Source organism: Bufo gargarizans, chromosome 3 (genome assembly GCF_014858855.1).
Source record: "Bufo gargarizans isolate SCDJY-AF-19 chromosome 3, ASM1485885v1, whole genome shotgun sequence".
NCBI classification, from domain to species: Eukaryota; Metazoa; Chordata; class Amphibia; order Anura; family Bufonidae; genus Bufo; species Bufo gargarizans.
This window is the reverse complement of record NC_058082.1, coordinates 601,581,065-601,710,378: the sequence shown is the minus strand read 5'-3', so window position 1 is coordinate 601,710,378 and position 129,314 is coordinate 601,581,065. Positions and strand designations below refer to the sequence as shown.

The following is a 129,314-nucleotide window of genomic DNA, read 5'->3' as shown; positions in this document are numbered from 1 at the left end:
AATCTCGGGCCCTTATCTTGGGGCCTGGTGAGGAAGGTGAGCAGCAACCAGAGGAGCCCTGAGTGATGCATTTTAAGGCTATTGGGCCCTGACAACAAACACCATAGATGAGCTGCAATTAAAACTGTCTGCTATTTATACGGTCCTGCCTTTGATGCCTGCTCTTGTTTATATACACATACACTGTAGTATCGGAAAAAACTGTGGCTTGTTCTGAACAAGCATCCAAAAATTATAATTTTTTGGGGAACCGCAGCAGCAGTATGATGTGGACAAGGCAGGGGATGTGCAACTTTGTAGGGGAATTAGCAGAAGCAGCACAGTCAGTGGCGGTCTTGACCACCACGCAAACAACACAATTGCATGGGGCCCCCGCCTGTCAGCGGGTCCATCCAGGCCCCCTGGCATGTGAGTCAAACAGCGCCAATTCATCTTATAGGCCTCAGGCTGCTATGCCTGAAGCCTATAAAGCAGTGCAACGGTGCAGGCTGCCGCGATTACCGCAACCTTAAGCAGCATGATGAATGCATACGTGGACGTGACAATGCCTTCATGCCGCCTGTGCCAGAACAGAGGAAACACTTCGCAGATGGCAACATGGGACGAGACTGAGGTGAGTCCTTTTTTTTTCTTTTACTACTAGCCAAAGTACAGAGGGGAGGGCATCAAAGGGGGCACTACTGGGGGACATACAAATACTAGGGGCAGTGCTGGGGATATACAAATATAGGGGGCACTATTGGGGCAGTACAGAGGGAAGAGCATTATAAATAAAGGGGGGAATGCTAGGAGACTTTATAATAAAACAGGATGCACTACTGGGGGGCAGTACATGGAGGGGGCATTATAAATACATTAAGCACTGCTTGGGGACATTAAACATACTGGGGACATTATATTTATAAAGGGGGCACTGCTATGGAACAATATAATAATACTGGGGACATTACAGTAATACAGGGGGAACTGCTGGGGGCATTATAGTAATACATGGGGCACTACTGAGGGACATAATACAGGGGGCATTACTGGAGCAGTACAGAGGGGGGTAATTATAGAAACGGTGCACTGCTTGGGGACATTAAACATACTGGGGGCACTACAGAGGAGCAATAATAAATATGGGGAAATAAATACAGGTGGCACGACTGGGTATTATAAATACTGGGTGCACTACAGGGGGCGTAATAACTGCATTATTACAACTGGGAGAACTGTGGGGGCATTGTTATTGGATAAAATATGGAGGGCATTGCACTCTTGGAGAGCATTATCACTATTGGGGGCACTCTGGGAGAGAATTATTAATATTGTGACTTTTGGGAGCATTTTGGAGACTATTTGGATTGCACTGTTATTTTGTAAGTATAGTATTTGGGAGCACAGTGGGCACAGTATTGGGGGTAGCAGCAGGATAATACTGTTGGGTCACCAGGAGAGGGCATGATGGAAAAGTTTGGAAACTAAGATGTCAGTATTGTAAATTCTGCAGAGAGGAGATGCGGCTGAAATACTTCATCATGATTGTCTGGTCTGAATGGAGAAGATGAGGAAAGAGAACATATACTGTACATCAGAGGAGATGTCTCTGCATGTAAAAGGTATATTGTGCTTTATGTAATGTCCAATTTAAATACGCCTTTAGTAGTAGGGCTGGGGTGGGGAGGGGTTGGATTGAGATTTGGGGGTGGGGGCATCATTTCAGCTTTAATCTTAGCCAGCAGAAAAGCTAGAATTGTCCCAGGCTACAGCTTTCAACTGTACAGTATCTGTGAAATGCTGGTTCATCATTCCTGGGCAGCAGATTATGCTGTCTAAACAGCACTCTCCTGCCAGAAGCAATTATTTTGTATGGGGACAAGCGATAGCAGTAACGATCACTCGTCCTCATACTGTGGAGGTGATTGCTGCATGTGTAACACCCCAGAGTTGTGTTACTACACGCCTCTACCCCGCTTCTACCTTCTAAGAGCCTTTATATTGTCATCTGATATAATTTATAATATGTCTTCACAAATGTGCATACAAAAACCATGTTAAACACAATTGTTTTGTCATTTTCCAGGTTTACCAGCAGGTGGCAGCATCGCATTGGCCAGGTACTAGTTCTAGTTTAGTAAATTTAGGCTGGAATGGATCATTCCAGCTTAGCTCCCCCTCTGTGGAGGTGTGGACTGTTCCCACATCCTGCAGCTTGGGTGGAGAAGGAAGTTAGATTGAGTATAGCCCATCCCTTGCTAGGGGTAGGGTGTGTGTGTGTGAGGAGATCCCCTGCATAGGGAAGACAGCAAAGATCTTGTCTTGGCTGAGACATTGAACAAATACCCAGCCTGAGCAACTTCAGCCTCAGCTGGACGGAAGAAGCAGACAACCTCCAGAGTTCCAGGAAGAAAGCATCCGCTGAGAAACTATCTGTGAGTCAAGTCCAGAGACCTAGGAGAAGCCATATCCTCCTCAGCTAGTCTGTCCCCACAAAGCAGAAGATATAGAAAAGTGCAGAAGATTAGTTGCTGCCACAATTACAGAGCTACCAAGCAGACAAATTATCCTGCAAGTTCACATTTATCCATTCACACGTCCGTTGTTTCTTTCTTGATCTGTTCCGTTTTTTGCGGAACAGATCTGTACCCATTCATTTTCAATGGGTCCTGAAAAAAAATCAGACATTGAGCTGTCCGATTTTTTTCAGGACCCATTGAAAATGAATGGGTACAGATCTGGTCCAGATCTGTTCCTGCAAAAAACGGAACAGATCAGGAAAGAAACAACGGACGTGTGAATGGACCCTTGAAGTGCAGAAAATTTCTCCTCAAATGCGCCTTTAGGTGGTGTGTTGACTGCATTGTGATGCCTGCAAAGTTCCACCGGAAGTGTAGTTTTACCCTGTATAAACTTACAGTGGTTTCAAAAAGAATTCATACACTTTTCCAAGTTTTTTCAGGTTACACCCACAAACTTAAATGTATTTTATTGGGATTATATGTGATGGATGTATTCTGCCCCCCATAGTAAATAATTTGTAGGACCACCATTCACTGCATTTACAGTTGCAAGTCTTTTGGTATGTCTCTATCAGTTTAGCACATCTAGAGGCTGACATTTTTGAATATTCTTTGCAAAATAGCTCAAGCTCAGTCAGATTGGATGGAGAGAGTCTGTGAACTGCAATTTTCAAGTCTTGTCACAGATTTTCATTGGGATTTAGGTCTGGACTTTGACTGGGCCATTCTGACACATGAATATGCTTTGATCTAAACCAGGGATGCTCAACCTGCGGCCCTCCAGCTGTTGTAAAACTACAACTCCCACCATGCCCTTCTGTAGGCTGAAAGCTGTAGGCTGTCCGGGAATGATGGGAGTTGTAGTTTTGCAACAGCTGGAGGGCCGTAGGTTGAGCATGCCTGATCTAAACCATTTTATTGTCGCTCTGGCTGTATGTTGTTGTCCTGCTTCCCTGTCCCTGCTGAAAAAAAGCATTCCCTCAACATGCTGGATGTGGAGGTCTCAGACGATCATGGAGGTGGTGGCTACACGTGGTCTGCAGTTGTGAGGCCGGTTGGATGTACTACCAAATTCTCTGAAACGCCTTATGGTAGAGAAATGAACATTCATTGCACGGGCAACAGCTCTGGCAGACATTCCTGCAGTCAGCATGCCAATTACACGCTCCCTCAAACGTTGTGACATCTATGGCATTGTGCTGTGTGATCAAACTGCACATTTCAGAGTGGCATTTTATTGTGGGCAGTCTTAGGCACACCTGTGAGGTGGGATGGATTATCTCGGCAAAGGAGAAGTGCTCACTCACACAGATTTAGACAGATTTGTGAACAATATTTGAGTGTAATGGGTCTTTTGTATATGTAGAAAATGTTTCAGATCTTTGAGTTCAGCTCATGCTAAATGGGAGCAAAACCGAAAGTGTTGTGTTTATATTTTTGTTCAGTGCATATGTACGCTCTGCATCTATTATACCTCTTATTATCTGACCGTCGACAACATGTGACCTGTGACATCAGACCTCCTTTTACCAAATCCATTCTACCTTCTGCAAAAAGGATTTCTCCCTCTAACTCCAGCCTCACTGCTCCTGTCCTACAAGTCCCAAATAGAGGTGAGACATTTAAATGGAGACAATTCTGCTACCAGTGGGGGAGAGGTTGTCAGAGGTCAGTAATGCTGGGTATTTTGTACTTTTTGGTGGTATTTATTTGGAGCTGTTGGGGAGATATTTTGTGCTGCAATGTTGTATTTATATGGTGAAGTGGGGGAGGTAATTTGGCAATGCACGCTATCAGATGCTGCTCAGAGGTATTTTGAGCTCTATCATGGTATGTGTTGCTGTTGAGTAGGGTAACGTATGTCCCATCCTCTGGCACCACAGGAGATATCAAAACTGGTATAGAAAATCCTGGCCTTAATAAATCTCCTCAAGAGTCTTAAAAAACGTATTTTTTCCAAATGTTAGTTCCAGATGTTAAATAGACTAAACGACTAGTTAATTACATAAACGATACTAGGTTTTATATCGTTTTTTCCCCTGTATAAAGAACATTTTTAAGGACACAGGTGAATAGAAGCCACTAGAATGTGTAGCGGCAATGTCTAAGGAAAAAAAGATTGTTTTTGATTGGTATAACCAATTATTAAGTTTAATTTGTCACATTGAACATAGTATCTGATCTGCATGCAGGATGTTATAGAACAAGAGGAGCTGAGCAGATTTATAGATATTTGGGTGTATGTAGATTCAACATTACTTAATAAATCCGTCAGCAAATCTGCTGGGGAGAGCAGTAGAAGCATACCTTTCTTTTATTATCAGGAATAATGAGAATATGATGTTTTGTTTGACCAGGTTCTGCTTCTTCAAGTGCTGAGGGCAGAGCTTTACTATGAAGTGCTCTCTGCATTGAGCTGCTTTACAGCCGTATCTTCTGTTTGAGTGACAGCTGTAGCATCCAACCACTTCAGCTGTGACTCAGAGCAGAGAAGAGGGGCTGTGAAGCTGTTCAATACTGAACTCCGCCCCCTGCGCAGCTTAGTATCAGTCCCTACCGGAGAACATGGCGTGCCTGCCGCACAAGGGCTAATGGCAAGTGACACTATCATGTACTACCTAATATAATGGGGAACATGGGATTAATGATGCTCTCACTTACTATTAATTTGAGACACATGGAGATTTACAATGAATGATATGCGCCTCCCATTATCCCTTTAACGCATAATACTGTACATGGCGGGAATGATATGGAGCAGGCTGCTGCACTGAGCCCGCTCCATACATGGCAAGTGCCAGCTCTATAATACAGCAGGCACCCGGCCGCAATGACTGGGTTTGGTGATGTCGCAAAAACCAGTGGATTAACCCCTCAGATGCTGGAGTCAACAGCTGCATCTGTGAGATAAGGTAGAGGGACGTTGCTTTCTCTGCCTTCCAATCGGAGCCCCCGCAGTGAAATCGCTGGGCTCCTATCAGTTACCATGACAGCCTAGGTGCTGCTGAAGCTATCCAGGCCTGCCTTGGTAAGCTCCCTGGTAACCTGTGCATGAGGCACAGCTCAGCAGGTAAAGCAGCAGAATTCTATTCACCATAATAGGTCTCTATTATAGTGAATGGAACAAAGGATAAAAAGGTCCCAGGTTATAGCCCCCTAGTGGAGGCTAAAAATTGTTAAGTAAAAAAAAAAAAAATATTTATAGTTTAAATCACCCCCTTTTCCAATTTTACATATAAAAAATATTGGATCTGCAAAAAATATGGATGACGTCCGTGGGCATTACGTTTTTGCGGAACGGAACAGCTGGCCCCTGATAGAACAGTACTCTCCTTGTCCGTTATGCGGACAATAATAGGACATGTTCTATCTTTAAACGGAACGGGAAAATGGAAATACGGAAACAGAAGACATACGGAGTACCTTCCGTTTTTTTTGCTGATCCATTGAAATGAATGGTTCCATATATGGTCCATATACGGAATGCAAAAAATGGAACAGAAATGTAAAAAAAAAACATTCATGTGCAAGAGGCCTAAGAGTCCAGTGGGGAGTCTTGCTTAGTGATTGACAGCTGTCTTTATATGAAGTCATACAGGAAAAGCTAACAATCACTACAGGACTTTTAAGCTCAGAAAGTACAGAGAATCTCCCCGATTCTCCACCGCTCCTAGCTTGACATTCAAGAAGTGACAGGAGATACCTGCTCAACCATTCATTGGCCAGTGATTGGCTGAGCTGGCATCTTTAAGCATTTTCTTTGTGTCATTGCCAGGAAGCAGAGACCAGCAGGGACCTGGTAAGCTTCTTTTATTAGTTTATACCATTCTGAGCCCTTTCTAAAGATCCCCCTCCCCCGGGCAACTTCTTTGATAATTATAATGAATATAGATCTCCTCTGAAATAGTTTTTCCTACAATATTTAGTTGTCTACTACTGTAGCAAATGCATTATCTACATCACTGTGAGGTGCCCCCCAGTTGTTGCTGAGGTGCAGGTGCAGACAGAAGTGATTATGCGTTGCTCCGTGTTTTCTATGATTCCAGCAACCTCTGGTTTTGGAACGTAACAGACTACTACTGTAATTATTTTAATGTTTTAGTGGGTTGAGGAGACAAATGAAAGAGAATCCTCCTCCCCCGGACCAAGACCAATAATAAAGTCCATGTGGGACCATGTTCTGTCTAGTGAGGCCTCAATTTCTTGTTTCTTCTGACCATTTTGAGTTCATTTTACACATATGCAACGTGATAGGTTTCCACTGAAAATGAATGCCTGTCTATCAACACAAGAACAGAGCATTACTTCCAATGGGAAGAAAAAGAGAGGGTGCAAGCGTACAACAGAGTCCCACTCCAGTTAAAAAAATGGATTCACCCATGTCAATGCAACATTTCAGTTCTATTGCAGGACCTTTTCTAATCCTGAGAAAGGTCCTGTGATAGGACTGAAACATTGCATTGACATAAGTAAATAAATACCAATTTATGAAATTATTCACATTGGAGTGTTGCAGATATTCCTCTATCTATCTATCTATCTATCTATCTATCTATCTATCTATCTATCTATCTATCAGAAATAAATTAACATTACCACATTTTTGGGGAAAATAACTTTATTGTTCAATAGCCTTTTGAAAAATCTTTAAATATTCTTATGTTTCACATTTCAATCAGTATCTTATTCATGTGCTGCTAACTACAGATTTCAATAACTGCAGTATCCACATGTGCATTGCTTGTATTACCAATCGAACCGCAATGTTCTCTTTTTTGCCTCGGATAATTCACGGGGACATATTATTTCAAATAAAAATATTCTTCAGTTTTCTTCTGTATTAAGGCTACATGCACATGAACGTTGTTTGTTTCCATGTCCGTTCCGTAGTTTTTTTTGTGGATAGGATGCGGACCCATTCATTTCAATGGGTCCGCATCAGTATGTCCATTCCGTAGCCCCGCAAAAAAAAGAATAGAACATGTCCTATTCTTGTCCATTTTAGGCATTGTTACAATGGATCCGCCAAAAAAACGGATGGCATCCGTTTTTTTTGCGGACCGCAAAACACATATGGTCGTGTGCATGTAGCCTAAATTAAACAAAATTCATGTTTCTAAGTTTAGCACCATTTGAAACATACACTATGTCCTATTTATTTTGTGCACTGATTCTGAACATCGTGTGAATGAAATATTGCAATTGTTTTTTAAACAAAAATAACTTACTTATGTACTTGCATAGATATAATACTAGTATAGTAGTAACCAGCAGTGCGTATGCATAGATGTTTAAAATGAAACTATTCTGTTGTACAATTAGGAATTAAATTGCTTGAAAATCTGTCACTGATTGTATATATTAAAGCACAGTAAAAAATTATTGCATCCAAAAAGTGTGTTTATGTTTTTTTGTAATTTTTTATGTTTTTATTTTTTTTACTCTAAGATTGAATTGCCCAAATATAGAGCTGTTTAAAGCTATGGATATAGAGATATAATGAAACCATGTTTAAACTAAGAAACTCTGTTTTCTATGTCTATTGTCCATGATGATGGTGTTGTAGTATACTATCCTGGCAGGATGCTTATTGTCTACTTGAGGTTAGTGATAATTTGGTAGCAGCGTTTCTATAGCAAATATCTAAATCTTGTTATGTCAAATTCTGCAGCATACACAGTACATAGTACATAAAAAAACTCCCTATTTATTAAGCTCCCGAGCAGTGCACTTTACATCTACTGCAGCTGGATATGCCACAGAATTAGTTGAAAGGTAAGCTTAAGGTATGTACATCATCACCACCATTAGTTTGTATTGTCTTAATGTATCTTAAATGAAAAATGATGAAACTATGGAAATGCTTTTGATGAAACAATACTATTGTTTTATGTATACAGCTCCAATAGAAATCTAGACATCGCCACCATTTCAGTGTAATCTGACCTAGTAGTCATATTTCCATCTATCTCCTACTTCATCACGAGTAGGATGGCAAGAAGACCAGGACAGATAAGAGTATGGCCTCATGCACACGGCCTTTGTTTTGGTCCGCATCCGAGCCGCAGTTTTGGCGGCTCCGATGCGGCCCCATTTACTTCAATGGGGCCGCAAAAGATGCGGGCAGCACTCCGTGTGCTGTCTGCATCCGTTGCTCCGTTCAGTGGCCCTGCAAAAAAAAATATAACATGTCCTATTCTTGTCCGCGCTTTGCGGACAAGAATAGGCAGTTATATTAAAGGCTGTTCGTGCCGTTCCGCAAGTTGCGGAACGCACACGGACGCAATGCGTATTTTGGGGATCGTGTGCATGTAGCCTATGGCTGCAAGATAAGAATACACAGGGTTTGTTTGTAGTCTGTTGACAAGGATGTACATAGGTCTGCATAAAGGTTGCAGACACAAATGAAGAGGAAGCTTTTCATAAGGACTAGCTGCAAAGTTGTCCATCTCATTTTTGATACAGTGGAACAATAAAATTATCACAAAGGTGGACATAAGCCTGGGGATCAAAAGCCATATTTAAATAAATCCACAAAACTAATACTAAACCTGCAGGTGTGCAGTAAATCTGGTGCAAAGACTTCAGGACTCTCACAGTCAAATTAAGACAAGCTCAAAGAGCACCAGATAGTGAGGTTAGGGATTCCTATATATACAAGAAATTATATCGTGTGGCTTAAAGTAGATATATTGGTGCCTTTAAATTTATTTTGTGCTTTGGCATAAAAAAAAGTACAAAAACATCAAATTTTCTGGCAAGCCACATTGCGTGGGGAAATACAGAGAAATTTATATTCTGGAGCTTTGTTTTCACTACAAAAAATAAAATCAGCACCCCATATACAGGATACATTCTGACAATACACTGTTTAGAAGTCATAGATTACTTGCCTACCATAACCATCACTTTCCCAATTATATATGTGTATATCATATGTGTATATCATGAAATACAGACAAGTGAAGATATTTATAGAAAGGATCTGCCACTCCTGTCCACAGGTCGTGTGTGGTATTGCAGCTCAGCCTCATTTCTTTGAATGATAAGCTGCAATGCCAGACACAACCCATTGACAAGAGCTGTTTGTGGAAAGAACCCCTTCAAGGTTATTGTTGGAGTTCTAATAGAAATATCAGTGCATTCTCTACCCCATACTAAAACATATTAACCAGGATTTTCTACACCTTACCAAGGTGGTCAGATATGGGCACTACATTTGAATACACACAGATCTGTTTTTTTCTTTTTTTTTTCTTTTCAGAAATCTAACTGTAAACTATGCAATAAAATATATTAATTTCAAATAATTATAATGTAGTTGAAATTATTTCAGCGTTAATACTTTGATCTGTATGTGCAATATGTGCCAGGACACTTATTCCATAGAGGGTATCACCAGACCTTAATTCAATGTAAATAAAGTCTTCGCTCTGTATATAATGTGCATAGTACAATAAAAGATTTAGCTGTGGTAAAGGATGGTCCAATCAGTCAACATTGCCTTCAGGCCAGAAACATACCATTTAGCAACGTTTTGCCACTGGTAGCAGTGTTTTAAGGCAGTTATTACCAATATAAAAAAAACGTACAAGCAATTTTAATTTAAGAGTTTCTACTAAATTTTGTTCACATTGGATACAATAAATATCCAGAGAATGATGAGTGGACATATTGCCCAGCGTAGAGTCCAGATGCTTGATCTGATGGCATTTGAATATATACTTTGTCTCCGGGCATCAGTGGGACCACTGCACTTCCTGAAGCTTGGTCCAGGTAGCCCTTTTTATACTCGTCATACGTGTACATCAATGGTTCGGTATTCTTATACAATGCAACCCAAACATTTGCACCTTTACAATGGACATGGTAGGAAAAGTAGTAGATTCCAGGAATTTCACAAGTGAATATGCCTGTGAGCGGGTTGTAACCTTGTCTGCCATTATACAGTAATCTTTCAAACTTTATGGGTTCTCCTACTGGTGGAAAGGCAGTGGTTAGTTCAGCTGTAAAGGCTGGCATCTCAAGAACTGGAACTGTACCTCCTTTCTTTCCTGTGTAACCATTTGAGGTTTTTACTCCATCAATTGCAGGTCCAATATTTGGTAGGTACTGTCCCATCCCGGGTGGTGTCGGTGGGATTTCTGCTGGAAGTCCAGGTGCACCAGGTGGACCAGGAGGACCAGGTAAGCCACGCTGTCCAGTGGGTCCTATTGTTCCAGGAGGCCCTATTGGACCTTGTGGTCCTGGCAAACCAACTTTGCCAACACCAGGTAGACCAGGTGCCCCTGGTAACCCTTGGTCGCCCTTTGGCCCTGGAAGTCCAGGGGGACCAATAGGACCACTTGGTCCTGCAAGACCGGGTATTCCAGATGGTCCTTGCACACCTTGTTCACCAGGAAATCCAACTTCTCCTTTTGGCCCAGGCAATCCAGGTGCACCAGGTGGTCCAGTTAAACCTTTGTGTCCAACTTCTCCTTTAGGACCAATTGGTCCAGGAAAACCTCTCAAACCCTGAGGCCCTACTTCACCTGGAAATCCTTCTTTACCTGGAAGACCTTGAATTCCTGGCTCACCTTTTGTTCCCTGTGGTCCCTCGGCCCCTCCATTACCAGGATTTCCTTTGGGTCCTGGAAATCCAGCAACACCTGGAGGTCCCATAGGTCCTGGCAAACCTGGTGGACCTGGCTCCCCTGGTTGGCCTCCTATGCCTGGTTCACCTATATGACCTTTCTCACCTTTTGGTCCAATGGGGCCTGGTGGTCCACTGAAACCACGATCTCCTTTAAGTCCAGGAAAACCTGGTTTACCTATTCCTGGAAGACCTGGAGCTCCAGGTAAACCAGGAAGTCCTTGATCACCTTTGCCTCCGGGTAATCCAATTTCACCGGGAAAACCATCTTGGCCTGGTTTTCCAACACCTGGAAGTCCTGGTGGACCCTGAAGCCCAGGTGGTCCAGCAGGTCCTTCTGGTCCGGGTTGTCCTTGCAATCCAGGATTACCAGGATGACCCTTTTGTCCGGGGAAGCCATTCATACCAGGTTTACCAATACCAGGTAAGCCAGATTGTCCTGGTGGTCCTTGTAATCCTGGAGGACCTTTAAGCCCAGGTAATCCTGGTATACCGATTCCTTTTTCTCCTTTTGGACCTGCAATTCCGGGATATCCTGATGGTCCTTTAAATCCAGGTTCCCCTTTTGGTCCTGGAAGTCCTGGTAAACCTGGTTCACCTGGTTTTCCAATACCAGCTAGTCCAGCAGGCCCAGGTGCCCCCTGGGACCCTGGCTGTCCATTTTGTCCACATTCTCCTTTTGGACCATGATCTCCTTTTGGGCCTGGTATTCCAATACCTCCTGGTTTTCCTGGCATGCCTGGCATTCCTGGCTTGCCAATTCCGGGATATCCTGGTGGACCAGCTGGACCGGGATTTCCTTTAGGTCCTGGCAGTCCTTGCCCTGGTGGTCCAGGGGGGCCTGGGGGGCCTCTTGGTCCTTGTCCACCAGGTGGGCCTTGATCACCTCTTCGTGCAGATAATGGAAGTTCTGGTAAAGAAAAAGAAAAAAGTTAAAATTCCTCTCTGATGCCAATTTCATATTTGACAACTACCATAGGTAAAATGTGATTTAAAATAGTGTAGTGTTCCTATATAAAATGAATACATTTTGTAGACTAGTGTCCAAGATATTCGCCACTGACCATATTTTATAGAAATGGGTTCATCTCTATTTGTGATAGGCTAAAATAGAATGGCCATTCATGAGTCTGTAGAGGAGTTCAGCAAAAAGCAGGCAGCACCTAGAATACAGGGTGGGTTTCCTTACATCAGTTTACCACTACATGTGGGGTGTTTCTATAAACCGCAGAATCAGGGTTATAAATATTGAGTTTTGTTTGACTGTTAACCCTCGATGTGTTAAAGAAAAAATGGATTAAAATGGAAAATCTGCCGAAAAAGTGAAATTTAGAAATTTGATCTCTATTTTCCTTAAATTCTTGTGGAACACCTAAAGGGTTAACAATGTTTGTAAAATCAGTTTTGAGTAACTTGAGGGGTATAGTTTCTACAATGGGGTCATTTATAAGGGGTTTCCACTATGTAAACCCCACAAACTAACTTCAGACCTGAACTGGTCCTTAAAAAGTGGGTTTTGAAAATTTTCTTTAAAATTTTAAGAACTGCTTCTAAACTTCTAACTCTTCTAACGTCCTAAAAAAAAAAAAATGACATTTACAAAATGATGCCAACATAAAGTCAACATATGGGGAATGTTAAGTAATAAATATTTTATGAGGTATCACCTTCTGTTTTAAAAGCAGAGAAATAGAAATTTTGAAAAAAAAATGTTTTGGTAAATTTGGGATTTTTTCATAAATAAAGGTGAAATATATTGACTCAAATTTATGACTATCATGAAGTACAATCTGTCACGAGAAAACAATCTCAGAATGGCTTGGATAAATAAAAGTGTTCCAAAGCTATTACCACATAAAGTGAGAACATGTCAGATTTGCAAAATTAGGCCTGGTCAGGAAGGGGGAAAATGGCCCGGTCTGGAAGTGATTAAGGAGACACACACAGAGCACTCTGGTGCATAACTGGGAGACACGTGTTCTAATCCTGTTACAGATCAGTTATTCTACTGTTGCTCATGGTGTTACTCAAGTGTTCAACTATAACCACTATAAGTCATGCACTGATAAGTAAACCATTGTTGTTTTGTTACTTAGTCCAGCCCCATGATGTTCCCATCCCTTAGTATCCTGGCTACACCACCAGAATAAATCCTTTGTGCTCAGTCGGAGTATCACAATAAATTAAAGGGCTTCTGTCACCCCACTAAAGTCTTTTTTTTTGGGGGGGGGGGGGGCTAGTTAAATTCCTTATACTGCGATATATGAAAATATAATGGTGTTACTTACTTTCCTTCAGCAGTTTCTTATAAAAACGAACTTTTATAATATGTAAATTAGGTCTCTACCAGCAAGTAGGGCGTCTACTTGCTGGTAGCCGCCGCAAAAAACCACCCCCTCGTGGTGTTGATTGACAGGGCCAGCCGCGATCTCCTCCTCCGGCCGGCCCTGTCAGCATTTCAAAAATCGTGCGCCTGTGTTCATTCGGCGCAAGCGCTCTGAGATGAGGAGGCTCACCTCCTCAGAACTGCCTCAGTGCGCCTGCGCCGATGACGTCTTCTCTTTCGGTGATGTCATCGGCACAGGCGCACTGAGGGAGTTCTGAGGAGGCGAGCCTCCTCATCTCAGAGTGCCTGCACCGAATGAACACAGGCGCGCGATTTTTGAAATGCTGACAGGGCCGGCCGGAGGAGGAGATCGCGGCTGGCCCTGTCAATCAACATGACGAGGGGGCGGTTTTTTGTGGCGGCTACCAGCAAGTAGAAGCCCTACTTGATGGTAGAGACCTAATTTACATATTATAAAAGTTTGTTTTTATAAGAAACTGCTGAAGGAAAGTAAGTAACACCATTATATTTTCATATATCGCAGTATAAGGAATTTAACTAGCCCCCCCAAAAATATGACTTTTGTGGGGTGACAGAAGCCCTTAATGCAAATGATACCAGCTGAATTGTTCCACATAGTAGTGCACTCAGTAGGTTAAGGATGCAAGTGTTGTCACCCTGAAGCTACATGTTACTGTTCTGTCCATGAAATAATGAAGCAAACTAAATACTAGTTCCAACACAGAACTGCTGTGCCTTCCACACTTGTTGTGCCATCCACATAGCAAGGTCCAGCAAATATTTCTAATCATATAGCAGTGCCCACAGAATATTTGCTGCCTCAATAATATTAATGCCAATGTCTGTCAGAAAAGTTAATATACTGTGTTCATAAGTGTGAACTGAATCCATTAACCCCTTAGGGACCCATGACGTATCGGTACGGCATGTTTCCCGAATCCTTAAGGACCCATGACGTACCGGTACGTCATGGCTTCAATTCGCGATTCCGGCACCGCGGGGGTTAATCGGAACGGGATGCCGGCTGAAATCATTCAGCCGGCATCCCGTAACAACGCAGGGGGGGGTCATTTGACCCCCCCGTATAGACGATCGCAGAAAACCGCAGGTCCATTCAGACCTGCGGTTTTCTGCGTTTCCGGTCCATTCGGGTGTGCTGTGACCCGATGAACCGGAAAAAGACTGCGATCGGTGGCGTAATTTTACACCACCAATCGCAGTCCGAGGATTTGAGGAGGCGGTGCTGGCCCTGGTGCTGAACACTGCTGTCCAGGGTGCTGATTGGTGCAGGGGAGAGAGGCGCGAGATTCAAACTTCCTGCGCTCCTCTCTCCCCTCCTCTTCCTGTCCAGCACCCTGACCGTGCAGCATCGTCCAGCACCAGCTCCTGTGTCCCCCTAATCGGCATCCATCACCCTCCTGCACCCATCGCCACTCAGGTAGGTTAGGGTCAGTGAGGGAGAGGCACCATTAGGAAGGGAAAGAAGGGAAAAGTTAGTTAGGAAAAAAAAAAAAAAAAGAACTTTTACACAAAACTTTTTTGATCCATCTATCAGACCCCAGAGCCCCCCCTGCCACTTGCCCCCCCCTACCAGCCCCCCACCACCACCAGCCCCCCCCCCACCCCCCCCCACCCATCCCCCCACCAGCCCTCCCCCAGCCTCCCCCCCCCCTCACCACTAGCCCCCTTACCGCCACTTTTTTTTTATTTTTCTGCGTTCGCTGACTGGTCGGCACTTTAGCGTCCGTCCACTGTTAGCGCATCGCCTGCCCCACCGCTGATCAGCGTTGTACCGCTGATCAGCAACTTTGAACTTTTTTTTTTTTTTTTCCTAACACTTGCCCCTTTATTTTCCTTTTTTTAGTACGCGAACACCCGTTGCCCCCACACACAAGCACATATAATAAAGGTTTCCACACACGCACACCTACACGCACACACACCCATGGCCCGCCGGCTGTTCTCGGCCGAGGAGGCATACGCCCAGATTGCCTCCGACTCCGAGAGCCCCAGTGAGGATGAGGATGACCCCACATTCCTTCTGTCATCCGCATCCTCCTCATCATCATCGGATGACAATGAGCCACCAAGGCGGCGGAGACGCCGCCAGGGGCCACACATGCTAGGGATCCTGTGGCCCACCCTAGTACGAGCCGCCCTGGGGTTCGTACTGGTTTCCCGGCCCACCAAATAAGTTCACCGGAGCCCCCTGCCGATGAACTTAGCTGGTGTCCCCCAGTGGACTTTGAGCCTGAGATTCCGGATTTCGCTGGCAATCCTGGAATCCAGATTCCCACAGTGGGGTTTACTGAAATAGACTTTTTTAGTTTTTTTTTCAGTAACCCACTGGTGAATTTGATGGTGGAGCAGACGAATCTGTACGCCCAACAGTTCGTCGCTCAAAACCCAGGCTCATTTTTGGCTAGACCCGGTGGCTGGACGCCGGTCAGTGCAGCCGAAATGAGGACATTTTGGGGCCTCGTGCTGCATATGGGTCTAGTCCAAAAACCCAGTGTCAGGCAATACTGGAGTGGGGACGTCCTGTACCAGACCCCACTGTACAGTATGGTCATGACACGTCCCCGGTTTGAGGCCATCCGGAAATGTCTGCATTATTCCGATAATGCAGCATGTCCACCCCGAGGTGATCCTGCCTATGACCGGCTGTATAAGATACGGCCGGTCATCGATCACTTTGGGGCCACATTTCAGCAGGCCTACGTACCTGGAAGGGAGGTCGCGGTTGATGAGTCTCTCGTTGCGTTCAAGGGGAGACTCAGTTTCCGCCAATACATTCCCACAAAGCGGGCGAGGTATGGCGTGAAGCTATACAAAATTTGTGAGAGTACCTCAGGGTACACTTACAAATTTCGTGTGTACGAGGGGCGAGATTCCCGTATTCAACCCCCAGAATGTCCCCCCACTCTGGGTGTTAGCGGGAAACTCGTGTGGGACCTTATGCACCCACTGCTGGATAAGGGTTACCACTTGTACGTGGATAACTTTTATACCAGCATTCCCTTGTTCAGGTCCCTTGCCGCCAGATCCACGTTCGCTTGTGGGACCGTGCGGAAAAATCAGCGCGGCCTCCCTGCCCACCCCCTCCAGGTACCTATCCCCAGGGGTGAGACCCGTGCCCTTACCAGTGGAAACCTGTTGCTGGTCAGGTATAAGGACAAGAGGGATGTCCTTATGCTGTCCACAATCCACGGTAACAGCACCACCCCAGTCCCTGTGCGAGGTACCGCGGCAACGGTCCTCAAGCCCGATTGTATCGTCGACTACAATCGGTATATGGGAGGAGTTGATCTCTCTGATCAAGTCCTCACGCCATATAATGCCATGCGCAAAACCCGGGCATAGTACAAAAAAGTTACGGTCTACATGGTGCAGGTTGCCATGTACAACTCTTTTGTACTATCCCGAAGCGCTGGCAGCACAGGGACATTCCTCCAATTCTATGAGGCAGTCCTCAAAGACCTGATCTTTTCGGACTGGGAAAGAGCAGGCCGGAGTACCTCGGGAACTGGAGGCGCCCGGATCGTCCCTGGCCAACACTTTCCAGGTGTGGTCCCCCATACTGGAAAGAAGGGACGAACCCACAAAAGATGCAGAGTGTGTCACAAGAGGGGGATACGGAAGGACACCACCACTCAATGTGACACGTGCCCCGATCATCCGGGCCTCTGCGTTATCGATTGCTTCAGGGAGTATCACACTTCCATGGAGTACTAAATTTTTATAATCCCCAACAGTCCACTAGAGAACATAAAACACTATGGCTCTTAGACTTTGGAGACACAGAAACAATTTTTTTTCCCCAAAAAAATATTAGTTTTAGAGCAGGCATCCTCAAACTGCGGCCCTCCTGATGTTGTAAAACTATAACTCCCAGCATGCCCAGACAACCTACAGCCATCAGCAGGGCATGGTGGGAATTGTAGTTTTACAACATCTGGAGGGCCGCAGTTTTTAGGATGCCTGCTTAGTGTCTCCAAAGTCTGAGAGCCATACATATTGGGCATCGTCGCGTGCGTAAAAGTCGTCGCTATAAAAATAACATTTGACCAAACGCCTCGAATGAACGGTGTTAAAAATATAAAACAAAAACGGTGCCAAAACACCCATTTTTGGGCAAAATTTCAATTTGAATCCCTTTTGCCGGTAATAAAGCAAGGGTTAACAGCCAAACAAAACTCAATATTTATGGCCCTGATTCTGTAGTTTGCAGAAACACCCCATATGTGGTCGTAAATGGCTATATAGCCGCACGGCAGGGCATAGAACGAAGGGAACTCCATACGGTTTCTGGAAGGCAGATTTTGATGGACAGTTTTTTTTTTGACACCATGTCCCATTAGAAGCCCCCCCTGATGTAGCCTAGACTAGAAACTCCAAAAAAGTGACCCCATCTAAGAAACTACACCCCTCAAGGTATTCAAAAGTTACTTTACAAACTATGTTAACCCTTTAGGTGTTCACAAAACTAAATAGCGAATGTAGAAAAATTTTTAGAATTTAATTTTTTTGTTACATTGCCTCAAAAAAGAGTAATATAGAGCAACCAAAAATCATATTTACCCCTAAAATAGTCCCAAAACAACAACCACCTTATCCTGTAGTTTCCTAGATGGGGTCACTTTTATGGAGTTTCTACTCTAGGGGTGCATCAGGGGGCTTGAAAGGGTACATGGTGTAAATAAACCAGTCCAGCAAAATCTGCCTTCCAAAAACCATATGACGTTCCCCTCCTTCTATGTCCTGCCGTTTGGCCAAACAGTAGTTTACGACCACATATGGGGTGTTTCTGCAAACTACAGAATCAGGGCAACCCATTTTGAGTTTTGTTTGGCAGTTAACCCTTGTTTTACTCCTGGAAAAAATTGATTATATTGGAAAATTTTCCAAAAAATAGAAATTTCTAAATTGTTTCTCCATCTGCCATTAACTCTTGTGGAACACCTAAAGGGTTAACAAAGTTTGTAAACCCAGTTTTGAATACCTTGAGGGGTGTACTTTCTTAGATGGAGTCACTTTTTTGAAATTTCTATTCTAGGGGTGCAACAGGGGGCTTCAAATGGGACATGGTATAAACAAAACCAGTCCTGCAAAATCTGCCTTCCAAAACCCATATGGTGTTCCCCTCCTTCTATGTCCTCCCGTTTGGCCAAACAGTAGTTTACGACCACATATGGGGTGTTTCTGCAAACTACAGAATCAGGGCAACCCATTTTGAGTTTTGTTTGGCAGTTAACCCTTGTTTTACTCCTGGAAAAAATTGATTATATTGGAAAATTTTCCAAAAAATAGAAATTTCTAAATTGTTTCTCCATCTGCCATTAACTCTTGTGGAACACCTAAAGGGTTAACAAAGTTTGTAAACCCAGTTTTGAATACCTTGAGGGGTGTACTTTCTTAGATGGAGTCACTTTTTTGAAATTTCTATTCTAGGGGTGCAACAGGGGGCTTCAAATGGGACATGGTATAAACAAAACCAGTCCTGCAAAATCTGCCTTCCAAAACCCATATGGCGTTCCCCTCCTTCTATGTCCTCCCGTTTGGCCAAACAGTAGTTTACGACCACATATGGGGTGTTTCTGCAAACTACAGAATCAGGGCAACCCATTTTGAGTTTTGTTTGGCAGTTAACCCTTGTTTTACTCCTGGAAAAAATTGATTATATTGGAAAATTTTCCAAAAAATAGAAATTTCTAAATTGTTTCTCCATCTGCCATTAACTCTTGTGGAACACCTAAAGGGTTAACAACGTTTGTAAACCCAGTTTTGAATACCTTGAGGGGTGTACTTTCTTAGATGGAGTCACTTTTTTGAAATTTCTATTCTAGGGGTGCAACAGGGGGCTTCAAATGGGACATGGTATAAACAAAACCAGTCCTGCAAAATCTGCCTTCCAAAACCCATATGGTGTTCCCCTCCTTCTATGTCCTGCCGTTTGGCCAAACAGTAGTTTACGACCACATATGGGGTGTTTCTGCAAACTACAGAATCAGGGCAACCCATTTTGAGTTTTGTTTGGCAGTTAACCCTTGTTTTACTCCTGGAAAAAATTGATTATATTGGAAAATTTTCCCAAAAATAGAAATTTCTAAATTGTTTCTCCATCTGCCATTAACTCTTGTGGAAGACCTAAAGGGTTAATAAAGTTTGAAAAAACAGTTTTGAATACCTTGAGGGGTGTAGTTTCTAGAATGGGGTCATTTTTGGGAGGTTTCTATTATCTAAGCCTCACAATATGACTGCAAACCTGAACTGGTCCATAAAAAGTGGGATTTTGAAGATTTCTGAAAAATTTCAAAATTTGCTTCTAAACTTCTAAGCCTTGTAACATCCCCAAAAAATAAAATATCATTCCCAAAATGCTACACACATGAAGTAGACATATGGGGAATGTAAAGCCATCACAATTTTTGGGGGTATTACTATGTATTACAGAAGTAGAGAAACTGAAACTTTGAAATTTGCTAATTTTTCAAAAAAAAAATTAAAAATTTTATTTTTTGGTGCAAAAAAATTAACTTTTTTGACCCAATTTTAGCAGTGTCATGAAGTACAATATGTGACGAAAAAACAATCTCAGAACGGCCTGGGTAAGTCAAAGCGTTTTAAAGTTATGAGCACTTAAAGGGACACTGGTCAGATTTGCAAAAAATGGCCAAGTCCTTAAGGTGAAATAGGGCTGAGTCCTTAAGGGGTTAAAGTTGCTTTCACATTAGCGCCAATGATCTCCCACCCACAAATAAGTGACGGATCCAGCACATAACTGAAACGAATGGCATTAGACAGACCCCATTGATTATAATTGACTATAATGGGATCCATCATGTTTCTTTTAGGGAGTCTGTCATGCAGGACTTTTTTGTCCAACATTGCTGATGGAACCTGCAACAGAGGTCCTGAATAGATGCTTGCAAATGTGAACTCTGCTACATTATTGAAGAAAGAAAGTAGTCTTCGGTATAACCCCTTCTACCTTGGGCCAGTTTTCACCTTAAGGACCGAGCCATTTTTAGCACATCTGACATGCCACTTTATGTGGTAATAACTATGGAATGCTTTTACTTATCCAAGCCATTCTGAACCTGTTTTCTCATGCCACATTGTACTTCATGACAGTGGTAAATTTGAGTCTATATATTTCTCCAAAATCCAACATTTACCAGAAATTTGGAAAAATTCTCAATTTTCTAAATTTGAATTTCTCTGCTTTTAAGACAGATAATTAATGACTATTTTATGAGGTATCACTAATATTCACCTTTTTCTTCTGCAGATCGTCCTATGTAGGGGCTAATTTTTTGCTGAAAGGGTTGACATTTTTATTGGCACTTTTTTTGGATACATAAGATTTTTTTATCATTCAATATTACCCTTTTTGGGGCAAGGTGACCAAAAAATTTCTGTTTTGGCACAGTTTAAATTTTTTACGGTGTTCACCTGTTGGGGTAGATCATGTGATGTTTTTATAGAGCCGCTCGTTACTGACATGGCAATATCTAATATGTCTATTATTATTTAATGCTATTTATTTTTGTGCAAGAGCATTACATTTACTTCTTTTTTTTTTTTTTTTATATTTCTTTATTATTATACAAAGCACATTAAATATACAGTATCTGACCGTCCAACGGGTCGTTACAATAATCATTCAAATTAACTTTTTACCCATACCACCCCCCCAACCCCCCCCCCCTCCCAAGCGCATCGCTATTTATACAAACAGTAGAAAGTACTATATATAACAACAGTATATGGCTATATTTATTTTTCCTTTCCCCTTCTCCCACCCTCCCTCTTCCCCTTTACCAATAACCTTTTGTTACCATCGTCTCAAAAATAATCATCTATATATTAAATAGAGATTACAACTTTTTATTTACAACCATCGGAGAAAGATGAAGAAAAAAGGAAAGGAAAAACATTCCATTCTTATTCCATACATACCCAAATATTTTTACTCTCCAATTTCCCACCCCCCCCACCTCCCTTAGGGGGGGGAGGGGGAGACGTGCAGTACGAAAAAAAAAAAAAAAAAAAAAAAAAATCTATCCAGCCCTAAAGTAACCAGCTCTTCCATATTTCATCCATAGTTTTTCTTTTTCTACTATGGCCCTCCATCACCCGTTCTTCTTTAATCATGTCCTCTACTGCTTTTCTCCACTGCCGAACTGTTGGAGGGTCAACCCCTACCCATTTCTTGAGTATTAAGAGTCTAGCTTGAAATAAAACCTTACTAAGGACCATACTTATATCTCTATTCAAACCCAGATGTTCAGTTGCCCCCAGAATACACGACATCGGATCCTCTGATATTTGAACCTTCAAAATTCGATATATAGTATCTGTTATTTCTGTCCAGTATCTAAACAATCTGGGACATCTCCAGAAGCAATGCATTAAGTCAGCTCTCTCCCCCCCACATTTTACACAATCATCCGAGGATCTAACGCCCATTCTTTTTAGTATCCATGGGGACCTATGCAACCTATGAACCACAAAAAATTGTGAAATCTTGTGTGAACCCCTATTTGAGACTCGAGAATAGTTCTTTAATGCATCGTTCCATTTTTCTTCCGTAAAAAATTCCAGTTCATTCTCCCATTTTTTCCTAGCTAATATTGTAACCCGTTTCTTTTTTCCCCCCATCAATATCTTATATCTTTTTGCCGTTATTCCTCTTCTTTCACCCAAGTTAGTAAATTTGTGTAATATCTCAGATCTTTCCATCTTATATTTATCCTCTTGCATAACTGACCTCAATGCATTCCTAAGCTGAAAGTATTTATATATGTCCTTATGCGGTATACCGAACTCTCTAACCATTGTATTAAAGTCTTTCAATTTACCCTGTTCGAATATCTGGTTTAAGTATTTCATCCCATTTTTCTCCCAGTCGATGTACATTTTAATCCCCTGCAGTTCCTTAAGATTAATATTTTTCCATATAGGTGTGTATTGCAGAAACCCTTTAATCTCTAGTGTTTTTTTAATCTCTACCCATATATATTCCATTAAATTTAAAACTCTATTTCCTGTGTTTTTTCCTCCCAGTGTACCCGATTCCAACACCTCTAAAAAGTTCCATTCTTCTTTCCATCCCAGTCTATTTACTACCTGACTACCCACTAACCCATCCAAACTACTCTTTATTTGACCATATTGTGTAATTATATAATAGAAAAACCAATTCGGAACTGCGAGTCCACCTTCTCTCACTGGGAGCTGAAGTATCTCTTTCTTTATTCTGGGAATCTTACCTTTCCAAAGGAAATCTCCCATTAACCTATCAAGCAAACTAAAGATATCCTGCGACAACCTGACTGGGGCGTTTTGAAGGACATATAGTATTTTGGGGAGAAAAACCATTTTTATTAAGTTTACCCGACCCTGTATTGAAATTGGTAATCTGCGCCAGACATGTATTTTGGCCCTAAGTTCTTTTATTAGGGGAAGTACATTTAATTTTTCATAATCTCCTATGTTTCCGGAAATTTGTATCCCTAAATATTTAAAGTTTTCTTGTTTTCCCAACACCTGCACCTTTAGGAACCCCTGTGGTTGTGCATCTCCCAACATCAACATATATGATTTCCCCCAATTAATATTTAATCCAGAAAAACAACCAAACTTATCTATAATATCTATAACTCTATTAAACTGGTCTCCAGTACTGTGCATAAATAGTAAAATATCATCCGCGTACATTAACAATTTTTCTTCCCCTCCATCATAATGAAAGCCTTTAATTTCCCTATCGTTTCTTATTATACTTGCCATAGGTTCGATCGCAATGGCGAATAGCAGTGGAGAGAGAGGGCATCCCTGCCTAGTGCCCCGATATAGGGCAAGGGGCAGGGACAAGCTCCCATCCACCATCACTCTGGCCCGCGGATCCTGATATATTAGCTGTATCCATCTTATAAACCCTTCCCCTATACCGACCCTTTTTAGAACTGCCCATAGATATTCCCATTCAATACAGTCGAATGCCTTTTGGGCATCCAGTGATAATACGGCTTTCTCCCCCGCTTCTGTTCTATTAGCTTCGATATTTAAATACAACCTTCTTATATTTGAGTATATCGTTCTGCCCGGTATAAAACCTGTTTGATCTAGGTTTATTATACCCTTAACCACCCTTGAAAGTCTATCGGCCAAAACTTTTGCCAAAATTTTAACATCGGTATTTAAAAGTGATATTGGCCTATATGATCCCGGGTCTAGTTGTTCTTTACCCTTTTTTGGAATTAATGTTATAATTGCCTCTTTCATAGAGTCTGGTAAGTCCCCAATTTTTTTAGCCTCGTCCAATGTTGTTTTTAGTTCAGGTACTAACACCTGGGAGAAGGTTTTATAGATTTCAAAAGGGAGCCCGTCACTTCCTGGTGCCTTTTCAGATTTTACTTGCCCCAGGACCTTATTTATTTCTACGATTGATATTTCTTTTTCAAGAAATGTCTTTTGGGCCTGGGATATCTCCTAAGAGGGATCTGATCTAAATACAAATCTAATTCTTGTTTTGAGTATCGTACCCTGGACTTGTATACCTCCTGGAAATATTTTACAAACACTTCTTTAACTCCTTCTGGTGTGTTAATTGTCTCACCCTTTTTATCTTTAATCACCCCTATCCAGGCTTTCTCTCTTTGATTTCTTGCTATATTTGCCAAGATTTTACCAACTTTTTCTCCCTCTGTGGCCAGCCGGATCCCTTGAAACCTTAATTCTTTCCTACTTCTCTCCATATGATATGCCTTTAACTTTTCCTGTTCTTCCTCCCATATTTTCTTATTATCGTCAGTGGGATATCTCATACATGTTGTTGCTAATTCCTGAACTTTTTTTTCCAAAGCAATCCCCTTTTCCCTGGTAATTTTTTTTAAATGATTCACTTTTTTACAAAGCAATCCTCTTAAATATGCTTTAGCCGTATCCCAAACAATTAACTTACTTGCGGAGTAGTTATTCTCCCTAAAAAATTTTTTTAATTCTTCCATTATACTTTCTTTGTCTGGGATCATTGGTAACCAATGGGAGTTAAACTTAAACGGTAATAAGGCCTTCTTTTTATTCAGATCTAGTTCCATTACCACGGCATTATGATCTGATAGAGCCATGGGGAAATACTTTATTTTAATCCTATCATAGGACATCAGATTTTTATTTCCCAGGGCCATATCTATTCTAGACCAGGTTTGGTGTGTTTTGGAGTAACAGGAATACATATTTTCATCCGGGTTCTGGAGACGCCAAACGTCAATCCAGTTGAATTCATGGGCTAGTTTGTAAAAATCTACTTCCCTTACGTCCTCAACAGCAGCACAGATGGGGTTAACTGCCCCTGTGGACTGGTAGGACCGGCGGAATTTTAATGAGCCCAAGAACCAATAAACGATCTTCAGCTCCCTGAAAGGGAGGAGATCACCCCCCAGCCCACCGTGTTTTTTTCTGTCCTCTGGACAGGTGGACTGGCGTGTCGCTCCCTCTTTGGGAGCTGAAGATTGCTTAGGGGTTCTTTTTTCCCTCCTTAAAGCTTAGCTCGCTTTCTATGCATCTCAGTGCCTTTATTTTAGGCCTGATCATGGCGATTTCGGAAAGAAGGGTGGAGGTCGTTCTGGGCAGCAGTCTAGGCGCAGAGATTGGGGGGGCCATCTCGTAAATATCCGAGACGCCCCCGCAAACCCACCAGGGAGGCAAAACCCTCCTGACTATGGGCCTCCTCGAGGCTCTTGGATAAGCCCTGCTGCCCCTGCAGTGTCTCCTCTAGATTTTCCCGTACCCCTCCCCCAGATTCCCGTGGGGGGCCGTCTTACCCATTTCAAAGACTCTTGGAGCCGGTTGATTGCAGACCCCTGGGTCCAGGACATAGTTTCCGCCGGGTACCGGGTAGATCTTATCTCTCTCCCCCCAGAGAGATTCATCGCCACACGAAGCTTCGGGTCTGCCAAACAGGTGGTCCTAGAATCTTACATTCAGGACTATATTTCCAAGGGAGCCCTGGAGGAGGTACCGGCAGGGGAGAGGGGCCTAGGGATTTATTCACCAGTGTTCCTGGTTCCCAAGAAGACAGGAGATCTCCGGATGATCATCGATTTGAGATTCCTCAATCGATTTATAAGGAAAACAAGGTTTCGCATGGAAACCATAAGGTCAGTCAGCCATATCCTCAATTCTGGGGACGTCATGGCTACTCTGGACCTCAAGGATGCGTACCTTCACATTCCGATCCATTCCGCTTCCCGGAAACTCCTCAGGATCGCGGTCCAGATCTCAGGGGTTTGCAGGCACTTTCAGTTCGCCGTGCTTCCCTTCGGAATCTCTTCTGCCCCCCTCATCTTCACCAAGGTGGTGGTTTCGGTGGTGGCAGCTTTGAGACTCCAAGGACTGACTATTATTCCTTATCTGGACGATTGGCTTTTCATAGCCTCTTCAGTTCCGATCCTTACCCACCATCTTCAGGTCGCAGTCTCCTTTCTCTTCCGCCTAGGCTGGATTATCAACTGGCAGAAGTCGAATGTGAGCCCATCGACTTCAATCCATTACTTAGGATTCGTGGTCGACTCTGTGGAGATGTCCCTCCGGTTGACTCCAGAAAGGAGAGCGCGGATTCAGGACCTGGCAAAGGTCCTTTATGTCCCTCGTCGAGTCTCTATCCGGACTCTCATGAAGATGCTGGGGCTCATGTCAGCGGCTGCGGATGCGGTCCCTTGGGCGTTATGGCACCTCCGTCCTCTTCAGTCGGAGGTCTTACACCTATGGAACGGCAGCCCTGCGGGGCTAGATTCCCTGTGCTCCCTGTCCGGTCAAACCCGAAATTCCCCCAGATGGTGGTTTCAGCTACCAGCAGGGAAGTCTATGACCCAACCAGCTTGGGTCATATTGACTACAGACGCGTCCCTTGTAGGCTGGGGCGCTCACCTGGACGGATCCCCAATTCAGGGATCTTGGTCTCCTCTGGAGCGGCATCTTTCCTCCAATCTTCGCGAGATGCGAGCTATCCGGCTAGCCCTCCTTCACTTTGCGCCTCAGATCCGGGGCAAAGCAGTGAAAGTCCAGTCAGACAATATGACTGCTGTCCTCTATATAAACAAACAGGGAGGCACAAGATCATTGCCCCTTCTGTCAGAGATCGGGGTAATTCTTCGGTGGGCAGAGCTGAACCTTTCCCATCTATCTGCCGTTCATATTCGAGGCTCCCTCAATATGATAGCGGACCGCTTAAGTCGAGGATTACCGACCATGGAGTGGTCTCTGCATCCGGAGATCTTCAGGCAGCTAGTTCACAGATGGGGTATGCCAGAAGTGGATCTCATGGCAACCAGGTTCAACGCCAAGGTGATGAGGTTCTGTTCCCTCTACAGGGAAGACAACCCCCTGGCGATAGATGCTCTGTCAATACCGTGGAGGTTCAGGCTGGCTTACATCTTCCCTCCCTTTTCCATGATACCGAGGGTATTGATGAAAATCCGTCAGGATCAGGCCTCGGTAATAGCCATCATACCGTTTTGGCCCAGAAGATCCTGGTTTACCCAGCTCATTCAGATGAGTCGGGGACAATACTGGAGACTCCCCCCGGAGCAGACCCTGGTGTCGTGGGACACTCACCTCTGCCCAGATCTGCACAGGTTCAACCTGACAGCCTGGAGGTTGATCAGTCCCTTCCCAACATAGAAGGGCTTTCCGAGTCGGTCCTGAGAACTTTGTCGCATTCCCGAGCAGAGTCTACAAAGAAGGCCTACTCCAGGATCATGAGAATCTTCGAGGCATGGTGTGATTCCAGACAGGTGGCGTCTGCAGATCCGCCCCTTCCTGCGATACTTCAATTTCTTCAGGATGGATTAGATAGAGGCCTATCTCCAGCTACCTTGAAGGTACAGGTTTATGCCATCTCGGCCTGTCTCAACAGGCCACATTCTCGGGACCCACTCATCAAACGCTTCCTGAAGGGAGCTGAAAGACTAAAGCCTACTATACTGAAACCTATCCCCCAGTGGGATCTTTCAGTAGTGCTCAGGGGGCTAGCATCTCCCCCCTTCGAGCCCTTGGAGGAGGTAAATTTTAAATTTCTGACTTTAAAGATGGTCTTTCTTCTGGCTATAGCTTCAGCCAAAAGAGTTTCTGAATTGCAGGCTTTTTCCGCAAATCACCCGTACATTATTTTTCTACAGGATAGAGTACTCCTGAAGTTTTTACCTTACTTCAGGCCTAAGGTGCCTACTTTCCAGAACATCAATCAGGTAATATCTTTACCAGTTTTGTTTACAGCCTCCTCCTCTGATACTCCAGCTAGAGACCCGCTGGATATTTCAAGATGCCTCCAGATCTATGTGGATAGATCTAGTGAGTTCAGGAAAGATGAGAATCTTCTTATCCTGTTTGCCGGTAAGTCTAAAGGCCGTAAAGCGTCTAAAGCCACCATTAGTCGCTGGATCAAGGAGGCCATTTTGGAAGCTTTCGTCTCCCAATCCTTAGATCCTCCCGAGTTTGTGAGGGCCCATTCTACTAGGGCGGTCTCCACCTCGGTTGCGGAGAGAAGACTCCTCCCCTTAGAGTTGATCTGTAAGGCGGCCTCCTGGAGCTCTGAGTCAACCTTCATCTCCCATTATAGGATAGATGCTAGGATGGCAGAGTTTTCGGCTTTTGGGCAGACTGTTCTTAGTTCTGCCAGGCATGAGGACCCTCCCTAGGGGATTCTTCTTGCTATCTCCCCATCTGTGCTGCTGTTGAGGACGTAAGGGAATCGTTAATTTCTAACGATAATTTGTTTTCCCTTAGTCCTAACAGCAGCACACAAATATCCCACCCTAAATACATTATGCTTGTTAAAAACACGGTGGGCTGGGGGGTGATCTCCTCCCTTTCAGGGAGCTGAAGATCGTTTATTGGTTCTTGGGCTCATTAAAATTCCGCCGGTCCTACCAGTCCACAGGGGCAGTTAACCCCATCTGTGCTGCTGTTAGGACTAAGGGAAAACAAATTATCGTTAGAAATTAACGATTTCTGTGTTCTTCCCCCTCTGCTAGGGGTTCTATCCCTGAGTGGATCCATTACCGCATTATAGTCTCCAATCGCAATCATTATAGCTTCCTGTCTATCCAGCATGAATTCATACAGTTGATATAAAATCTCTGGCGTATACGGGGGAGGAATATAGATATTTGCAATTACCATTTTAACCCCATCTATATTACAATATAGAAAGAGGTATCTGCCACAGTCATCGGCCTCACACATCAGACATTCAAATTTTATTTTATTGTGGATCAAAATTGAGACCCCTCTTGAATAAGTAGTGTATACAGAATGGTAACTTTCCCCTATCCATCTCTTCTGCAACCATCTTAAAGATTCCTTATCCAAATGTGTCTCTTGTAGGCAGATGACAGCTGGCAGAAACCCCTTCATCCACTCAAAGATAGCATACCTCTTCACTCTCTCCCTTAAACCCCTCGTATTCAATGAAACAATCCTAACCATCTAGCAGAGGGGGAAGAAAAAAGAAATAAAAAAAAAAAAAAAAAAATTACAACACGTCTCCCTCTCCCTCATACCACCCACACCCCCCCATCCCAGATAACCCCCCTCCCTGCTGTACAGCAGTCGGGGCGACTCCATAACTTAGCATACTAGCTCCCTCCCTCTCCGCATCCCCCAGCCTCAAAGGCCCTCCCCATCCGCCCAATCGCTAACCTCCTCCGGAGTCTGAAAAAAAACAGTCCTGCCTTTATATTCCACCCTTAATTTTGCCGGAAAGAGTAAACTGTACTTTAAACCTGCTTCCCTTAATCTTTTCTTAACAACAATATACTCTTTCCTGTGGGCATTAGTGTGCGCAGAATAGTCTGGAAATAGCCTTATCTTTACACCCTGTATCTGGTACTTTTCGGTACTTTTTACATTTACTTCAATTTCAGAATATCTACCTTTTCCATCTTTTCTCGCCTTCATATCTTTACCAAACATTGGCATCTGTGGTATATCTTTTCCATAATGTGGCATGTGTGCCTTCTCCTTTCCGATGTGCCCCATTGGTGTGCCATCTTTTCCCATTGGCATATGATGCATTTGCTGTCCCATAGGCTGGTATTGTGGAATCTGAGGAGGTAATGGTTTCATTCCATAATAGGCGCCTCCATTGCCAGAACCCAGCAGACTAAGGAGTATGACTGGTAACAATAGAAGTCTTTGAACAGGACTGTGTGGAAGCGCCATATCCTAAAATAAAAGGGGAAAGCAAATATTACACAGAGCATGAAAAAATGAATAAATACCATATCATTTACAATATAAGGCCTGCACCCATAATAATGCCCATATAACAAAGTTTTTGTTTTTAAATTAAAAAGGATTTCCAAGATTTTATAACTGATGACGTATCCTCTGGATACATCATTAGTATCTGAGTGGTGGGGGTCAGACCCCCAGGACCCTCACCAATTAGCTGTTTGAGAAAGCAGCCTTCTCACAGTTTACCAAGCACAGTGCTGTACGTTGTATAGTGGCTGTACTTGGTATTGCGCTCAGCCCCATTCACTTCAATGTGGCTGAGCTGTGCCTAGGTCATGTGACCGATGAACGGGATGTCACTGGCATAGGCAAAGCTGAGAGACAGCCGTAGCGTTACTGCGAGTCCCGCTGCCTTCTTAAACAGCTGATCATTGGGGGTCACAGGTGTCGGACCCCCACCGATCAGGTTATCATCTGGATAGATATGAGAACCTATATATAGCCCTAACAAAATTGCGGGCTTACCCCTAATTAGAATATATATACCGATTTGAAGGAGTAAGGGAAAATGAAATATAGCTTGATTTGAAGAACATACACTACAATAGTACACAAATACTCAATTTTATTAAGAGAATCACAAAAGACACATGATCAGCACTGGTCACAAATAAGACAATACATACAGGTTACAAGACATGTTTAAAAACCAAGTGAACCGATGGTAGGCTGCCAATACAAATATCCAGAGTAAAGTGCAAGTGCATAGTTATACCCAAAAGGTCATAAGTGGTGGACATATAGTATCCAAACGCTATAGCTATTGGACACCACTAATATCCACATGTATATATGTGTCAAAATCTTTGCCACTGGCCGGTGTAAATGTATACACCAAGGTTATCAAAAATAGGGCAATACCAATATCACAATTGTATTTGACACATGATGAAAACTATTGTATATACTGACCAATTGATTCAATTGTATCCTGCAGCAATACCACCGGTCCACTCCCCAACGCACGTTTCGCGTACAGCTTTTTCAAGGGGTGTTGGTTAGCAGAGAGGACAGTCACCCATAAATAGGTCGAGTGGAAACACATGATTGGTTGTTGGACTGAATTTTAATTACATTTCGGGCTCACCTGAGTATTAACACATGCCGGACATTGCTGGTGCCTGGCCCCTTATCCGCATGCCACCACATCCGGCGGCGCCTATCGAGATGTATGAGGCGGAGGCTCACCGTCAATTACGTGACACCGCCTGCTACCGTAGATTAACCTCAAACCCTACCAACGACTACCAAATGCAGATACAGGCCGTCCTGTTGACAGCGGTGGAGTCATCAGTCATTAATAGGACTGTATACAATGGCTTGATGGTGAAGCATCCAATAACCCCCACACTGTATCTATTACCGAAGGTGCATAAATCCTCAACGAGACCTCCGGGTAGACCGATAGTGTCGGGGTGTGGTGGACTAAGCGAACCCATTTGTCGCTTTTTGGATTTCTACCTCAAGCCATGTGTCCAATGTCTTCCATCTTATGTACGTGACTCCACCGATGTGCTAAAGCGGCTGGAGAATGTCCATATGGAAGATGATATGTATCTCGTGACATGCGATGTAGAATCGCTGTATACGTGTATCCAGCATGAACTTGGTCTGAAGGCCTCCAGTTTCTTTTTGCGGACAAGGAATCTATCGCCGGAACTGGTGGAATTCATACTAGTTCTGTTGGATTTTGTACTTACACATAATCACTTCCTTTTTAAAGACCGACATTATCTCCAATTACGAGGTGTGGCGATGGGGGCGACTTGTGCGCCCTCATACGCCAACCTATTTTTGGGTCTTTGGGAACGTGAATATGTACAACAGATTATGGATGGGGCGGATGGACAGGTTATATCCTGGATCCGCTTTATAGATGATATTTTGTTTGTTTGGCAGGGATCCAGGAGGGCACTTGATTTATTTTTGGTACAACTGAACGCGAATGACTGGAATATAAGATTGACCCAAACCATCTCCCAAAGTGAAATGACATTTCTGGATATTAACATCAAGACGACCACGGATGGCACTCTATCAACGGCAATTCACCGTAAGGATACCGCTGTAAACGCTCTGTTGCATGCATCGTCCTTTCATCCACAACATCAAAAAAGATCTATACCGATTGGTCAGTTCTTAAGGGCCAAAAGACTGTGCACGACAACAGAGGATTTTGAAAAAGAATCGATTCAGCTTCGACAACGGTTTGCACAAAGGGGATATCACCCTGTGGTTATTGAACGGGGGTATCAGCGGGCCGCCAATACATCACGACAGACCCTTCTTACAACAAAGCCCAAAAAAGTTCATAATGCAGCGGTGGATGAAGCTCGACCAGTCTGTATGATTACGGATTATAATCCACAATGGAATAACATCAGAAAAACGTTTGTAAAATATTGGCCTGTATTGCAAAGTGATCATGTCCTGAATTCGGTTCTCACTTCGGCCCCCACTCTGGTCTCTAGACGGAGCAGGAATCTTAGTGACATTCTGGTATCTAGCCATTATATTCCACCTAACAACCAGGAATTCCTGTTTCAGTCCAAAGGACCAAAGTGGGGCTCGATACCGTGTGGACATTGTAGCATTTGCAAGGCCATGGTAAAAAGTGTGTCATTTAGTGACTCATCTGGCAAAGATGTATATAAAATTGTGCATTTTATCAACTGTAGTACCTGTGGCGTTATCTATTACGCAACATGCCCTTGTGGGTTAATCTACATTGGCATGACAACACGTGAATTGCGTATACGCCTTCAGGAACATCAGAGTGATATTCGGATGGCGTCAAAGGTGCCAGCTGATGACAGGGAACGAATATTGAAACTCAAACCAGTTGCACGACATTTTCGGTTGAAACACAATAATCGATGGCAGGACCTGAGGGTCCGTGGCATCGATAGGGTAAATTTAGGATCTCGAGGAGGTGACCTCTTCAGACGACTTGAACAAGTGGAAAGTAAATGGATAATCAAACTTCAAACCCAGGTGCCATATGGGTTGAATGATAAGGTGCCTTTTGCATCTTTCTTGTGAATGCCTCCTCCTTGAATCTCCGTGATCTGTCCAGGTTTATTTATGTTTATGTGTATGGCGATGATGGCAGTGCACTCACCTATGGGTGCTGGACAGGATGGTTGATGACGATATTTTTCACTAGTGGCTCGGGACATGACAAGTGGTTGTATGATACTCTTCAGTATGACTGGGAATGCGATCAGTCTGAACATCGGCTATACCGGTGTACAGACGATTGGTGCGTAGACAGGGGTGTATGCAAAATACTCACGACTTGGTAGGGCATATATAAAAAATTTAAAATTTTTTTTGCTCTCTTTATGTGTGAATAATTTGGGATGCTAATATATATATATTTTTTTCATTTGTGGTATATATAGCTACTTATATACAATGGTGACACTTTAGACACTATTAATACGGAGAATTTATGTAACTTATATTGTTATTTATTTATTCTATTTTTGTTTGATACAACTAATGATTTTTCCTTTCATATTTCACTCTGCACTTTGAGGCCTCAGAGTTGGGAGACCTTATTACTACTTATTCCTGCCATGGCTAAATGTTATGTCGGGAAAGAGAGGTTTATGGGAATAACAACGCCTAGTATCCTCGTAATTGCAGTGAAAGGCCCCCCACTGAGGTCAAATGATAATACTATTTTTGTAAAGTTATGGTTTCAGTACAGGGTAAAACCAAATTTTATGACAATTTGTTTGTAATCTGTCTCTAAATATAATAATGATTTATCACTTGCCTCTCACATTATTTGATATAGGTTTGGTCCTTACCCTCTCCTGCGCATGCGTTACCACCCTAGTACAACATATCGAATTATATGTTATTCGATGTGTATGACTATTGTGGTCAGGTGTATAATATCCACTTTTGGTATTGATGCCTGACAAACATATATATATATATATGCATTTGCATCGAAGGTAAACTGAAATGAGGTTCTGTGTACTTGTATACATACATTGAAAAACTGATAAACATCGGCATGTGGATTGTCAACATATATCATGCCTCAATTTAAGAACTGTGTATATTGTAGTATGGTGTATATATGACAAGATGCCATCATTTTTATGTAAAGCAATTTGATCTTTTTGATATATCTGTATATTATGTCATGTGCCCCTACTTAATATGGCGGAATAGGTGTCTTTGGTGTTCTGCGCATGCGCCGCGTTCGTGCATCGCCGGCCGCTCCAGAGTGACGTGCGTCGCACAGGATGTACGTGACGGCCTTCTCTGTAGCGGCGTGGCGCCGCCGGATGTGGTGGCATGCGGATAAGGGGCCAGGCACCAGCAATGTCCGGCATGTGTTAATACTCAGGTGAGCCCGAAATGTAATTAAAATTCAGTCCAACAACCAATCATGTGTTTCCACTCGACCTATTTATGGGTGACTGTCCTCTCTGCTAACCAACACCCCTTGAAAAAGCTGTACGCGAAACGTGCGTTGGGGAGTGGACCGGTGGTATTGCTGCAGGATACAATTGAATCAATAGGTCAGTATATACAATAGTTTTCATCATGTGTCAAATACAATTGTGATATTGGTATTGCCCTATTTTTGATAACCTTGGTGTATACATTTACACCGGCCAGTGGCAAAGATTTTGACACATATATACATGTGGATATTAGTGGTGTCCAATAGCTATAGCGTTTGGATACTATATGTCCACCACTTATGACCTTTTGGGTATAACTATGCACTTGCACTTTACTCTGGATATTTGTATTGGCAGCCTACCATCGGTTCACTTGGTTTTTAAACATGTCTTGTAACCTGTATGTATTGTCTTATTTGTGACCAGTGCTGATCATGTGTCTTTTGTGATTCTCTTAATAAAATTGAGTATTTGTGTACTATTGTAGTGTATGTTCTTCAAATCAAGCTATATTTCATTTTCCCTTACTCCTTCAAATCGGTATATATCATCTGGATAGGTCATCAGTTATAAAGTCTTGGAAAACCCCTTTAAATCTTGTTCTAATCAAACCAGTTTTCTATAAAATAGCTTAAAGTAAATGGCCACTCGTAACAACTTACTTAATGAGGTAGTTTGTATTTGTGTCCTGAGGATGAAGATACAATTAAATACAATAGTGAAGCAAGGAGCCATCAGCTCCCTGTTCCACCATCCCCCAGCCTGTGCTTTTCCCAGCAGCAGGTGCAATGGAGAGATGTCATTGCACCTTCTATGCTCAGTGGGAGAGAACACAAGACTGGGGAGGATATGTTCCATTCATCAGGGGAGAAGGGCTAGGTGAGTAGTGCTTTTTTATTTTATTCAAACTACAGAGGCTTTACTATTACGATAATAAGGGGGCATTAAGGAGAAAAACAAAGCAATTTTGTGTAGGGAGCACTTAGGGGCCATAACTAATGTTCGGAGGCAGTAAAGCAGCATAAAGCAGGTGAGGGGGCATAACTAATGTGAAGGAAAAGCTAAGGCATAACTACTGTGAGGCGGCACTAAAGGGTCATACGTAATGTAAAGGTGCACTAAAGGGGCATAACTAATGTGAGAGGGAAGTAAAGGGGCTTAACTAATGTGAGGGGGCACCAAAGGGGCATAACTACTTTGAGGGGGCACTAAAGCGGTATAACTACTGTGAGAATGCATTAAGAGGGTATACCTACTGTGAGGGGTAACTAAGGGGGCATAACTACTGTGAGGGGGCACTAAGGGGGCATAACTACTGTGAGGGTCAGTAAGAAGGCATAATTACTGTGAGGGGGAACTAAGAGGTATAAGTACTGTGCAAGAGCACTTAGGGTGTATAACTACTTTGTGGGGGCACTAGGGGGCATAACTACTGTGTGGAAGCACTAAGGGGGCATAACTACTGTGTGGGGCACTAAGGGGGATAACTACTGTGTGGGGGCACTATACAATGTTGGGGCATTAATGTGGCAGGACTACTGTGTGGGAGGCACTAATGGGGGCCCCACTCATCAAATGTCTGCACTGAGCCCACCAATGTATTAAAATGGCCCTGACCCCCACTAATCAGCTGTTTGAAGGCTGTGGTTCTCTGATAACCGCTGAGTAAAGGAGCCCAGGAGATGCAATGTGCTACCATGTAGTGTTACCTCTATCTATGATACTAGACTAATGGATTCAGTATTATAAAGCATGGCGTCATATTCTTTCTGGAATCTACACTGATCGACGTAACATTTTACCAGTTAGACGCAAGGATCCAGTAAATCACATAGGACGGGGTCTTATTAGATAAAGATATAAATAGAAACTAAGTTGTGGGTGCACAACCTAAACAGTACCAAATTTGGGTGCTACACGGCCATACCTCATAATAGCAAGAGGAGACGAAAAGAAAAAGTGGTAGGCAACCAATTTGAGCACACCCAAAAATATACTTACATTTTTTTACAATCTATATTAAGATACATTAAATTCCAACCATGTAACAAACATGATAAAAAAATTAAAACGTACCACAAGGGACAGTTGCCATGATATGCAGCCACCCTACCACTGTCCTCCATAAGCAATACATACAACACAAAAGGTCTACACTAAGGGCTCATTCACACGACTGTAGGTGTCTCGTTGCCGTATTGCGGACCGCATATGCGGATCCGCAATACACGGGCACCGTTCCGCGTGGATTCCGCATCACGGATGCGGACCCATTGACTTGAATGAGTCCGCAAATCCAGAGATGCGGAACAGAAATAGGGAACCCCACAGAAGCACTACGGAGTGCTTCTGTGGTGTTCTTTTCCGTGCTTCTGCACCACAAAAAGATAGAACTTGCTCTATCTTTTTGCGGAACAGACGGATCGCGGACCCATTTAAGTGAATGGGTCTGCGATGCGCTTGCGACTGCCCCACGGTCGCGGGCAGCCCCACGGTCGCGGGCAGCACACGGTCGTGTGAACAAGCCCTAAGGTATATAACACACCACGATGATCAAAAATGATGCAATAAAGGCAAATTAAACAAAAATCTAAAACATGTAAAATACACCTGTGCAGCAAAGTGCAACCTGAGCCAGGGGACAGAGATCACCACATGCAGGCTCAGACTGGCCCACAGGGGTACAGTGTGTAGATGGCCAGCTAAGACCTGTCCTAGGTTGCTAGTATAGCTTATGTGTGTATACAGCTAAACCTGCTAATAACCTTAATACAGTTCCTATGTTTATGTGTTAAAGACAAAAGCAGAGTTATTTACTATGACATCATAATTTGGATGTCATATAACTGTTATATGTTGTGATTACAGAAGCAGAAAAAGATAATATGCCTTTAAGATTCATTTTGTAATGTAAGGTAAGGTCAGTGACACAGCAGAAACAACAGAAAGCATAGTGTTAATCTTTTGTTGCTGGGCAGAAGTCTAGACCAATCACAGCCAGCTTCTCACACAGCAAGAGTTTTCACCAATCACAGCCAGCCTCACACACAGCCTGTCTGGGAATTTTCCTAGCAGGAGCTGCTGGAATCATTATTCACCAGAGACAGGAGCTGAGGAGACATTCACTCCACTGAGAGCTGTGTTTTTATGGAAGCATAGAGGCCAACATAGTTCCACCAAATACAAATTGCAAGCATACAATTGCAAGCATTCAGATTCTAGATTGCAATCCAAATTGCATACAACCATACCAGATCATACTCAACCAATCTGCAAATAGTCACTGCTAACTGCATATTGCAAGCAGAACTATTAGTTAGACCTCAGATATACCTCTCAGAGAGATCATAAAGTGCTTAAATAACTTAAAGTGAGAGTACAGATACTGAAGAGAGAAATATATCCACCATTTTACAAACCGGATTCCAAAAAAGTTGGGACACTATACAAATCGTGAATTAAAACTGAATGCAATGATGTGGAGGTGCCAACTTCTAATATTTTATTCAGAATAGAACATAAATCACGGAACAAAAGTTTAAACTGAGAAAATGTACAATTTTAAGGGAAAAATATGTTGAATCAGAATTTCATGGTGTCAACAAATCCCCAAAAAGTTGGGACAAGGCCATTTTCACCACTGTGTGACATCTCCCTTCTTCTTGCAACACTCAACAGACGTCTGGGGACCGAGGAGACCAGTTTCTCAAGTTTAGAAATAGGAATGCTCTCCCATTCTTGTCTAATACAGACCTCTAACTGTTCAATCATCTTGGGCCTTCTTTGTTGCACCTTCCTCTTTATGATGCGCCAAATGTTCTCTATAGGTGAAAGATCTGGACTGCAGACTGGCCATTTCAGTACCCGGATCCTTCTCCTACGCAGCCATGATGTTGTGATTGATGCAGAATGTGGTCTGGCATTTTGTTGTTGAAAAATGCAGGGTCTTCCCTGAAAGAGATGACGTCTGGATGGGAGCATATGTTGTTCTAGAACCTGAATATATTTTTCTGCATTGAAGGTGCCTTTCCAGACATGCAAGCTGCCCATGCCACACGCACTCATGCAGCCCCATACCATCAGAGATGCAGGCTTCTGAACTGAGCGTTGATAACAACTTGGGTTGTCCTTGTCCTCTTTGGTCCGGATGACATGGCGTCCCAGATTTCCAAAAAGAACTTTGAATCGTGACTCGTCTAACCACAGAACAGTCTTCCATTTTGCCACACTCCATTTTAAATGATCCCTGGCCCAGTGAAAACGCCTGAGCTTGTGGATCTTGCTTAGAAATGGCTTCACTGACAATGGTTTCTGGAAGTATTCCTGAGCCCATTCTGTGATTTCCTTTACAGTAGCATTCCTGTTTGTGGTGCAGTGTCGTTTATGGGCCCGGAGATCACGGGCATCCAGTATGGTTTTACGGCCTTGACCCTTACGCACAGAGATTGTTCCAGATTCTCTGAATCTTCGGATGATGTTATGCACAGTTGATGATGATAGATGCAAAGTCTTTGCAATTTTTCGCTGGGTAACACCTTTCTGATATTGCTCCACAATCTTTCTGCGCAACATTGTGGGAATTGGTGATCCTCTACTCATCTTGGCTTCCGAGAGACACTGCCACTCTGAGAAGCTCTTTTTATACCCAATCATGTTTCCAATTGACCTAATTAGTGTTAATTGGTCTTCCAGCTCTTCGTTATGCTCAAATTAACTTTTTCCAGCCTCTTATTGCTACTTGTCCCAACTTTTTGGTGATTTGTTGACACCGTGAAAATTTGAATCAACGTATTTTTCCTTTAAAATTATACATTTACTCGGATTAAACATTTGATCTGTCATCTACGTTCTATTACAAATAAAATATTGACATTTGCCATCTCCACATCATTGCATTCAGTTTTTATTCACAATTTGTTTAGTGTCCCAACTTTTTGGGAATCCGGTTTGTATGTTGAATGACAAGATTGAACAGTTGAACCACCATCTTATGCATACCACTATTTTGTGATATCTTTTCAAAACGTGTTTTGTACATGGACTATCTGCTGCGGAGGCGGCAGTGTTATATGAAGAAAAGTTGAAGTTAATAAATAAGTTATTTGAAGCATTTGGTCTGCTCTTTAAACCTACTGTTTCCATAGAATGGCACTAGAGGAATTACAGACTAATAGACAGTCTGGTTAGAATAAAAGTCAGAGATATCAAAATTCTTATAATGCACTTCATAGTGTTGCGCCTGCCACACAGTGGCCACCCCCCCCCCCCCCCTGCACAAGTGGCACTTGACCCAGTACACTGGCTGCACTACATATAGAAAGGCATGTGCAGCATCTCAACCAACCTAAGTGTTGATATAAAAAACTAGCTAGACTACTTAACAAACAACCCAGTTTATTGTTATAGATGCATCTGGTGGCTGAAATGACTTCTAGGCACAAAACTTGTACAAACAATTGACATTCTTGAAAATGGAAAAAATTTTAAGTGTACATGAGATTTATCTGATTTTATACACTTTATTGGTACTGTACTGCACTGTCTTTTTTCCACATGAGAACCCGTGTGGAAAAACCATGCGTAATCCACACCGTACGCAGGTGGCCTAAGGCTAGTTTCACACTAGCGTTAGACAGCTCCGGCAGGCTGTTTTCCGTCAGGGAGCAGCGTGCCAGAGATGTCTGGATCCAGCATTGCCGGACAATGCTTGACACCAGCTGGCCCCATTCACTATAATGGAGACTAACGGAAATCCGGCCGCTGCATGCAGCATTTTTTGTCTGGCTGATTCTCTGCATATTTGCTGTGTTGCGGCTGGATCTCCACCGGTCCCCATTATAGTGAACGGGGCCAGATGACGACGCGGTAGCTTTTGTAAATGCCGGATCTAAAATCGCTAGTGTGAAACTAGCCTAAGGCTGACATCATATGCTGCAGATTTTGAAAATCAGTTCCATTTATATCGATGGGGTCGTTATGGAAAAAACATTTATTTCGCCGCTTAAATGAATGGAAATTTCTGTAGCGTGTGGAGGCACCCTAATTGGTCCTAAAGGTCCAGCAGGTCCTTGCTGGATAATAAAAATGTAATATATTACAGATGATACATTACTGAAGGTGATGCCAGAATACAAATCAATAAAATGTGAATAATAACCAGCGATGTACACACCCATCAGAAAGATTAAATTGGACCCCCATTAGGCTGGCTTCACACGAGCGAGTTTTTTTAACGCATCGTATTCACAGTGTGTCTGCGGAAGCTCCTGTACTGACCTCCCTGCACTGACGGGTTTGCCTAGCATTATATTGATTTATGACGCTATGTAACCCTTAGAGTTCTGGAATGTATTGGATAACACTGACAGCACTATATCAGTGTTAGGGCTCATTCAGATGTCCGTATGCTGCCTTTTTCTTCCGTTCTATGGCTCCGCAAAATAAATAAAGCATGTCCTATACTTGTTAGTGAAAATCAGTACGTGGCCCTATTGAGGTCTATGAGTCTATGTTTTTTTACGGACATGTGAACTGTTCCTTATACAATATATTCCAGAACTCTTCTTCTAAAGCCTATGCAGAGGATTTGGCATACCTCCCGACTGTCCCGGATCCGGCGGGACAGTCTTGGATTTAAGTGGCTATCCCGCAGTCCAGAGCCGTCCACTCCCCGCTTCACCATTCAGCTCAGTTGCCGGCATTCCCCAAAAGCAGCACGATATTTATCACATATCGTACTGCTGGACTGTGAGGGAGGAGCAGGGGAATCAGCCTGTGGACTCCTACACAGCAGCGCGATTTGTAACACTATCCTACCTGCTGGGGAGCCCTGGCAGCTGAGCTGTAATCATCAGAGGAACCAGGTGAGTATTTACAGTTTTTTTTACTTCCTGTAAAGGGGGCACAAATGGGCATAACTTCTATGAAGGGGGCACATCTGGGCAAATCTACTATAAAAGCATACCTCCAAATTGTCCCAGATCCGGCAGGGCAGTTCTGGATTTCAGTGGCTGTCCCACGGTCCCGGAGCAGGAGAGGTATGTCCCGCTCTCGGGCAACTGTCTCTGCTTCCATAGGAAGAAAAGACAGTTGCCTATAATGATGAAGTAGAGAGCAGTCCGCTCCCTACTTCATCGTTCCTCTGTTGGCACTCCACACTGCTGGTCTGTGCAGGAGGGGCAGGGCAGGAAGGGGAGGCAAGCTGTGCTCCTCCTACACAGAGCAGCTGCTCCAAGTGTATCCTGCTGCTACTGCTGGGGAGGTTGTGCTCTTTCATACGCTTGCTCTTCCCGGATTTTGGTTTTCGATTTTTGTCTAGTTTTTTAAAGGACTTCAACGAGTTTCCAGCATTGTCAACATCATACTGTGCAACAATGTCTCCTCCTTCATTTACATCTGAAGATGGGGGATCCGAATCAGAAGAACATTTAGCTTCCACCATTATCTTAGATGTTCTACTCCTTTTAGAAGAGGCTGTATGGCCTTCACCCGGACTATAGGTCCTACTTATTTCAGTAGAAGCTGTTTGGCCTTCACCTTGACTATGGGTTCTACTTCTTTTAGAGGCTGTATGGTCTTCTCCTTGCTGAGGGGCCAGGCGGAGTAGTTCACCATGGGGTCATACTCCATGTCTGCGGAAGGTTTGAAATGATCGATGACGTATTTGTGGGACCTGCATCCAGGAGCCAGGACAGTGGGAATATACTCCAGATACCGTCTCTTCCATTCATCATGTCCTGCTAGGTCTAAGGCAGTGAGGGCGAACCTATGGCACGGATGCCAGAGGCGCACTCAGAGCCATCTCTGTGGGCACCCGCACCCTGGAAAAAGTCTATGGTGTACCAAATTGCCTTAGATGTTTCCTGCCATCATCAGCGCAGAGCGTACTATGAACAGCACAGGCAGCGCATTGAATGTAGGCAGGCTATTGTAGATAAATGATAAAGTACATGGAAGATATACTATATTAGACTGTAGTATTCAGGTTACATTGCCGTGTTGCCACTTTGCGATAAATAAGTGGGTTTTAGGTTGCAATTTGGGCACTCAGTCTCTAAAAGGTTTGCCATCACTGGTCTAAGGTATATTTGCAGGGCTTTGCTGGCTGTTACAGAGGGGTCGCTCTTGGATTTCGGAAGGGCAGAGGTGCTACCCAACTTTTGGTATTATCCTTGAAGAACTCTCTGTCCATGAGGGTAACGAATTCCTTATCTTCTGCTGAAGGAGCTAATGTATTATCCTTAGCAATAACTTGGAAAACCATTTTCCCTATTCCGTTATTTAATTCTTCTTGCCTAACGAAGGGATCTGTCTCTCTGGCTGTCTTGGTTTTCAGCTTGGGGCTCTCTTGCACATAGTAGTGGTTGGAACACTGCCTGAAGTAAGAAGTTTGTCTCTTAATGCATCGGTTCTAAAGGAGTGTACTTGGCAGTGTCTGTGGGTTCTGTCCAGACATACATCCCCCACGATGACCCAACTCACTGTAAGTTTCTGGGCATACGGAGCGTTAAAAGGGCCATTGCGAAGTTCAAAGACCTTATGAGGCTCGAGAATGTCTCTACCTAGCAGGAGTAAGATCTCGGCATGGTTATCAAGGGGAGGAATCTCTCTGGCTATGTTCCTGAGATGAGGGTGATGCTGTGCGGCTTCAGGTGTGGGACTCTCATCCCTTGCGTCCGGCAATTCGTCACACTCAATAAGGGTTGGAAGAGAGAGTTTCTTATCTCCTTTGATGGGCTTCAAGGTGAAACCATTAGCTCTTCTTCCTGAGGTTGTCACAAGACCAGAGCATGTTCCTAGGGTGTAGGGTGTAGTTTCTCCCTCTATCCTGAACAGATCAAAGAACTTAGGGCTAGCTAGGGAACGATTACTTTGGTCATCTAGAATAGCATACGTTCTTATGGTCTTCTCTGGTTGTGCAGTAGGAAACACATCCACGAGGCAAATCTTGGAACAAGACTTACCGCACACAAGTCCTTCTCCGCATACCTCTGTGCATCTGGGCGTGATGGTAGTGGTTAGTCGGTCAGCACTCTTACCGCCATTACTCTCCCTGCCTTGATCGGAATGGGGCTTGCGCCAGCTAATTGGTTCTAGGTTCCGCCTGATTGGTCCCGGGTGAACGGCGGACACATGTAGATCGCTATTACATTCAGAACACTTGACTGGAACCTCACAGTCTCTGGAAAAATGCTCAGTGGATGCACAGCATCTGAAGCAGATATTACGACTCCTTAGGAACTCCTTACATTCCTCAAAGGGCTTTCCTATAAAGACAGGGCAATGATGATCGGGTTCCTTAGGGCTTTCATTTCCAATGAAAGCGGCTGCGTTAATAGTGGGCACAACCCCTGTCTTTTTTACGGAAACAAAACCTTTAGGGTTTCTCTTTCTGGGACTGAAAGTCTTGTGTCTCTGTTTAGTAGAGCCAAAAATGTTGGTCCCCAAGGTGTTGAAGCTTGGATAGTTTTTGGCTCTAGCTAAGTCCTTGATGAACTTACAGAAGAATGAAAATGGTGGAAAGGGAACGTGATGTTGCTCCTTGTATTTTGAACCTGCTGTTGCCCAATGATCTTGAACATTGAGGGGTAATTTCTCCACGATTAGGCCCACACCATGGGAGGTATCAAGAAAGCTGAGACCTGGTAGCTGCTGGTCTCACTTGACGATTTCAAACTCAAGAAGAAGGTCGCTTAATTCCTGGAACCCTCGGCGGTCTGTATTGGATAATTCAGGAAAGTCTTATAGTCGTTTAAATAAGGCACATTTAACTACTTCCGAGCCGCCATATGTCTGCTCTAATGTTTCCAATGCGAGACGAAGGCCTTTAACTGGTTCGTAGATATGAACGGTTTTGAGGCTCTTAACACAGTTTAACGACCATGGACCTAGCCATCTAATTAGTAAGTCAAGTTCTTGCATAGGCTGAACACCAAGGGTTTTAACTGTTGTCTTGAAGGTGGCCTTCCAACTTCTATAATTCTCTGGGCGATCATCAAAGTTCGTAAGGCTAGAACTGATGAGGTCCCTGAGGGTGAGGTACTTAGCGATTTCTGATGCGTCATTTCTTTCCTGCATCATGGCGACGGGAACTTCTCCTTCGCTGGTGTTATTGGCACCATCTGATACCCTATGTTTGGGGGTTGGAAGATGGAATGGAGTGGCAGCTGGGTTGAGCGCAAGTGAAGGCTTCACATCTGGTAATCATGGCGCCAGCGTCTTGGTCGCTATGCGACTAGTCTCAGGAGGGTTTATTTGTGATTTGATGAGCTTGAAGCGGCTTGGTCTCTAATGGCGCCTGAAATACTGTGTAAGGTGCCAGAGGTTTGAAAGAAAGAGAAATGTCCACTGGACTTGGGTCAACTGTATAGTTATCGGCTGCCTCTTTTTCTACTCGCATGAGTTCAGCAGGCTGGAGTGCAGAGGCCGAATCTTCTGGTGCACATGCATTGACTTTGCTTTGGTTTAGGACAAATTGCAGGGTACGCCTTTCTGAGTTATTAGATATCTTGGTCATAGGATGATAAGTTTCTTCTTCTTCAGCAGCTTCTTCTAGAACTCTGAGTTTAGCCATGGCTACTGCTTCTTCCCTTTCCTTTTTAAGGACCTCCAACTCAGCTTCGGCCTTGGTCACTTGTGCTTGAGCCTGTATAGCTGCTTGATTAGCTTGTGTCTCTGCAACTTGTGCCTTAATGACTGCTTCCTTTCTAAAACAGTGAGCTTGTACCTTCGCTGCTTCTGCTTTTGCGCGTGCTAACACCAGTCAGTTACTCACTCATTAGAGTGCTGTGAGTGAGGCCTTAGCGATAAGGACTGAGCAATAGATTTCAAGGAATGGGATGAAGCCTTGGAGTGCCTTGAAAAGTTAGAAAGGCGGGACGCAGTTTCATATTGTTGTGATATCTTGTCCTCTAGCATTGACTTGACTGCCACAAATCTGCTATGTCTTTCATCATTAAGTGCAGTGTGGATCTTTAATTTGAGTCGAGACTTGATAACAGAGAAGAATATTTTTCAGACAGTCTCTTATAACTTTCATAGGTCTGATTCAATTTTGCACACATGGCCTTTAATTGATCTTCATTATAGCCTGATCCATATGCTGCATCCATACATTGTTTAGTCTTTTCCCACACACTGGATAAGTTATTACATATCTCAATTTTGTTAGTTAGTGATGTAACCTGAGCGCTGTTGCCCTGAGGAGGTTGATGATCGCGCAGGCTGCAGGCGGTACTGCGCCTGCGCAAGTTTTCTGGCCGCCGACAGGAAGAAGGACAGGGAATTTGTAGAAGGTGGACTATGACGTGGGGAGGGGGCGGAACCGTTTGCCGGGGCTGTGGGAGGTTATTTGAGGATCAGGAGGCGTTCTTGGGCACTGCAGGGGGGCATCACTGGGCACCGGAGAAGGAAAAAAACGCCCCTCTGGGCACCTTGGAGCCTCATTAGCATATCAAAAGGACAAAACAAAATAAAGTAAAAAGAAGACTGCTGGAAATGAGGTACTTTAGTGAACATAGCGATGGTGACAGCTTAAAATGGTAAAAGCAGGTGACAGATTCCCTTTAAAGAGGGCTTGATAATCCTTTTAGTTGTGTCTTCCATTTCCATTTGTTACACAGCAGCTAACCTCTAGTGGTTAGTTCAGTCTTTTGATAGCTTACAATGTTGGCGGATGCCAGAAAGGCAGTCACATGACCTCCTACTGCAGGTGGTGTTTTGAGTTTAGTCTTGCACTGTATCAATATGATGAGCTCTGCCTTGTAAGGGCTATTTCACACTTGCGTTGTCCGGATCCGGCGTGTACTCCACTTGCCGGAATTACACGCCGGATCCGGAAAAACGCAAGTGTACTGAAAGCATTTGAAGACGGATCCATCTTCAAAATGCTTTCAGTGTTACTATGGCAGCCAGGACGCTATATAAGTCCTGGTTGCCATAGTAGTAGTGGGGAGCGGGGGAGCGGTATACTTAGCATCTGTGTGGCTCCCGGGGCGCTCCAGAGTGACGTCAGAGCGCCCCATGCACATGGATGACGTGCCATGCGATCACGTGATCCATGCGCTTGGGGCGCCCTGACGTCACTCTGGAGCGCCCCAGGAGCCGCACGGACGGTAAGTATGCTGCTCCCCCGCTCCCCGCTACACTTTACCATGGCTGCCAGGACTTTAGCGTCCCGGCAGCCATGGTAACCACTCTAAAAAAGCTAAACGTCGTATCCGGCAATGCGCCGAAACGCCGTTTAGCTTAAGGCCGGATCCGGATCAATGCCTTTCAATGGGCATTCATTCCGGATCCGGCCTTGCGGCAAGTCTTCAGTTTTTTGGGCCGGAGCAAAAAGCGCAGCATGCTGGGGTATTTTCTCCGGCCAAAAAACGTTCCGTTCCGGAACTGAAGACATCCTGATGCATCCTGAACGGATTTCTCTCCATTCAGAATGCATTGGGATAATCCTGATCAGGATTCTTCCGGCATAGAGCCCCGACGACGGAACTCTATGCCGGAAGACTATAACGCAGGTGTGAAAGAGCCCTAACTTGATAGCAGGCAGATGATATTTGCCTCAGAGAAACAGGGCTGAATGCAGTTCCTTGCCTGTATGAAAACTCCAATTGCTAGAAGCTTCTGCGATCCTCAGTGAATGCAGTGCAGAGCAGCATATGATGAAAAAGTCTCACACAAGCAGTGCAATTACCCTCCACTGCAGCAAGTAGGAGACTAATGATGATGTCTTATTACTTGAAGGAGGAGAATATTCTATCCTTAGCAAGAGAAGGAGAGTACTAAGGCAATTCTTTTACTGTGGGGTTTCAAAAGTCAGCTATATACAATCACGCACCTGTGTAGAGCAACCTATATGCGCACGGGAGTGACTTGTTGAATTTGACTTTCTCCACTTACAGCTTATGCATCAGACACCCAGGCGTGAATCAAGTAGCCTTTTAATCCAGAGATTGTATAACAAGATGTTGCAGGGTAATCCAGATGGTAAAATAATTATTCCAACAATAACTCCGAAGATTGATGCTGCTACTCAGAAAGCTGAGCACACTATGTGCAAGGCATTACTACTAACTCAGTACCAACTATTGATTGGCTTACTTCGAGAAAGATTTTATGGCAGAACTGCGCTGAAATGCTTGGTGCAAAATGGTGCATCATAGGCCCTGCCCAATTTCCTGGGAAGGTCTGCCCACTTTCCGCGAAGCCCTGCCCTTTTCCAAGCATGTCGGAAAAAAGTGTAGAAACCCTAGATGCGCCATTTTACGCCAATATTTTAGACATATTTTTGGCGCAGATACATTGCTATATCTGAGTCACTATGTTGTGCCTCTTATCTATTATTCCTGCTAAAACTTTATAAATAAAGCTACAACTGGGTGTTACCAATTGAGGGTGTGTCCCTGCATAGTCTTACACTGTTCTATCAGTGCTACCAATGTCAGACATTGCAGGGACACCCCCCACACACTGGTAACACCTAGTTGTACCATTATTCATAAACCTCTAGCGATAACACAATAGAGAGTCATACGAAAAGATGCACCAGAATTGCCATTTCTGTAGAATACTTATTTACTAGAACAGACGTCAGGACAGGGACAGGTCCTCTTTAAGAGAGGTACAGTTTACATGTACTGCCTATGAACTACCCCAGACTTAGGCCATCAATTCCAGCAGAGAAGGTATGGTTGGCAGGAACAGGGCTAACCACTCTGTTCCTCTCCTCTTGGTAGGAGTGGGCTGGTCCTACTTGCTGCCAGGAGAGGGAGTTTGAGTCGAGACAGCAAGGAGGTAGGAAGCACATGTCAGACCTTCTACTCTGATGGACCATATCCAATTCTCCTGTGAGGTCCTTACTCCAGGTACACTACCAGAATCAAGAACACTGCTTCCAAGAAGCTTCAGTGTACATAGATAGCAGAGTGACTGGCAAGATTTAGCTTCACAATCCCTGCTGACGGTAAGGGAAAATAGGTCAGACACCCATCACCTTGAAAAACCACAAGACCAGAAAAACATCAAGCCTAAATCACACAATAGACTCATATATCGACAAGTGCTTGCAAGTGCCAGTAGATTGCCATACAATCAGCACTTTGTATTTACTATTGCTGGACGTGCCAGTTATATTTTGCAAGTAAAGAGAGACTTGTATACTACTTGCCTGATTCTTCAAGCTACCTTTCCACTGCTTCCCCAGGAAGCATGACACAACACCTCATCAGGGCCACTACCCCACTGCACATACAGGGTCTAGGCATATGTCTCTACTGTTCCCGTAACAAGTACGACATTTATACTACAGTAGGGTATATTCTTTAATGCATCTGTTTGCATTTAAGTTAAATGACTTCAGCACTTCTACAGGTTAAAAACATTGATTTATTCTTCCACAATGCTTTTATAAGAAGCAGCTGTAATGACCAGAATGATGAATGAAAACCTACAAGCAACAGTTTCTGGGAACTGTATTTCCCCGGCGTCTCTCCATGGATCTACAGAGTAGAAAAAGTATGTTCTAAAACAACATTTACAATACATGCTCAATGGTCTCCAAATTTAAAGAATCTTAAAGGACAAAGCCATTAAACTTAGGAGATCTAACAGATGCCTAAGGGTACGGCCACATATTCAGATTTTTTAATACCGTTTAAGGAAACCAAAATCAGGAGTGGATCATAAAATGAGAGAAAGGATTAAAGGGGGCCTAAACTTTTACTGAAACCACAAAAGTGCTGCAGTGCTACTCAGAGCTCTCTGCACCTTGGCCTTTCATCGACTCTGCTCTGCTTTTCCAGTTTGTGGATTACAGATCCATAGAAACTATATAGGATCCATCCCTAGAAAAGGCTAGAAAAGCTGAGGAGAGTTGATGGGATCCATCTAGGGTTGCCACCTTTCCCAACCAAAATACCGGTCAAGTTAAACTACACCCCAAAGAGGGTGTCGTTCTGGGGGCATGGCTTAACACTGGGTGTTAATTCGCTATGTCATAATGTGGCTCACAGTATTAATAATGGCCCCATTAGTACCCCCCAGTAATATTAATGCCACCATTAGTGCCCTCCAAAATTGATAATGCCCCGCATTAGTGCCCCCAGTAAAAGTGATGCTTCCATTAGGGCCCCTCACCGAATTAATAATGCCTCCATAAGCGCCCCCAGAATAAATACCTCCATTAGTGCCACCCAGAATTAATAATGCCCCCATTAGTGCCCCCCATAATTAATAATGCCTACATTTGTGCCCCCCGAATTAATAATACCTCAATTAGTGCCCCCCAGAATTAATAATACCTCCATTAGTGCCCCCCAGAATTAATAATGCCTACATTTGTGCCCCCAGAATTAATAATGCCCCATTTGTGCCCCCCAGAGTTAATAATGCCTCCATTAGTGCCCCCCAGAATTATTAATGCCCCCATTTGTGCCCCCCAGAGTTAATAATGCCTACATTTGTCCCCCCCCCGGAATTAATAATGCCCCATTTGTGCCCCCCAGAATTAATAATGCCCCCATTAGTACCCTCCAGTAATATGAATGCCCCCATTATAACCCCCCAGAATGAATAGTGCCCCCATTAGAGCCTCCCAGAGTCGATGAAAGCTTATGGTGCATAGGACTCTGAGAAGAACATATATTATTAATATGCATATGGATATGAGTCTGCATAAATATACATGTATGTCATATATGTACGAGTCCCATGGTAGCTTCCGCTTTCTGTTATGCTTACAGCACCATAATGGGCAGAAAATCACCCTTTTGCAGCAGATTTCCCCATTGTCACATGGTAATAAGCAACACAGTATTGGTTAAAGGGGTATACTCGGTGGCAGTCTTACCATTGGGACCCCCACTGATTGCAAGAGTAGGAGACTACTGTTCCCAACAGCTATAGTGAGGAGGGGTTACAATTTAGTTGTAAACATGAATATATTCCTCGCAGTGGTCATGGGGACAAGGGTCCCTCTCATCAGTCTCTTGAGCGTGGAGCTTATTGATTAGGGTGCTCCTGAGTAAGTGGGAAGCCCATTACACTGACCCAATGTGGACACCGTGTGCGCCCACATTGAATACTGCAGTGACGTGCTGCTTGCTAATTCATCTGACTAGCCATAAATTTAATTCCGTCAGCCGGTCCAGTAATCCAAACGGCCAGTGGGACAGTGACATGAGTATGATGGGATCCAGACAGCTGAGTGGAATGTGTTTTCTTTTTAATGGGGCACTGATTAGGAGCATTGCGATTGTCGGCTCCTAGGCCGGATAAACCGTTCACTCACAACAGATATTGGATAAAAAGAAGTCTTGTATACAGTGGTGTATTTGGCATACATGGAGGACAATGGATTGCTACAGGGCATGTGGTGGGATGGATCCTCAGACTATTTACCCTGCTTGCCATAACACTGTCAAAATAGTTACCTGTGATCGCCACTAGGGGGATCTTACTGCAGACAGATTTATACAGCTTCCACTGAGATTAATGTTAACTGAATAAATCACCTCCTATTGCTTCTGCATGCAGCCAAAACTATAGCATTGATTAAAAGGGTTTTCCGATATATTTTTACTGATGACCTATCCTCTGGAAACAGCTGATCGACGATGGTCCCAGAGGATAGGTCATTAGATAAAACCTTGTGGCACCCCATGGATCCTTCATACAGTTATCTTTAGAATTGTGGATTTAACATGGACTGGGGGTAATAGTTTTGAACTCTCTACTCTGCTCTCTGTGAATGTAGCCATGTTTACCGTCTGCAATTCAGTTTTTTCAATATAATATTATTTTTTTTTGCTTAAAGCACAGTTGGGTCACAAAGAGCTGCAATCACAATTCTGGCATGTCCGACATGCATAAAATGCATAAAAATGTTCGAAGACAAAGTGACAATGTTGCTTATTTTAATCAATTAGAACTTATTTTACAACACAGTACCATCTGGGAGTATCTAGGGTTAAATAGCTTAGCCCACTTACTTATATAATGTTATAAGACTACATTCACATCACCATTGTGAACAGGAGAACAGATTCATAGCTGGATACTGCCACTGGATCCCCACTGACTACAATGGGATCCGAATGGATCTTGGCGCTTTCTGGCAGAAATGCCTACTTTTGGCAGGACAAAAAAGTCTTGTATGCAGGAAAGCTGGCATTTCTGCCAGAGAGCGGGCAGATCCCCATCGGATCCAATTCTAGTCAATGGGAATCAGGTGATGCGTGGCACTATCTGACGATCCCAAATACGGCAAACTCCGGCGGGCTATTTCTCTGCCGGAATTTACAACGGAGATGAGAACATAGGTCGAAGATAAGTCGCTGTAAACCTGCATTATGGACTAGTAGTAGGCACTTCTCGAGCCATCATGAGGAGATCTGTATGATACTCTATTCATTTCTCACCTTCAGATGGGGCTGGTTTTAGACAAAGTGGGGCCTGGGCAAAATTTAAAAGTGGGGTGCCAAATGCGGAAATATTGTACTAATAGCAAAGTAACATACTATATATTACAGTCACTATACTGTACAAATAGCAATATTTCCGCTAATACCATTGTACAAGGTCCAAGCAATACCACCACACCAGGACCAATTTACTATTGCCACACCATACACGTGATTACAGTACAGTTAAATCCAGCACCTCACAGGTGATTCTTTCTCTGACGTCTTCACTTTTCCTGCCACCTCTGCAGAGTTTGCTGCCCAGAAATCTTTGGTTCCTCACTTTTCCAGGGTCTTTCCTACCTTATTAAGAACTTACACAAACTCCTTATCTTGCTCCTTTTACTACAGTGTTGAACAGCTCCCCAAATACTGTACTTTATAAAATAGCAGTGTCATAACTATAGTTACCCCCATCCCAGAAAAATGGTCATAGGTACATCACCACTGAAAACAATACTGCCCTATAGGTTCCCCCAAAATAATAGCGCCAGATAGTGCTCTATACTGTGCCCCAAACAGTAATAATGATCTTTTCAGCCCCCACAAACTACGATAGTGCCCATTTAACTCCCGTACAGTAATAGCACTGTATAGTGCCCCTTTCTGTCCCAGCAGAGTAATACTGACCTCCTTTATGCCCACTACCCAGTAAAAATGCCCATATTTGTTCCACTGACCAATTAATAATGCCTGTTTTGAGGCTCCTAAACATAATAAAGATGTTGATTTTCCTTGTATGGGGCACAAAGGGGGGGCTGTTATTACATTTGTATTGTTAATAAAACCACCCTTCTGACCCAAAACAGCATTCACAACCCAGTATGTGACCCTACACAAAACAAATGCCCACCTTTGTGCCCCCTAATAGGCACATAAGGTTTCTCCACAGTGTCCTAATAATAGTGATACTCACCCTTGCATGTGAATTCAGCATCCCGGCACAGGTCCAGTGCATAACCCTGCCGTCTGTAAGCTATAGGCCTAAAGTGACCAGTGTGACCTAGAAATTGACAAGATGGACTTATTGCTTCCTCTCCATAGGTTTGACCTGTATCCATGTCCTGAGGATGCAGACACAGCTGAAAGTGGCACTCCACCAGAGATTGGAGGCACCAGACCAAACGTCCAGTGTCCTAAATCCCCAGAGAGCCCCCATGGGGACAGGGGCACAGGGCGATCACCCAGTTTGTCTACCCTCCCCCTTTACACCAGGCTTGCCTAGCCTTGAAACAGTGCCTTTGTGCGGAAGAACACATTTTTATTTATTTATTTATTTATTTATACTTATTATTATTATTCATTTATTTATTATACTCACTTTTCATGTAAATCATAATCCACACGATTCCATGAGAGAAAAACTCTGCATACTTCCATATGAAGTTGGAAGCACACAGCTCATGTACAGTATTGCCCCAAAGTTTACGGTGGGTGCTGGATTTCAGATATGTAATATCATTGCGTGTCTGAACTCTAAAGCAACGGTTCATGTTCTTGTAGTCTGGGGTATATTAAAATTTTAACATATATTTAGAAAGTACACGTTATTAAGTGACTGACTTTAACCACAATTTTTTTTTTTAAATTGTAGTTTTTTTTAAATTGTAGTAAAATTATATAATTCCATTAAATTACATATCATATTATGCCGTGTCATATGAGAAAGAATACTATTAAGATATTACTATACACAATTAGCCAAAGAGCTTAATATGTGTAATTTACCATCTGGACACTAGGTGGCGACATTGATTGTCAAGATTTCACAATTGAATTTGATGGACATGCACCTTGCCTTAATTTTAGATCTGCTGGAAATATTAAACATCACTCCTCTAGGTGTGAAGATAGAGTAGGACATGTATTTATGGCTGTGGTTTGGGAACAGGAGATCAATTCGCTCAGATTAACTGATAAACCCAGCAATATGAATTAAATGAAACTCCTGACAAAAGTATGTGAACATGTAAAGGATATAACAAGTGGTAGGAGAATGGCAGGCAAACACAGAGATGGGCCAGGAACGTGTGAGTTGTGTCACATACATGTCATTTCTGTCACTTGTGTGTAGTTTGGATGTTATAATACAAAGTTATTCCTCACACTGTCCAGACAAAAATGCGGCAGAAGCAAAACCCGACATGACCCTTCTCAGAGAGACCATTATCTGCTGAATTACAGAGGGTGGGCCGGAATGACATGATATATTGTGATGTGCACTGTATGACGCTACTATTAGCACACTGGGTGACACTGTGATTTCACACCGTATGGTAGTGTTGTTTGGCCACGGTATGGAGCTCTTTTATTATTTGTAATTGTTTTGCTATAATACACAAATAGGAGCTCACTCACACAAGTCTGGGCACTAGTGTTGAGCGAATCAAAGTAAAACGAATTGACTTCAATCAGAATTTCAGGAAAAATAACAGAGCGGGAGAGCGGAAAGGCTGAACGCTGATGTGAACTTAGCCTAAGAAGTCATAAAAGGCACATGTATGATATGTCAAATACAGAATGATGTATCAATATATACTCAAATATACAAAGAGAAGAGACCGGCACGCGCAGGATAGATGCAATTCTATTTATTTCCACATCAGAAGAAAAAAGATGCGTTTCAACTCTACAATCGAGTCTTTCTCAAACAGATCTATTTGAGAAAGACTCTATTGTAGAGTCGAAACGCGTCACTTTTCTTCTGATGTGGCAATGAATAGAATTGCATCTATCCTGCGAGTGCCAGTCTTCTCTTTGTATATGTAAGCGGGACGCCGACCCTGGACACGCGCACGACTGTGCTCTTGTGTATCAACATATACTGCCACAATAGACCCCGGTGTATATCAGAGGACTGGTGATGTTAAATTCCCAGATAGCGGACTTGGTGGTCTGTTCACCTTCGGTGCGTATAGCACTGCCCTGTTCCATAGGAGAGATAAGTGTCTCTATGAGTCACTTATGAGAGAGTGAGTACGTCCACAGACTGCAATGTGTGCTGCAGTATTTTAAGGATGCCTTCACACGTTGTGGATTTTTCAAAGCTGCGGTTTTTGTTGCGGATTATGCAGTGGATTTTGTGTGTGAATAATGCTGTGGATTTCTATCTCCATGGAAGTGAATGGAGACATTCGGCTACAGGAAATCTGCACTTTACTTGTTAATTCTGCAGCAGACCAGAACGCAGGTATTGACTCTTTTCATCCCCATAGACTAAACATAGGGGGTGTCTTTATGGTGCGTATTTTGTTACAAAAAATTCTGCAAAGTGTGAAGGCACCCGAAAATATTACTGATCAGTATATTACCAGTATACCTGCAGACCAGAAGTTATGACGTCCTGTCCACGGTCACACGACTGCTGCAGCCAATCACAGGCCTCACGTATTCACGAGCAGTAGGTGGCAGAGCTAATCACTGGCCTCAGTGGTCATACTTGCTAGAGGAGTTTTTTAGTTTGAACGGCTCCCTCAAATTTTTTGTGGGCACTACATTGGTCCATGGTGCGACCCAAACACACCCATTATAGTCTATGGGCCCATGACAAATCACTAACACAACACGGACGCCATTAATTTTTCGTCTGTTTTTCTGTCCACTGATAGGAAATTAATTCACAGCTGAGCAGTTTCAGTAAAATATGGAGGACACACGGAGGGCAAAAAACAGACTCACGGACCAAACGTGGATCCTTCATGGACATCATCACGGATGAGACACGGACAGATTTTTTCAAGGCCCTCAAACAGACACAGAAACGTGAGCGAGCCATAAGGCTGCTTTCACACACTCAGTGTTTGATAAGTGATTTTCATCAGAGATTCTGAGCCAAAACCAGGTGCAGGTCAAAAATACAGGACAGGTACAAATGTTTCCATTATAACTTATCTCTGTGTAGCCTACACTCCTGGTTTTGGCTCACAATCACTGATGGAAATAACTGATTAAACACTGACCAAACACTGACTGTGTAAAAGCGACCTAACCTAGATCAATACAACAGATGGAGATATGACGTAAGCTCCCTCTAGTGGTGGCTGCAGGCAGCATGAATGCCATGTTTTAATTCTATATGTATGCAGGGGATTTGGAGCTCTGTATAAAAATACAAATAAAACTGAGCTCTGATCAGTATAAAGGCAAATTAAGCAATCGATCAGCACAGAATGCTGTTTTTATCCAGCATCCGGCAGTGATAATGGGGCTGAGATTTTCTGGACCTCCAGATTAAAGACCGCTGTATATCTGAAGTCAAACCCTAAGAACAAGTGCCAAAAATGAGGATTGTCCACACGGCGTCAGTTTGATCTAAACAACTGTAATTAAGAGTATTCATGTATGCTAATAAAACTAGATCCTCCAGATGCTCTCCAATAAACACAAATTTGACTTAATTATTGACAGATTTCAGTAAATGAGTCTAGTGATTTCCTGACATAGAATAAGCATCAAACACAAAGAGTGAAATCCAAAATGACAAATGACAATTCAACAGAAGACACGGTGGCCTAAATGCTGTAAAAGGTAATTGCTTTGTGGCAGCAATAATATTTATTTTTGTTCTCAACACCTTAAAGGGCCTGTCTCACTTCAGCAAATGGCATTGATCATGTAGAGAAAGTTAATACAAGACATAATGTATTGTGATTGTCCATGTTGCCTCCTTTACTGGCTGGATTCATTTTTCCATCACATTATACACTGCTCGTTTTTAGGGGTTATGACCACCGCCGCAGCGCAGATATGTGGTGGCCGGGACGGGAGCTGCTGTGCATGTGTGTCTATGCACGCTCCCATGGTCCTGGACAACAGAGGGGCCGACACTTTTTCCTAGTGTACCAACGCGGCCACCGCTGCTGGATTGCAGGGGGGTCATAACCACTGGAAGCGTGCAGTGTATAATGTAATGGAACACACAAATCAAGCCAGCAAAGGAAGCAATATGGACAATCACAGTACATTAGTAAATGCCTTGCATTAACTGTGTCTACATGATAAATGTCATTTGCTGAAGTGAGACAACCCCTTTAAGGGGATGTTCACATGTAATCAATACGCTGTGAATTAAGTACATCATATAAAAAGAATTTTCTGGGATAATTAGATTTCTTCTTTATTTTACATATAAAGACTGCTTTACATACATTTTTGCTTTTTATCACTACATTTTTGTATTGAATTATGCCATTTACCAACATGATGGGCCAGTCCTCCAAGGTCCCATGTTCTGTGCCCTCATATAAGCAATGTAACCATGGGTGAGACACATCTTACTAGCATTTACACGTCCTAGTCAAGTGTCAGCATTTCTCAAGCATAACATTATGTTACCTGGATTTTGGTATGGGGGGCGGACTGGGAACTTAACGTGGCCCTGGAAAAAATACTAAGTGGCCCAATTTTGTAGTTGGGTCCAAATTGATGGAAGACAAGGCTAGCAAAGCCATATTGCAACACATAATACCACCCCAACAGAGCCAAATACTACAGTCCATCACAAAATACATCCCCAAAACTTTCCACTGGCTGGCCGTGAGGAGGGCCCACCAGGATGTTTCCCTGTCAGGTCTATGGCTAATCCACCCCTGTTTGGTATTACAGTGGTCAGTATCACTACTGGTTACTGGCAAAACATGTGCATAGTTGCAACTGTTCTGAATTTGCAAGGAATCTCCCTAATTTTCAGACAGTTCCAGGCTGAACATGTAAACCCTGCTCCTAAGTGAGCAGTCCCAGGCAGCTTTGAGGTGTTCTTGAGTCGGATCTTAGATGCCCCAGTTGGTAAGTATGTATGGGCAAAGTATCACAATTACATAAAGTTAAATAAAATGATATTCCTGCAGGAGGGTGGCTAGGGTTTCAAAAAAATCAGGCCAATGCATACGTATCACATTCTTTATGCAGCCCACCAACCCTAGCGCTATAGGCATATTTGCATGGACATTACAGTCAGTGCTATCAAACATACAGAAGAATAAATACATCACATCCAGTGACATCTCCTCTGATGCAGACGTTCTCTTTCCTCATCTTCTCCATTCAGCCCAGACAACCATGACTACTTCATTACTACTTCCACACAGACATCTTAAATTCCTCACTTCTCTATCATCTTCTTCCTCTTGGTGTCCCAACAATGTTATCCTGCTGCCACCCCCAACACGTTGCTTGCTGTGCTCCCAAATGTCCGCAAACACTATAGTGCAAAAATTATGGTGCCATACAGATACATTCCCTAAAGTGATCCCAGAAGTGCTCCCACCAATAGTAATAATTCTCTCCCAGAGTGCCATTATTATTATTAATAGGGCACCCTGAACTGATAATGCTGCTCAAGAGTGACCCTGTTAGTAGTGCCCCCCATATTGTGCCCAATATTAATGCCCCACAGAACCCTCAGTAGGAATAATGCTTCATATTGCCCCAGTAGTGATAAAGCTCCCCAAAGTGCCTCAGTAGTAATACGGCCCAATTGTAGAGCCCCAACAGTTATAATGCCCCCTATATGGACCGCAATAAGTATAATGGCCCTGTGTAGTGCCCCAGTAGTTATAATGCACCCACCCATGTAGTTGACCCAGTAGTTATAATGTCCCATGTAGTGCCCTAGTACTTTTAATTACCCATATAGTGCGCCCAGTAGTTATAATGCCACCCTTTAGTACCTTCATTGGTTATAATGCCCCTCTAGTACCTCCAGTAGTTACAAGGCCCCTCTGCCGTTCCCCCAGTAATTATAATGCCTCCTGTAGTGTCCCAGTATTTATAGTGCCAACTGTTGTGCTCCAGTACCTGTACTGTCCCCTGTCATGCTCCCAGTACTTTTACTGCCCCCTGTATTGTCACCAATACTTATACTGCCCCCCCATTGTGCCCCAGTACTTATAATGCCCTGCTTTAGTGCACCTGTACTTTTATTGCTCCCTGTTGTGCCCCAGTACTAATACTGCCCCCTGTAGTGCTCCCAGTACTTATAGTGCCCCAGTACTCTCTGTCCCCAAAATGACAAACAAATAAAACAAATACTTACCTGACTCCCCACCGCCTCCCCTACCGGCCTAATCCTGAGTTGCCTGCTTCTCTGATCGGGCAGTGGAGATGAAGTCACCATTACTGGCCTGAAGCTGATAAGAGTGAGGACGGTATTAAAATTGTATGTTCAACGGAGCTTTACTGTGAAGCAATCCTCCTCTCTGAGTGACAACCTTAGTGGTCTCCTGGTTGGATGCTACAGCTGTCACTCAGAGAGGCGGACACTCAAGCAACTCCATGCAGAGAGAACTTCACAGTGAATCCTCCCGTGCACTTGAAGGAGCAGGATCTGGTTGAACAAAAGTTTATATTAACACTACTATCAATATTATAAGCTCTACAAATGATTTATTTGCCCAGCTCTCCCTTGCCCCTACCTAGAGCTGTCAGCATTTTAGCATTGTCAAAACTCCTGACAGAGTCTCTATAAAAGGAAAGTGTCAGGACCTGTCCCGATGACTCTTCTACAGTATCTCCATTCTTGGTTTGTTTTAAAACTATGGCCCAGATTTATTTATCTCTCCAGCCCTTAGTTATTGATGTCAGCAGCTTTGTATGTCCAAAAGTGCTCATTGACTCGCTTTAAGATATCATGTATCTTTAAGACTGCAGGCAGCAGTGGACATCCTGCTTGTTGGAGGTCAGGAGTCACATCTGCAGATGCTGTAGAGTTGTTCTGCATGGGTTGCTTCCTAGGTGAGGCCAGGATATAAGGAGTATTACAGGAGGATCTGAGGCCAGAGCTGGGCCTGCTGAGAGTGAGGGATACATGAGGTGGTGAAGGGCCACTGCCTATAGCATGGACCTGCCCTGCATTGTGATGAGATATTGTACCCAGACAGTGAGATCCTGCAAGCCCACTGTGCCCTAAAACCGTCCACTAAGTATGCAGTGAGGACTATCATTTGTGGGTTTGACAAGTGCACCATGAGAAGCACTGAGGTCTAAGTAAAGAGATTGTCCTGTGGCAAGTGAATACAGTGCATGATTTTTTGTTTAAACATAATGTACTGTCCTACATCTACACACCAGTACGTTACTGCCTGTGCATGTAAAATGTGCTTTATTAAGCCTAGGGCTGTCATTTCCCAGTCAGCCTTGGTGATTGCATTTCCAGGGCTGACAGGAACAGGACATCATCATAACCAACATTTATTGTGATCCAGAAAGGGTTAAATGGACGGAATTTGAGTTTTGTTAAATCCTATGTGTTAGTGGTGCGGAGAGCCGGCTGTCTATCACGGTTGTCCTCCAGTGGGTGATCACTTGGGGCACATAAATTGTGTCCTACATGATCACGATCTTGTCCTTGTATTTTTGAATGCAAGAAAGGAACCCTTCCTTTTACCTACAGGTGCATGATGAAGCAGGAAGGGGATAAAGGGATTTATAAGATCAGAAAAACATTGCTGTCCTATTACACATACAGCACCATTCTTGACCGTTAGCTGTGTCTGGTATTGCAGCTTAGCCTTACTAAACGGGGTTGTCTCATCTCAACATTTATGGCATATCACTTGGAAATGCGATAAATGAGATAGATGTGGGTCCCACGTCTGGAACCTGCTCTCATCTCCAGAACACGGCCCCTGAAGAGAAGGAGAGCACACCATGCTTGCCAGCTTGCTCTTCCTTCACTACTATGGGACCTCCGAAAATAGCCAAGCAACAACGCTCGGCTATTTTAGGAAGTCCCCTTGCAGTGAATGGAGAGCAAGCTGTGCAAGCCCAGTCACCTCTCCATCCACCGCCATGAAACTTCCAGAATTAGCCAAACCAGCATTCAGCTATTTTCAGAACTTCCATACCAGTGACCGGAGTGTAGCCACACATGCATGGCTAATTTCCTTTAATTTCAGGGGCCCTGTTCTGGACATAGGATTGGTACAACAGGTGGTACCTGCACCTATCTGACAGTTGTGGCATATCCTAGCAATATGCCATAAAGGTTGAGATGGTAAAACCCCTTAAAGTAAATGGGGCTGATGTGCAATACCAGACACAACTCATGTAGAAAAGTTGTGCTATTTCTAGAAGGGTGCATCCATGCTAGTGATGACAAACAGGGGCAAAGCTATAGGGGGTGCAGAGGTAGCAGGTTAGGTCAGGAATTTGATATGGGGGGGGGGGGGGGTGCCGTTTCAATTTTTTGTTTCAGGCAGCACAAAGGCTACGTGTTTCCCTGCCCCTGGCCACAAAGTACTGAGGGAAGGGGGGTCCAAGCTAAACTCTTGCACCACCAGAGCCCATAGGCCTTTAGCTACGCCCCTGATGACAAACCAACCTGAAGCTGCACAATGATCTATTCAACCCATGGTTTTCACTATATTTACCTTCTGCACTTCTGACCTATGGATTTCTTTACTACTAGCCCATTCCTTGCCCAATTGTCACCAGGGGATTGGGGGCCACTGTTCATGGGAAACATTCCCAAAATAAATACAGCCATAAACTAAGGAATGGGCCTCAGAATTTAGGAATGCAAAATTTACCTTGCCCTAGCAAAGCAAACTTCACAGTGTGTGCTGAAAGAGTAGCGGGAACGTGAAAATTCCTGGAGTTTACACCCTACTCTGCAGACATAATCAAAGAAACCCCTTCCACATCATTCGAAGGAGACATTTATGGCCTCCTTTAAAGTAAAACTCTAGACACACGTTGCTAATATTTTAAGAATGCTATAGAAAATGTATGAGTAAAATGTGTTTATAGAACGCCCCAAGATATATAATTTGCAGAGCTTTATGGCAGACAGAATATATTCTGAGGATGATAAATAAGAACAAATAATCCACATTTGATATTTGTCTTACGTTTCAGGAATGCCGCCATAAAGTACTTTCTGTTTCTATATGGTAAATCTTAACAGAACCAGTTTATAGTTTTGCTCCTTAGAGATATAGCTGTAAATGTTATGACTGAACGTATTTGGGCAGATCAATAAAAGCAGATGAGACGGCTTTTCTAACATAAAGAAGGCTATGCTCGAAACGCAAGAACAATCAATTATCTACTGATCGTAGGACGTTCAAAGAGGCTTTTCCATTAGACCAACTTCCAGCACTTCAAATATATCAGAATGTTCAAGACAGTGTGGGTCTGACATCTGACACACAAACAGGTCCTGGCAGCCTTTCCATTAAAAACATTGTCTCACCAAGAAAATCTTCTGTAACCTCCAGGATTCAGGTGTCTTTTACCATGCAATATGACATGATGCTCAACCTTACAAAGTGGCTCTCAATTATGGTTACTAGAGAGGAGACCGTAGGGGAGGACCATCCTCTATGATGTTGCTATGTCCTATGAGGTCTGTATGTCTTTTTGAGACAACCATCTACAGGCATTTACATGTCACGATGGGGAGTGGGGGAAACCCCCACCGTACAATGTCAGGGGAGAAAGGAATGCCACCAGGCCTGAAACCAAGGATAACGGAGCGGGACACCTCCTAGCACATCCCTAATCCTCGCCCTGACTCCTATCTGAATGAGCAGACCTAGAAGGTAGGGCGGTTCATTCTCAGGAAACCTAGAGCCCTACTAACCCTAATGATCCCAGGAGTCTCTGCAGGCCTAACAGCAAGGAGAGGAGCAGACAGTAAGGAGAGTACAAACTCAACAGGTAAGTGTCCTGTGGCAGAATGACAACAGACCACAGGACCACAACAACACTTACCTACCCACAACAACTAAAAGGAATGAGTCGTCCGCACCACAACCACTGGATCCTGTGAAAAGCACTGAAGCCGAAACACACAAATTTGGACTCAGTACCAACACCAAATACAGGTGCAGTAGTAACTGCCTGGACCACCATGCGGCAAGATGCATGGCAGACCCAGAGAGCGCTGCTTAACTGAGTTGTAGTTCCCCCTCCGGGGAACCCCAGGGACCCCCTTCCGGAGGTACAGACAAACAGGGGAAATGTCAAACAACCATGCTGGACTACAAACACCAAATAGACCAGACATGGAACACCAAATGACATACAACAAACACCCTGTACAGTACATCACACACCATACTCAAAACAAGTGAGGATAGGTAAAGGAATAGAAACAAAGGGAAAACAAGGGAATGAAATCACAGATGACATCGATGTCAAACTAGGATGGCCCTCAGACAGCATCCAAGAAAGGCAGACATAACAATGATCTTAGTCTCACAGCAACAGTATATGAAGAGACCTGAGACCACACCTAGCTCCACCTTGCTCACATCTTAACCCTGTGCACACCAGAAAGGAAGGGCAACAGCCTTAAAGGGAAAGCACACATGCATGCAATACAACACGTTGCCACCGGCAACCAGCATGCGCGGCAAAAGTGTCACGGCAAACTACGTCCAAGCTGTGACATTACAATTATGCTGACCTAAGATTAGTGGTGGAGGTCCAGGCTTCTAATAATGTCCAGTTGGTAGAATCAATTATTAATTGTAACAAAAAAAAAAAAAAAACACTTTCTGAATAAATGCATTAGAAGTCAAGAACATGTATAATGCATTTGGAATCTATTCAGATTCTTACATTTTTTTTTTTTCACATTTTGTTATGCTGCAGACTCGTGCTGAAATAAAAAAAAATCTAGTTTTACCTCATTAGTCTGCACACAATACCCCATAATAAGAAAGTGAAAACAGAATTTTAGAAAATTTTGCAAACTAATTAAAAAGGAAAGACTAAAATTTCACATGGATATAAGTATTCAGACTCTTTGCTATGACACTTGGAATGGGGGCCTCCCATTTCTCTCGATCACCTTTGAGATGTTTCTACACCTTGATTGGAGTGCATCTGTGGTAAATGTAGTTGATTGGACATGGTTTAGAAAGACATGCCCATGTCTATACCAGGTCTCCCAGCTGACAATTAATATCAAAGCAAACATCAAGCCATAAGAAGGAAAGAATTGCCTGTAGAGATCAGAGACAGGATTATGTGGAGGAAAAAATCTGGAGAATAGTACAAAACATTTCTGCTGCACTGAGAGTTCCCAGTGCAGCTGGTCTTACTATATGACCCCCATATTCTTTATGAAAGCCTTCGAGCAAGACAGTGACCCTAAGAAAACAGCCAAGACCACACTGGCGTGGCTTAGGCTACTTTCACACTAGCGTTCAGGCGGATCCGTTCTGAACGGATCCGCTCATAATAATGCAGACGGAGGCTCCGTTCAGAACGGATCCGTCTGCATTATTTTTAGCATAGAACAACTAAGTGTGAAAATAGCCTAGTACGGATCCGTCCAGACTTTCAATGTAAAGTCAATGGGGGACGGATCCGCTTGAAGATTGAGCCACATTGTGGCATCTTCAAACGGATCCGTCCCCATTGACTTACATTGAAAGTCTGGACGGATCCGCACGGATCCGCACGCCTCCGCACGGCCAGGCGGACACCCGAACGCTGCAAGCAGCGTTCAGCTGTCCGCCTGTCCGTGCGGAGGCGAGCGGAGCGGAGGCTGAACGCCGCCAGACTGATGCAGTCTGAGCGGATCCGCCTCCATTCAGACTGCATCAGGGCTGGACGGCTGCGTTCGGGTCCGCTCGTGAGCTCCTTCAAACGGAGCTCACGAACGGAAACCCGAACGCTAGTGTGAAAGTAGCCTTAGGGGCAACTCTGTGAATGTTCTTGAGTGGCATTCAATTATAGCTTTACATGTTTGTAAGTTTGTGATGATCAATTGAGTTGAGGTCAGTTGTTCTTCTCTTTTCCTGTCTATGCTACTTATAGTCTGCATATGTATGCTTTGCTGTACAATTTTGGTCTGGTTGTCTTTTCACCTGATTTTTTCATTTGGGAGTATATGTATGCAGATTTCGGCTAATATTATATTGTTATTTTAGACAACTACAAGTTTGTTGTGGTTGTACAGCGTTAGGGGATTTACCTTCTCTTCTGGTTCTTGCCCATGTCCTCAAGCCATTACAACCTGTGCATCTTTGCCCTATTACATGATAATTTTTCTATATTTTTGTTACTTTTCCTCGATTTTGGCGGGACATACTTGCATGGTTACAGTTATATGGTTACTGTGGTTTAGCTGTCCAACTACTCAGTGGTGTTTTCGTGCATGTAGCAGTAATATGGGGCTTTTTCTCATCTTGCCTAGTTGTTCTTTCCGCTGACATATACTTTTAATATGATATGTACTTCAATAACCATTTAATTTTTTACGCCTTGGTAGCGTCGTTCTATTTGTGAGCTTTTGGCACACTTTTGTAGGTTTTCTAGTGCTCAGAGGGTAACTGCAGCATTGCACAGTTCACATTAAAATGCTGTGATTTCCCAAACAGGAAAGTGACCCTATATAGCTTTTTTCCACTATGGCTGATTGATGAGAGTCATAAATAGAGGACACCCTCTATACTTTTAGGATTCCCTAGGAGATTATGAAAACTTTTTCTGCCGCATTGGGCATATTGAAAATTACAGAAACATTAAAAATGATAATGATTTTTTTTCAGACACTGGGACTTCAGCTATTAATATATCCTCTGGAGTTTCGTAGTAGGAACAAAGATATCTAATGGCATCATTTTGGCTGCTTAATAGTGTTGATCGCGAATATTGTATTAGCAAATTTTTATCGCGAATATCGGCACTATGAGAATTTTGCGAAGATGTAGAATATAGTGCTATATATTCGTAATCACGAATATTCTAGATTTTTTTTTCATTGGTAACCTCCCTTCTTGCTTGTGGGCCAATGAGAAGGCTTCAATATCTTTGTCAGAGCTTAACAACATCCCTAGCAACCAATAGGAACATTGCCTACCCCTTTACTATATAAGAACCTCCCCAGCAGCCATTTTCTGCAGTTTTTTTGCAGTTCTGAGAGAGACAGCAGTGTCATTGCTGTGCTCGGTGCTTTCATCTGGATCCTATTTGCTTTCCAATTACATTAGATAGTAAGTTATCTGATATATATAATACAGATAGTTAGTGGGAGATAGTCAGTGTAGGTTAGATAGTGATATAGTGTAACTGATAGGTTCCAGTGCAGGGAGTTAGGTAGTGTGATAGGAATTACTGTTTCTCTGCTGTCCATACATACATGCTACAGACATAGTGCTGTGATGTCACAACAATACTTAGTGCACCAATCAGTAATATCTACTCAGACCTGATAAAATGTGAAGTTGCATGTATTGAGCAAAAAATATGTGCATCATTAGTGCTGATTTGCGAAAATGCGAAAATACTGACTGGAGATCACGAATTCTAGAATTTGTGAATTTATTACTGAGCAAAAAATTCGCGAAAACGAATATTGCCTATGCCGCTCATCACTACTGCTTAACAAGCTGTGAGTCCCGCCTCTGATGATACATTGGCAGAAGCTTAACTTCAATTTCTCATGATCCCCCCACTGGGAAAACAGAAGTATTAATGAGTACGTCCACACTTGTTCTTTACTTAGCATGCAAGCATACAATTAACTGTTTTTGCCTGCTATTATCAGTAAATGGGAAGACATAACCCACATGTCTATTCAAATAATTAAAGGCTAATGATGAGGAACATCAAGCTGGACAAACATCTCAGCAAATTGACCTGGTATCCAAGGTCCATTGTCCATTGTACATGAAGTACTTGTTATTGTCCAGGATGTTGAATTTGCAGCTGCAGATGCAGCTGTAAAGTTGCCGCCAGATTGTTTTCATATTAATCCACAATTTGAACGTGTAATGATGTCACATTTTCGATTTGTTGCACCTTTAAAGTGTGATCACAATACTTTGTTGAGACCTCTCCAATCGACAAAGTGAAGGGGATGAAGCTTATTCAGCCAACAAGCAGAGATACCACTTGGCTATCAAATATTTTGAAGTTCAGTTAGACTTTAAGAACCCAAAGTTTATTCCTAATCATTGCTCAGTCTTTGATTAGTGATTATGGGGATGAATGATTACTATGATTGTTAGTTCCCATACCATTATCTTGTGTGTTGCACGGTATCCCTGTTTACAGAAGCAAGGATTTTTGGTGTCGCATAAATAATGTGATAACCCAATAAATGAGTGTTTGCTCATTTGTTGGGTGATTGATGGCACTGTTGCAGCGAACGGGAAATGCAGAGGAAAACACGTGAGGCTCTCGGTGGGCCGATGGGAGCAGTAGTTCTTTGTACTCACGGTTAGCAGATGCCTCCCTGGGCCGGCGTGCAGTGATGAGGAAGACAGCACAAAATCTTTCTGGGCACTCTCTGTTACAGGGAACACTAGCCAGATGTTGGCTGAGGTGCCCTTGATGATAGGTAATTTGTGTTTAAGGTGCTTTGGAGGCTGGGCCCCTGGTTCGTGACACCAGCACCGCAAGGTGCAAATGTTGAGAGTAGCAGTAGTAAGAATGAGGAGTGGTTTGTTATAAACCAGTTAAACATTTACGGAAGAATCAATAGTTTTTGGACAGTTGGTACAGTTCGTCAATGGAAAGCTTTTTGTATAGCATAAGTAATAATAAGTTCAATTGTAATCCTATTATCAGGTAGTGGCAGTTGTTAATGAAGGAGTTGTCCCTTTTAAAGTAGACACTTTACAGGCAAGGATCCTGGTGGTAATCCTAAGTTCACTGTATAGCACTCTGGTACTAAGTATGCTGACATATATGGTTACTATGAGCTATCCTTTAAGGGCGATCTACCTTGTGGCAGGCAAACACATCTGCTTCATTATTTGCAGGATACTCTTCTAAATAGGTTTAGATTTTTCCACTATGACCCGGAATGCTTGGTAGTGGATAAGGACAATTCTGCGCACTAATTGTCTATTTGTGTCCTGGCACTCGGAAAGTTGCTCTCAGGCCCTTGTGCTAATAAGGTCCATGAGCTAAGTTTAGCTGTTACCCTCGCTAGGCTCTCTGCATCTTTGTACATAGACTCCCTGTCTGATGCTTGGTTGCTGTGGTTCTCTTCTCCAGGCTTGATCAGGGCCCAGAGGAAAGGAAAACAGCTACATGTTGATTTAGGCCTGTTTCTCTCCTCCATGAACTTGCTTCTCCTCTCTCACTCTGACTCTAACATAACATTATCCTCTAAGCTAGATACACCCCACTATATATATTATGTGGTACCAGCACCACCTAGGGGCTAATGGGTGCAATGACATTGCCAGCCAGATAATAGGAAATACCATACATTGCAATCCAATTTAAACACAGATATGGGCCAACTATTGGTTTCATAGTCTTATGACAAGATTAATATTCTTGTCATAAGACTATGAAACCAATAGATGGTGCTGTTCATGAGTAGTGTAGATAGCACATTTTCCATGCAAATGGTTTTTCAGCTGAAAAACAAGGCAGGTTCTGCTCATTTGCATGTCTTTCCGCATATGCCCATGTTTATGCAGATAGTTTTTACATGACAAAACTGTATAGGAAGGTTATTGAATATTATGTTAGGACAATCAGAAAACTTTTTGTCACCCTAATGATATTGATCTAGGTGCGCAGGTCCAGGCAAGCCATCTAACAGATCTGAAGTAACTTTGAGGCTTACTGGCTCTCAGTCAGATGAGAGCTGGTTTGGAATGTCTCATAGTGCACAAGGCTGCCATTGTAAGGTATGCTGACTCAGCCTGTTTTCTGTCTCATGGATAGATTGATGGCTTGCATATACCTGGCTTTTGGCATATAGCCTTTGTGTGGATGTCTATTGTATGTCGTAGATAATAGGAGTCCAAGACGCATCCAGCCATCCTCTTAATGTTGTTTCCAAACCATTTTGATGGGGTTTCGATCAATTTCTAACCTTTTTTTTGTGAGCCAGACACCCTCTCTTCTTCAGAGCAGGGGGTGCCTGGTTTGATGCTCGGGTCTCCCATTGACTTTCATTGTATTAAATTGTACTCGAGCACCCGCAGTATTCGGCCGAGCACTCTGATGTGCCGAGCATAGCAATGCTCGAGTCGAACAGCAGTTCGGCCGAGCATGCATGTTCAACACTACTACCTCTTAAAGGGTTAAACAATATCAGTCACAAAATACACATAGATTTACGTTCACATATAGTGATCCTATGTGAAAAGAGTACCCTAAAATAACGTACCCACTTGAATAATTGTCATAAAATATTAGATGTGATACATCGGATACAAAAAGTGGACTACACCTGAGGGGACATAACACAATAGACCAGTAGGTGGAGGACAATAAAAAAAACAACCACGAATGGCTGGAATACACACTAGGTACACTGATGTATACAAAAATCACACAAAAATCTAAGTCATATCAAAGTGCAAGTGCATATCTCTGTAAGCATGAAGGAAATAACTATCCATACCCTAGAATTGGGCCGTAAGCAGAGATGTATACATACATATAAGTTAGTCACTTAAATGGCCGTGTCCACTGTTAGTGAACACAAACTCTATAAAAAAGGGATCGCAACAAGTAATCCCTCTATCACATATAGCAAATGGCTATTCATGATTACAGAGATAAATACTTGCACTTTGATACGACTTAGATTTTTGTGTGATTTTTGTATACATCAGTGTACCTAGTGTGTATTCCAGCCAATTGTGGTTGTTTTTTATTGTCCTCCACCTACTGGTCTATTGTGTTATGTCCCCTCAGGTGTAGTCCACTTTTTTATCCGATGTATTACATCTAATATTTTATGACAATTATTCAATTAAGTATATCTATATTTTGCTACAAAAACCCGTTTAGTCTCAGTTTATCTTTGGTTCGTACTTATTAACGGGGTTTTCCCATGAAGGGAACCCTGCCTCTATAGACATCATAGAGAGGGATCCCTTGCTTTGGGACCCCCCTTATATGAGCCAGAGGATGTCATTCAAACAGGTTGTCTCACTTCAGCAAGTGGCATATATCATGTAGACAAAGTTAATACAAGGCACTTACTAATGTATTGTGATTGTCCATATTGCCTCCTTTGCAGGCTTGATTCATTTTTCCATTACATTATACACTGTTCGTTTCCATGGTTTTGACCACCCTGCAATCCATCAGTGGTGGTCGTGCTTGCACACTATAGGAAAAAACACCAGCCTATGTGTGTTCCCATGGTCCCGGCCACCAAATAGGCTGGCGCTTTTTCCTATAGTGTGCAAGCACGACCACCACTGATGGATTGCAGGGTGGTCATAACCATGGAAACGAGCAGTGTATAATGTGAAGGAAAAATCTATGGAGCTAGCAAAGGGGACAATATGGACAGTCACAATACATTAGTAAGTGGTTCATATTCACTTTCTCTACATGATAAGGCTGTATTCACACGTCCGCAATGTGTTTTGCGGATACACGGAGACACGGATCCGCAAAACACGGAAAGCGGCAATGTGCTTTCCGCATTTTGCGGACCGCACATTGCCGACATAATAGAATATGCCTGTTCTTGTCCGCAATTGTGGACAAGAATAGGACATGTTCTATTTTTTTGCGGAAACGGAAGCACGGATGCGGAAGTGCGGATCCGCAAATGTGGATGCGGACAGCACATTCCGTCCCCATAGAGAATGAATGGGTCCGCACCCTTTCCGCAAAATTGCGGAAAGGATGCGGACCCATTTTGCGGACGTGTGAATGGAGCCTAAATGACATTTGCTGCAGTGAGACAACCCCTTTAAGACCACATTTTCCTTGCAGTAGAGTAGTAATGTCTGGCTGACTGTGGCCTATCACAAAACCTGTCTTGTCTGTAAAGGTTGTCGGGAGACAGAGGCTCCAATCTTATAGAGATTGTCCCAAATGAGTCAAATAATGAAATTATAGTTATTGTGAACGCAGCTATCATGGCTTACTCCCAAGGGGTTAAAAATCTGTCCTGGTCATGTTAAAGCTCAACAGGTGCACCTGGAGGTAAATCATGAAGGTTCATATTGAATGACCACAGTGCAAACTGTGAGGAACTCATGAAAATTAAACTGGAAAACTATAGCCTTCCATTAAATGACGCATATACTTTGTTTGCTGAAACTGGAATATCCCTTTAAATTCAAAAGCCCTAAAACTAGAACAACGGAAACTGTCTAAAAGAAAAACTGTACATCCAGTTGGTAGAATAAGCTCTACAAGCCAGAAGATGCAGATACTGAGGGTGCACAGATTGAAAGTAGTCTTTAGTGCCCGGCGGGAGCCTGAGATGTCCGTAAATAATATTACAACCATTGCCTCTGAAACCTGCCTCCTTCCAAGCTGCCATAAAACTAGACAAGGCAAAGGTATATGAAGGTTATTTTAAGGTCAGTGGTAAAATACATGGTTAGGCTACTTTCACATCTGCGCTTTCCCTTTCCGCTATTGAGATCCGTCATAGGATCTCAATAGCGGGTGAAAACGCTTCCATTCTCTCCCTATTCATTGTCAATGGGGACAAAACTGAACTGAATGAATCAGAGTGCCGTTCCGTTTGGCTGGGTCCTCATCGCGGACAGAATAATGCTGCGAGCAGCGTTTTTCTGTCCGCAATGTGATGTGGAGCAGGACGGATCCGTCCTGAGACACAATGTAAGTCAATGGGGACGGATACGTTTTCTCGGACACAAAAGAAAACGGATCTATCCCCTATTGACTTTCAATGGTTTCATGACGGATCTGTCATGGCTATTTTAAAGATAATACAACCAGATCCGTTCATAACGGATGCAGACGGTTGTATTATCATGACGGAAGCGTTTTTGCTGATCCATGTAAAATCCAGCAAAAACGCTAGTGTGAAAGTAGCCTTACTTGTCACATACAGTATAAAACATATACAGCATATTGCAAAAAGAACATCCCCACACTTGATTTAAGGACCTGTCCCATTAAAACAATTTAGGTCTTGGTCTTGAACTATGCACAGTGGGAAAACTGCAGTCTCTTCGAATCTTATATATTTTTTTATTCGTATTTTTCGTGAAGTAGTTTGTAATTAGATGCATATAGGCGCAAGCCGAAGGTTTAACCATGGTCCTCACAGTCCCCTGATCTGAAAATCTGTGGATAGACCTTAAAAGACATACTGATAGGGAACTTAGATTGTGAGCCCCATCGGGGACAGCTTGATGCTAATGTCTGTAGAGATCTTCGGAATATAGTGGCGCTGTGTAAGTGCATATAATAAATAACTAAATAAGCAGTGCATGTAAGACGGCCCAGGAATCTAACAAAACTAGAAGACTTTTGCGAGGAAGAATGGATGAAACCTCCTCAAACAAGAATTGAAAGACTCATGGCTGGCTACAAAAAGTGTTTACAAGCTGTGATACTTGCCAAAGAGGGTGCAACTAGGTACTAACCAGCAGGGTGCCCAAGCTTTTGCTTCAGGCCATTTTCCTTTTTTGTTATTTTGAAAATGTAAAAGATGAAAATAAAAAAAAATGTTTTGTTTAATGTGTTTCTTGTGACTTTCTGCTGTTTGTAGATAATTTCATCTTCAACATGCTTACAGTAACAGTAATTTTGACCAGGGGTACCCAAATTTTTGCATGCTACTGTAGGTCTTTTTTAGACATTTGTGCTACGAAGGTATGTTTCAAAACCATATTCTTCTACCTGCTGATAGTTTCTAAACATTCTCACAATGCAGATTGTACATATATTAGGTATTGCTATCCACAGTCACTTTCATGGCTTACATTTAAGCTTCAAGGGGCTGAAGAAGATCTCTCATAAATGTAGATAGAAATGTCTGTTGCCAGTAAGCACCTGCAACACAAGAGGTTACAGTCATTCATTAATGATTCTTCCTTATGGTTACTACAAATGTTATGTACGGTGGATTCTTAAAGGGGTTATTCCCCAAAATTTTTGATGTTTCTATTCAAATATCTGGAGCACTTGCTTACCTTTCTGTGGGTGGAAAGGAGTTCATCATGCACCTGTATGTCCCAGGATGCATTGCAATCAGCTCTTGTTAACCCCTTCCTCCCCTGCATAGAAAATAGTCCCTCACATATATGTATGGCTTCTAATGTCCCCACAATTTCCCTCTTCACTGTCTAGACAAAGATATAGCTATATACTTTTATAAATATAGAAGTAGTGATGATTGAATGAAAGGTGTCTGGACCGCTGTACCTGCTTCTCTATGAGATTGCTATGCCAGCACTGAGGAGTGGGGAAGGAAGCAAGGAAATTACTGAGCATGTCAGTCCACCTCTGAATACAGTAGAAGGTGGACAAAAAGCATTAACAGCAGGGGGCGCTACCAAAGAGAAAAATGTAATGTAAATAAAACCCAAAAAATATTTTCATTGCATGTAGTTTTCTATAATACTTAATTTTCAATGTTCTAGTCATTGCACAGTAATACTTTAAAGGGGTATTCCCATCACAGATTATGAGGGCATATCGCTAGGAGAACTATGCCAAGAACGGAGCGGGGTGACTGGAGAACCCCGGGTTTCCCGGGGTCCGGCCACCACCAAGCGCTCTCCCCATACAAGTAAATGGGAGTGCACCCATTCATTTCTCTGGGGCTGGCTGAAATATCCGAGCCAGCACTCGGCTATTTTCAGCAGCCCAATAGAAATGAATGGAGGGCGGCTGCATATGCAGAGTGCGCCCTCCACCACCTTTCCCCGCTCCGTTCTCCGTACCTCTGGGACCTGCATACTAGCGATATGCCTCCGTTGTCTGTGATAGGAATACCCCTTTATGTGGGATAGCCCCTTTAATGTTTACAGCTCTGTTCATATTTGCATTTGGGGTTTCTGTCAAGCTTTCTGGCATATTTAACTGCAAAAATAATGTGGCCTGTTGAGGTTTTTGTCAGGAAAAAAAATGCTGGGACCCTGATGGCCCCTTATAAATTCAAATCAAATCAATAGGGGTTCATCAGTGTCCAGTTATACTCTAATGCAGGGATGCTCAATCTGCGGACCTCCAGCTGTTGTAAAACTACAACTCCCATCATGCCCTGCTGCAGGCTGATAGCTGTAGACTGTCCGGGCATGCTGGGAGTTGTAGTTTTGCAACAGCTGGAGGGCCGCAGGTTGAGCATCCCTGCCTAAAGCTAAGACACTAGTTTGAACAGAGTCTAAAGTGTAAGATAATATAACTTAAAGAGGACCTTTCACCTGGAAAAACATTGCGAACTAAGTATACAGACATGGAGAGCGGCGCCCGAGGATCTCACTGCACTTACTATTATCCCTGGGCGCCGCTCCGTTCTCCTGCTATGCCCTCCGGTATCTTCACTCAGTAAGTTATAGGAGGAGGAGACTGCCCTTGTTCTGCTGGGCATCTCCTCCTCCTAGGCTGTAGCGCTGGCCAATCGCAGCGCACAGCTTACAGCCTGGGAGAAAAAAACCTCCCAGGCTGTGAGCTGTGCGCTGCGATTGGCCAGAGCTACAGCCTAGGAGGAGGAGACGCCCAGCAGAACAAGGGCAGTCTCCGCCTACTATAACCAAGTGACCGAACATACCGGAGGGCCAAGCAGGAGAACGGAGCGGCGCCCAGGGATAATAGTAAGTGCAGTGAGATCCCTGGGCGCCGCTGTACATGTCTGTATACTTAGTTCGCAATGTTTTTCCAGGTGAAAGGTCCTCTTTAAATACATTTAAACAATATAGGGCGCCTCTCTACCTGGAAGCATTGCACTTTTGTCTTCATGATACTGATTTGTGAGGTCTGGATGGTATTACTATGGAGACACAAGGGCAGGGGTGCACTTACAACCAATAACAGTTTTTGCTAGTAGGAGACATTGAATGAGGGAGTTAGTCCACTGTAATAACCAATACTGGGTATCATCATAGTGAACAGGCATATACATGACCCTGAGAAACTGCTTGGCAGTATGTGGTCTAGGGTGGCCACTGGCTTCACACTAGAAAGCCGGACCGGCCCAAACCACACCCACAACGCCCCAAACCACTCCCACAATGACCCAAACCACGCCCGCATAAAGCCACGCCCCATGTCCGTGAAGCCACGCCCCCGTCATCGGCTGGAAAAAAACACGGGGGAGGAGAGGGAAGAACTTTGTGAATGAAAGGTGAGCCATATCTGCGGCACTAGTGACTGACTGGGGGTGAGAGGAGCCATATCTGCGGCACTAGTGACTGACTGGGGGTGAGAGAAGCCTCGGTCAGTTGCTGCAGCTCACGCTCAGACAGCGCAATGCTGCTGTCTGAGACATGAGCTACTGAAAAGGAGGACATCCCTGAGTCCGTCCAGGCACTGCGCCGGACGGAGGACAGGGAGCCTGAAAACCGGACTGTCCGGCCTAAAACAGGACGTCTGGCCACCCTAATGTGGTCACTTTTTGGTTTTGATATCTATCAGTATGAAACAAACACAAGCAAATGCACATCCTGCTGGAAGATATCCTTGCATGGACTCCTGGAGTGGGAACCTCGAAGTGAAGAAAAAATATCTAGCAATAGAAATCTTCTAAAACTTAAATTTATTAGCATCCATTAAAATTTACATGTCAATGAATGACACTGGTAAATAGTCAATGGGCCAGATTTATCATGACTCTGACAGCTCACTCCACTTTCACATATGGCTAAAGTCAGTTTTAGCCAAGTCAGATTTATGATCGGCCCTTTAAGACTGTAATAAATGTGGTTTGACGGTAGCAGTTTATCCGTCAGTAAGCAGCTTTACAAAAGTCGCACATCTTTACGAAAAAGTCGCATGTTCTATTAAAAAGTCTCATAAGATAAGCATGGTCCTCACTGGAGTGAAATTGCGCAATTTTTTGCGACTTTTTTGCGACTTTCTAAATAGTCTCAATAGTAAATCTGTCTACAGATTAATTTACATAAGAAAACACGCCCACTTTCAGAAAACTGGCGAGCATAGTGCAGAGCAGAAAAAAAATCGCAAATTTTTGCGCAGTTTTAGTGATTGCGCAAAAATTTGCGCCTTTTATTACTCCATTATTCTGACTTGAGCTAATGATAAATCTGGCCCAATGTGTTTCGAACTGACGGCTTCATGAAATTTTTTCTTCAATTAGCAGTATGGCCCTCAGTATGAACATAGGCGGTCATTTATCATCAGAAATACGCCTATATTAGGCATATTTCTGGTGCAGATTGCAGCGCAAAGGTTATTTGCGCCACAATCTGTAAATTTCCCCCCCTCATGCTAGGTCTAAAAAAGTACTTTTGGCTTGGGCAGGGAAGGGGTCAGGGAGGCCCGTCTCATTCATCATTTTTTACGCCCATTTTAGGCATAGAAAATGATCTAAATGTAAGCCAACAAGGAAGCTGGTTTACATTTAGACTGGTGCTGGATGCGCTGAAGTTATACAGAGGCTGGCGCCACTTCATAATTTCAGTGGATCCACCACCAGTGCAGGGCTTATTTAGTCCAGCATCTTAAACGCTAGTCTTAATAAATGACCCCCATAGTGTATATTTTCTGTATGGTGTGGGTATAAAGTCAAAATTTACATTAAACTGCAATCTTTTTATACAGTCAAAATATGTTTATTTCAATTCTTGATTTAGTTAAAGCGTTTCTTCCCATAAGTTTTAAACTTGGTTGACATTTGATTTTACTGTTTTTGTCAAGTTCCCATTGATTTTTCAAAATCAGAGGAGCATGCAGTACTTTTGTATCTAGTAAAAACAGGGGCGTAACGATCGCGGCTGCAGAGGGTGCGACCGCGTCCGGGCCCAGCGGGAGGGGGGGCCTGCAGCCCCGCAAATGTTTTTTATGGCCAGTCGCCATCGGGGCCTACTTTGCTGGCTGCGCTACTGCGCACATCCCCAACAAAACCCATACAGTCCCCAACCTACCCATACCCTCTCCGCCCGGCGCCACTAGACTCACACACACTGTTAATTCATTCTGTGACAGCGCGAGACCTGGTACTGAGGTCTCGAGTATCCCGAGATCACAGGATGATGGAATGACGCGGCGCCGCAGAGAGTGTATGATCGGATTGTGCAGAGTCTGACACCTCACCGAAGGCCACAGCTGGCAGCACGTGAGTACAGACCCGCGGACGGAGCAGAACAGAGTAGGTAAGTATTTTTTTTATCTATGTCCACACCAGCTTCATACTGGGTGGAGAGGGGGCACCTGGCAGTGGCGGCATATAATTAATTACCTAACCCTGGATTCAGAAAGGGGGGTCATATGAGGGCAGGGCGGGGCACTGGAACTCTGGCAGCAAATCATTCATTACTCAGGGGGCAAAATGAAATATATAGGGGGCAAAAAAATGAAATATATAAATTTAGAGCGGGGGCAAAAAATTTAATATATACATTGAGAGAGGGGGCAAAAAAGTAAAAGGGGGGCTGGTTAAAGTTTGACCTGGGGCCCATTGAACTCTAGTTACTCCACTAAGTAAAAGTAAAGATACCTGATGGAAATCAATACGTAAACGATCATGATGGATCACAATAGATCCTGTGAAAGTGGAAAAAATCATGCTAGTGTGCACAGAGCCTGTAAATATGTTACCTTTTCAAGGGATGATCAGAGTCAAATACAAACATATCATTATTCACCGACTGCAGTGAGATTCACAATTTCTTTGGTTGAAGGATCATATATCTTGACGGGCTTATGATGCAAACCTGCAATGTGTATAAGTGATGGCTCAGGTCTAGGCTGTAAAAAAAACAAAAAAGTAGACTCAATCTCACATTTTTTCATCTTATATCCATAGTACTCAAATTTTTCTTGACTGGTTCATACAATACAATAAAGTACCGTCACCCACCACCAAAGGTGTCATATGCATAACTTTAAGTAGTTGTCCAGTCGAGGAGCCAACAACCCTAGTGGTGTGCCCTTTAAAACAAATAAACAAACAAAAAAATACTAATTCACTGTTTCATGGTCCCACTGTTCAAGCACTGCTGTCCGTTTCAGGATGGTCATGGCCGAACAAAAAGTTGCTTGGTCCCATGACTGGCCTCAGCGGTCACATGTTTGAGTGGCAGATCTCTAGCACATTACTAGAAGTGACGTGCCATTCAAGCACATGTGACCGCTGAAGTCAGTGATCAGCTACGGGACCAAGCCACTTCTGTTGCACTGAATGGTGGGACTGTCAACAGGTGAATTTTTTTTATTGGCTATATCTTCTGACAACTTGGGTTGTCTTCTAGCCTGGATAACCCCTTCATTTGTAAAAACATCCAGCATTTGGTTGACAAAGATGCAGGTTCAAAATGTTGTTCCCTTTTTTTTTTTAGTTTGAGCACAAGGTTAAAAGCTTAGTCATGGACAATATATTTATCCTATTATTTTATGTGCAGGAGTATTAAACATGACAATCTATTGGAGGATAGGCGGAAGCAATTTTACCATGCATCTCCATTAATTCCCGACCTTTTGTATAAATACAATAGATGGTATTAAAGGGGTTCCTGTCATCTGGGACCTTCGTGGCCTATCACTAGGATATGCCAACAGAGTCAGATGGGTGCAGGTCCCACCCTCTGAGACCCACGACTACTTCACAGGCCCCCGAAAGTGAAGGAGAGCTCACCAAGCATGTGTGGCATACTCTTTATTAATTTCTATAGAAGTTCTGGAAAAAAAAACAATTGATCTTGCTCAGCTATTTTCAGAAGCCGCATAGAAATGAATAGAGAGTGCACTGCGCAAGCGCAGCCACCACTCTATTCACTTCTATGGGACATCCGGAAATAGCTGAGTCAGTTCTTGAAACAATAGATCAAGCGAGTGTAGGCAGCACTGCAAAAAATGTGAAAGACGGGTGCCAGCGGCTGTAGAAACAGTCCAAATTCCTAAAAATATAGTACAAAAATTCCATGGCACTCCAACAAGTAAAAGGAATTCTGTATTTATTCACCAAACAGCAACGTTTCGGTCCTCTTTCTGGAACCTTTCTCAAGCAGTGATACCTTGGCTATTATCGGAACTCCTATAGAAATTTACGGAGGGCAACTGCACATGGGGGGATGCTCTCTACTCGCTTCTGGGGGTCCTATTCTGGAGTCCCAGAGGCGGGACCCTCACCTATCTGACATTGGCGGCATATCTTGGTGATATGCCAGCGATGTCTGAGATGAGACAACCCCTTTAAGCTACCTTCAGTATAAAAAGGAAAAAAGCCCAAAAATATTTGATAGCTATTTTTGCTTGATAAGCCAGTGATATGGTTTGCCAGTGATATGCCAGTGATATGGTTTGCCAGTGATATGCCAGTGATATGGTTTTGACTCTTGAATCAAGATCTAGTCATGCTAGTAATATAGTGTATGTGCCACTACTAACATTAGATGAGCCATATGCAGGGAGCCAGAGACTCACGTGCGGCTCCTGAACCTCTGGTTGGAGAACATTGATCTACACTTTTCGTAAAATATTACTGCTTTACACAGTTTCCTTTATTACCATTAGGCTCACACATCCACAATTATCCTTCTGCATCTGTTGCGCAATTTTGCGGAACGGGTGCGGATCCATTCATTTCAATGGGGGAGTAATTGCTGTCCGCATCAGCGATTCCGTGATGCGGTTCAGCAAAAAAAATGAAGCATGTCCTACTTTTGGCCGCAAATTGCGGTCCGCGGCCCTATTGTACTCAATGGGTCCGCAAAAAAGCGGATGACATGCGGAAAGACACCAAATGTCTTCCGCATGTCATCCGCAAATCATCCGTATTATGGTATGGTACCCTAGCAGCATGTTTTCCTCCTTCCTTTTTTATTTCTGCGGAAACACGGAACGGATGTGGATGCACTTTTGTAAAAATCTGAAGGTTTTTACGGAAACACGGATCCGCAAAAAAAACGGACCGTAAGGATAATTGCGGACGTGTGAATGGAGCCTTAGCTGGTAGCAGTGGCATACATAGAGAAGTAAGGGCCTCATAGCAAGGATCAAACCAGGCCCCCCACACAGGACAGAAGGGTTTCTGCCTAAACCCCTTTTAGTGACCCTTGGGCCATTTTTTCCACTGCTTCATTTGCTAAAAGTTGTTTCTTTAGAGGGTACAGTTCACCTCCCGTAGAAGAGCAGTTGCTGAAGTAAGACCCTCTTGCAGAAGTGATCACACGTAGCCAACTCTAGGCTTCCATAAAGCTCTGCCAGTAGTCTGCAGATAACAAGCTTCAGGATTCCTGCAACCACGTCATGTCAGATAGCTGATTACTGAACTGACGCCTGTTTGCTTCTACTAGAATTGCACATTTTCTAATAAGCATTACATTTACAAGTCTAAAAATGCATATATAAACCTGTCATTATAAGTAACCACGTGTAAATATGATTAATTCTAATAACACCATTAGTGGAATGAGACATAGAAATAAATAGACCGGGCCTGTGCTAGGTAATCCTTTTTGTAATATAATTTCCTTTTAAAGCCTGTATTGAATTATTGTCTCTACCCCCTTTCTTGAAATCTACATCAACTAATGCTCTTAAAATGTCTGCAAATCTACCACAGTAGCTGCTTATGAAACAATAACACCTTTTATTTAGCTGGGAATTAGGTAACCATTTACTTCAGCAGTCTGGCAGCGCGCTTACATCTGACACTTACAGCAAAATCCACTGTAAACGCTTGGAACTTCTGGAATTATGAAGCTTGATTTCTGGCTGAAATGTGATGTTTTCAGAAGATTCTCATACTTTAATGATTGCATGGAAAGTGTTCTGTGCCTCTTATAGCACACCTCCAGGGCAACATGGACACACAGCTTAAAGGGGTATTCCAGTTGGTTAAAGTTATCCCCTATCCACAGGATAGGGGATAACTATCAGATCAGTGGGGATCCTACTGCTGGGACCCCACCTATTGTGAGAATGGAGCTCAGTTACCTCCAGAACCCCCATAGAAATCAATGGAGTGGCCACATGAGTGTGTGACTGGCCACTCCGTTCATTACAGGGGAGCTGCAGGCGGTACAGGGCCCCCGTTCTCATGAACACTGGGGGTCCTTACAATAGAACACCCACTGATCTGATAGTTCAGATAACTTTAACCAACCGGAATACCCCTTTAAATGGTTTTAAAGACACAGTGCAGCAAAATAACTCCATATAGTGCATCATAGGCTATCAAAAAAGAATACTGTAGATAGAGGTTATTGTATATGCATTGCACATACATGTTTTAGTTAATGTCATTAATGGGTAGTCTTCCATTTCGATTTGATCTTTGTCTGAAGTATGGTTCCCCTAATGCAACCTAAATTTCCCATCATGCCTCTGGTTTTGCAAAGAGAGTGTACTTTCACCAAACATTCACTGCAAAGCTACACTGTTTAATACTATATGCGATGCAGCTTCAGCCTATCTCACCTGCCTCCTGCTTGTGATAGGTTTCTCTCTGTCACCTCTTACAAACAGGGGGCAGTGAAGAGAAGTTTGAATCTGAACTCATAAAATACACTGGAGGTTCTGCACACAGCACACACATGACATAGACTGTGTGACTACTTTCACAACAGCTTTTGGAGACATCCAGCAGGATAGCCTGACAGATGTCTCCTGATCTGGCATAGCCGGATAGTGCCCGGTGGACCTCGCTAACTATAATGGGAATTCCGGGATTCAGCTGGACAAAAACTGTGGTGTGCAGCAGCTTTTGTCCGGCTGAATCCCTGCATAATCCAGGAAGCGACAGAATGTCCGCCGGTTCCCATGATAGTCATTGGGGTCCAGTGGGCATGCAGCACTTTCCGGCTATGCCAGATTCAGAGATCTCCAGCAGGCTGTTCTCTGCTGGAACAGCAAGTCGGATGTCTCTAACTCTGGTGTGAAACTAACCTTAGGGGGGACATTATAACTCTGCAGCTAATTATGGTGTGGACTATCTAAACTATGTAAGGAGGGCAGAGCTGGGTGGGAAGGGGAGAAGTCCAGGTGCTGCAAGGAGGGATTTGATGGATGCTGATGTAATCTTGTAGTTCACAGGAAGTCAGCCATACAGGACAGACTGACACACTCTCTACACAGGAGAGCGAGCTGTCAGTCATATTGGTGGGTCACATAACACAGTTGCTCATAATACATTTGTTCAAAATGTATGGATGCAATGGAGCTGGAAAGTGGGCGCAGTTAGCTATATTGATCAGTTTCACTTCAGGTTTATTGCTATAACTTTTTTTTTTTAAAGTTGAAAAGGCACAAAAAATTTTGCAAACTCACTCCATTAGGGAGTTGATGTAGAAAAACTGGAGTATAATTTCTTGACAAAAGTGTTAGATTCAAACATGCACCGAATTTGACAAACTATGGCAGAGATTTACTGGTAAAAAGAAAAACTGTCTTAGTTGCCCATAACAACCAATCAGATTCCACCTTTCACTTTTCAGAGCTCCTTTGGAAAAGAAAAGGTGGAATCTGAATGTTTGCTATGGGCAACTAAGCCAGTTCTACTTTATACCAGTAATAGTAAGTCTCTGCCATAGTTTGTTTTGATCCGTCATAATAGAAGTCTATGGGCAAGCATGACGCAGCCACCTGGTTTCCGTTATGCAGGATGGAAAAGAAGGTCTTGTCGACAGGACTTTCTTCTTCTTTCTGAACAAAGCTCCACTAAAATTCCTGTTTCAACAAATAAAGGTAATTCCTTGCATAATGAAAAGCGTTAACATTTTCCAATAAACTCTCTGCATCATTTTTCATCGTTTCAGGATCTCTGCTTGCTGTCCTTCCATGGGAATTTTTAATATTTGATCGCACTCAGCGAATAAAACTCAGTTCTGATCATGTGGTGGATACATGGGTGGTTCGCTAAAGTTACAGCACCGTTATCAGAGCTGTATCTTGTCACAAGCTATTCACCTAACCAGAAAAGAGTTTAATTCTCTTGGAGAAAACAAAGAAATTTCCTGTTATCAGATATCTTAAGAGCAAGGAAGAATTGATACGGAAAGTATATTAAAAAGTAGTATGGCTTTTCATTATGCAGTGAATTACATGTAATGTGCTGAAACACCCCTTTATTAATTTCAATCTGAAAATATTTACAGTTATTATTGGGGCCCATTCACATGGCAGAATTTGCCAAAATTTTAGCGGCACCTGAATGGGGGGCTCTGTAGTTTGTGCAGTTGGTGATTTAAAGCAGTGACCGGCCAAGAAGAGACGTGTCCCTTCTTGGTGCAGTGTCTGGACAGAAGCCGTTTGAAGCCGTGGTGGGGGTCCGCTTGTGGTTTAGCTTAGTTTTAATGGAGCTAAGCTATGAGTGGGTCCATGGCATTCAAAGTGAACAACCATGGCAGAAACCGCAGTAGTACATGGTGGATTTCCACAGCGGAGTACATGGTGAATTTCCACAGTGGCCAAACCCTTTTACTTTGTTCATCATTTTAAATAGAAATCTGACAATTTTGTATAAAAAAAAGTAATTAAAGGGGTAGATTGGCTAGAATATGCCATCAATGACAGATAGAAGAGGGTCCCAGATGTGGGACCTGCACCTATCTCTAGAATGCAGCCCCTGAAATGAAAAGAGAGCAGCTTTTCAAAATTGCACGAGATGAATGGAGAGCATGCCACGTGCATACAGTGTGCCTTCCTTCACTTCGGGACCCCTTTCTGGAGATAGGAGTGGGCCCCAGACCTACCTCTCTAACATTTATGGTATATCCTAGAAATATATCATTAATGTCTGAAATGGGTCTTGTCTGAAATGGTCCATATGCCAACTCCTTTAAATCTTCATTTATCCCAGTTCTGACCAGGTCTGACCTTTTGAATCTCCAGTCAACCTTAGCCAATATTGGCTTCTAATGGCCTTTCGAACAGAACCGGAAGCACTGTTATAGGTATACTGTTATTATGTTATACAAAAGGTCTAGTAGCTTAAATTTATAGAATTTGCAGGATATATTCAGCTGTCTGAACACACCGGCCTTTTTAAAATATGTTGTACAATTGTACAGTACATAAAAATAAGTAATGTAGATCAATCAGATCAGATCTAAAGTAAAATCTGACCTTAATTTTTTCTGGCAGAGACAGAGACCAGACTGGCTGGTCGTCAGCTTGGAGCAGAGCCTTGACATCAGGTTTACAGATGTTCATAAATATCACCAAATGTTTGAAAACCACAGGAGAATAAAATGCTGGAAATCAATGACAATAATCCGAGACAAGCTAATCAGCTGAACTCTGTCTTTAATTACGTGGCTGGATTTTTCTTTGGCTGTTTGGACCATTAATCCAAATCTGAGCTGTTTTGATTGTGTCGATTTTACATGTTAATAAACATGATTTGAAGTCGATGTAAGAAAACAGATTAAAGTGTTGGGAAGAGAGAATAGCAATTTTCAGCTTTGAAAAATAAACATCGATTTTAGCAGTAATGATGTAGACTATTTGGCCATGGGCTAAGCTTGCTGAAGATGGGAAAACAGGACCTTACTTTGTTCCAAGAAATGTTTTCATAATTGGATTCATAGGCCTTAAAGGAATGTTCAACAAACGACGCTGGGCAACAGAAGACAATGACACCCTCGTCTAGTTTACTTCTGTTTCTTCAGGCTCTGTGCCAGTAGAATTTAAAAGCAAAGCCCTTGTTGGAATCCAAAAGTTTTGTGGGTGATTACAATTCAAAGAAATGACCTAGCCCTACCGGCAGGATGACATTTAAAGGAGACATGCCTGAAGAAAGTTAAAGAATAAAAACACTACAATTCTGTATTGTCTATGACAATACAAAGGTTTGCGCAGTACAGAATGGCAATCCCTAAATTAACTTCAGATAGTCACAGCATTGGTTTTATATGGTGGATGAGAGAGTGGCTAGATAGCTTAAAGGAGTTCTCTTGGAATTAAGAAAATTAAAATATTTTATAATATTACTTTATTATAAATATGTTCCCTAATACCTTTCATTAGTTATAATGGTTTGTTGGTCTAGGGAGCAATCATCTCGGGAAATAAAATGGTCGCCATCCTATTAGCACACACAAAACCTAATAATCACACAGGAGGACAAGTTACTACAAGACACTAAGCTAAAGAGCTGCCTCATCCTCCTCTATGATGATAAGGTCCTAAGATGAATCTCCGTGGAAATGGAGTTCATGAGGAGACATGAAGTACAGAGAGGAGGGTACATGTGACTGATGAGCAGCAGTACTTAAATGCAGTCTCCATTACCACAGCCCCACATTACCACAGTCTGTACTGTCCGTCCTCACTGTACTTCATGTCTCTTCATAAACTCCATTCCTACAGAGATTAAGCTGAAGATCTGACCATCAGGATGATAATACCTGTCAAGTAGGGGAAGAGGATGAGGCAGCTCTTTAGCTGAGTGTTGTGAAGTAACTTGTCCTGCTGTGTGATTAGGACAGGTTTTGTGTATACTAATAGGATGGTGGCCATTTTATTTCTACTAATAATTGCTCCCTAGACAAAATGAGCCAAAATAACTAATGAAAGATATTTGGGACTATATTTTGTAATAAAGTAATATTCAAGTATTTTCATTTTCTAAATTCTCGGAGGACCCCCTTTAAAATCTTTGAAGTATTCTAGACCTGTTCTATTGAGTATGTGAGGCAGGTCTCACCGGTGACCACAACTGGGTTGCAGTTCTTCTTTGGCTGCAGAAACCTCTGATTTACTAACATCATAGATTCCAAGTTATACTAGATTCAGGAGATGAGTTCAATTGAGATACATATTTTTGATTTTGGCATGGACTTTGACAATTTTTTATGCCTAGGAATCACTAAGAAGCTCTGGTCCAGAACTTAATACGCCTTTGAAGAAAAAATAGTATTCAGGTATGTTTAGTTCAGTCTGTTCCAGATGTTCTTAATTTTCTAAATTGTAAAAATTGCATTCAGTTATTATTAGATGCCATTTGCTTTTCATCACTGGCTTGCAAACCCCGTGCCAGGGTGTATCAAACCTCAAATTAAACTTTTCAGTCCAACTTCCATTCAAGAATGGAAAAGCACAAAATCTAACCAGGCAAATAAAGGAGATTAAGGACCGATGACTCAAACAATTGGGATTACTGAAATATGAAAGAAGTAAAAAAAAAAGTGGACATCATCCAATCATGAAGCACATTGCCATTAATACGTCCATAATTTTTTATGTTTAGTCATGAATCTGAGATGAATTAAGAAAGACATTGTCCTAGTTGGCCAACTTGTGCACCTGCAAGAACAAAACCCCACAAGACAGCAACTCACCAGTGTAAATACGATTTTATTATGGCAACTCTGCTTAATAGAGAACAATGCTAGAAATTGGAAGAATGACTTTGTGAGTATCCATATTCCAGACTTTAAGCTGAATGTCTGCTCATGACACACATCCACAACCCAAATAACTATTGTCTGCTTTGTATAATTCTAGATAACAGAGCACACTACCTCATGACAACTGCAAGAAATTAAAAAAATAACCTTGCCCTATAGCATATCCATTTCCACACAAATGAGGGGCAGCTAGTTTGTCACGTGAAATGCAATTTAGGCATTTGCAACCTATCACATCCTCTGAGCTGGTGGCTATGGACTGAATAACGGTATTGTTTATGATGCATATGAACTACCTTTCTAGTGTTTTTGATAAGAAGTATAGTCCGTAGGGCAATTCTTGGGGGTAAAACAAATTTAGAAACTACTAAGCCAATGGTATCCATCAGGATTTGCAAGCACATATGTTATAGATGTTATGGTTCCATTAAAAGCCATGTTGGAAGTGTGAACAGAGCCATACATAACTGTGTTATTACCAAACGTGTTCATCCCTGCCACAAAAGAGCTTGTGATTCCCTATTCAGAAACAGACACCCTATACATGTATGTGGCATAACATTGGTGATTCGACTGCATACAATTAAACAACTGTACCTATAACCACCCATTCCCCTAAAGTCCCAGGAAATTAAATGTTCTCTTGTTCTAATTTAAAAAATAATCCACCACTCTTGCCAAGTATTAATGATAACATTTTCTGATATTTGGTTGGAAATGTAGGCCTAGATTGTCATTTAAAGGACGAGTTGCTCATGAGGCTGATGAGTTTCCCATTAGTTAATGTTTATGCCTTATAGGGGTATTCCCATCTTAGGCATGTATGGTATATCCAGAGGTGAGACTTGAATCTGTCAGACATTTTGGGCATATCTAATGGAGAGCAGTACTTCAACCCAGCAAATTATGAAAATGTGACGTCCTCAACTCAATGGAGCCATTTTCAAATTTTCAAGTTTAAGCTTGCTGAGTTGAGCAGTTACTGTCCATGTGGGGTTCTTTAGGCCTTTAACACACAGAGACACTACTGCAACATCTAACTTCTGAAGAGGACACCAATTCTTGGTCAGCACATCCAGAGAAGAAGATTCAGCCCACATCGGAAATGGGACGGGAATACTGCTTCAGTGTGTGCACATGTGTGCAGAGACCATTCACAGAAGTGTGTGCACGTGTGTGAATTTTCAGTCACAGAAATGGCCTATATGGGAGAGCAGCAGCAGAGTGTCAGAAGTATTAGCAGCAGAGTGTTAGAACCAGCAGGATGGGGAGGAGACAGGGAACTTAAAATGGTCCTGGAGAAAACTAACTAACCGTGACCCCAATGTTATAGGTGAGTCCAAATTGACAGAGGGTGGGGAAACATAATTAGAGGAGGCAAATACAAGTTGACAGGGTAAGTAATACCACACTCCAGAATACCATACCACAGAACCAAATACCACAGTGTAGCATAAAATATCTACCCAGAAGCTGTCACTCTGTGGTGGCCATCAATAGCTGCCATGTTCTTTCCTCCTTCTCCAGTTTTCTCTAATATGGATATGGAATGGGGGGCTTAGGAGGTGAGAGTGGGTCATAACACCAAGCAGCCCTACCTTTAGCATGCTGCCTGGACTTTCTGTAATAATGACCCCTATAGTTCCCTCAGTACTATGTACCTGGCCGGTGGCAATGAGAAGGGCTCGGGTGACCCTATAGACATTGGCCCACTGGGATAATTTCCTGTAGGGTATATGGCCAGTCTACCCCTGAGCAGGATATCATAGCGGCTGGCAGTAAGCTCAACTTAAAGAAGCCCTGAAATGTACAAATCACTGTGCAGGTGGCATCACGTGAACAGACATCCACAGAAAAGAGCGCTTGGTGTATGCAGAGATTAAAGGGAACCTGTCACCGGGATTTTATGTATAGAGCTCTATACACAAAATCTCGGTGACAGGTTCCCATTTAGCATAGAATAGTTCTGAACTTGTCCCCAGCTCAATCAAGAGTGATTGCTAAGCTTCATAGACTGTTCAAGCAATATATTAGCTGTGAGTCACATTAACACTGTTTTATACATATATACAAGTTTCATCTAGTTTGTCAAGTTTAAAAGGGTTTTCCATCAAGAAAAATTATGGCAGCAATTAGCAATATAAACATTTTACCAACGTACCTTCATTACAAGTTTTGATGCATTTCCTGACTTATTGACCTCTTCTTCCTTCACTGGAAGTTGAGTAGTTCACGTTGGTCTCGACAGGGTAGGAAACCTCTCCCTACTGTGTCAAAACATCAACTGAGCATGTGACCAAGGGGGTTTGGCCTTCTTCCAGACAGTGCTCCAAGCTACACCCCTTGAGTACTTCCCCTTCACCCACTTTATCATCCAATTTTGACTTCTACAGTCCCTCTACCTGCATCACGTATCATATAACCGCTGCTGAGGATTTCAATAGGTGGATCCACAGCAATTGCCTTCCTTAACTGGGGCACATTTACTAAGATTGACGTTTCCTACACCAGTCTTAGTAAGAAATGTGATGAAGTAAGATGCTTCAAATTTATTAAGAGTCACAGGTGTATCTTCTAGCTTTCTATGTGCCAGAAACTGAAATCTACATCAGGTAAGAGCTGGTGTAGGCTTCAGCTACAATATAACCTGATTCTCATGTAAATTATAGTAAAAATGGAGGGATGTGTTAGGGCAGGGGTGCACAACCTTTTTTGGTCTGAGGGCCGCATTGTCACATCGCTCTATTTCAAGGGGCCGCAGAAAAAAAAAAAAAAAAAAAGACTTATTTGCATCGGCGTACTACACAAGCCAATGCAAAGTGATTGGGGAGAAATGATCACTACCACAGTCAGTCCGCCTTGATTTAGTTATATTGATTATTGGTAGCCCATCCCTGATTACACAGTGAGATGTGCTGCTGATAATTGTAAACCTTTCATCCTGATACAATATGCAAATCAGCCGACAAACGAGCGATTCCTTGTTTATCGACTGATCAGCAGCACGATTATACTGGCCAGATATAAGATATGAGCGCTCCTATGAACACTTTTCCCCAGTAATTGTCACAAATATCGTGCTGCAGCATGGCCCCTGAAACCGAAGAGTTATACTTACCTGTGCGCTGCCGCTCTAGTTCTCTGCACTGCCCCAATCTTCCGGTCCCCGCTCTGTTTACACCAGGTGTAAACAGTGCCGGGACCGGAAGATGGAGGCAGCGAAGGCAGCGCAGAAGACTGGAGAGGCAGGGAGCAGGTAAGTATAAACCTTTTGTTTCAGGGGCCATGCTGCAGGACCTTGTTAAAAATAATTTTTACCGGAAAAGTGGTGACATTTCCTTCCATCCTGCCTCATATTCATAAATCAGCGTTTTCCTTAGCTGCAGAGGATGGGACTCACTGGTTATTACCGTCTCCTGCCCCCAGTTATAGGGGCCCTGCATTAACCAGTATGCGCTTTCCTTCACTGCAGAGAAAGAGGCTCACTGGTTATTACCTCCTCCTGCCCCCCGGTTATAGGGGCCCTGCAATAACCAGTATGCGCTTTCCTTCACTGCAGAGAAAGAGGCTCACTGGTTATTACCTCCTCCTGCCCCCAGTTATAGGGGCCCTGCAATAACCAGTATGTGCTTTCCTTCACTGCAGAGAAAGAGGCTCACTGGTTATTACCTCCTCCTGCCCCCTGGTTAAAGGGGCCCTGCAATAACCAGTAAATGCTTTCCTTCACTGCAGAGGATGGCACTCACTGGTTATTACCTCCTCCTGCCCCCAGTTATAGGGGCCCTGCAATAACCAGTATGCGCTTTCCTTCACTGCAGAGAAAGAGGCTCACTGGTTATTACCTCCTCTGCCCCCAGTTATAGGGGCCCTGCAATAACCAGTATGCGCTTTCCTTCACTGCAGAGAAAGAGGCTCACTGGTTATTACCTCCTCCTGCCCCCTGGTTATAGGGGCCCTGCAATAACCAGTAAATGCTTTCCTTCACTGCAGAGGATGGCACTCACTGGTTATTACCTCCTCCTGCCCCCAGTTATACAGGCCCTGCAATAACCAATAAGCGCTTTAACTTGCTAGTGGGAAGGCGCTCATTGGTTAACCCTTTAATGACCAGACATTTTTTGCCATTTAGCACCAGTGGTTCAAACGGATGTAACTATCTTATTTGTTGAACTACCAAAATCATTTTTGCAACAATTTTTTACATGACACATAGGGCTTTATAATTTATTTTTTTGTAGTTTTATTTGGGGAAAACTGTACAAAACATTTTTAAAAAGTATTTTATTTTCAAACTATATGCACACTGACACAAAAAAAAAATATTATATTTTGTGTAGGCCATTTTGTTATATAATATGTATAGGTTCACGTGAATGGGGCGGTAATGGTTTTGGTTGGCGTGGGTGTTTTTTTTCTTTTATGAATTTAATTCTTAAAAAAAAAAAAAAAAAAAAAATATTTAACTACATTTTTAATATATTTCTGCTACATGATATGTCCCCCAAGAGGTCATAAAAAGATCTTTGGGGGACACTGACCCTTTTTTTTTTATTTGAACCTTTTCCTTTTTATTTTTTACTTTATTTATAATTTATTAATATTTTATTGCATATTTTTTTTAATAATTGGTTCATTAGTTATTTTTTTAAATATATTTTTGCCACATAATATGTCCCCCAAGAGGTCATAAAAAGACTGTTGGGGAACAATGAAAACTCTGTTATTTTAATGGTATTTTTTGTTTATAATATACTTTTTTGCCACATAATATTTTATTTCTTTTTTTCTTTTCTTTTATTTGTATTTTTATTTATTTTTATTTTATTAGCATTTTTTTTTTGAAGTTTCTATTATTTATTTTTATATATTTTTGCCACGTTATATGTTCCCCAAAGGGTCATAAAAAGACTGTTGGGGGACAGTTAACACACTTTTATTTCGCACTTTTTCCTTTTTTTATTTTGATAGTATTTTATTTTTTATAATATACTTTTTTGCCACATATTTTATTTCTTTTATTTGTATTTTATTATATTTTTTTATTTAGTTTTCAAATTTTTTCTTATTTTTTTAAATATATTTTATCCACATAATTTGTCCCCATGAGGTCACTGAAAGACCTTTGGGAGACAATGAGAGACTTTTTTTTGTACTATTTCCACTGTAACTAGGGCATCTAAAGGAGCCCCTCTATGCTCCTCTGCCCCAAGGTACTCATCGCGACGCTCATCTATCTGAGGAGAAGGCAGAAGCGCTGATAAAGCGCAGCTGTCCTCTCCTTGGCTCCCTCACTATCACTTACAGCCGGAAGCCCGACCTGCCCCTGCTACAGTGCAGGAGCTGTCATACATCGTCTTGCGGCGCTGCGGGCAGAAACACAGCTGATCGCACGATCAGCTGTGTTTCTGCCCAGCAGGACGGGGGCTGCAAAACTTGGTTCTGGGGGCTGAATGCGGGCTGCAGGTTGTGCTCCCCTGTGTTAGGACCTGCCCCTACTGCCAAGCAACACCCCTTTCTTGCCACTTTTAAGGAGGCAAGTATGCAAAAGAGCGTGTGGCAAGCTCAGCCTCCTATGCCACCAGATCTAAGGGAGCTATCCTATACGTCAAACATTGACTTATAGGATAGCTGCCTTACATCTGGTGGCGTTAGAGGCAGAGCTTGTAAAGAGCTTATTTGCATCCCTTTTTTCCCAGAATTCCAGAGAAGCATGTATGGCCTATAAGACTCCTCACCCCAATTAAGGTGTTCTCCATAAGGAGATATAGTACCTCCCCTCCAAAATCCTCGCCACTTTTAGAAGCTCAAAAAAGTGGTAAAATATGGTACAAATATGGTATGCTCCATAATTTGTGATTCTCTTTTACACCACTATTGTGGCATAAACACATAAGTAAATCATCCTCACTGCACTTGGTTAAAGAACTTACAAGATAAGACTTTAATTTTAAGAGTAAAGGGGGGGTTCGCATCAGCGTTAGGTAATTCCGTTTTACTATTCCGTTATAACGGAACATAATGGCATTTTAAGACTGAATGCAAAACTGAACACTTTAAAAAGCATTCCGTTTTGCTTGGTCCTAATACATTTCTATGGGCACAAATAAAGGTACATTTTTTTTAGTTCTGCATGACGGAAAAAATGTCCTGGATAATCCAGACGGATCCATTATGTTTGCCCATAGACATCTATTATGACGGATCAAACTAGAATGCCTCTTAAAGTTTCTGTTTCTAATTCCGTCTTACAAATAAAATAACCATGCGGAATTGCGAACGCTGATGCGAACTCCCCCTAACTCAGCTTTAGAGATACCTATAAATCTCTACCAGCTGTGCTTACAGATAATCAATAAGACACTGTCATATGTGTAAATGTTAAAAAACACGTTCTTTCTGAAGAAGCGTACATCTTGTGTTCAGCCACGTCAGGTGATGGCAAGCATCTGATCGCTGTTTGTAGCCGTACAATACAATAAATCAGAACTAAGCTCTTTCCCCCTCCGCTTTTTTATCTCTTTCATTTCCCCTTATCCTTCAAGCAATTACGAATGAGGCTTGTACCTGAATCGCAAGGTGGTGATACAAAGAAAGATTATGAGGAATGATGAATCACCGCTCCTCATTGATCACTCATTAGGCAGATTTCTGAAGCAGGACCCCCCCCCCACCCTTTTACTATTACAGTCGCTATTTTATTTGTGGGGTATTATTCATGGGTCTGATCTGGGAGCGGAGAGGCATCATGCTGACAATATGCCAGGAAAAACTTGACAAAATCCCCTCAGTATTATTTTTCTCATGAAAACAAATCTTGAAGTGATGAGCTGCCAAAATAAGAAAGTAGCATTATTTCTGCAAGCAACCAGCATTCCAATAGCAATACCTATGTATCTGAAAAACACAAAAGTAAGAGGAAATAAAGAATGTTTGACATTTTTCCTGTTATTATTAAAGTTTGCAGACTGTCCCTTTTAGTATTCATATGCAGAGGATGTTTCCAAAGTCAAACTATTATACTGACTGGTTTAACATTCTGTCTGCTACATTAAAGATCGGTTTCGTATTAAGTCGGGGGATACATTTTTGGAAACCCCAGTGGCAAGCGCTATTCTCTAACTATTGGGGTCTCTGAGACCAAGCCCATATGTTAAAGGAGAGGTATATCAAATGCTGTGCATTTCTGAGGATGAATATGGAAACAAAAGAGCAAAAAAAAAAAGCAAAATTGGAGGAGAGGAGAAAACATGGACATCTACTAGAACCAATTCACTAGATTCAATATTCTTGGAGAATGCATGAAATCAGTGGATGATGCCCTACTAAAGCTGAAGACTGGGATTGTTGGAGTTTCTGACTATTCCACATATTCTTATAGGACAGTGCTCCATAGAATGTGTATACTGTAGCATAGTATCCAGAATCGGTGAAGAACGTCTTAGCTCATAGATGGTATTCTTTTATATAGGGTGAGTGTCCCATTGGATGGAACTAGGACTATTGCGTTTGTTGTGTGTCACATACATAGTCTTTTACAGAGACTTAGACATCATGATAAATGCAGTATGTCTCGGGATTTCTAGAATATCCATTCATAGCTTTAGTTAGAAATTCCAGCCCTAAGATCAATGAATCAAAATGTGCTGCACTGTAAATGTCATATTAGGTACATTCCGCAAATAACCTGGCACGTTCGTCTAACTCATTTCCTAATCACAGGGACTGTAATATCTTAGAACTGATTGCTGGACTGAATCATACCGTCTGCCTGGAATGTTTCCTACTTTGATGTCAAGCAGAACTGCTCATGACAGGGCAAATGATGTGGAAGTACAAAAGGAATGACAATGGAGATGGAGATTTCTGGGAGGGTCATCTGTAGGTCCATCTATGGATTGCAAGTCTAAAATGGTGATCATGACTAAAGAATCAGGAACATAGAGTATCAGTCTATTGTTATATGAGATATTGACATCATCAAGTTCAAGAAATGTTCTGCCCTCCGCTCTACTGTGTAACACTTCTAATTCCTAACAGGGTCCCTGCCTTTGAAGAATAAATGAAAGCACATAGGCCTGTTCACTAGGCCATTTCTGTACCTTCTCTATATTAAAAATTGACACATTGATTTGATTGATGACCATCTCAGAGCTTGGAAATAGAGATGTGCAAATTGATTATAAATGAATGTGTTCTGAATTTCCCCCCAAAAATTGGATTCTAGTGAATCCGAAACTTTTGCAAATAGTTTTTGATGAATTGCTTTAAATGGCAGACGCCACTTTATAGGTCAGAAGACAGAGAAGGAGGCATCTACCACCAAAAAGGGATCATTTTTGGACGTTTCTTAATTTAAAAAAAATCTGACAGCTGATTGTTATTAAATAGGAAGTTTGTAACCACCATGTGTCTACCCTAGGGCGTAGCTATAGGGGGTGCAGAGGTAGCAGTCGCTACCAGGCCCAGGAGCCTGAGGGGCCCAAAGACCCTTCTGCCACATAAGAAGTCTAAGTTTTTGCCTCAGGCAGCACAGAGGCTACACATGTGCTTCCAGCCCCTGGCCACAAAGCACAAAGAGGGAAGGGGGCCCAAGCCATACGCAATGTATGTCTCTGTCACTTTGTCATTACTAATATAATGAATGTCATACACAAGTTTTCAGGGCAATTGGGGCACTTTTGATTTGGGTCAAATTTATTCGGACCAGAATCAGATCTGATGATTGATTCATTCGAATCAGACTCAAAATGAATTTCACGAAATTTGCTCTCTGGTTGGAACCCATCGAACAGACAGAAATACGACGTGAAAGAAATTTGTTTGAAGAGAAAGCTTGACCCAGAATTATATTTAACTCAAATATTTTTATAGTAGTTGAATAAATGAAGTAAACTAGAAAAAAAGATTTTTTTTAAATATACTTTACTCGTTCTTTGTGATATTAGTAAAAGTATTGCAACTGTGTTAACTTTAAAAATTACAATACTGTATAATGAGTTCAGCCACTACCAAACTGTCTAGGTTTATTGGTTAAGTCAGGCTGCCATGGATTCAACTGCACTTCAAGGGCTTGTCCAAGATTAGAAAAGAGTGTGTACATTTTTTCAAGCTACTTTACATCAGAGACAGAGCTTGTTAAAGGGAACCTGTCACCGGGATTTTGGTTATAGAGCTGAGGACATGGGTTGCTAGATGGCCGCTAGCACATCCGCAATACCCAGTCCCCATAGCTCTGTGTGCTTTTATTGTGTAAAAAAACGATTTGATACATATGCAAATGAGCCTGAGAGGAGTCCTGTCCCTGACTCATCTCACGTACAGGACTCATCTCAGGTTCATTTGCATATGTATCAAATAGTTTTTTTTACACAATAAAAGCACACAGAGCTATGGGGACTGGGTATTGCGGATGTGCTAGCGGCCATCTAGCAACCCATGTCCTCACTGCTCTATACACAAAATCCCAGTGACAGGTTCCCTTTAAGAGCTCATTTGCATACCCTCTTCCCAGAATTCCAGAGGAGCTATGTCTGGCCTATACGACTCCTCGCGTCGCTTAGGCGCTCTCCATAAGGAATAACAAATCATTTTTACCAAGAAACAGTGTCACGCTTGTAAGGGGCTGTGTCTGGGTAGACCACAGACCATGAACAAGAGTGTCACTGTTTTAAGGAAAAATTTTTGGAAAATGCCCACTACCCTAATTTTACATATTTCAAGACACTTTGTTACATTTGCTTCACAGTTCAATTAACATGTAAAACATAAAAGGAACAACTTATATTTGGGCGCATGGCATTCCCACATCTGCCAATAATAACTGTATAGTAAATCTAAAACCAAACATGTTTTTGTTTCTGTGTCAATCTCCCATTACTACACAATGCATAATACTATTTTTAAAGGGGTATTCCGTTTTTTTTAAAGTTATCCCCTATCCACAGTATAGGGGATAACTATTAGATTTGTGGGGGTATGGGGGCGTAGCTTTAGGGGAAGCAGGGGAAGCGCCTGCTTTAGGGCCCAGGCCCACAAGGGGCCCCCTCAGGAGGAAAACAATTATTTTTATTGTCAGGGCCCCCTCAACAGTATTATACAATGACATTATATACAAAGACAATGTAGGAAATGGATGGAGTGGCTGCAGGACCTTGACGTCTGAGCGCTCAATCTTGACTAGCCACAGGAGTGGTGGTTGCACGTGAGTTGGGGGTTGCAAAGAAGTTGCTGGGGGGGGGGGGGCGTTTAAAAATTTGCTGTGGGTCCCTGTCAATTGTACGCCACTGGGTGGGGGTCCTACCAATCACAAGAATCACAAGAATGAGAGCCCCCTGCAACACCCCCCTGAAATGAGCTGAGCAGCTGGTTGCTCCAGTCATTTCCATGGGATTTAGTTGGAAAGCGTTAGGCTATCTCCGAAATTAGAAATGAATGGAGCGGCTGCATGCATGCCTGAATTTTTTTTTAAAAAGAAGTCATGTAAAAGAAGAACAATGGCTTTACTTCATCTAAAGGTGGCCATAAACATCATCAGGTAAAAGTCAACTGAACCCACTGATTTCAGCAAGACCAATCAACCATCTAAAGTTTTTGGCTACATTCCAACTCTCTCCTGATTGCAGATATTGGGGGAAAGAAAGGTCCAGCAATTGGATTTCAACATGCCCAATCTTTATGTTCTCAAGGGAGTTAAGCAGCTGTCAGAGGTTTTCCTATTCCTATTAAGAACGCATACACGGTTGGTCAAGCTGAGCTTGTATGCTTATGTCAGGAGTTGGAGCATTTGACAGTTTGGAGCACTGTCATAGAATGTAGAAACATAGAATGTGTCGGCAGATAAGAACCATTTGGCCCATCTAGTCTGCCCAATATATCTGAATCCTATGAATAGCCCCTGGCCCTATCTTATATGAAGGATGGCCTTATGCCTATCCCATGCATGCTTAAACTCCTTCACTGTATTTGCAGCTACCACTTCTGCAGGAAGGCTATTCCATGCATCCACTACCCTCTCAGTAAAGTAATACTTCCTTATATTACTTTTAAACCTTTGCCCCTCTAATTTAAAACTGTGTCCTCTTGTGGTAGTTTTTCTTCTTTTAAATATGCTCTCCTCCTTTACCGAGTTGATTCCATAAAAAAAAGAAAAGCATTTTTTTACAGTCTGAAGAACAGAAGTTTTGTCTGACTGGTAATATCCAATCTTTGCATACAAGATGCAAAAAAGGCAAATCTTACAAATAAAATACCAGTATCTCTGGACTATAGGACAAAGATAAAACAGATGAAACAGTTTTAGAAAGAAGTCTGGCTCAAAAACATTGTAAATGATATGAAGAGTCTGGGAAACTAAATTACATCCACTTTACTACCCTTTCTCAGGCATAGACAATATGTCAAATATTTAGACTGGTCGAAATCATCCAAAAATGAATTACTCCCCATACCGCAAAACAGATCTACAATGTTCTTATAGACTGCCAATCTCAAAGGGTGCTGACCTCATCAGGGACATACGCGGCTTTGTCCAGTGAGCTTAAAGGGGTAGTCCAACCAATGGCATATATGTCATGTTCACAGGATATGCCATAAATGTTTGGTAGGTGGGGGGGTTCCATAACTCCCATAGACTTTGATGGACAGAGGAGAGCACATACATGGCCAGTTCCCCACATCCTCTCCTTTAACTTTTGGCTGGTGGCAGCATGGATTGCAAAATGTGGGCCACCTACCGGATCCCCACCTTTCCTGTGGTTATTGTTTCAATAATGATCATACGTAAAAATGTTCCAGCTCACCATACATGTTCGGTAATTGGAGTGGACCGGATTTGTCCTTTGGATAGTTGAACAAATTCTGGAGTCTCCAGCATCTGAAAAAATCTGCGTCGTCTTTATTTCAATTCCGGTTAAAAGTACATAGGTAAGACTTCACCACCCTCCACCACAAGTTAACATGTTTCAAACGCAATGTTCTTAATCATAACCTTCTGACGTGTTCAACACCTAAGGGGAAATAGAAAAAGACTATTTCCCTCTAGGTGTTGAACACGTCAGAAGGTTATGATTAAGAACATTGCGTTTGAAACATGTTAACCTGTGGTGGAGGGTGGTGAAGTCTTACCTATGTACTTTTAACCGGAATTGAAATACAGACAAGGCTGATTTTTTCAGATACTGGAGACTCCAGAATTTGTTCAACTATTGTTTCAATACCCTTTTAGACAGTAGACTAGCAATAGGTACCATGGCAGTTGTAGTTGTTATGGCCTCTTTCTATGGGTGCAGAGACAGGGCCGGCCTTAGGCCTTTAGGCACCCTGTGCGAAAAAGCTTTACAGCGCCCCATAGTGACCACGCCCCTCAGTAACCACGCCCCTCAGTAACCAAGCCCCTCAGTAACCACACGCTTTCAGTGGTCACACCCATTTCTCCAATATTGGCTCCATTTAAAACCTTCCATTCCGTTAAGGGCTCTTTCACATCTGCGTTCTTTTCTTCCGGCATAGAGTTCCGTCGTCGGGGCTCTATGCCGGAAGAATACTGATCAGGATTATCCTAATGCATTCTGAATGGACAGTCCGTCCTTCAGGATGCATCAGGATGTCTTCCGTTCCGGAACGGAACGTTTTTTGGCCGCAGCAAATAGCGCAGCATGCTGCGCTTTTTGCTCCGGCCAAAAATCCGGAACACTTGCCGCAAGGCCGGATCCGGAATGAATGCCCATTGAAAGGCATTGATCCGGATCCGGCCTTAAGCTAAACGTCGTTTCGGCGCATTGCCGGTTGCGACGTTTAGCTTTTTCTCAATGGTTACCATGGCTGCCGGGACGCTAAAGTCCTGGCAGCCATGGTAAAGTGTAGTGGGGAGTGGGGAGCAGCATACTTACCATCCGTGCGGCTCCCGGGGCGCTCCAGAGTGACGTCAGGGCGCCCCAGGCGCATGGATGACGTGATCGCATGGATCGCATGGGGCGCTCTGACGTCACTCTGGAGCGCCCCGGGAGCCGCACGGACTGTAAGTATGCTGCTCCCCCGCTCCCCACTACTACTATGGCAACCAGGACTTTAATAGCGTCCTGGGTGCCATAGTAACACTGAAAGCATTTTGAAGACGGATCCGTCTTCAAATGCTTTCAGTACACTTGCGTTTTTCCGGATCCGGCGTGTAATTCCGGCAAGTGGAGTACACGCTGGATCCGGACAACGCAAGTGTGAAAGAGGCCTAAGTCCCCAAAAAACAGATTACAAGCTATGATAAAAATACAACTTTTATTCAAAAGGTATTTAAACTTGTAACCCCTAAGGCCGGCCCTGGCAATAGGCGGCGGAGCTCGGCAGTGTCACAGGCGGAGAGAGCGGCCGGAGCGGCAAGTGACAGCGCGGACCTCAGCACACCATGGACACGGACTCTGGGGACCTGAGCGAGGGGGAGCTGTCACCAGGTAACAGCAACGCCAAACTTGTCTGCAGCACTGCTGACTGACAGCCGCACGTCCCGCTACAGATCAATCAACTTCATTGAAATGGGCGGGAGGCTGCATTCTGCTGGTAATGGGGGGGTTAACCCCTTTTAAAGGGTTAAAAGGAGAGAGCGCTGTGGCTCCCAGGGAGTGGGTGCTCCGCACGTGGGGCAGGAAGTTTGTTACGGGCATGCGGTACCTGAGCACCTGTCGCTGGTCATAGCAGGTGCTGCGGATTATAAACCGCAGTCAGTGCTCTGCACGGTAGTCACTGTGCCAATGATAGAGCTGCATAGGGTGGGACTGAGGGGGATGTAGCAGAGCTGCCTGGAGGTGCTGCTCACCTACCTGTTGTGTTATCATGGATGACATGCTCAGCTCTGCTACATCAAGAGCTGTGGACTATAAACCTGACACCTACTGGAGTGACCAGGTGCCAAGGCTGGTCCCTCAGACACTAGGTGGTTGTGATGTAGCAGGATTAAGCACACACTGTCAGTCTGTCCCCCTGTCCTCTATGAGCCTCCCCCCCCCCCCCATGGCACATTTTTCCCACTCCATTATGGGCCACCACAGGGCCAGTGGCAGATGGGATCCATCCAGATGTTATCTTATCTTATCTTTGTACAAAATTGTACTTTACTACCAAATACCTGTAAGTAGTTCTGTGTGTTCTGACTTGTTATGGTGGTCCTGGTCCGGTGGAACACTGGAACTTGCTGCTTGGCTTTGGCTGGCTCAGGCGTCTGTTGTGGGCGTGGCTGCTGCTGGCTGGTGCTCGGGCTCGCTCCGCCTCCTTCTTCTCTCTGCCTGTGCTGCAGCTGCCTGCGTCACACACACTCCAGCAGCCACTGGTATGCTCTGCTCTGTTAAAGAGAGAGGCAGGCCAGGGAGCAGAGCGGAGCACAGAGCAGCCGCGGGCCCCGCCCCCTCCTCACTCAGTCTCTTAGTCCGGACTCCGGACCGTGACGTGACGGTGTCACGGTGACTTCATGTTCATGGCTCATGCTGTTAGATGGCCGGCGGGCCGCGGCGGCAACAAAATATAGTAGTAAGTAGTAGACTGACTTCACTTAGAGTTCGGCGGGCTGTGTCGGCCGCCCGGCGCCCCTGTTGCTATGGCGCCCTGTGCGGCCGCACAGCCCGCACACCCCAAAGGCCGGCCCTGTGTAGAGATATGATGATAGGACCATGAGGCCTAGAGGTTCAGTGAGTGGATGGGCTACAAGATATTTAACTATAAATTGCCTCATGTGGCTCACAGGTAGATGTAGAAGATTTGTCTGCATCACAATAATCTTGTATCAGTATGTTCCCTAACAGGATTTACACCACGCATCCAATTGTACTTTGACATTTCCAACACAATAAGTGGATGCTGACATCTGGTTTTGAGCTGCATTCCTCAGTCATCTATGTTCATACAAGAACGGTTTACATTGCTGCCTTAATCCTGCTTTTAATGTCAATTTCTAAGTAAAGCATTCCAAAACCGCAACCAAGTACATCTATTTTGTTAATAAGATTGAAAATAGGACCCACCCTTTGGAACAATCAAATACAATGTTTTCAGAACCTGCCAAAATTAGGGGGAAATTCACTCATGTATCCTTTCTTCAAAACTTTTGCGGAGAAGACAGAAATTCGGACCGTGTTGTTATAAATTATTCATGTTAGCCATGATATACAGTAGGCTACATCTTACTGCTGCATAGACCAAGCATATAGAGATATTCTCCTCTGGAAGTAATGCTTTTAGGAGAGAATATTTACATACTAATACAACATGATATTTAATCTGGCAAATGAAATCAAAAGCATGTGGAGATACAGTGGAAGCCATTAAGGTAGTCCTACTATGGCTCCCTACAAAATGGAGATGTAAAATGGCCATGTGCATGAGACCTAAGTCTGAGAATGGTTTAGTACGATCAGGGGGCAATGAGGAGAGGAACCCACATTCAAAGGGGTTCTTCCTGTCCTGATGGAGCCGAAAATTGAGCTAGTGTACTGCAACCCCAGTCACTCCCTATGAAACTGATTGAGAGAGCCAAGTGCAGTGAGACCTATAGAGAATCTATAGAGTAACTAGACCTGCCACTACATTGAGATGCGGGATTAGGACCCCTGTTCTTGGAATTGATGAAGTTTCCAGTAGTCAAACCCCCACAGATTGGTGAGATATCCGCTTTCTGTGGATAGCTTTAAAACTTGGCACAACCCCTTAAAGGGGTTGTCCTGGAATACATCACTTGTTGCCAGCAATCTGCCTCCTGTTGAAATTATCATACTTACCTGCTCCCTACTGCCCCAGTCTTCCGTGCTGGCTCCCAAGTCTCCATTTTCTAGTGTGGGATTTGTTTACTTCTCTGTGTGGTCACCTGATCCTCTTCAGCCAAGCCCTCGCTTCAGCGGTGATGTGTCCACAAGTGGTTGGCTGAACAGGATTAGGTGACCATTCCCATGCCAGAGAGGGAAAAACAAACCCCGGACCAGAAGATGGAGTCGCGGGAGCCAGCAGGGAGAAGGTAAGTAGGTAAGTATGATACTTTCAGTATGGGAGGCAGGCTGCTGGCAACTGTTAGAAATTATGAATTTAAGCCATGGGCAATAACTAAATTACTACTCTGAGTTCTTGATAGTCTGAGCTGTCGTTACACTGCATGTAGGGCACCTGAATCCTGCTTCATTACAACCATCGATTTATATATTTTTTATGACCCTCTTCCTATTGAAAAAACAAAAGTTGGATTCAAAATGGCCAACTTCAAAATGGCCGCCATGGTCACCACCCATCTTGAAAAGTTTCACATACTAATGTGCCACAAACAGGAAGTTAATATCACCAACCATTCCCTTTTTTTTTTTTAAACAATTTTTATTGTTTTAAAATATACATACAGATGAATATTGTAAACATAATACACAACCATTCCCATTTTATTAAGGTGTATCCATATAAATGGCCCACCCTGTACAAAACAAATTGTTTTAGACCTTTCCCATCTGACTACAGATTGTTCCTCTAACAGCATTCCAGATCATCCTGAACAATATTTTGAACATTTTCTTGCAACACTGGAGATTGCATTTTTTGGTGGTATTCTGCCAGCTCAAAGATTTTTCTTCTGTGTCCTTCTTGTGACACTCATGCATATAATCGTCTGTAGGTATAGACCTACAGACCAGTGGGGTCTGTAGGTCTATAGTCTGTATTCTGAGATGTTTTGTACACTAGCAGAACAATGCAAATGTTGGACTCACCAATGGAGAAGTGTCTGTTGCTACGTCCCTTGACCCATGTAACCATTGAGAGTCCAATAAGAATAACAATTCATTTGCCATGTTTATAGGTTAATCTTTTATATTTAAAGGATTTTCCACTCTTTATATACAGATGACCTATTATTAGGATAGGTCACCAATATCAGATCAGTTGGCGTTAAACCCCCAGACCCCCACTGATCAGCTATCTTTTGCAGCTGCCGGTGCCAGAAACAAAACAGAGAAGACTATATCCGCTATGTAATGGTCATGCCAGTGTGCTGCACCTCAGGTCCCATTTACAGCCCTCAATGAATGAGGATTTAATGTAATAAAGGAGCGATCACCCAACAAATAAGTGCTTGCTCATCCATTGGGTGAACAGCGTCACCTTCCCATGGGGCAAAGCTCATCCTTGATAACTGTCCAATCCTCGGCCCATGTAAAAGAGTCTTAACTATTGACTATTGAATTAACACTTCAGTTATTTAGTTAGTTATTTTCATCAGTCATTATAAGCCAAAACCAGTAGTGAGGCCTACACAGAGATCAGGTGTAATGATTTGATTTGCACCTATTCTGTGTTTTTTGACCCAAACCTCGCTTTGACTCACAATAATTGATCGAAATAACTGACCAAATAACTGAAATGTGAACTTAGACTTCACATAACCTTGCCTATTTTTAAAAGCTAAACACCAAAGTGTCTAGTGTGTCATACACAGATGTTCTTTTTAGAGCAAAACAACAATAAATGTAATACAAATAAAATCTGCCAAATAAAAAGCACAAAACGAAGCAAAATCCAGGCACAGATAATAAATCTACCCCATTGTCTCTGGAGAAAGCAACTACCATTTATGTTGTTAGATGTCTTACATAATATTCTGGCAAAATACAATTTTCTTGCATTAGGAAACTGTCTTCTACAATAAAATTATTGTCAACTAAAACACTATGTTCTCTGAATACATGTCTATTGCTGAGACAAGAGCTGCAATGTATCTCAGCCTAACATGAGAACCTCCAATACATGTTGATAGTGAGATAAGGTTGAAAGTTGCATAACGTTGTAAAATATGGAAGTGAATCCATTTGGCAGACTTCACTAATGGACATGCAGTAAGTCCCTTCTGAGCACTGTACGGGCAAGTAGATCTAAATTTGTTGACTTGCCAAAGAACATCCTGACCCTTATTTCTAGAAGATTGACATAGATATGTCAGGTGCATGGCTTGGCTATCTTCATCAGTGCTCTAGGAGGTGAGTAGAGTGGCAATGTGCATGTGTGACCACGATCCATTTGTTCTATCCTGTGGATAGATGATAAGTTGCTATGGTCCTTCAAAAGTTAAAGAGTTTGACTCATCATTGGTTGCATATCACCAGGATTACTAATCTGACATTGGAGGCATATCCTATTGACATGGCACCAATTTGTATTGAGGAAACCCTATAATCTAAGAGCGAAGCCCCTTCTAATGTTTTTCTAATATGTTCACATAAAGTGGTGCTTTAGTTTGTGAACCTTTCAGAATGTTCTGCATTTCTGTATACATTTGACAAAATTACATCAGATTTTCCTAAATCTCAAAAGTAGATAAAGATAACCAAGTCAAACATATTAGACTTGGTGGTTTATTTATTGAGGAAAAAGTATGTGGGAAAAGTATGTTGACCTTTTGGATTATTAGATAATTTGAAGGTTAAATTAGAGTCAGGTGTTTTCTATCCAATGGGATGTGAGGTGTGAGTGGACGACCTGTTTTAAATAAAGAACAGACATCTGTGAAAGGCTGATTTTCTTAACACATGTTTGTGGGAGTGTATCATCGCACAAACAAAAGAGATTTCTGAGGACCTCAGAATAACACTTGCTGATGCTCATCAAGGTGGAAATGGCTACAAAATTGTCTCTAAAGAGTTTGGACAAATTGTGTAAAAATTGAGGGTGGTTGGCCAACAAAGAGCGTACTAAGAGCAAGATGTGTAATAGTCTACAAGGTCACAAAGGAGCTCAAATTAACCTCTAAACTAGAGTCGTGCTCACATTAGCTGATGTAAATATTCATTAGTCCACCATCAGGGGGACACTGAGCAACAGTGGTGTTTATGGCAGGATTGAAGGGAGAAACTCGCTGCTTTCCAAAGAGAACATTGCTGCCCATCTACAGTTTGCTAAATATCACCTTGACAAACTAGAAGTCTATTGGAACAATGTTTTGTGGACGGATTAGACCAAAATATAACTTTTGGGTTTAAGTAAGAAGTGTTATGTTTCGATACAGGGAAAACACTGCATTCCAGCAAGAAAACCTCATCCCATCTGTCAAACACAGTGGTGGTAGCATCATGGTTTGGACCTGTATTCCAGCACCTGGGCTAGTATGACTTGCCATCATTGATGGAACAATAAATTCTCAATTACAACAGCAAGTTCTAAAGGAAAATGTCAGGACATCTGTTTATGAGCTGAATTTCAAGAAAACGTGGGTCATGCAGCAAGACAACAATCCTAAGAACACTAATTTGTTCTACTAAAGAATGGTTAAAGAAGAATAAAATTTAAGTTTTGGAATGGCCAAGTCAAAGTCCTGACCTTAGACCAACAGACCAACGGAAACTACCAACTTAACAGAGTTGAAGCTGTTTTGTACGGAGGAATAGGCTACAAATGTGCACCACCTGATAATAGTTTTTTTTGCATAATGTTATTTAATATGTTAACGCCTTGTAATGTACCAGCATATCTCTGCATGGATCTACCAGTGTTAACAATCCTGACTCTGCCCCTGTAGGAAGTGTTTGACTTAGATCTGCCCTTAGCTCACTCTAGTGTTAGCTGAGGAAGTGAGAGGAAACTACATGTGCTCACTCCTCAGGGTTCTAGGCCTGAACTCCAGAGAATCCCTACCTCTGAAAGATATACAGAAAGAAAACTTTCTCTCCTCCACAGCACTCCAGAAAAAAAGAAAGGAAAGAACTAGAAGGTCCACAATCAGCATGGCCAAGCATTGGATTCGGTCAGTAAGGTATTTGCTGTTTAAGGCTGATACAGGATTTACTGCAGTGAGATGGATATTGCTAAAACACCTTTAGTTCTTGGATATGGGTCTGGAACCATCGTATCTTAATATGTAACCCATAGCTGGGAATTACAGCCACCAAGAATCCAGCGTTAGATTCTGCAGAAAGAGACTTTGGAGAGATAGAGGGAAGGAGTACTACAATCACCATCCTGGCCTATATATTTATCTGGCTTAGTTGCCCATAGTAACCAATCAGATTATTTATTTAACTTCCAAAGGAGCTAAGAAAAATAAAAGGTGGAAACTGGTTGCTTTCGGCAACTACACCAGTTTTTATTTGAACCAGTTTTAATAAATCTCTCCCAAAGTTACTAAAGTAGATTGGTACCTATTTAACTGGCTGAGCTGTTGCATGATCGCTTGGCAGCTGAAGGCATCTGTGTTGATCCTATGTTCATATGTACCCGCATTGCTGAGAAAAATGTTTTAATAGATGCAAATGAGCCTCTAGGAGCAATCGAGGCGTTGCCATTACACCTAGAGGCTCAGCTCTGTCTGCAAGTGCTGCGTCTTCTTCACTTTTATTGACAGGGCCAGGCATGATGTTTTCACTGCTTGACCATATCAGTTAAAGTACAGAGGGTGCTACAGTTGCAGTGCAAGCCTCTATGTGTAATGGCAGGGCCGGCCTTAGGCCTTTAGGCACCCTGTGCGAAAAAGCTTTACAGCGCCCCATAGTGACCACGCCCCTCAGTAACCACGCCCCTCAGTAACCAAGCCCCTCAGTAACCACACGCTTTCAGTGGTCACACCCATTTCTCCAATATTGGCTCCATTTAAAACCTTCCATTCCGTTAAGGGCTCTTTCACATCTGCGTTCTTTTCTTCCGGCATAGAGTTCCGTCGTCGGGGCTCTATGCCGGAAGAATACTGATCAGGATTATCCTAATGCATTCTGAATGGACAGTCCGTCCTTCAGGATGCATCAGGATGTCTTCCGTTCCGGAACGGAACGTTTTTTGGCCGCAGCAAATAGCGCAGCATGCTGCGCTTTTTGCTCCGGCCAAAAATCCGGAACACTTGCCGCAAGGCCGGATCCGGAATGAATGCCCATTGAAAGGCATTGATCCGGATCCGGCCTTAAGCTAAACGTCGTTTCGGCGCATTGCCGGTTGCGACGTTTAGCTTTTTCTCAATGGTTACCATGGCTGCCGGGACGCTAAAGTCCTGGCAGCCATGGTAAAGTGTAGTGGGGAGTGGGGAGCAGCATACTTACCATCCGTGCGGCTCCCGGGGCGCTCCAGAGTGACGTCAGGGCGCCCCAGGCGCATGGATGACGTGATCGCATGGATCGCATGGGGCGCTCTGACGTCACTCTGGAGCGCCCCGGGAGCCGCACGGACTGTAAGTATGCTGCTCCCCCGCTCCCCACTACTACTATGGCAACCAGGACTTTAATAGCGTCCTGGGTGCCATAGTAACACTGAAAGCATTTTGAAGACGGATCCGTCTTCAAATGCTTTCAGTACACTTGCGTTTTTCCGGATCCGGCGTGTAATTCCGGCAAGTGGAGTACACGCTGGATCCGGACAACGCAAGTGTGAAAGAGGCCTAAGTCCCCAAAAAACAGATTACAAGCTATGATAAAAATACAACTTTTATTCAAAAGGTATTTAAACTTGTAACCCCTAAGGCCGGCCCTGGCAATAGGCGGCGGAGCTCGGCAGTGTCACAGGCGGAGAGAGCGGCCGGAGCGGCAAGTGACAGCGCGGACCTCAGCACACCATGGACACGGACTCTGGGGACCTGAGCGAGGGGGAGCTGTCACCAGGTAACAGCAACGCCAAACTTGTCTGCAGCACTGCTGACTGACAGCCGCACGTCCCGCTACAGATCAATCAACTTCATTGAAATGGGCGGGAGGCTGCATTCCGCTGGTAATGGGGGGGTTAACCCCTTTTAAAGGGTTAAAAGGAGAGAGCGCTGTGGCTCCCAGGGAGTGGGTGCTCCGCACGTGGGGCAGGAAGTTTGTTACGGGCATGCGGTACCTGAGCACCTGTCGCTGGTCATAGCAGGTGCTGCGGATTATAAACCGCAGTCAGTGCTCTGCACGGTAGTCACTGTGCCAATGATAGAGCTGCATAGGGTGGGACTGAGGGGGATGTAGCAGAGCTGCCTGGAGGTGCTGCTCACCTACCTGTTGTGTTATCATGGATGACATGCTCAGCTCTGCTACATCAAGAGCTGTGGACTATAAACCTGACACCTACTGGAGTGACCAGGTGCCAAGGCTGGTCCCTCAGACACTAGGTGGTTGTGATGTAGCAGGATTAAGCACACACTGTCAGTCTGTCCCCCTGTCCTCTATGAGCCTCCCCCCCCCCCATGGCACATTTTTCCCACTCCATTATGGGCCACCACAGGGCCAGTGGCAGATGGGATCCATCCAGATGTTATCTTATCTTATCTTTGTACAAAATTGTACTTTACTACCAAATACCTGTAAGTAGTTCTGTGTGTTCTGACTTGTTATGGTGGTCCTGGTCCGGTGGAACACTGGAACTTGCTGCTTGGCTTTGGCTGGCTCAGGCGTCTGTTGTGGGCGTGGCTGCTGCTGGCTGGTGCTCGGGCTCGCTCCGCCTCCTTCTTCTCTCTGCCTGTGCTGCAGCTGCCTGCGTCACACACACTCCAGCAGCCACTGGTATGCTCTGCTCTGTTAAAGAGAGAGGCAGGCCAGGGAGCAGAGCGGAGCACAGAGCAGCCGCGGGCCCCGCCCCCTCCTCACTCAGTCTCTTAGTCCGGACTCCGGACCGTGACGTGACGGTGTCACGGTGACTTCATGTTCATGGCTCATGCTGTTAGATGGCCGGCGGGCCGCGGCGGCAACAAAATATAGTAGTAAGTAGTAGACTGACTTCACTTAGAGTTCGGCGGGCTGTGTCGGCCGCCCGGCGCCCCTGTTGCTATGGCGCCCTGTGCGGCCGCACAGCCCGCACACCCCAAAGGCCGGCCCTGTGTAATGGCAACGCCCCTGTTGCTCCTAGAACCTCATTTGCATATAATAAAACATCATTTTTCTCAGTAATGCAGGGGCATAAGAACATGGGACCAACACAGATGCCTTCAGCTGCCAAGTGAACATGCAACAGGTCAGTCAGTTCCATAGGTACCAATCTGCTGACAGATGACCTTTATTATGCCCAGATGTTGATATTTCAGCTTTCTTCCTGAAGGTGATCATACGAGAGAGTTTTACAAACTTTTCTATGACTGTCAGATAATAAAGAAAATCTGATAATCCAGCACCTCATAGATTTTGTTACTGCTGTATTATGGAGGTTCCCTGTATAGACCATGCATATAGGATTTTGTTTTAGATTAGATATATTGTATGTGGCATTGTACATAATAAATAGCACAACTTTTTATCCTTTGCACTACTAGAAGGTGTTATATTCTATTTTTAGGTTTAAACAAAAATAATCCTTTAGTGGAAAAAAAATAATTTTATGTAAGATAAAGTAGTTTGTAAACTTCTGACTCATGCTCTGGGACAATACTTTCAATTCTCACATACTAGTATCTGTGGACTTGTGGTCAAGGAAGGTTCCAAATTCACACACGGCAGATGTAGGAGCTTAACTGCAAAATTCCAGAGGAAATTGACTCCCCAGACAGTACATCTGCTGGAAGACCACACCAGAGTCTCAAATTCTGCACCTTTCAAAATGGTTATTTGACAAAAGCTTTATCAAGTAAAATGCTTTATGAGGATTGGGGTTCGTTATTTACGAAGGTTAGCAAACATTTAAAAGTCTCGGATGGAAGAAACATACTATAGTAAAATATGACTATAGCTTCGAAATGGTCATAATATACCAGCGGCGGTAGACTGTATGTCAACCTTTATGAATGTAGCTGTGCTAAGTATAACTAAATATTAGTACCGGGAGCAACAAATATTATAATATGGTTCACTATAGGTTAGTCCATATAGCTAATAACTTCTCTTTGTGATGACCTCGCTAAGTCACATAGGACTGATCATATGGCAAGCTACCATCTGAAAGAGACCTTTCGATGTTAAGAATTGATTCTTCTTTAACTTAAAAGTGTTCTCCTGGAATTTAGAAAATGATAATACTGTACTTAAATATTACTTTATTGTAAATATATTTACAAATACCTTTCATTAGTTATAATGGCTCGTTTTGTCTAGGGAGCAATCATTAGGAGAAACAAAATGGCCGCTGTCCTATCAGTACACACAAAACCTGTCCTAATCACACATCCTCCTCTCTGCTCTTCTTGTCAGGGATTATGATCCTGACTACAGATGGTAAGATCTGAATCTCTGTAGGAAGGGAGAGAGGAGACATGAAGAACTGAGTGATGGACAGGACAGACTGTGGTAATGGAGACTGCATACAAGTGCTGCTGCTCATTATCCATATCCCCACCTCCTCTCTGTACTTCATGTCTCCTCATGAAGTCCATTCCTACCAGGATTCAGCTAAATATCATATTAAACTGTATTCAGGATCGTAATCCCTGACAAGAAGAGCAGAGAGGAGGCTAAGGCTGCTCTTTAGCATAATGTCTTGAAGTAACCTGTTCGGCTGTGTGATTAGGACAGATTTTGTGTGTAGTAATAGGACAGCGGCCATTTTATTTCCGCTGATGATTGCTCCCTAGACAATACAAGCCATTATAACTAAGGAAAGATATTTGGGAATATATTTATAATAAAGTACTATTTAAGTATTTTCCTTTTTTTAGTTCTCAAAGAACCCCTTTAAGTGTTCTGCATTGTACATGTAGGGTTGTAGACACTTTGTAAGGAGTACTTGAATGCTGATTAAAGACATACAGATATCATAGAGTGGGTCACCGGGGTTGTGTGTCAGACTGCGGTTCCTTGGACCCACAAGAGGAATTCATTCTTGGGGTCCAACCCATGTATCATCAATAAAGTCTAATAAGTTATGACACTAAGAAATAAACCTTAGATGCAAGTGACTGGCTCCAAAGCCAGCTCCAAGTTTTTTTTCCCCCTGGACCTTTGGGTCCCACTATAGTATCAGAGCCTTGGCCCACCGGAAGATCCTTTGGTTGTCTAGTGGGCCAGTCCAACCCTGTGTATTATGTACCAACCACTTTATTTCCCTTTTGTTGCCCTACAAGTCCATGAGTAGACAAAAATGTATTTAACCACAGCAAAATGAAAGTCCTTAGTCTAATGAGTTTAAAGTCTTAAACTAGTTAGATGCTACTGTATGTATCATTGGTCCTCAACCACTGGTGGGTGCACCCCAGGGAGTACATACAATGTCTTTAGACAGCATACTGTTTGCTCTCCGAACACCACGCAGCATGAAATACCAACAAGCTCACTTGTTGCAAACATGTCAGTATTTATAGAGCATCTGTCAGCATGATCAACCCTATTAAACCAGGAATACCCTGGTAGGGTTGATCATGCAAATAAAAACAATACAGTACACCTGTTAAGACTAACTGTTACCCTGTTTATGCATTTGTATTCATAAGCAAATTACCTAATTGGAACACTAAGGAGCTGGTCAGAGCCCTCATAGCCCCAGTTTGTTATACCCCTTCAGCTTCAGTCCCTCCCCCCTTGCCCTGGATTGACAGAGTTAGACTTCTCATCTCTCTTCTTGTGCCTGCTGTTCTTCAAGTGCTGAGATCTGTCATCTTGCACCTAAACTGTGTCTCTCAATCTCCGTTGGAATCTGTGCTGCTTTAAGTGCTGCAGGAGATACTGTACAATGTACTGTACAGCGCAGACACAAGAAGACAGGGCTAGACAAGCGGAAGAGAAGAGGGACTGCAACTGAACGGTAACAAACTAGTGCTCCAAGGGCTGTGGCCTGCCCCTTGGTGCTCCAGTTAGGTAATCTATATATGAATAAAGTTTGATTTTTCTCAGCAACGTTGTCACGAATAGTCATAATGGTATCTTTTTTATAAGCATAATCAATACCAAAAGAATATGCCACCCAGCCTATTAATCTGTTCAGCATTTCTCAGCATATATGTCAAATGTAAGCACTGTACATCCATGAAGTATCTGTGCCTGGAACTGGAGCTCACACCTCATCCAGAAATCCCCATTAATATCAGCTGAAACTATCATATTTATTTAAAGGATAAAGTACACATTCGCAAACCGTACTAAATGACTTTGGTAGTTTGCCAAAAATGCATATCTTCCCTAATTATTTGTTATCTTATTATTGATCTGAAGCAAGGCTGCATGGCACCATCATTTCTGCTTGGAAGACATTATGACAGAAGATTGGTGATCTGCCGCCTCACTGCCGGTATTTAACACTGAATGTAATAGCTTCATACCTTAATGGTTAATAAAATGTAGTTGGCAAATTAACTCATTTTTATTTTTCTTCCATATTTCATTTCAAAGATTGTTCTCAAACACATTTGGACACACCAAAAATGAAAACAGGAACCAATAAACCCTCTCTTCATGAAATAAACAGAATAACATGAAATGCATTGATCCACGGAAAAACGCAGCTCCGAGCTAATAAGGAGGGAAAACATTATTGAATTACCTGTTTCATATTTTTTTTGCCTTTTTGGGTTATTTCTACAGTATTGCACTGTGGGGTATGATATCCGAACGAACATGAAGCCTTCCATATTTGGGAATATAGACTTACTGTATGGTCCCCATCCAGAACAGGTTTATTACAGATCAGCGATGAGTTTAACTTTTCTCAGTTTAAATCCTTCAAATATACTTCAGAAATGATTCATATCCCCAGCTATGTGTGCTAGCATTGTTCTAAAGAAAATAAACTAAGAAGGACAAAGAGAAAAAAACCTGCTACTATATAATACTTGATTTACTGCTTTTTCATTTATTTTAAAAGTTTTATTGGAAATTTATAAAAAAAAAACACATTTTTATTTTGCTGACACTGTGTCAACTTACATTTTGAATATACAGATGTAGCAGGCTGATGAGATCATTCACCTGCTTGGGGCTTGTCTCTACTGTAACGCCCCGCTAGGGGGCATTACCACCTTTTTGCAACCCCACTATCTCTTATGGTTGATCCTGTGTCATCATACATATTTATCTCCATGTACTGCATAATGTGTATATGTATTTCCTATTTTTCAACTGTTCAAGTGTAATGTCCCTGGTCTACCAGCAGATGGCAGCATCTAAGGCAGAGCTAGTTTGCATAGAATGGAACTTCCTATCCATTCGAGCCCTTTCTAGAGAGGGGGGAGTTTTAGTTAGTGGGTCAGTTCAGAGAACCTCTTCTGCTAGGCTAGGCCCAAAGAAAGAAAAGTAAAGAGCTTCAGAGCCAGGAGGAAAGATTCCCTGGATAAACCTAAGATACAGACAGAGTCAGACAAAGAGAGAAGTTGCAGCAGAAAGCAAGAGAAAAAGTTCCTATTTAAAATAGTCAACATAGCAGAGCTGAAGAGTTCAGATGTAGTATAGCCAAATGTGTTTGCCTGCCAGAACTTATGCCAAAAGCTGCTGGTAACCAAGATAAAGTTTGGAAGATTGTTCTCTGATGCAAGTTAATTCAAGTAAAGCTGTTTTCAACATTAATAACAAGGTCTGGACTCAAGTTATTTAACCCTCATCCTTACCACCTAACCATTTCAGTTGCACCGCTGCGGACGACTACACCTGGGATTCAGGATATCCAGGTAGCAGCACGGTGACAAGTGCAAAAGCCGCACCTAAAGGGACACTATAGGCAACCCTTTCACCACTCTGGCATTCCTACCCCTGGGTACCACCAGTGCCAACTACCTAGGGGGACCTAGTCTCTTGTTGCTGAAATGCAACTGGCGTCACAACAAAAACCTTTAAGCACTGATAACATCTTAAAGGGACCCACTGGCTGACGTCTCACCCGTGGCACGCTGCACTACATTAAGGGTAAATGCGCACATTCAGGATTTATGTGCGGAGAAATCTGCAGGTGCTCACAGGGAAATCTGTGCAGACAATCCGCTTCAATTTGTGTGGATTTGCATGCGGATTTGTTGCAGATTGCATCGTGTACATGAGAATTTAGAATTCTCATAAAAATACAATGTACATTACCTATGGTGTGGATTTTCCGCAAAGTCCGCACGTAAAATCTGCACGCAATCCTGATCGTTGGCATTTAGCCTTAAGGTTGACTATTTTCCCATATTGATGACCTATTCTCAGGATATCAATAACAATATTCAGAGCAGCACTCAATACAATAGATACACAAACTGGAATGCATTAGCCGATCACGACCTCAGATCCACTTTGGTCCTCTGATCAATGAAGAAAAGAAAATTGACGGCAGCATCTCCAGAAGTGCTTGATAAAGGCTACTTGTTAGCCGAAACGTTGCACCTTATTGGTGATTTTTGCACATATTTTTCATGGACCCACTGTGAATAAATTTCACTTCTGGAGATGCTGCCGTCAATTTGCTTTTCTCTATTCTCAGGATAGGTCATCAATATTAGATTGGCAGGGTCTGACTAATATGCTCCCTCCCACTGAAGTGAAAGGGGATGGAGTTGCTATAATTACACTGCTCACCGCTTTAATGTCGACCGTGAACAGTTAAACAGTGAAGAGAAGGCAGCCTTCTCTTTCAACAGTTGATCGGTGGGGGTGACTTGAGTTGGTCCCCACTGATCTGATATTGATGACCTATTCTCATTTGTCAACTTCTGCACAAATGGAATCACGTGCGCTGCTGAAGCCAATGACTGGCCTCAGTGGTGACATTTCCCTTAGCGGCACTTGACTCAGCAGTGGCTGATGGATCAAGCGCCGCTTGGGGACAGGTCACCACTCATGCCAGTCATTGGCTACAGAGGTGTATGTGACCCTGTCCATGAAGGTGTAGACAGACAGAGACCGAGACAGCGGTGCTGACAGTTCAGGAGCCTGAACCAAGTGGCTCAGAGCAGGTAAATATGTTCTGCTCCTTAGGGTTGGGAATTAGAAAAAAAACCCTGGCAGCCCCTTAAGGTTACATCCACATGAACCATGGTGGAAAGTCTGCAGCATTATCACATTCTCTTCAAAAACCACTACTGGCTTGGGCCCAAAAAACTCCCGCAAAAAGTTGTGTGACACCAGATTTTCAGCGTGTAATACTACATTTCTAAATCACTAGAAGGGGTTTTCTTGATGAGATGAGACAACCATTTAAGATAATGTAAGTTTATTTGCAGTTCCATGTAAATCCAGTTCTAGCACATGTATGACAAATGACAAACACAGCTGCACATACATGTCTGAAAACTAGGTTTAGGTCGGGTTCACATCACCATCATGCATTGCGTTATTGCTCTTCGTTATAATGGAAATATTGGAATCCATAAGATGGAAATCAAAACGGAAGCCTTTAAGAGGCATTCCGTTTTGATCCGTCATAATAGAAGTCTATGGGCAAGCATAACGGAGTAGTGTATGGGAAATTCCTTATATTCCTATGGAGCACTGCCACCTGCAGAGTTCAACGAGAAATACTGTTCTATTAGCTTGGAACTCTTCAGAGAGATCCAAGCTATTAGAGAAAGTAAACGGCTTTCTTGATCTCTGTGCAGATAAGCCCTTTGGGCTTGCTGAGGAAAGCTGCCTCAGATGCCGTTGTCACAACTGCTGACACTTCGATTGACAGGACCAATGTCATGGTCCCTCCCGTGACAGAGGTTAGAAGATCTGAGAGACTGGCTGCACGTTAGGTTGTCTGACAGCCTATCTGTTTTCACTTGTTGCGGTGTTGTTGTTGGTAATGACCTCACCTCTTGTCTCAGGTGTAACTTGTGGTCATTACTGCTCCTCTGTTTTATTCTGGACTCACACTTCATACCATGCGGTAGAGTTGGAAGAGCTGGTGTGTGGTCCTCATCTGAGTTCCTGCTCATCCATTTTCTATTGAAGATAAGTGTACTTCTCTTGGTATTTTGTTGCTCTCATTTGCTCGTTGTTTACTAGGCCTCAGGGAGATGCTGGTTTGTTCACCTGGGAAGGAACCAGTAGTCAATAGGTCAATAGGGCCTACTGTAGGTTTCCGGTGTATGAATATTCCCACCTTCAGGGTCTATTCATACTGACAGAAGTCTGGGCTAGATTTAGGGTTTTCTTAGGTGTCACTATTTCCCTTTCCCTAGCCTTGAGGCCTAGTTCCTGGTCATTTTCCTTCTGTTGTCATTCTGGTGTTCCTCCCCTCCCCCTACACTGTGACAACCAAGCAGTGAAAAAGTGATCACACCTGAGCTGAGTTTCTAGATGCAACGGCAACGCCCCTGTTGCTCCTAGAGGCTCATTTGCATATATATAAAACATAATTTTCCTCAGTAATGCGGGCACATATGAATATAGGACCAACACAGATGTCTTCAGCTGCCAAGTGCACATGCAACAGGTCAGCCAGTGTCATAGGGAAAAATCTGCTGACAAATGCCCTCTAATGCAATAGTTTTTTCAATGACCTAATGTTACCCTATCTAGAATAATCAGATCTCATGCATTTATATTTTAGGTGTACAAATACACAGGAACTGACAAAGTCAAACAGGTACACAAAATGACACAATGAATCACTGTATACAAAGCTGATACTTGTATAGGAAACGCGTGTTTCCACTGATTAATATTCTCTGCCTTGAGTACTTTGAGATTTCTGAGGTCAATTTATAAAATGTGCAGAAGTTCTATATAAAACTGGAATAGCAGAACAAGTGGGATTAGCATCAGAATATGCCTTTCTGGTACTGTTATACAGAAACATCTGAAGAGGCTCGAGAAGTGCTGTCCTGCAACAAGCTACAGATTTTTGGCTTCCATGGCTTAAACAGGAGTTGTACTTGCTATAGTGTACAGTATCAAAAATGTGCTATTGCTGGCAAAGCAGCAGATTTTCAATCATATTTCATGCAGGTTGTAATAGCACAATCTAGCGAGTGGTAGTGAATGTTTCCAAAAGGAAAAAATTTGCAAACATGAGCTTTAAAGGGGTATTCCCTTCTCAGACAATGGGGTCATATAGCTAGGATATGTCCCCATTGTCTGATAGGTGCGGGTCCCACCTCTGGGACCTGCATCTATCTCTAAAACAAAGCCACCACCAAGCCTTCCTATTGGCCCACCAAAAATAGCTGAGTGGCCCCATAGAAATGAATGAAGGGCATCTATGCATGCAGGGTGCGCCCTCTGGGACTTTGCTGGCTCAGTTTATGAGATAGATGCAGGTCCCAGTGGTGGAAACTGCACCTACCAGACAATGGGGGCATATCCTAGCGATATGCCTCCTTTGTCTGAGATGAGACAACCCCTTTCACTAGGATACAAAGATCCTTACCTCTTCTCCTCTCCACTGCATAGTCCTGCCCCCGCCTGCACTGGTCATATGATGGTGACATCATCACAGGTCATTACCACTTCTCCTCCTATCTACTGCTATCTACTGCTGAGCTCTGCCCCTGCCTGCACTGATCACATGATGGTGACATCATCACAGGTCGTTACCACTTCTCCTCCTATCTGCTGCTATCTACTGCTGAGCTCTGCCCCTGCCTGCACTGATCACATGGTGGTGACATCATCACATGTCCTTCAGCTCTTGCATTGTACCAGATTATAGTATCCACCGCTCACCCCTTGAGAATCCTGGACATTTGGACATTTCAGCCAGACAAGAGGACATATCTGGGAAAAAGAGGATGCATGATCACCCTAAGTTAGGAGAGCTACGGGAGAATAGCACTGACACACTGTACATCTTAAGCCATAGCAGCAGCATTCTCACCTCATTGGCTTGCTTAGGCTCTGCATTGGAGTCCAGCACAACACTGCACATGCACATGAAATGGTTATTTGGTATGAAGTAGGCTGGTTGGGTGTATTTTGCAGGGGAAGGCAGTTATAATGTGCAGCGGGGGGTGAATAAAGTCAGACCAAAGTTTGCTCTGAGGCCTGTAGGACTCTAGTTATGCCACTGCTGTTTATCGTCACAAAATCACAATTTATCTGTAGCTGCCACTAGGGGAGCTTGCTTCATAAAGATTTTATCCCACAAGCTCCCCTCCCCCCCCTATAGTGATGGGTGTAGGTAGAGAGATTTTTATGATTTAGGGGAGTTTTCCAAATTTTGGAGCATATCGTATATTTTGAAAATACAATGGGCTAGATTTATCATTAACTCAAGTCAAAATAATGGAGTGAAAAAGTTGCGCAATGGCTAAAACTGCACAAAAATTGGCAACTTTTATTGGCTCTGCGCTATGCTCGCCAGTTTTCTGAAAGTGGGCATGTTTTCTTATGTAAATGAATCTCTAGACAGATTTACTATTGTGACAATTGAAAAAGTCGCAAAAAAATGCACAATTTCACTCCAGTTAGGACCATGCTTATCTTATGCGACTTTAATATAGAACATGCGACTTTTTCGTAAAGACGTGCGACTTTTACAAAGCCGCTTACTGAAGGATAAACTGCTACGGTCAAATCACATTTATCACAGCATTAAAGGACCATTAATAAATCTGACTTGGCCAAAAGTGACTTTGGGCATAAGTGGGGTAAGATGTAAGTGTAATGATAAATCTGGCCCAATAGCTTTAGTCAGCTTCTAAGACTCCTCAGGAATCGGATAGGAAATTAAATATCATATGAGATGCTTTCTTGAGATGTTACATGTATGAGCAACTAAGCCAGTTTTCCTTTACAGGTTTGATAAATTCCCCCAACATGTGCTTAATTTCCTAATGTCTCCATATTTGAGTCCTTATTTTAGTAGAGGCATGTACATGAAGATATGAAGTCATTGTCCATATTAATAGTTTCTAACGTTCACGCTTTTACATAAAGTTGACTGAACTTCACATTATCACTAAAAATCTCAAGTTCAGGCAACTCCAAAAAAGGCCCCACCTCATATATGCTTTTTCATAATATTCGAGTCTTCTAAAATGCTAGAGGGGCTGCACCCACTAAAGCTATTCCATGAAGATGTTTACAATTCATACCTTCTATTGAATATTGTATGACAATTTTTATACTTTTTAACATAATTAAGCCAAGTTCACACTTCAGTTATTTGGTCAGTTATTTCCATCAGTTATTGTGAACCAAAACCAGTAGTGAAGCCTCCACAGAGGTAAGGTCTAATGGAAAGATTTGCATCTGTTCTGTGTTTTAGACCAGCACCTGGTTTTGGCTCACAATCACTGATAGAGATAATTGACCACATAACTCAAGTGTGAACTTGGCCTAAGATGTACATTTGGGATTAAACCACAGAGGTTAACAAAAGGTGTCTATTTTATGACACTATAAAACAGACAATTATATACTTAATATAAAAAAGGTCTAAGAAAAGTTGGTTCCTTATTGGGATTCAAGAGAACATCAATACCAGATGGGTTGGTTGATGGGGATTTGTTACAGTAGCCGAAATCTCATTTAACATCTCAGCGTAGTTTAGCACAGATATTGTAGGAAATTTCCGTTGTATTATTCTTTTGTGGGAGATGCTCAAGGCTGCGGTGCCCCAAAGCTAAATGGTGTGATGGTTTTGCTTCAATGTCAAGAGCTACAGAAGATGTTATAAAAATGCCATATAGAGATGTAACATACAGTACTAATAAAAAACAGAGGTCTGACCCAACTCACTGCCAGGACTCCAGAAAACGCTTAAGAGAAAAATATCAACATCAGTGTTTATATAAGAAATGAAAGAGCAATCTGATAACATCTAAAATCTTCCAAAATGTACATATTAATGTACTCCAGGCATGCAAGGATGGGGCAGAGCTCCCACATAGAGAGGGTGTTAAAAAAAATCCAATTTAAAATCCCAATTTTTTTTTAGGTAGTTTATGTCCTTTTCAGGTATTTTTTTCTTGCTTTTGCCTTTTTTTTTTCTATGGCCTTCCAGTGAACAGAGAAAGAAGGAAAAATTGGACAAATCTAACAACTGAATCACCCATTTAACAAAATTGCCTACGAAAGAGAATTCATCCCAAAAAATTGGTATACGAATATTTTTTATCGGTCTGCGTTTGTACAATATAAAATAGCATCCTGTAAAAAGACAAGCCGATTTGATATGTAATAAACTCAAAAAATGTTGTTTAATAAATATAATATTTGATGGAAATACTGGTGAATTTAGGGTTAGAATACAGCATGTGCACTTGTATCATCAAGGTTGTATGTGGCGGGTTCTATGGGGCCCCTGGGGAAATGGGTTCCAGATTAGGTTGGCCGATCCTTTATTTTAGTGGGTAGTTAGAAGTTGAACCTTTGCAAGGATACCCTTTTTATGGGCCCTACAAACAAGTTTGTGGGGAACGGTTTTAAAGGGGCAGTGGTCAAGCGTTTGGCATGGCACTCCATTGAAAGTCCATGGGATGGATGGAGAAGCTGTGCGGAGCGCTTGAGTGTTTTTTTTTTAGCCCCAGAGTAAGGAAAGATGATAAATGACAATTGTGAGAAAACCCTTTAACCCAAGGGTCTTGGAAAATAACCCTTAGCCAGATGGCTGGGGGTGTGATAGAGTACACCAGCACTTTGCAATGTAGAGGAAACTGGTTGTATGTCTTGAGAAAGGCATATTTGGACCTCGAGCCCACCATCTATAAGTCATATCATTAGATGACTTCAAACCCATAATAAAATTGCCAGGGTTACAAATGTGCTACCAGTTTGCTCTCTCATGTTATTTCTGTGGCCTCAAGACTAGTGAGGCTTAAAGAAGTCTACCCCTGATCTCCTCAAGGACAAGGCACAAGAACAGGTCCATGTGTATATGTCCTATATGTTTTCTATCCTATTATTTTCTTGGTGTCTTAAATATATGATTTTAATGATCCAAAGTGAGTGCCTATGAGACATTTCATAGCCAAGTCATGTAGAAACCTCTTCAACTACTTGAAGGACATTATCATCAACCATTAAATGTGCCATACCCTAATGAACTATCCAAAATGAATGACATGAATCATAGTATAAATGTAGAACACTGTATTGTATGGTAGGCGTTCCCCTTAAAGAGAAATTTAAAAAGCACAATTATACAAGTACAAGTATCTGAAGATGAGGACCTCTCTGAATGTGATGGGACTATAATAATCTCCATGTGAATACATTGCGAGGCTTTTAATTGCAGCTTTCATTAGTTCCCAGCAGCCATTTATAAGCATGACATATATCTACATTTTCAATGTGCATAGAAAGGAGACACTATTTACATACTTGGACTAGACCATACCACTTGGAGAGATACATAAGACAATATCACTATAGGGCTAAACCCATGATGGATCTACTCCTATACACATTTCTTAGGCTGGGGCTACACCTAGACTTTTTGTAGCACTACTAACTGATTTAACTATTGAACTACTGTTGATATCCAAAGCAGTACATTAACATGTAGTCAACTTTGCGTAGCTGTCGTTTGATAGGTAAAATCAAAAGTGCTACAAAAAGTTTAGGTACAGCTCCAGCTTTACAGCAAAAACAGACAGCAGGATCCTGTTCTTTACTTCTACATTCATTTCTTTCGAACCATCTGCAGAAATAATCCTAACTTTAGGATTTTTCCGACAGATTATTGCTTTCCGTAACAACACAAATGCCCCATTTTTTAAGTGTCAGATGATTAGCGGCCAAATGGAGTAGAAGGCCAGTTCTTGAGTTACTATCCACCTGCTTTCTGTCTGCACTGACATTCTACACTTCCCTGCAGAGAAGATGAAGCTTCACACATCGCTGCTGCTTAGGAAATTCCTGTACACCTGCTGCCAGTCCAAGCAGTGAAAGTTAGTCCCACATCAAAGTGCAGAATTTGGCATCTGTTCATGGCACCTTCTAAGAATTTCACTGCCCTTCACACTACTGCAACAGCAACAAACACAGATCTATTACAAAGTACATTGAACACTATTCTGAGCTGACGGCGCTCGATTAAATGCAATAATATATTCAATATCAAAGCCCTGGGAAAGATTTGCTGATCTTTTTGTTGCACATTTGAAACTAGTAGTGTAAATTAGAGAACTTCTTACTAATTTTCACACCTATTGAATGAGCTGGTCTTGTTGAGCAGGTAGATCTAAGACAAGGATAGGATGCCATCATCTTACCTTAGTGATGCAAGATCCAAGTGAAAGGTGTGATGCAGACATGTGACAGTGAGGGACTGGGAAAGTGCTCTGATCAGCTCCCGGTAACATTCACTTGGCTTTTATCTGCAGGTGGGAGGAGAGTTCTCCTGTAGTAGGTGGGCTGAGAATGTAGCCTTCAGACGGGCAGGAACATTCGACCAGCACTCTGTTTACCAGGGAGCAAATGAGCAAGGGAAAAGCAAAGTCATATGTGCTGCAGAAGAAGAAGAAGAATGTGCTAGAGGAGGAAAGTGCATGTAGAATGCATCCATCCCCTGGAACAGCTTGTCGCCCCATACTAAGCAAATGCCTAAAATATGGAAGTTCTGTAAGGAAAGTTAGAAGAACGGTAGTTACAAAGTAGTATTTTTTTAGTGTCATAGTCTTGGCCGCATATCTAAGTTATATTAGTTACATCAGAAAACTACGGGTAAGGCTACTTTCACACTTGCGTTATCCAGAAATCTGTGCGCAAACAGATACCATTTGTTTCCGGATCCATCTGACAAATGAATTGAAATACCGGGTCTTTCTCTCCGGTGTCATCCAGAAAAACGGATCTATTTATTTATTTATTTTCACATTTTTAAAGGTCCGTTTTCACTGACACACAATCTGGCACAATAGAAAACGGATCCGTCCCCCATTTACTTTCAATGGTGTTCAAGGCGGATCCGTTTTGGCAATGTTAAAGATAATACAAACGGATCCGATCTGAACGGATACAGACGGTTGTATTATCGGTGCTGATCCGTCTGTGCAGATCCATGACGGATCCGCACCAGACGCGAGTGTGAAAGTAGCCTTAATACATTTCAATGAAAATTAATCAGGTGGGTTCCGGAATTTTGGCCGGAGAAAATACCGCAGCATGCTGCTGTATTTTTTTCCGGCCAAATACCGTAAAAGGGACTGAACTGAAGACATCCTGATGCATCCTGAACGGAATGCTCTCCATTCAGAATGCATTGGGATAAAACTGAGCCCCTACGACGGAACTCAATACCGGAAAACTTTAACGCTAGTGTGAAAGTACCCTTAGAACAAAGTTGTTTGTGTCCCCTCCAGTGTGTCCAGGAAAAGAAAAATGTACAGATGACACCAGAAGACAAACTATTCTTGAAGTTTTTATACATTTCAGTAGTGCAGCCTCTTTATTGTTACAAACAGACACCAGATCCAGTGGAGGAGGGGAGCAGGGTTTCACCCAATCAGTATGTGATTTTCTTGAAAGTGCAGTTTGGGATTTTTGACTCTTTTTGGGATGTCATCTTTGTGAAGAATGATTACTGTGATAGTAATAGAAAGTATTTGAAATATTAAAATTCCGTATAACATTCCAATGCACGTACGGCATTACTAAACATCTTCATGGATTTGGGGGTAGGCTGCAGATTTTCAGATATTTTAGATTTGCTGCGGATTTCACCCATTGCAAAGGGTGTGTTACCTATTGTGTGACAATTAATGCGCCATGTGAAAGGTGACCCTCAAAGATGAGTATTAGGCCTCTTTCACACAACCGTTTTTTTTTTCCATTTACGGGCCATTTTTTTTGCGTTCCGTATACGGAACCATTCATTTCAATGGTTCCGCCAAAAAAAAAACGGAATGCACTCTGTATGCCTTCCGTTTCCGTATTTCCGTTTTTTCCGTTCCGTATAAAGATAGAACATGTCCTATTATTGTCCGCATAACAGACAAGGATAGTACTGTTCTATCAGGGGCCAGCTGTTCTGTTCCGCAAAAAAAGGAATGCACACGGACGTCATCCGTATTTTTTGCGGATCTGTTTTTTGCGGACCGCAAAGTACTGAAAAAGCTATACGGTCGTGTGCAAGAGGCCTTAAAGAGAGTCTCCATAAATAACATTTATCACCTATCCATAGGAGATAAATATTAGATTCCTAACCATCTAAGGACTATGACCCCCTCAGTCACCCATCCCCTCTAATATTTCCAGTCATTAATGTGAACACATGGAGTGGTGGCTAACCATGTTTGTAGCTTGCTCCCTATGAGTCTATGTTTCTGTATTTATCATATACTGTATACCTCCACTCCTCCAGCCATAGGTAACTAGAGTCCTAGTTAGAGACTGTGGGGGTCATCATTGTCTTTCTCATCCAATCTTTATTATCTAAGAGAAGAATTGCTAAGGTGGCGCTCAGTGGATGCTATATGTAGGAGCAGCGGTATTCAATATGGACACCCTAATACCCAGTGGTTTAAATGCAGAGATAGAACTGTTCGCGTTTGAATGACTGGTGATAATTACATGCAGGATCGGCAGGGAAGGGGTTAAAATTCTGGAGAAGCGCCCATAAAAAGGGAGCATGAGCAGCCAGGTAACACTCCCTGAGGAAGAACAGCGTCTGTTCGAAATGCGTCGGAGTAAGAGATACCTGGTACTGGTGGTCAATGCATGACCGCTGTAAGTGACGTCACTCACAAGCTCCAAGTGAGCGCGAACCACTCCTCCATACACACCTCCGCTTGCGGCAGCAACGTGCCACCGGCCGGGGCACGAGGAGGCACGCTAACCCAAAATACACCTGGACTATTCCTGATCACCAGCAAAATTAAAAACAAAGACAGAAAGCAAAGAAGAAAAATAGAAGGAAATAAACTTCGACATCAAGTACGGGGATACGGACAAAGGCACACAAACTGAAGCCGACATCTCAGGTACACTGTTTAAAACCAGCTGAGCGCCTGTATGTTGATACACCTTCATGTGCCAGTAACCATATATCTGCAATACCTGTACACTAACTTGCAATAATATATATGTCCCTTAGCGCAGTATCTGAATATATCACAATCTTTATTATCTGTGCTTGGGATGGGGAATATATGTAATTTGGGAGAAAGCCCCTTTATCATCACATGTAGCATCTTCAAAATAAGTAAAATTCCAGTCTAAAACTGCAGCTCAGATGCAGATAGTCCAAGTCAGCATTAGTGGCTCAAGCTGCTGGTTTATCACTCCTCCATGCTTTACACTGCACCTCTGTGTGCTCTGATTGGCTGCTGTGTATAGGCACAAGCTCACCACAGACTGACCAGGGGGCCAGTGCTTCTTGAAAAGAATAGGCAAATGAGTAAAAATAAATGCAGAATTGTATAAAGTTTTTACTGATGGCGAATTTAGTTTTACTGTGAACCTTTCAGTCAATAATGTTGATCGCGATTTTTTTATCGCGAATATTGGCACTTCGAGAATTTGCGAATATCTAGAATATTGTGCTATATATTCGTAATCACGAATATTGTAGATTTTTTTCATCAGTACCCATGATCCCTCACTGCTTCTTGCTTGCGGGCCAATGAGAAGGCTGCAATATCTTTGACTTTAGGAGTAGTGTTGATCGCGAATTTTCGTATCGCGAATTCTCCATTGTCGATTTTCGCAATCAAGAAAATAATGACTGGAGTGCACAAATTCGCGAATATATGACGAATATTTGCCCAAATATTCGTGAAATATCGTGAATTCGAATATTGTCCCTGCCGCTCATCATTGTCAGTCAATTCTTTTTGCTAATAATATGTTTTTCTCAACTTTTTCTTACATACATATCTATTATTAAAGGGGTCTTCTGAGATTTTTATACTGAAGACATATTCTCTTGATCTGTCTTGATATTGCTGAAAGGAAAGTATTATTGTCACAACTAGTCGGGTAGTATAAGGAATTTGCAGTATTCCTGATTTATTATATGCTAGTTTCTCAACAGCGTAATACGGTCATTTGTACGGTTGAAACCCCCTCACACTTCTACTAAAGCTAAAGCTGGTCCTACAATTTATATAGCTGTTGGCTGAGTATGCATATGTTCTCAATAGGGACAGGGGTTCGCTGGGAACTTAAAAGTGAGCCTACAAAAAAAATAAAAAATAAATAAAAATGGCCCAATGGTGTAGGCAGGTCCAAAATGACAGAAGGTAGGGCAACACCAGCAATACCATAGTGCAGCACAAAATACTGCCCCAGCAGAATCGAATACCGCAGTGCAGTATAAAATGTTGCTACCTCCACTGCAGTATTCAACTGTATCACAATGCAGAGGGTTAGAATTCATGAGGGCACTTGTGTCTCCTGGCCAAGTGCGAAAGTGCCTGATGCTCCAAGCATTAATTACTACTGAGAGCATGAGATCATTATCTATCCAGCTAGCAGCAATGAGGAGAGCTCAGGTGGCCCCTGGGAAATTTCCCCGTAGGGTCTATGGAGAGTCCGCCCCTAAAGAGGGGGAAGGAAATTATCTCCCTTTCGAGCAAAAGGATGAGGTATGTTGAACTTCAATATGCCAACCCATCTTCCTCTTGACATTTGTTGCTTATCCATGTATAAATCAGTTTTTTTTTATAATTGCTAGTAAATAATAGGAAGGTATAGGAATCTGTGAAAAAATTCTTAGTATTGGACCATGTAATTTACAGATTTAATGCACAGTTTTTTTTCACAGGGCATAAATTATATTCCTACTCGTTCTGATCTCATTGTTGGCCTTATTGACTCTGGTTCTGTAATTCTGGCTTTGCACTTACCTTAAAGGGGTTGTCCTACAAAATAATTCTCTACAGTTTTCAAACCAGCACCTGGATCTGAATACTTTTGTAATTGCATGTAATTAAAAACTTTGTTTAGCCACTGAGTTATTCAATAAAATGTATCTGTATAGCGCCACCTGCTGTTTATTCTTTTTCTTATTTCTTTGTCCTGCTCACTCCGAAGGCCGCACATGCTCAGTTTCATCTTTCAATTGCCCCCCTGAGCTTCAGCAGAAAATTCACTCCCCTTGAGCTGTCAGCTTGATATAAATCTAGCAGAGCAATGAATGTGGAGATTTCTGGATCCATGTGCGGTACAGGGCTGGTTCTAGCTTTATTATAAATAGATTGTAATGGACTATATGATGTCTGATTTTCATTTTTTACATTAGTCATGGGATAACCCCTTTAAGTATCATCTGAGGCTGTTGGTGCTCACTCCAGTTCTGAACATTTGCAATCTTGTCTCTTGCTGGAGTACCATGTCTACTTTTTTTTCATTTAGTCAGTGGCATTTTACACTGCCCCAGTGTCTTCTTTCAGCATATCTGCATTTGAGTCTTTGTCTGAATTTAAGTCACTAGTGGGCCAAACATCAGGTCCACAACCTACAGTAGACACAAGGTTTAGCCTATCCCCTTGAATAGGATTTTATTGAAGACTGGATATTTAGGGTATGGTTCAGGTTTCGTGATGCAGTTTTTTAAGCCAGAACTAGGAATTCATTAAAAAGGTGAAGGTTGTATCTGTCCTTAATATTTACTTTTCTTTTTACGATTCACTCCTGATTTTGGCTTCCAAAATTGCATAAAAAAACCTAAATGCATAGTCATAGCCTTATAGTTAAGGAATTTGATGCTTACCACTAGTAACACGATACTGGTATGTACAGCAGATAAACAGCAATGTTTGTAGATCCTTAAACACGTTTCCCTATCTTGAAAATAAAACTTTCAAATTGTGGTAACCTTTTCAGAAGCTAATCACATTGTCACTGTTGAGAGCAACGTAGCTCCAGTACAGATCTTTAATGTTTTTTTTTCTGCAGGGTCCATTAAACATACCGTATTAAGCATTCCTTTGGTCTTCCAGTATCCTATCCAAAAGGGATCTTGAAAATGAACCAAAATGTGCTAATGCAGTTAATATGTGGAGTGTTGCCACTGTTTTTATTTTGGATATCAACAAAAGACCATTGTCATTCCTGTATGTATCATCTAGAAAGTAAGAGAATCAAAAGTATCAAGGAAAGAAGGGCTTTAAATTCTTGAAATGAAATGTTATCATTAGTGGATATGACTTCATATTTGTTGTTTTAAATTTAGATTTCCCTTTGAAAAACATGGAGAAAACCCAAGATCTTTCCTATTACAAAATTAATGAAAGGCGTTCTTAAGTGAATAAATCATAAATCAAATCCTTTTCCTGTAGATTTTACCAGTTAAATAAACCATCTTTTATAAATAAGCCCTAAACTCTCCAAAGGCTCTAAAATTACAAACACACTGAGTGCGCTTCCACATTTTATTTATGTTTACCATGGAGAATACAGGTCACCTTCCAAAATGTAAGGGGTTGTAAATAATCTCCATGGAGCCTTAGAAACCTAGAGGTGAACGTTCACATTATTGAAGAAGACACCTAAGATAACATGTACTAAGGATGTCTACCAAATACCCAATATAGTGCAGATAATTGAAATGATGAAAGATGTGTCTAAGTTGCATGTATTTTATGTAAATCAGGGGCGTCTTTAGGTCAAAACATTTGGTGCATGTTGGATTTTTATTTTTTATTAGGCTATTCCTAGCCATCTGGGCAATCCCACAGTCATCCCCCAACCCCCCTTGTACTTTTTCCGCTACTTGCAGGCTGCGCGGGCATGAGTTCAGAACTTTAATCACTTCGGTCCGCAATTCTGTTCTGCAGTGCGTGATCCCGCGAGACCCGCCGCGGAAGGTCACGGGTCTCGCGGGATCACACGCCGCAGAACAGAAATGCAGACCAAAGTGACTGAAGTTCTGAACTCATGCCCACGCAGCCTGCAAGTAGCGGAACAAGTACAAGGGGGGTTGATGGGTTCCAACTTCTGTGATTAGTTTATAGTTGGGGAGTTTGCTTAATTTTAAATTAGGCTGACCATAGGTTAGGATGATCGGTGGGGTTGCTCAGATGGCTAGGCCCTTCACTGTAGTTATTAACCCCTTTCAGCAGTCCCCCATTCACTGAAGGGGGACTGCTGAAATGGGTTAATAACTACTTTGAAGGCCTTCCCCCCGATGGTGATGAGGGCGTGGCTTCATGGGTGGGGGCGTGGCTTCACATGAGCTCATGCCCCGGATGTCTTCAGACATCGCCCCTGATGTAAATACTTATATGGTTTGCTCAATCCATGTCTGTACTTATTGTATCATTTTGAGAGAGGGTCCTAAACCCTTTAAACAATTTTCTCTCAGTAAACGATTATCAGTTGTACTTGGCCACCATCTAATGTGTATAGGAGTCTTGTGAGTCTTGACTCAGCAGATGTTGGAAGAGATAGGGTTAAAGTAGATATCAACTGCTCAATTCTTTTGTTCTTGGGGAGATAAGACACTGCCAGAGCTGTTTGGCAGGGACTTAAGGGCCGTTTACACGGGCTGAGAATCGCACAGATTATCGCTAATGAGCATCTATAGTAATATTTCATAATGTACGGCAGGTAATCCGATCGTTTGTGTTCACGCAAAAATGATGGTTTACTGGCAACAGATTGTGCCGTGTAAACACGATTTCCTGCTTGCAAACAATGAGTCAGTGATGTCTTTAGCGATCGCTCCTCCCCATAATCTGGAGGAGATCTCCTTCCCAACAATCTGCTGTAATATCGTGCTGTGTAAAGGGACCTTTCAGCCTGTATTACACAGCCCATTTTTTCAGCAGATAATAATCGCTAACGAGCGTTTGCATGAATCATCGGGC

The 129,314-nt window shown here is 42.8% G+C and overlaps 1 protein-coding gene across 3 annotated transcripts; it reads right to left on the bottom strand.

Annotated features, from left to right (window-relative positions):
• Positions 1 to 8,741: 8,741 nt before the first annotated feature.
• On the bottom strand, positions 8,742 to 121,973 carry COL8A1 (collagen type VIII alpha 1 chain). Of its 3 annotated transcripts, XM_044287797.1 has the most exons (5): positions 121,776 to 121,973; positions 77,106 to 77,255; positions 72,311 to 72,380; positions 29,422 to 29,713; positions 8,742 to 12,043 (listed from the first exon to the last, which is right to left on the bottom strand). In XM_044287797.1, the coding sequence occupies exons 4-5, from the start codon at positions 29,708 to 29,710 to the stop codon at positions 10,131 to 10,133; spliced, it is 2,202 nt and encodes a 733-aa protein (XP_044143732.1). In that variant the 5' UTR covers positions 29,711 to 29,713; positions 72,311 to 72,380; positions 77,106 to 77,255; positions 121,776 to 121,973; the 3' UTR covers positions 8,742 to 10,130. The 3 variants fall into 3 exon arrangements, with proteins under 3 accessions (XP_044143732.1, XP_044143733.1, XP_044143731.1); XM_044287798.1 differs by lacking the exon at positions 77,106 to 77,255; XM_044287796.1 differs by lacking the exons at positions 72,311 to 72,380; positions 77,106 to 77,255.
• Between the last annotated feature and the right edge of the window lie 7,341 nt (positions 121,974 to 129,314).

Excerpts from the sequence above, each read along its gene's own strand:
- COL8A1 (XM_044287796.1), bottom strand. The coding sequence starts at position 121,865 with ATGTTACCGGGAGCTGATCAGAGCACTTTCCCAGTCCCTCACTGTCAC. Across the intron at positions 29,714-121,775 it reads TTGGATCTTGCATCACTAAG|GATATGGCGCTTCCACACAG; the intron begins GTAAGATGATGG and ends CTTTTATTTTAG. Across the intron at positions 12,044-29,421 it reads GGCGAGAAAAGATGGAAAAG|AACTTCCATTATCTGCACGA; the intron begins GTAGATATTCTG and ends TTTCTTTACCAG.